At 44.2% G+C, this 141431-nt stretch overlaps 6 protein-coding genes and 2 non-coding genes across 21 annotated transcripts in view; 4 read left to right on the top strand and 4 right to left on the bottom strand.

Annotated features, from left to right (window-relative positions):
- The window catches only part of CD247 (CD247 molecule), a gene marked incomplete at its 5' end in the record, with an annotated part of 53651 nt that extends 50796 nt beyond the window's left edge, over positions 1-2855 (bottom strand). Inside the window, one exon of the mRNA XM_035315243.1 lies at positions 2519-2855. Within this exon, the coding sequence (XP_035171134.1) occupies positions 2519-2855 (337 nt within the window). The remainder of the gene's footprint in view (positions 1-2518) is intronic.
- A 9990-nt stretch (positions 2856-12845) lies between these two features.
- Positions 12846-20356, bottom strand: CREG1 (cellular repressor of E1A stimulated genes 1). Of its 2 annotated transcripts, none has more exons than XM_035315240.1 (4): positions 20030-20356; positions 17325-17444; positions 15115-15303; positions 12846-14510 (listed from the first exon to the last, which is right to left on the bottom strand). In XM_035315240.1, exons 1-3 carry the CDS (start codon positions 20312-20314, stop codon positions 15118-15120), a joined length of 591 nt encoding a protein of 196 aa, XP_035171131.1. In that variant the 5' UTR covers positions 20315-20356; the 3' UTR covers positions 12846-14510; positions 15115-15117. The 2 variants fall into 2 exon arrangements, with proteins under 2 accessions (XP_035171131.1, XP_035171133.1); XM_035315242.1 differs by having other exon boundaries at positions 15119-15303.
- An 8653-nt stretch (positions 20357-29009) lies between these two features.
- Positions 29010-61747, top strand: RCSD1 (RCSD domain containing 1). 3 transcript variants are annotated; one of them, XM_035315238.1, is made up of 8 exons: positions 29010-29202; positions 43659-43912; positions 51835-51942; positions 54423-54512; positions 55770-55841; positions 57158-57361; positions 58157-58802; positions 59765-61747. In XM_035315238.1, the coding sequence occupies exons 2-7, from the start codon at positions 43859-43861 to the stop codon at positions 58784-58786; spliced, it is 1158 nt and encodes a 385-aa protein (XP_035171129.1). In that variant the 5' UTR covers positions 29010-29202; positions 43659-43858; the 3' UTR covers positions 58787-58802; positions 59765-61747. The 3 variants fall into 3 exon arrangements, with proteins under 3 accessions (XP_035171129.1, XP_035171128.1, XP_035171130.1); XM_035315237.1 differs by having other exon boundaries at positions 59762-61747; XM_035315239.1 differs by lacking the exon at positions 43659-43912 and having other exon boundaries at positions 29011-29202; positions 59762-61747.
- A 1452-nt stretch (positions 61748-63199) lies between these two features.
- TRNAP-CGG lies at positions 63200-63271 on the top strand. The gene has a single exon. It is a non-coding gene; the product is annotated as a tRNA-Pro (tRNA).
- A 281-nt stretch (positions 63272-63552) lies between these two features.
- Positions 63553-63624, bottom strand: TRNAP-AGG. The gene has a single exon. It is a non-coding gene; the product is annotated as a tRNA-Pro (tRNA).
- A 2956-nt stretch (positions 63625-66580) lies between these two features.
- Positions 66581-108592, top strand: MPZL1 (myelin protein zero like 1). Of its 5 annotated transcripts, none has more exons than XM_035315232.1 (7): positions 66581-66702; positions 83117-83277; positions 84856-85069; positions 98149-98281; positions 100157-100234; positions 101718-101823; positions 106424-108592. In XM_035315232.1, exons 1-7 carry the CDS (start codon positions 66630-66632, stop codon positions 106523-106525), a joined length of 867 nt encoding a protein of 288 aa, XP_035171123.1. In that variant the 5' UTR covers positions 66581-66629; the 3' UTR covers positions 106526-108592. The 5 variants fall into 5 exon arrangements, with proteins under 5 accessions (XP_035171123.1, XP_035171125.1, XP_035171127.1 ...); XM_035315236.1 differs by lacking the exon at positions 66581-66702 and adding an exon at positions 79405-79653; XM_035315235.1 differs by lacking the exon at positions 66581-66702 and adding an exon at positions 82508-82640.
- Positions 108593-113029: 4437 nt separating this feature from the next.
- On the bottom strand, positions 113030-120225 carry MPC2 (mitochondrial pyruvate carrier 2). Its single transcript, XM_035315230.1, has 5 exons — positions 120013-120225; positions 117376-117416; positions 115102-115186; positions 113938-114049; positions 113030-113278 (listed from the first exon to the last, which is right to left on the bottom strand). Exons 1-5 carry the CDS (start codon positions 120116-120118, stop codon positions 113221-113223), a joined length of 402 nt encoding a protein of 133 aa, XP_035171121.1. The 5' UTR covers positions 120119-120225; the 3' UTR covers positions 113030-113220.
- Positions 120226-120588: 363 nt separating this feature from the next.
- The window catches only part of DCAF6 (DDB1 and CUL4 associated factor 6), an 81718-nt gene continuing 60875 nt past the window's right edge, over positions 120589-141431 (top strand). For 3 of the 7 annotated variants that reach the window (XM_035315219.1, XM_035315218.1, XM_035315215.1), the window contains exons 1-3: positions 120589-120801; positions 132945-133006; positions 138190-138282. In XM_035315219.1, the coding sequence (XP_035171110.1) occupies positions 120708-120801; positions 132945-133006; positions 138190-138282 (249 nt within the window). In that variant the 5' untranslated portion in view covers positions 120589-120707. The remainder of the gene's footprint in view (positions 120802-132944; positions 133007-138189; positions 138283-141431) is intronic. The other 4 variants (XM_035315220.1, XM_035315216.1, XM_035315221.1 and 1 more) reach the window with 2 other exon arrangements.

Genomic DNA, 141431 nt, shown 5'->3' with positions numbered 1-141431 from the left:
TAAAAAAGGGAGCAATTCTACAACATTGCGCACAGTACTGACTTACTGCTATTAAAGTCTGCCATACTTCAGACTAAAAGCTCTGTAAACTATACAAAGATTTTTGCTATTTTGATTGCAATATCTGTGTAGGTTTTTAATATTCTTCTCATATAAAAAGATAATTAAAAAAAATAAATAAATCATCTGCTCAGAAGTGCAAGACTTATTTCTAGATACTTTTCAATAGAGGGATTATAGGAAGACCTGAGCGAGACTTCCAGAGCTACATTTTTGTACCTGTGAGGCAGGCCACACAGAAAACTAAACAAGCATATGATTAAACCTTTTCTCTGTAACTACTCAAAGGTCAAGATGGAGCATTCTGAAATTTGTGGTCTAATGTCAGTAATTCAAAATCAGCATCAGAATTTGTGGCCTATCTCTAGAATTATTTATTTTAAAACAAGACATTTCTCATGCCTGATGTATTTGCGTCAGTACTCAGAAGACCCAAAGGACAGTCTTTACAAATTCATCAGTCCCAGTCTTGGTAGCATCTTTAGACTGGCTGCTTGGAGAGTAAGCACAAATGCCTTACAGTGAAGTGGAATAAATTCGCTCTAAGGTGGTATGCAGCTTACTGACTCTCTATCCACTCCGAGCGTGTTTTATGAAAACTTTATACAAGTTTACTTTATGCTAAGAAGGCTTGAAAACACTCCAGGAAGCAGCAGATCTTTGCCTCTGTTCTGTTTGAGCTGAAAAGCCTCATCTACTGGGTCTCATCTTCAAGCTAAGTTCATGGTGATCTTACATGTTTGTTACTGTGTATTTTGTATCAATAACAGCAACAATTCCACAAATTTGGTGTTACCTTTCTTTTATACTACCTATACTCTTACATTAAATACTACTAGTCTTTGAACTATTGCAGCAGTGAAAAATACTTCCCCTCAAATTCACAGGCAACCACTTCAAATCAATGGCAACTGTAACTTGCTCTAAATTTGATCCCATGTACTCTTTGCCAGCGTGAATACTCCAAAAGCTGTGCACAAAAGATCCTCATAGGGCTTCCCCCAGCCTTCTGCAAACTACTACATATTTTTCAATAAAAGTTTTCTCCCCGAAAGTACAAATAGGAGCCTGAAATATTGATATCTTGGACAGAATAAAAGGAGAAAATGCAAAAAGGTATTTTCAGATACTGTTTGAGATAAAGTAATTTCCTGAACTTCATAGCCCTATAAAATGTATATATATATATATATATTTTCTTGAGAAATCCTAAGGCTGTATACACTTCAAAACTGTTTCTCAAAGATCAAGGAAAAGGAGTTTCTATTCTTTGTTTATATCTTGGACCCACATCTATGCATACAAAACAACGTACAAAATGCATTTAAGGATCAGAAAGGGACACAGGCTTGTTAAATGCTGCACAGACAGAAGGCATACTTACCACAGAGAATGCGACTGTACTTAAAATTTTCCTGAAACAATGTCCACAGATTGCTAGAAATGGTGCCAAAGTGGCTGCAAAATCCTTCTCTGATCTCCGGAAAACTCGTAAGTAAAAAGTCCTTTGCAGTCTCTAAAGCTCTTTAGTGTAAGGATGGTGTATGTGTTAAGCACTTATACTGTACACGTTGGTGAAACTCTTCCAATGGATTCTGTTTTAATGCACGATCAAATAAATGCAGCCTACCCATATCTCATCATTGCTGACTTCCCCAAACTCAGGCTTTAGCCTAGGCCTTCCCTGGATGTACATTCAGCTTTCTTGCTCTGTTGATCTCCTATGAAGAAGTATGAAGAAGTACATTCCTCTCTCCCAGAATTAATGTGACTTCTGAAGATTTGTGCATGCTAAAGCTGCCTCACTTTTTGTCCAAGCAGGGCCAATGTATATAACACCACAAATCAATATATAAAGGTAAGTGTTTTCATTTTACACTGTGTCAAGCAGAGACAAGCATGGAGGTAAAGATACAAAGGGAAGGATCCTAACCCCTTTTATCAGACATATGCTCTTCTATACCCAGCCTGCTGGCATGCATTGCCACCATCCACCCACTGCATGTAACATGGCTCTAACTTCACCTAAATAGATTGAGAACCTCTCTTGTGCTGATTATTGAAAGCGACTACGTTTTCATTCTGGTATCAAGCTTCTTTTAAATCCCAGGGAAGACCACCCAGCTGAGGGCTAAAACCTTATTTAACAATTGATTGTTTCTGGGCTACAGTGCTCACTCTGACACAAGAACTTGCCTCACCACCTGCAGCAGCCGGCCTCATGGCCCGCCAGAGGACATTGTTACAGCACGGAAGCTCATATTTCACTAGTCCTACAAACTCAGCTCCAAACCAGCCCATAGCTATCTACAATTAGGGGGATGCATGTGGTTGAAAATCACGTGCAGGTTCCCTTTTGTGACCCAAGGGCTGGAGAACCCACCATGGAGCACTGTGCTCTCCACTCACCTCAAAAGAGTTTTAAAATAGCGCCTCACAAAATAAAAGCCTGCCTTACCTGTAACAGGGAGCTGCGCCTGCAGGGTGGCAAAGACGGCGATCCTCTTCCACTTCATCTCACTCCGGCAAGCGGTGCTGGGGTGAGCGGCGTGGGGCGACGGGGAGGAAGGCACCTCCACGGGCTCTGCTCTTCTGGCTGCCTCCACAGGAAGCACTGCTTCTATAAGGGCTTTTGGAGTCCACCTGCTGGCAGCCACCCCAAAACACACGTGCCTTCCTCTGCCTCGCAGCTTCTGAGGTCTGGGTTTTACGTTCCAGGTATTGATGCTTATGGTTTCCTTTTGTATTTTTATTTTCTCTTTACCAGATTTTGTTCTCTCTCTCTTCTTTTTTTTTTTTTTTTAAAGAAAAAAAAAAAGATGGTTCCTAGGACATTCCAATTCAGCAGCTCTAAGAGGGGCCTAGAAAGGGTATCTGGTATCAAATTCAGCATGACTTCAAAAGGGATATAATTATGTTCATGTCTAAAGAGAAGTCTCAAATTCTTAGTGATAGCTACTTGCTCAAGAGTGGCTACCTACACTGGTAAAGATATCAAGTGTAGCTTTATTTCTAAAGCTCTGACTGAAATACGGACTTAACATTAGGACCTGGAAGTTGCTGTACTCCCTGGGCTACATGTCGGCCTTCATCACAGGGAGTTGCACTCCATCTGTCTTTGCAGTTTCCACAGGACGTAAAACACCAGCACAACTGGCACTACCTGGCTCCTTTCAGTCACACGTAACTCTGAACTGGAGGTGCCTTTTGATGTGAACATACCACATCTTTGTATTTCCAAAAACTCCCTGTGCGTGCGGTGCTCTGGAGCCATTTTGTCCTCAGAGCCAGCGCAGCCCGTGGAGAGGAGAGCCCGTGTCATCTCTGTGGGAGAGCACAGTGTGCATCTCCTTCGCTCTGGGCTTGAAACAGGAAGCTGGGCAGCCTCAAGCTACGTATGCCACACCTACTGACTGAGCAGGCCCTGGCATTCAACCTTCCTGCTGCTTGAAGCTGGCCTCTAGTGAGATGCTGCGGTAGATCAGCAGGGTCCGGAGGAAGGAAGCGCGATTTGAACCTGGCTGCGTCCTGGGAATTTACAGGACTTTTCAGCCCCACAGTCTAGGCTCTTCCGTTAGCACAGCACTCAGAGCAACACAAAACTGGGCAGGTGCGTCCAGCTGCAGTGCTCACAAAGCCTCGTTTCTGCAGGTCCACCTTCTCCCTCCAGCACAATCACTGTGGCACCTGCCACACTCCCCTAAGCCCCTTCTGCCCTCTTGGCCATCCCGTACCCTCAGCTCTCCCTCCCCGTGTGGGGCCAGGCATGCAGCTGTGGGTAATGTAGCTGATTTGAAGCACATGTGTGTGCCTGTGTGCTGACTAACCCAGCAGCCCCCTGTGAAAGTGAAAATGCCCTGTTTTTTCTGCTGCTCTGAGGGCACTAATAAGATCTCTACAGCTACCTACACAAAACTACAAGTAGGAGCAAGTTATGTTTGAGTCTCCTTTGTTTAGCTGGATTGATGTTGACCCCCCAGGTCAAAAGTTGTTGTGGTGGTGGTGGTGGTGAGAGGCAGACTGAGTCAGGAGAATCACAATGCTTGTTTCCCTACAAAGCCAAGCTAGTGATCAAATCTGGCGGTATTAAAGCAACACTCAGTAGGCAGCAGTGGAAACTACACAGGCAACAGAAAAAGCACACTTGAACAGTAACCCAGCAAATGTCACTCTGGAGAATGTGTTGCACTATGAGCTGAAAAAACAAAAAAGTGACTTGTGTTAACAATATTTTCTCATTTCATCATGCCTTCACATGAGGACCTCAATGTACTTTTGAAATTAGTGTTATAAAACCAGGGCAGTTAAGCTTTTACAGATAAAAGGAGGAGCAATCCAGCATAACAAAATGAAATTAAGAAAGGTGAAATCTAGAGTTTTAGAAAAGTCTTCTTGAGAAGGAGACATACAAGAAAGAAGTAATTTCTCTGGTGAAGTGTAAATTCACTTATAAGAAAACAAGATAAAATACTAAGCAACATAGTGATGCCAGCTCTCACTTTGTAAAAAATATATATATATATATAAATCTCACATTATCTTTCTCAAATGTAAATAAAAATGAACACTTTTATTAACCAAAATAAAGAGTAAATTTAGACAACTGTGAATTACAAAAGCCATAAAACATGACTTAGATGCACCTTAAAACCAAAAGCTCAACCTTTCTACCATCAAAATACAATTGGCTCAACATAAGATTTCTGAACGTTTATAATAGTAATACTACTTATATATTTCAGGATGAGAGCTTAAGTTGGGAGTGAAGAGAATTATCTTAAGGAATATATTTTTTTCTCTTTTTTTTTTTCTTTTTCTTTTTTTCTCCCCAATTCCAATTCTTAGAAATAAGGGAGGAAGAGGAATGTGCATCCCCAGCAGATACGGGAACAGCATTGGTGATAACTATTTCCCAGTAGTCCAAAGATGACTGGCAAGGTGAGAGTTATGGACACATAAGAAGTAAGGATTTATAGTCTTTCAAAAGCAAAGTCAATTGAAATTCTTGGAAGACAGAGACCAGGAAATTCATCACCTTGCCGTCTGAAGTAATGAAGGCTAATACATTGATAATTCAGTATGATCCTTTTATTTAATAATTGTTATATATGGTACCAGTCAATATCAAAATAATTAAGATGCCGATGTTACTGCAGTGCCCCAAATCCAGTGCTGCGTGCCATGCCGCAATACCTCGACAGTACTGCTGAGCCTCTGCCCTCCCCTAGCCTCGGGGAGGGCTTCCTGTGTGGCTTTTCTACCCCAAAAGTTGCAAGAGGAGGCTGGAGACGGGCTCTGACTCACTGTCAGGCAGTGAGCAAAGCACAGCCCACAAGATCTGCCACACACTGGAGATGGACGTCCCAGACCCGGCTGCACTCAGGTACCTGGTCTGTACTCCAACACAAGCCAGATAAAGCCCCTTCTGTCCACCTTGCTATGTAACAGGTGATTGACTGAAATAAGGAATTAGTGAGAGGAAAAAGAGCCCTGCTCCTGCTGCAGGCTGCCTAAATCTCACTGATGCCTTATTCAAAAGCTAAAATAATATCATACCTGTTATTGATATTTTTGGGTAACAGTGTCTTCAGAGGAGCAAATGGCACTGCTCATCACTATTCTGCTGACCCCTGTCTCCTCCTGTTATTGATCACAGCTTCTCCCTCAGGCAGAAAGCCAGCAAATTATCACTTTGAATAAAGAGTTGAGGCCAAAGGTAAGGAAAAGGAATGAAGAGCTGTGTAAGAAAGCAAGATTAATGGCCACAGTAGGCACACTGGGAGAACAGCAGTTGGGCCAGTGTGTTTTGATGTCTAGATAGGGAAAGGTCAGAGAAATGGAGTATATGGACTTCATTTAGAAGTGTGGGCACAGTCAGAAAAAGGCTTTGCATGATAGTGCCCCTAGAAATTCTCTCCTCCCCATCCCTCATCTTTTGCAGAGGCAAGCTTATCATCATAACTGAAATACAATGAAATTATTCAAAAGAGCAATAATGCTTGTATTATGAGTTATTCTCATAACAAACACAACATTGGAGATGCAAATCACATACAGACGAGGGCTGCAAAAAAAGGGAAGTGGTCTCTGCTCTAGGTAAAAGCTATTCTGTCTTCATATGTCTTGCAATTACACTATAAAGGATTTTCTTATAGTGCCACAATCTTTTCGGCTTATTTGGTCTTTGCATCTCTAGGAACTATATAGCACAATTAAAACTTTGTCTAATGCACAATGTAGGTGGGAACTTCCAATCTCATACATGCATTTCTATCAACAGTTTAAATGAAACAGTGTTTTAGTTTGCTTATTTCAGTCAGACTGTAAGAACCTTGATAACACTGGCCTAGAGTCTAATACCATCAGCTAAACCAGCAGCTATTTTTCTCAATAGAGACAAGGCCACAGTAGAGACATAAAACCCTCCCTGCTGGGTTAAGAAAAGCTCTTAGCTAACCTGACTCTTTATCTAAACATACGGGTGGAGGAAAGCACATCTCAAGAATTACCTGTGCTGGGGAGACTGCAAGATTTTGTATATGGCTGCTGAAACAGAATGGGTCAGGGAATTGAAGTGGTCCCCAAGTACAGTACAACTCAGTTGTGTTTAATGCAGGTTAAGGTGCAGCTCATTATCTGCAAGGTGTAACGTCTTTCACAAAATAGATGAGGCATGCATTCAGTTGGTTCTGTGCATCAATATAGCATTCTTTCTCTGGGCACAAGAAACCCTGGAACAGTTCTAATGCAAGGGGCTGATTCATCCCCAGAAGCAACCCCTTTTCATACTTACTGGTTATGCTTTGACTGAACTATGCAAAAAAAAAAAAAAAAAAAAAAGGCAGGGTTTGCAGTTTTAACAGGAAATAAATGAAAACTAAAAAACAAACCCACACTGCAGTCAAGCTGAGGATTAAAAAAAAAATAACTACACACTGCCCTCTGGCTCATGTGTTGCAGCCACAGAGAGCTTGCCTGTAATCATCATCGCACACTGCTGGGACTGAGAACAGGTCCGTTAGCAAAAGTTCTCTTAAGCCAATTTGACACAGTTTGCACTTGCAGGCAAAATTAATACCTGCGTCACCTGATGGTGGAGCTGGCTGACCTGATGGAGAAGACGGGAGAATCCAGACTGCAGAGTCTTGCCCCCGATCCAGCAGGGAATCACAGTTGTAGTGCCAGAACTAACTCAACAAGTATCAAAATCGGTTTTGGAGATGTTCACACAAAGATAATGGGTCTTAAATAAGCAACAATTTTCTCTGGTGAGAAAGCTGTAGCCCCTAGCAAGGCATGCCATTCATACTCTAGACTAATACACTGAAAAGGAAGGGGAAGGGGGGGGGGGGGGGGGAAGCTGTTTACAGTGTGTAAACCCACAATTTTTATTGACAAAATGTTGCAGAGTGACAGTCCTATATTGCTTCACTGCATTTCAATGCACCATAGTGCCTTACAGTGAAGCTTCGCTTTGCTATAATTGGGCTCAACTGTGCTAATCCCCCTGGAATGCAGCAATTAATACTTATTTAGTGATAATTGCTGCATTCCAAGGGGATTAGTGCCTGCCCTGCACTTTTGCCAGCATTGCAAACAGAAACCTGGAAAAAAGACAGTGTCTAACTACAGGTCTTGCTTTGCAGCTCCCAACAGGGAGACAACAGAAGTTGGTCTCACTACAACTGCTCCCCTCTGTGTGTGAAAATACTGCTTTTCCAAGGGAAAAAACCCCTTGACTGTGACTACTCCTTGCAGCTGCATTGTGCAAATAGAAACCCTGCCACATCTAAAGGGAAAAAATAAAAAGAAAACAGACACCTGTGCAGTACCATAAAGACAAACACAGCCATGAACGTATGTTTCCTACGGGAGATGATAAAGAGGCCCTGATGCCATGTAAGAACGAATTCCTATTCTTTATTTTGTTTCTTGTGACTAGTAGTTCCAAGTTCCTGCCATGGTCCTAAAATTTTTCAAGGCAAAATTGGTTTTGGAAAGCTATATAGTGGATGTTAGTAGAAACCTGAAATGCACCCCTCTCTGAAAACTCACTAGTTTTGATACTACTGAATATATAATGCCTGATTCTTTCATTCTCAGTGAAGCCTTTATGATCTACTCTGGATTTCTCTTTTAATGCATGCAAGAGAACACTACTTATGTTTTATCTTAAGAAGGAAGCACAATGCGTCTTTTACTTTAAGCTAGTCTTGCTACTTTCTCACGTCATTATTTCTTTCACCTGTTAATTTCACATGAATTTCCTTGACTAAATTACAGCATATTTAAAAAAAGAAATACCACTAAATGCACATTCTGAAAACAGTACTTTTAATCATACACCACCTTCGGTATTTTCTTGCATGGCTGTACAGACTGCAACTGATCAGTAAGGTTGTGTCTTCCATGAATGTAAAGGTAGCAGAAGCCAGATACTAGGATCAGAAATAAGTAACTTTATTTCCCATGTTTTTTCCCCCCTCTTCGCCTCAGCACGTACCTCTTCTGGATTTTTCAAATGTTCTTCTGGGGGGAAAACAGTTAAATGAATTGAGATTCATTTAACCATTTAAAACAAATCAAAAATCCAATTCATGCTTGATTAGGCAACTGTTTTTGGCTAAATGCCAACACGAAAGAGCTATGCAAGGTTCCTACAGTCATGCTGTGTGTTTTGTGCAATTATGTCTCTATTTCTCATCCCTAAGTGATTGATTTTGACCTAGAAACAGTAACTTTTTTATACTGGATGATTTTAATAGGTTGCATTGGCATAAATACTACAGAAATACAAAGCATCTTCAAATTCTTCACATAAATACACATGCTTACGTACACAATTACATACATAAACATACATACTACCTAGTATCTCTTGAAAGTTTGTATTTCTCCATGATTAGACACACATTTACACATACCCTCTACATGGCTTTGTCAAGTTACCTTGTGTTTGTAGCAATCAGGATAGGTGTTACAACCTGGAGCAGTAGAACAGACAATGTAAAGTAGCTGTAGGCCTGTGTGTTATATTGACCATTATTAAAGTTGAGGGAAAGAATTCTCTCTTCACAAGGCCTGCAGGATGTGTTGGACTTGCTACCATGTGACATCTCTTTGTTTAAACTGGAAAAATTATATGCAAAAGTAAGTCTAACAGCTGCTGGAGTCAGAAGCAAAGAGTAAATAAGGAATTGTTAGGGCTTTTCTATCTAGTATATGAAGATTTAGGAGAAAAAATAAATTAAAACAATTCAGAACCATCACCACAGAGAATATCCACTAAATGATATGACATTTCATCCCTTCAAAAACTGACTGCTTGCCTGGTCTCAGACAACCATAAGGCTCCAGACAGCTCTGCAACTAGCACAACTAGCGATGCTCAAATTTTTAAAAAGTGTTTTTTTTTTTTTTTGTACCTTTAATATATCCACCATAGTCCCTTGTATATACTCAGTGTCCCTTTTCCTCACAACACTGAACACCCCGTCACATCGCCTGTCTGGGTAAGCAGAGTTAGTTGTACTCTCAGGAGCTGACTAGCCAGCTGCCTTCCACCTGTAGAAAGAGAGCTGAGTCGTGACTGTCCTTTCCTCAGCAAAACATGACAGGTTTTGTTTCCTCTACTGAGCTCTCAACTGTCATGACATACATAAGAGCTTCCTGGCTTCAAGTTCATACCTGTTTCAGATTGGAATCCAACTGAGGGGGGAAAAAAGGACAAGTGTCTGGACAGCACGATTACATAAGTTTCCGCAAAAAAAAAAAAAAAAAAAAAAAAAAAAAAAAAAAAAAGGCTACCAAGAACGTTAGCTACTATAGCCAGGATGACTTGATCTTACATTCTAACCTTTTCATACTGTAATACTCAACACAAACTCTAGACAGAAAAGTTCTCACATCAAAAATCCCTGAGGACAATTCCAAGAGTTTTGCATGCAAAGCTCAGAGGCTGAGCTTCTCAGAAGGGCAATCAGGACTGCCAGGGAGCACCCAGGGCCAGCTGCTCCACCAGAGCAGGTGAGCTGCGAGTACCAGCAGGGCAGTGGCCTCACCACCAAGCACCCAGGCCCGCAGTACCTGAACTGGAAGAGCAGAGCCGGTTGGGCGACAGCAACCAGGGCCAACCACAGCAGAGGCAGTGCTGAGGCCAAGCCGGTGGGACCAGGCAAGTGGCATGGGCCTGAACTCCAGCCCAGCTCTCAGGAGCAGCTTTGGAATGGGTTTTCCTGTCTCTCTCTCACCACCCAAATATCGGTGCAAAGGCAGAGCTGGTCTCCAGCACAGGCAGCCCAAACTGCTGGGGCACACCCAGGGCCTTGACAATAATTTAAGATGGCAGTCTTGACTAACTGGGTCTTATTCTGAGCATTAAATGCTATTGCCCTCCTAATCAAAGGCTGTGCTACTGGCTCAGACAAGCCAAGTCCAACAGTATCAACTAGCTCTTGAATATTTCTTATAAATCACAAATGGGTGTTTCAGCTACCAGCCAAAGCAACATCATGCTAGTGAACAACCTTGATTTGAATTGCTAGAATTAATAAGCACTGAGAGAAATAAAAGATATCAAGTCTGAAGGTAGCTGCTCCCAGCTGATGTTAAAAGGTGTTCTACGCCTATCTCAATTTCCTTTACTAGAGGTTTTTAATTTAAAAAACCTGTAAATCACTTTCATGGACATTACTTCTAAGCACTTCATAGCACAAAATGATTACAAAACACACAAAAAAATGATGCTTTTTTTTAAGCAGCTAGCAGGCTGTTGTGTTTATGGAGGAGAGCATTCATAATGTATCGCAATGTAGGAAAAAGAATTTCTTAGTATCATGCCCTCTGTCATATTATTTCCCAGCACATTTGAGTTATGAAGAATTCAGTAACCAATTTTAAGTATTAGTTAGCAATCAACTTAAATGCTAGCCTATGGCACCCTCTTGTGTTCCACAATAATATAACAGTTGACTCAATTTTGAATCTTTCTAGATTCAATGTGTTGTTCAGGAAAAAGCTGTTGCAAACGTCAAGTTATGATTAATACTCTTTATGTTAATCTAATACTCTGATTAAGCTTATTTTATTCTGAAGATCACAGATACAATATTAAAAACTAAAAAAATTAAATCCAGATAAAACTGAATAAGGGATGAAACTGACATCTGATATACACAGGCTCAGTTCTATAATGATATAGCATGTCTCAACAGTCTGGACACAAGCAGTACATTAAAACATACTAAAGAAAATGGAAATCAAGAGGTATAAACACAAACAGGTCAATAAGCAAGATCAGTAGGCAAAGGAAAAATGTTACTGTAACGTTAGAGTGCCAGGCTGCGATTATCCTAATTAGATTCCCGGCTAACAAACATCCTATGACTTAGTGAGTTGCCTGAGGTCATCCTATGCCCCGGACTCTTATCTATGAACAGAGGTACTTAGCTTCCTGGATACAGGCAGTGACTACATTACTATTTAGAATAAGCTCTGATATGTCAAGCATGCCATGGTAGAGGACACACATGATCAGAAGTCAAAATGTTGATACACTTATAGTGGTATTAATTTATTATACTCAGCCTCTTCTATTCTAAACCGCAATGTTATTTCTGGATATTAGGGAAAAAGGAAACATACTCTAAAGTGAATCCTAATACAATGAAGGGAAGCACAGGGAGAAGAAAGAAGAGGAAAAATAGGACAAAAAGCTGATGAGTTTCTTGAGCTAACATCTTCAGTGATGTTAACATTTACAAACCTATTTCTAAGAGGTAAAAACAGATAGACATTTAGTATGATTTATACCCTAGTCTGCCCTACATTCCACTTCTACTAATAATTTTTTTTTAGCCAAGTGTTCAAGGAGATACATAGATATACCAACTCCAGATAGTATTTTTCCAGTTAACTCTCGAATCCAGCTCTGTACACCTAGCTTAACCATTTTGTTGTATGTCACTGTCCAAAAGAAGCATCTGGCTGGAGTCTTTTCAAGTTTCACATGTAAGGAGACTTGGATAATCTAAAATTGATCCAACAAAATTCAGGAGTTACAAAACTATTTCAGACTAATTGTTACCCCCCAAAAAAAACACCCGCTGTCCAAATCAGGAAATACAGGGGAACTTGTACAAATGGGAATATCAAATCTGAAAAGATAACCAACACAGGAGGAAAAAAAATAAAATATATACCAAACCCTTGATTAAATGAAAGTGATTCTTCTAAGCGTGTGAATGCAGTTTTGCATTAGACAGCGATCTGCTTTTGTTAGCAATAAAAAGAACAGTGAAAAGCCTAATTTGAAAACAGTACCTTAGGGTTTGAATTGCAAGAAACAAGTTTGTAGCATACCTTGTACAAACACATGTATATATTAACAGGATCTATTTATGTTTGTATAAAGCAGAAAATAAAAAAGAACAGCTTTAAGTTAGATCAGATTGGAGAATAAGAAAAGATTGGTAAAAAGGTAATCAATGCATTCACAAAACAGAAGACAGCCAAAGAAATAGTCAAATCAGACTTCCTTTGTCTTCATTTTCACAAAATCCACTGTTACTATTTTATGATTTATTTCACAGTACTAGATGCAAAACAGAAAGTGAAACAAAGATGCTAATTTCAACCAAGAAATGAAAGCCAAGCATACTCTAGCAAGCATAAAAGACTTCAGAATGACCATAAAGCAAGAACTCAAAAGTGTGTGTGCACTTGTGTGTAAGAGAGTGTGAAAGAGAGAAATATTCTTGAATGTGCAATAAATAAAACCAACACCATTTGTCATAGAAATAGTTTAATTTCGCCAAAAGCCCAGCATCATCAATCTCGTACATCAGAAGTTACGGAGTTACAGGTAATACATGCCAGTGTCCCCATGGAAAGGATCGAGTCCATACCATAGGATCATTTGAGTTTCCACACTTTTCATCAATAAAAATAACCTTATATAAAAATATTTCCATTATCTTATTTAATTTCAGTGTTACCTATTCAACATAAATTGTTTCCATATTCTAATTTTGAATTAATCTAAGTAGTAGCACAGAATGTGTTCAATATAGCAAAAAGTACCATTTTTCCCCTTGCAGAGAAGGAAAATCTTGTAAGCTATTTCAAAAAGGCTTTCATAAATCTTTCCAGTACTTGAGATAAGTAGCAGTATAATGATGACGTTAAGACGTAGAGATGATTTGATCTGTCCAAATCCACTGTTCTACAATGTGGATCTGCCTTTAAGGACACTAAGTTTTCACATTCTTTACTCTGTCAAGTAGATAAATTTACCACAGGCAAATCTAACTTAATTGTTCATAATTGCTTTTGGATATTTGTGAACTTAGCACTTGGGAGATGTGACAGAACATAAAGAGGTGTTAGTTTTTTTTCATGGTTGTGTGGGGCTTATTTTAAGAAACAGAGAATTAATTTTCCACACCTTTCATTAATTTTCATTCTCTGCAAGTGCTGAATCATGTGTCATACTGTACTAGTTTCTTTCTCACTTCTGGGTTACAGACCTAAAATTGTTGCATAAGGCTTCCAAAGAAACAAATCTGCTCAGTTCTACAGCTGAAGGTAGTAAAAGCTGTTACATTGCTATTTGATCGGATTAAGAAAGCTGAAGATTTCAAAATCCAAATCAGTAAGCAATTTCTTTTTACATCAGCATCATTGAACTTACAAGCCACTGCTCTTGATATACTGAAGTCAGATATTTTCATTATTTCTACTACTAACACTTCTTTTAAAGTCAGGGTACATAACCACTACCAGCCAAAGACTTACCAAGAACTTATCAAAAGCCTGAGGTACATGCACAATTTGTATAAACACATTCATATTCAATAGCACCTTCAATACAGGTTGCAAACCAGAAAAACAGCTCAAATTATGAGTGTATAAGTGCATGAAAAAAAAATCTTATAGAATTTAGAACTCAACATATCATTCATCACTGCAACACAAACAATGCTTTCTATTCCAAAGTCACCTGAGCCATCCTGTAGTACTTTGCCATAAAGATCTAAAATAAACTGATATTAAAAATAGAATAAAACCGGAGTGCCTGCAAACAGATGTGATTTAACTAAGGCACTGGAAGCGTAGAACTGGACTAATCCTTTAGTTTCCAGTAAACACATCCTTTCTAAATGCAGACTTTCAAAGGACAGATAACTTCCCAGATTCATGTCTAATGAATACAATTTACTTATTGCTTATGCACAAAGTATTTTGAGTATGACATGATTCAACCTGTGCTAGGTAGGGCAAATTCACATTTGTTTCAGAAGGGTTACACAAGCTCATTAACAATGCAAGGTGTTTGACTTTTTGCATTATTAATTCAGCTCTGCAATACGTAGGAAAAAGAAATATCTCATGAAACGGTCATCCAAAGTACTTCATTTGTACTATCACCATCACCAAGGATCTTCCTCTACCTACAAGGAGTAAGAATAAGAATGAAGTTGTATGTTTGTTGACCATACTAAAATATATTTGAAAGCTTTGGAGACTAAGTTTTATGTGGACAACAGAACAGAATTTATTCAGTATCACAATGAAAGATTCAAAAGCAATTTTATGGGAAAATATATTACATAATATTGCTGCAATCCCATTGATTATATTTGTATAAAGCAGAAGATATAAAAGAACGGCTTTAAGTTAGATCAGACTTCATAAATACTGAAGTCTCGCTATGTTTAACTATTAGACCAAAACATAATCTGCAATTAATCCAAATAAAGGATGATTGTTCTCACCCTGCAGGAGTCCTTCCTCCAAAGAAACTGTATTTTAGCTGAAGTACAAGATAGTTATCCATAGAGATTTACTTATATATACTATACTTTATATCGTTAAATAGGTCGGTCCCCTATTCAAACTTATCTTGTGATTTCAGATACTGCATCCAGTAGACTACTTAGGGAAAAAGATATAAACATATGTAAAAAACAGAGATAGGTAATACACATAGTTAACAATAAGGAAAATTGTTACAGCTTCCAAATATGATGAGTTAAGCATGCAAAACATACGTACTTACTAAGGCTTGACACTGTAATACTCTTCTGGTGTCACAATTTTCAGTCCACCGAAGTAGTCCAGTACCCAAATATTGGTGATGTTGAATTTGGCAAAGAACCAATCGTGATCCTTAGGCCAACTTTCCATTTCAGGGTGCCGACTGAATAACGCTTTTTTCGCTACAGCCGCTTCTGAATCATTCACCTGAACAATACCCAGCAAAATACTACATTAAGATACGGTCATATGGAAGACAAATGTTAGCTAAAACACGGTGCTGACTGCAGTGTGCTCTTTTCAGTTCAGCCACACTTTACCCCAAAGGGCTCATTACTGTGGCAGAGTCCACTTATCTTCAGAGTGCTGTACAACTGTACATGAGACAGGCAAACACTCCAAGGTAGTTGCTTTTAATATTAAACCAAAAGGGTGCTTTTAAAGTAAAAGCACGAGAAAGGAAGTACTTCATCAACATAAGAATAAGTCTTCTGTTCTCTGTTTAGAGAGAGATGCAGGCTGACAGCTTTAGAAGCAGCATTGATTCTGTTCTAATGTAAAAACTAGATCCAACCTCACTGTGACTTGTTTGAAGAAGACTGGATAAAACCACACCCTATGCTGATGATGAAAAAAATCTTCATTGTACAGCTTAAAATTATCCAAGTCCACAGGACATGTATTAAAGGATCTTAGATACTTGAAGTTCTTGCTAGAGAGACAATGAGTAAACAGCAGAATAACAAGGAACAAAGCTTTGCTTTTTATTATTAAAAGACGCACAAAATTATTTTGGCATGAGTAAGATGTCAGTTTTTATTTTTTCAATGGGAAAGCAAATAATGATGCTAACTATCAAAATACCAAATTATGGAGAATGAATCCTTGATTTGGAATTGTTTCTTGAAATGTCTTTTTGAATTCAAGCTTTCCACATATAACTTGGAATTGTATTCTTGGATATTATTTTTTTCCCTTTTTCTCCATATTCTTCAACATTAAAATGTGCACAACTTGATCAGACAAACAAAAGCCAAGGAAAAAGATGGCTTTGTTTTTAGTACTTAGGCAGGAATGGTATTCAATTAAGAATAAAAACTGAGTAACAGCCTAAAGCCAGGGCTAGAAAATGTTTTGTGCTTGATCCTAATATTGGTAGATTTAACTTGACATGTTTATATTCCATTATAAGTTTGATTCTTCAAATCAGTAAGCAGCAAAAACATACAGCATGATCTTGGATATTATTTGGAAAAGCGCAAAATGGAGAAGTATGGATTCTTGCTGCATTTTTTTAGGTGTAATTTTACCTCCTCTGCACCTGCTTCCTCAAAGGGACACTAACAAATCAAATAGTATTAATGTGCATTTAAACATACATACATGCATGCAGAATGAAATAACAGAATCTACAAGAGAATGGAAGCTGAGATGTGTGACTACTTAATATACTATGTGCAAATGTTTAAAGGGTTAAATCAACAAGTTAAAGAGTTCTGGATATGGTACAAGAGGAACTAATTAAAATAATTCCAGCACTGATGATAAACTCATGAAAGCAATTAAAGGATTGACAGAGTGTAATGTACACATACAGGAGGTGTGAAAACACCAAATAAGAATTCAGGCTATCATATAAGAGAAAATAATGATAATTAGTCCTCATCCTCAATAATGGGATTAAGATCTTCAACAAACAACACACGTAGCTCTAAATTCCTTCTATGGGACAAGGTATCGGTGCAGGAAGAAATACTGCTATGGCAGCAACATTGCCAGGTGAAACAATACATTTTCTGTGTCTGATACCTGTAACTTTATAGCTTAGATCAATATTAATTTCAATAACATTTTGGACATGCATATATCAGGCAGGAAGGGCCAAATAACTTAATTGAGCAAGATATGAAAAAGCCTTCATGCTTCACTTATAAGAGAATTGTCTTCGACTTTTTAGTTTCAAAACTGGTCTACGGAAGTAGGATGATTTTCTTCATTGCAATATTGTTCTCTCAAGATCATTGCTAAAGACATGCCAACACTGCTCCTGCAGATGCCAAGTAGCTACTTGACTTTCCTCACACAAACTATGAGACGGCTTTCTGATATCGTGGCACATAACATCCCTTGATAATCTTCTGCACAGAAATGCTAAGAGCTCTTCTCCATCCACTGTGCAACCCTGTTCAACGTGCAGTCTTGTCCAGCATCAACTTTCAGCTGCTTACCTTTACAACACTCCCACAGAAGATTATGTGGGCGCAGAGGGGATTCTGGGGATCATATTTGTGCTTCTTGCAGTAAGGAGTCTGTGCCAAAGACACAGTTAAGGAGGCATTTGAATTGACCTGAAATACAAATGATAAAAGATTTATGTACCTTTGCGAGGAAAAAAAGTTATATCATGTTTTCAGTTTTTGGTGCTTTATTCAGCTCAGAATTACTGGTGAAAAGAACAAAGCTGTGATCATCTTTTCCTAGTTACATCTGAAAGCCAACTTAGATTAACAATTTAGAAGTCTGCTGACATCTGTTAGCATAAAATGTAAACCTCACAGAACTCCTTAAAACTCCAAATTCCATTTATGATCCAACACACATAACGGGACATTATACAGAAGACAAGAAGATACAATGAAATCCATTAAGTAGAAGGACAGATGTTTACTGAGAGGTAACCAAACGGGTTTCACAGCTATCGATGAAATCCATTAAAACCAAATTTTAAAACACAAGCCCCCTGGCTGACCCCAAACTGGTCAGCTCCTTTGAAGTTTTAAGTGAATATTAAAAATATTCAAAAAAAATTTAAAAAACCCCCAGTATTTAACCTAACTCAAAGAATTAAGGAACCTGTATCTGGCTGTTTTTCTAAAATGAATGTAGTGAACACAGCTAGAAATGTTGTGCAAAACAGGATTGCCTACTGCAGAATGTCACATGGTAAAGTTCATTTTGTCCCAGCAAAGACAGTTTGCGTGCTTTAGGAAACTTCATTATAAGAGCTCATCTCAAAAACAAACAAAACAAGCAGGCAGAGCCCACACAGCAAACCGTCACTTAAGTGCTATGCAGTGCATGACTGAACTTAGGAAACAGGAGCCACCACCTGATTCACAGCACAGATAGGAAGTTGCTCAATGACAAAAACTGCTGATTCATGATTATTCAGCACTGTCTCTTATCAGATGTCTCCCTCCGCGTGACAGTCGAAGTCAAATCTTTCTGCCCTACAGCAACTGAATAAAAGATCTGTTGGGGAACTTTCTGAAGGAAATGGTTCATTAAAAGTTTATGTCATCATTTTCAAGTTCCTCTGAAACCTAAGGGTTGTAGGTATGGCAGAGTGAATACCATGCAAGAGAAAAATGTTTTCTACACCACTTAGATACATAATTGAACTACTTTAATGTGCCAAAGTAACAAGAGGGACAGGAAACAAACAAAAAAGGTTAAGGGTAAAATAAAGTCTGAAATGTTCTTAGTATTTAAGTTTTGTGTTTGTTTTACTAATGCTGTAGCAGTTACTAGAACAAAAAGGTTCCCTTTACTAAAAGATTCTTATGGTCACTGTTTTTGAGCCTTTTCAGTCAGCTCTCTCTTGGCCACAGCCCAGCAGAAGAGCTGAGACGAGGCCAATTACACACACGCAGAACCTTGGCATGGCAGCGTGTTGTCTTCTGGTGTGCACTTGACCTTCCAGGAAGCACTAGTCATTACTATTCTTTCAGCACTCTGTGCAAGATCCACTTTGCTCAAGATCCACACAGCAAATTTGCTGTCCTCCAGACATTTTGATATTTTTTGTTAAGTTCTCCTTCTCTAAGTGGCCCCTCATCACTTAAGCTGAGATCTTCCTGAAGCATCAGCCTCCTTCTCTGCCAGGGCTCTGCTTCAATATTGTCCAGACCGTGATCAGCAGGGATTTTGCAGGATCCCTGGCACACTTGGCGGGCTGCCAACACAGAATGGCCAAGGTTGGCCGGCACTTCTGAATATCATCTAGTCCAACCCCCCTGGCAAAAAGAATCACTTGGAGCACATTGTGCAGGATGGCATCCAGGTGGGTTTTGAATATCTCCAGGGAAGGAGACTCCACAGCCTCTCTGGGCAGCCTGTCCCAGCACTCTGTCACCCTCACAGTACTTGGGTACTGTACCTTACTTTGGGACTGCCTTGACCGACTGCTCCTCCTGGCCCTCTCACCCAAGTTCCTTAAATCCTCTTCTCTCCATCTCCAAATATGCTCTGATTGAGCTTTTCGCTGTGAAACCTTACCATGGAAGAAGAGTCATTGGGAACCCAGCTCCCATTCTCGTTTTATAGCTGCACAGAAAACCGCCTGCGCTCCTCCGCTGAGCAAAGGGAAGGCCCCATGCCACCAGCTGGAGGGCAGTGCCAGGCCCCAGCACTGCACCGCTTCAGAGTCAAATATTGAAGGGCTGAGAGTTGTCCTCACAAAAGAGGCAGGGAACACCCAGCTGGCACACGGCATTGCTTTCAGAAAACACTGATATAACCCTGAGTCGTACTGAAGAGAATCCAACCGCTGCTTGCCACCGAGACGAACAAGATTTTGGAGGCGAACCACGAAAAAATGGGCACTGCGCTGGCACCTTGTGTGCCTGAAAACTTCGTGTTTTGGGGGCCTAAATACATATACTTGAGCCTATATATATATATATGAGCCTATGTATCTACATATATGAACCTATTTATGAACCTATGTGTGTATTTACACATGAGCCTATATATCCACATATGTGAACCTATATTTACATATATGAGCCTATATGTATGAACCTATATAGGAACCTATATATATATATATGTTACTTTTATCGGGCTACCTATATATATCTATATATACACACAGCACATATATCCGCGTCTATCTGCGGCTGTGCTGCCCCAGCCGCCGCCGGCCGCTCACCCGCAGGTCCCTGACGGAGATCTCCATGTCGGTGAGGTACAGGTAGGGGACGCCGCTGCCGCCGCCGGGCCCGGGCGCGCCGTCGCTGAGGGAGAAGACGTTGGCGAAGGGGTGGCCGCGCAGCCCGTCCTGCGCCGACAGCGTGGCCAGCGCGCCCCAGTCGCAGCTGTGCAGCACCACGCGCGCCACCCGCGCCGCCTCCTCCGGCGGCGGCAGCGCCCCGCGGGCCGGCAGCGCGGCCGCGCACAGCAGCAGCAGCACCACCACCGCCGCCGCCATCGCCATCGCCGCAACTGCCGCCAACCGTCACCGACCGACGCTTGGGAAGCGCTGCGGCCACCCGGGCCTCACGCCCCGCCCTGCTCTCCGCCAATCGGAGGCGAGCTGTAAGATCTTCAGCCAATGAGAGATGACGGGAGGCGGGGATAAGCCCAGCGGGGTCTGGGGGTTGTAAACAACTCTGGCAGCGCTGCCTCGGCCGTAGGGCACCGACGGGAGCCAACGGCCGCCCTGAGGGGGCTGAGGCAGGGCGGCGCTGCCCCCCCCCGCCGCACAGCCACTGACAGGGCTCTGCCACAGCGTCGGGCATGGCGGCAGCCAGCCTCCCGTACTGCCGCTCGGTCTGGCCCGGTGAGGTCCACAGGGTGTTCGTCTGTCCTGCCATCCCCGGGCACAGGTAACTTCACGTCAGGAGCTGTGTGGCGACAAATGTCCATTCCCTGCCTTCCTTCAGGGAAAAAAACATGTTTAAGTACAGTAAGGGAGGGCTCTCTGAAACTAGCTCGGACCGTAGAGCTTGTGGGAGCATTTGTGTTACATAAATAGTGAGGTACGCCTCATTTTATCTGTTATCTTGTGCTCAGGCACCCTATAAATGTTTGTATAAAGAAATAATTGGGATAATAATAAGACGTGATTCAACTTTTCCTGAAAGATGGGAGATTGCCATCTGACAGCTTAACGGGTCTGTTGCTAGCTCAATATCCAGCTGTGTGCAAAGGTGAATTTCAGTCTAAAAACATTCAGGTCACAAAATATGCTATGCTCATGGAATCTATTAAAGAACAGCCTTACATAAGAGAGAGGCAGAGCCCTCCTGCAAAGGCTGCAAAAACTTCACCTTTGAAAAGGATTTTCTCCAAGATTTATGTTTGCGATACGATCACTTCAACATCCTAAAGTTCTTCTAGTCAAACCCCCCAAAACCATATTGAAATAGGCAGGCTTCTGATTTCCCGGGAGATATCCCAAGAGTTTTACTTCAGCTTTACTTGTTTTAATGGAAGGTGTTCATATGTTACAGAGGTAGAGTCCCCCATGGCCCTTCTGGAGTCCATTTTCTTTGCCAGATAAACATCCAGGTCCAGACCATGATGGTATTCAACCCTTCAGCTGGGGCAGGTTATGTACTTACAAGAGGTACTTCAGGGTTGTAACCAAGGCTTCTTTCCCATCACACAGCCAGTGCTTTTCAGGTGACTTCTGTCCCCAGGTGCCCCATCATACAACGCGTGCATATCCTGGCATTGGCCGAGGCTGTGGGGCTCTTGGGAAAAAGGATCTGGTCATGGGCTGCCAGGTGGATTCAACCGAAAGGCCTATGGGAGTGCTAGGCTCTGTGCCACGAGTCATTTTTGTTGGGCTGAAAGCCATCTCTTCTTGAGGAAAAATACGCCATGGATCCATTCTCTACCGTTTATGTACTGTTCTGTAGTTGTGTACAGGCAGACTAAAATTTCCTACAATATTCCGCTTGTTTCCAGAGAGCAGGAACAGAGCCTGGCTTTCCCTCTGGGGCCACCAAAACACAGCCTTCCGCTGCTGCCCTCTCCTGGCAATGCTCGGGAGAAACCTGTTTTGTTTCAACTGAAAGGAAAAAAACAACCGACAAAAAACAAACAAACAAACAACAACAAAACCACATTGCTTTCAAGCTGTTATGTGCAGCCGTGTAGCTTGGGTAGGTAGCTGAGCATGCAGGGAGCACCTGCTCCAGCAGCACTGGTAGTAAAAGCACGCTTGCCTGTGATATAGGACAGGTTACATCTCAGGGTAAAGTTATATCTCAGGAGAAAATAGGCCAGGAAAGGGAGTGAGGTGTGAGAGGAAAAGAGGCCGTGTGAAAAGTTGCTTTTATATACGTAGGTTTATGGGCTATATTGAGGTGAGGGGCAGGATTGGAAAGTGTTGAAGGGAAAAAGGCAGCTACTGTTATGCAGAAGTAAAAAGAGTAAGGAAGAGAGGGGCGAAGTTGGTCTAGAGGAAACGGTTTAGGAACGAGAAGGGGTTGAGGAAGACAAACTGCCACAAACTCTTTTCATTAGGGATTTTGCTAGTTGAAACAGACATTGCTTCCTCTTTCCTCTCTCTCCCAACATACACATATGCATACACAGAAACACTTCTTTCTCTTCATTTTCACAGCAGTCCTGCCCTCAGAACCAGGGGGAGGGGGGCAGTATTTTCCAGCTCAGCCAAAGGGACGAGCGGTGGGTTGAGTATGGTGCATGGGGGATCTTACTGGGGAGCAGGAGAGCGTGATACGGAGTAGACGAGGTGGTTGGTGGTGTCAGTACAGGACAGAAGGGATGCCATGGAAATAAGAAGGGATAGAAAGGAAAGGATATGAAGGAGGTGAGGGAAAGAGAAATGGAGAAATATCCGTGTTTTTTTATTTTATTTTATTTTATTTTATTTTATTTTTAGCGGGAAAGGTCAACACAGAAAGGGGGAATGCTTTTAAGTTAAGGAGCTTAAATTCATCGGCTGGAGGTATTTGCTGAACGTGGCTATCCGTCCTTCACCAGGAAGGGTGCGTGTGACCGGATTTGTGATTTTGTTACCCAGACAATACCACCACATCTGCAATTTCTTCCTCTCCACCCTCTCCCTCTGCAGCTTTGCAGCGCTCCCGCAGCCTTCCCCAGCAGCAGCCGCCAAGGGGTGCTGCTGCCCAGCCTTGCTCGCTGAGGCTGCAGGAGCCGCCCGGAGCACACCTGCTCGCAGTCCTCTTGGGGGATTTGGGCCGAGCCCAGTGGGTGTTCAGCGCTGAGCAGGATTTGTTGAGGCAGATACCATCGGCTCTCTGCACTACGGAGAGCAGGATTTGTTGAGTACTCTCCACTGTGGGCAGTGCACACCGGCGTCTAGGCTGTCTTGCACACTGCGCTGAATTAAGAGGGCTTCTACTGGCCCTGTTCTTCTTGCATGAGTAGTGCTGGGCCAACCTGTGGGGTGAGGGATACAGACTTTAGCCCTTTCAGCTTGCTCCAAAGCAGTGTGTTATCTGAAGTAAATCTCCAGGCCTCTCACTTCCTCAGCTAGATCTCAGAGAAAGGAGAAGGATTCTTTCTGTTGTGGTGCAATGAGTCTAGGGGTTTCCAGGATCCTTGCATAACAAGGCCAGGAAAGTATTGCTAGCCACTAGTTCTCCTTTTCAACTTATGTTTTATTTACATCACCAAAACAATAAACATACAGTAACATCTTAGTTACTGTATTGAGCCTGTTTACTCCCTCCAGGCATTGGCCAGTTAGTGGAGCAATCTCAATTTCAGCATAGCTTACAAATTATGGCTTGGAGGCTGAATTTGGGGGCCATATTTCTGGAGAAGGTGTATTTTAGCCAGAAAGTCAGCAAGGTCTCCATTCTGTCTGGTGTGTCATCATGCTCTGGCTACCCTCTTCATAGTTGCTTTTGCCCCAAGCCAGTTCTCTGCAGATAGCATAGTTCTTTGTTGGGCTGGGCGGGTTTTTTCTTCAGACACAAGTATAGCTGCGAGCTGGGCCAGGCTTCCTGTCTAGATCCTGCAGTCTGTCCATGAACAGAAACCTTCCTTTGTCCAGATAACGCTTGTGGGCTATGCAGTCTGGCTCTGCACAGTGCTTGATTTGTGAGCCAGGCCAGCTCTCCACACCCAACTGACAGCCAGAGTGATTAAAGTCAGTCGCCGCCGCTTTTGACAGAAGGGACTGACCTCTGAATCAGCTCTGGCAAAAGCTGAAGTGCTCAGGCCTTTGCAGTGCCAACACTGGGTGCCGCATGAGACCCACCATGCAAATTGCTTCTAAAAATGGAGGTTAGTTATCAGCTTGAGGAGATACCAGCCCTGTCAAACAATGCAGTACAATTACTATTAAGAAACTTCACACAACACAGGATATTGCTGAACATTAAAAGGTGTTGGGTGCTCGCAGATAATGCATTTATTTGTTCTCCTCAAAGTTCCCAAATTAAGTTGCTTGGGAATTTAGTTTCTGCCTCTTTCATCTATATATTTTTTTAAAGAAATGTGAAATGAATATAACACTGGCCTGGGATTCTCCTAAAAGTCATTTTACATTTTTACAACCACCACAGACAATGGCAGAGCAAGTTTCCTCTGCGCATAACCTGTTAGGGAGCAGAAATGTTGTTCATTGCTCAGTCAGAAAATCTTGCTGTTCAGTCAGGGCTTGGGCTGCATGCTGAGGAAGCTGTTGAGAGGGCCAGCTGTGACACTGGTTTCTGTGATGCTTGGGGATGTGTAGGATTGGCCTGGGAAAGATGTAGTCAAAACCATAGTTGTATCCAGCACGGCTCCCAGGGACTGTGTCCACAACCATGCTCCGATTGTAACCTTGTGTTTCTGTTAGGTCATGTTGCACATTAAAACCAGGAACTGGTAGAGGAGCCCTTCAGTCTAGAGACTGGCAGCGGCTGATGCTGATGATGTTTGTCACAGTGTTAATATAAAGGGGGTGCAGCCATGCCTCACAGTACCCCGGTTCAGTTTGTTCTCCGAGGTCCAGTGGATCAGCCATGAAGAGCTCTCCCAAGAAATTCAAGCGCTGCTGGAGGTGACTCTAGCTACCTGTACATAAATGAGGTTGGTGTTACCTCACTGTGGTCATGTTCCTAAGAGCACAGCCACTGTAGCAAGGCCTAGCAGGTGAAATGCTCCCTGTACAATACAGTGTTTTTCTAAGTTTCCTCTGCTTAGGTGAAGAAGCCTGTTTAATCTGCACAGAACCATGATGCTAGCATGCAGACGCAGCCTGGCAATCAGGAACATGTGATATGATTCAACTGTTTCAGTTAATGTCAGTCAGCTACGTTTTTATGTGGCCACTGCACAGCACACACACAGTCTTGTGCTCCCTGCCTAGTACAGCTTAGCAAGAATCCCTCATAGCCGTGTCCCTTCGTGTAATTCAAGTATCTTTGGTAATGGGGCTTGCCCAGTCACATCAATTCCCAGGCGAGCGCGGTGCCTGGCACGTGAGTCTTTGTGTGTGCACGCGTGGTCGCACGTGAGTGTGTGTGTGTGTGCTCAGATGTGCTTCACTGCAGCTGCAGAACTAGAGCAAAAAATGTCGATAGTACAAAGCGTTCCAACTGACTTCATTTCCTGCTGATAACTCCCTGAAGAGGAGGGTGAGGCTGTGCGTTTGGAGCGTCAGCTTAATGCTGAGGGGCGAGGAGAGGGTAAGCAGGAGCAGATACTTCAGAATGCAGTTAGAAGAACAAGGGGGTTCGAAAAGCAAGTTTCCCAGAGAAAATGTTCACGTTCACTTCCTGTGAGCTTGCCTTTGTCAGAGGAGCTGATGTATAAAGCCAGCCCAAAACAGGATGCTGGCTGTTAGAGTTGATTGCTCTTTGAAATGCAAGTGCTTTTTTCTGTGGTCATTCTATCCCCTTTTTTTCAGTTGAAAATTAAATTACTTGAAGGGTATCAGGAAAGGTTGAGACCCCAATTTTGGGAGGGCCAGAAACTCAACCTGGTAACAGCTGCTCGTTAATAATAAAAATTCTGGAAAACGATGCGGGCATCACCAGCCAAATATGGACACATAGATGGACAGAACAATCTCAGGTACTGGTACTGACAGGCAGGCTCTAATAACCTCTAACCAAATACCTTAACAAAGCGCAGAGATCCAATCTGTCTCGCGGGGACCCACAGCTCCCTCCACCCTTCGCTAATCCACCACCCCCACAAACAGACCTTCCCAGATTCAGCACCCACACAGACACACCCAAAGAGCTAGCTGTGGGGACACAACTATCTGAGTCAAAGTTTCAGATGCCCTCAAAGGCTTTCTTTCCTGAGTCGTCTCTGAACAAAGAGCTGCTCTGTCCCCGCATCTCCTTTCTATTGGTCTGGTATCATGGAGAAGCTTCTTTCTCCGTAATTCATTGCCAAAATGCAAGAGGCTAGCAAAGATGACACAAGGCATTGCTGAGCATGGCAGAACTACTTATGCCTCCTCTTCAGGCGTGCCAGGATAAATGAGTGCCTTGCACCTCTCCCCCAGCATGCTACATGGAGCAGGAGTTCCGGTCATTTGGCATGAAGCAAACTTATTCTTTTGGCCTCACACGTACTGAAGAGAACCAGCTGGGAAGCCACAAAATCCAGGGGTCCACAGTCACAGCATTTTCTCACTCAAACCAAATTTCCCCCTAGAGTCTGTTTTAATGTCACTTATGAGGGCTGGATTTTTTCTTTTTTAATCTCCTGAGAAGAACAGATGTAGAAATATTTGTTTGCATTTACTAGCGAGTTAGTCTCAAAGATGCCGCTATATCCCAACAGAGATGCGCACAGAGATAGATGCAAACAGTCATGCTCCAGAATATCTCACATTCATACTTGCACGTACACATCATGTAAAACACCCAGTTCCTGAGTATAACCTCCCTTAATAACATTTGTCACAAGGTTCCTACAGTTAAAGCATGTTGGTTGGTTGTTGCAGATTTTGGTGGTTTCCAGACAAGAAACAAGAAAACCTAGAGCAAATCCACACCTCATGGCTTCCTGTCTGGAGGAAAACGTGCACCCTATTTCTGGAAGAAATAAGAAAGAAGAACTTTAATAAACTGACAATTGTGTACCATACTCAGAGCAATGGCACTGAGAATTCTGCTGGCAGAAAGATTTACTTTACGGTGAGATACTTTGGAGCATAAATAAATAGAGTGGAGAAACGTGGTGGGGCAGCTGTAGCTCCCTTTGCTTTATTAGTGCGGGTAAAGTGATACTATCTCTGCCTAGCAGTTTCCTTTTCTGGAGGCCTAAGCAGACAGTTTCCTCCACAGGGTAAAACCCCTGAAAGCAGAAAGAAAATGCTGAAACACACCCTGAGCAGAATGAAGCAACCATCAGAGGTATCTGATTTTGACGGTCTGTTACACGGCAGACATCTTGACAATGACACTCGTGACCAACACTGACGGTGAAATCTCTGAGCATGAAGTTCTCCTTCTGCCCCTGCAGCAGGCAAGGCATGGGCAGCCAAAGCATCCTGCCTTCCCCACCTCACCCTGCTTCTCAGCACTGCAGTTCTGTCCCTTCTCCCAGTAAACCATTGTCATGATTTAAGGAATCAGTAGGATTTCCAATTAAGAAGGAGTTTCATTTTTATATTCCTTTTAGATTCTTCATCTGTATTTTCTTAGATTTCTAGTTGCATGCAGCATCTGCTGGTTGCTTACAGCAGAGGGGATTCAACTAATCCAGTGGTTCATCAACAGAAGATTCATTAGTCCTATTGCCTAACTTGGAGATTGCGGCAACTCAGCGTATCATTCTTTTGGCTAAGGACGGAGTAACCGCTGTGTATTGAACTTGGGAGATAAGGAGATCATGATTTAAATATGCTAATTCCTGTACTTTCTAAAGAACCACAGGAGTCCTACAGCATGCGGTGCAGCAAAAGTTAACTGTACTGTAAGAATAACTATGTTGAGATGATTTATTGGTAACAATCATCTGGAATATGACGATGGTCACAGTTAAATTAATTCTGGAGTGTTTTCCTCTGCAGCCAGCAGGGACTTGTGAAACAGTGTGAAGGAAAAGTATGCATCCCTTTCAGAAAAGATGCTTTAACCCTCTTCTGCCCCCAAGGTATTGTCCCAAGATGATGACATGAAATTGTGTCACTTTGCAGCTGCATGCGAAGCAAGGGAGCCAGCAGAAGACAAAGGGAGTGTTTCCAAATTCCTCTGCACCACCCTGTTCTCAGGAGGTGGGGACTGAAATTCTTGCGAAGGAGCATGTGCAAACAGTTGCTAAAACAGGAACGAGATGTATAGTTTCCAACACTGTGGTCTGAATGGAAAAGGAAACCGTAGCAAAACATTCCTGAGGCTTAGTTTTTCCCATCTGAGCTTTTCTAGCACCACGGAAGCTTCTCATTTCCAGTGTCCAAGTCTGCCCTTCCCTGCAAAAGGAGGGAAAAGTGACCTGTAGCTTCTGACCTGGTAGCGTGAGAAATGAATTCAGAGCGGAAAGAGTTAGTTCTGCTTTAGAACTAGCCCGTGACACCTTGCCTGGAGACCTTCTGCCGGCATTTGTGCCTCACCTTCCCCAGTGAAGCCCTAGTCTCTCATCTGAGAATTGCCCAACAGCACATCAGGACTGCTGATACCGTGCCTGGGAGTCCCAGCCGTGGGCCAGGGCACCAAAGCCTTATGTTCTGTGCAAGTGCAGTCACCACCTGCTTTCTGCTCCTCTTCTGCCCCTCTAACCACTCTGAAGACAGTCTACTGTGAAGGAAATTACAGAAAAGTGTGAAGGAAGAGAGAAGGGAAGCTAGAGTTAAAGGAAAAAAGATTTTAAACAACAAGGAGGAGACCGGAGGAGACTGCAGGCTTGGAGAGAGAGGAGTGGACAGGGGAAAGACCCAGGCAGAGATGTGGGGGGAGCAGCTACAAGCAAAAACAAAAAAATAGGGGCAAATGGGGCAGAGGAGAAAAAAAAAAAAAAGAAGAGATGCTAGAAATACGAAGGGTGGATAGAAAGGGAGGGAGAAAATACACATACGGTGTCCCCAAGTTTGGGCACAGCAGCAAAGTCTGCTGCTTGTTGTCTCATGAGCCCAGCACTCCGGGAAGGACAGTATCTGTTTAGATTTGTGTCTAAATTTAAACCCTGATTGCCTTGCCTCCCCCTCCTCTCCCCTCCCTCCCTTCCTCTCACCCACCCGCCCTTCTTCCTTGTTAGTAGTGCAGGGCAGCTCACTGGGCTCTGTCAGTTTTCAAGCTGAGCGGGAGCGTGGATATTACATACCCTCCACGGCAGCGCGATTTTGCTCTGGCTTGGCTGAAGTTTTCCCACAGATAAGAGGGAAAGGGGTGGGGAAGAAGGATTGCCCTGAGGACACCTCTCTGGCAGGACATGGAGGTAAAGAAAACTTTTATTTCCACTTGCTTATGGCTCACTCACAGATCTGCACTAGCTGCACCTTGCAAAGCAATTTCTCACTGAAGGCAGCTCAAAATACCTTTCCGCTGGGGTTCAGATAAATGCTTCTCACCGCCTCTCCACCTCAGAATATTTTGCGGGGTTTAGTCCAGATTTGGAGAGGGGGTCAGCGTGGAGAGAAATTATGTCTGCGAAAGGGGAATGAAGAAGGACTGCCATTTACTTTTAAAGTCTCTGAGGTGGGAAAAAAAGTAACGTTTTAAATGGGATCTTTCTTTAATCGTTTAAAAAATCAGTGAAAGTGGGTGCATGAGAAGTGAGCAAACCGTACAGGATTAGTGGACACCTTGGGGTTGATTCCTGCCTGACCCATGCAGCAGCAGCTGTGATCTAGACCCTCTTGTCGCCCCTGTTCCACGTGGATCGTGCAGTCTCACTTTCATTATCAGCAACATTTTGGTCTAGGAAGGAGAACCTGAGAGCCGTTTCTTCAGCGGGATGAAGGGCTAGCACACCCACAGAATGGTTCCTGTGCCTCTCTTCGTGCTTTGTGCCTTGTGCCTCGAGGGAGTGGGAGTTCTTGTCTCTTGATGGGCACTACTGATGGACAGGGGTGTGGAAGCAGGAGTGAGGATGCCCTGACATTTAAGTCCAAGCCTTCTCCTGTGTAGCAGCCTCTTAGGCAAGGCAGTTTGCCTCTCCTTGCCTCCTTTCCCATTCATACAAAATGAGATTGGATTCACTAGCTTTTCAAATGGTTTTTAGATTGCAAAGGAAAAAAAATACTTTTTTTTTTTTTTTTTTTTAGGAGGGGCACAGGTGGTAGAAAGGTGATTGCAACATTGGCAAAACCTCAAATGACGAAAGAGGACTTTGAGTATTTCTTTCAGCCAAACACAGATCTTACTAAACACTTTCTAGTATCTTCACAGAGAAGGCTTTTTGTGTTGATGTGGCACCAACAGCCAGGGACATGCCACAAAGCCAGGGAGCAGTGTGCTTGAGACACCACTATATTTTTTCTTTGAAGATTTCCAGCACATAGCTCAGCAGGGCAGTTCTGATAACACCCTGGTGTTAACATCACAGCCCTTGTTATCTGCGCTAGCCTGTCCTACAGGCGAGGGTTAAAGATCAGGCATGTTCATTACAAGAAAAGTCCTCAACAGACTGAAAAATTTTGATGTGGAGAAGGACCAAGCACTGCTCATACCAATGCAGCATAGCCGATACGCAGCATGACAAATACGTAGCTTTGTAAGGGTTTTTAGACTGGACAGAGCCTGCATCAGGAATCGTTAATGCTTGTTTTATTCTTTTTCACTATGTAGTGTCCTGTGATGTCTCAGAGGGGGAGTTGAGCTCTTAATTTGTTGTAACTGCTGTGGACAGGAAGCCACATATGGAACAAAGAATAAATGAGGACTAAAACAGAAATTCTGTCATGCTGAGGACACTCTACCCCATCTCCTCTCCTCTGCACACGCAGGGGACTGCACCCCTCAAGTATTTTCTGTTGTCTGCTGCAGGGGTGTTTCAGAGAGTAGTAAGGCACGGGCCTTCATTTCCTTTTGGGAGACACGTGTCACACACACGGCAGGTCTGACTGTCAGGAAGCTTCTCTGAAGTATTTAGCCTATGACTCCTCCTTTCGATTCTGCCCCTTCACCTCTATTTCCCACTCATTCCCTGTGTTACCTTGTTTTCTGATCAGCTGTAGATTTCGGCATCTGTTCTTATTTTTAAAAACATCTCAACTCCCAGAACATTTTAAAAATAGCACACTTGGTCTTCCCCCCTTGCCCCAGCCCTCCAAAAAGGCGGTTAATGTCCCAAAATTAAGAATATATTAGACCAAAACAGAGCAAAGAGCAAAAACTTGAGTTCCCACCTGCCAGTTCTCTGCTCTGTTTCCTCCTGAGAGCTTTTCACCGACAGCGTGAGCAGGACACAGAGGCTCATTACCGCCTTTTGCTTTAAAAATACATTTAAAGCTCCTGTGTGACAGGAACGAGAAGTTCTGTCATTTCCCCATTTGCTTCATCGGTAGCATGCAGAGCTCTTCTGTGCTTTGCTGCTGGCATAACTGGCAAGCTCTTTGCTCTAGTGGGACACATGAGGATTACGAGCATTAGGAAAAAAGAAGGGCAGAGGGCTGACCTAGCCAGCTGATTTCCATCACGTCTCTGGCAGGAAGACCCTGTTTTTTAAAAACCTACAGAAGCAAGATAGTTGGGCTCACTTTCTTAGAGAGGTTAGTGTAGTTTTGGGGCTCTTTAGGGGAGAGTTCCTCCAGTCTTAGACATTCTGCTATCAGCAATGTACCCCGTTGAAACCAGTACCTGTAGTCATTTCATGTCCCCAAGAGAGAATATAGCAGCCAAACCCCATTCTTGCCAGTTCACATAATTTTGTGAGTCTGCTGATGTTTTTTTTTATTATTATTATTATTATTTTTATTTGTTTGTTTTTGTGAAAGAACCAGCTCATTGACGCAAGATAGGTTTGAGAATCGGTTTTCATTCCACTGTTATGACCAATCAAAGAACTTGAAATCATGAAGCTTCTACCACAAACAGGCTGTTAACTTCAGGGGTTCGTATTAAAAATGTGTGAAATTAGTGAAAGCTAAGCTACGTGTAAAAGAAGCAGCCACTAAATCTTTGCACTCACAGTACAAAAAGGATTGGGAATAGCTAGTTTACACCTTCAGAGTTGGTCCAAGCTGTCTCTTTCTCATAGCTGTACCAAACCTTGCTGAAAATGTTGTGGGTGAAGGCATCCACTGAAAGTGCTTGTGGCTTTCTGCAGCCCGTATTCAACAGCAGTCATAGCATTCTTCTTTCCAGCCTCTCTGTAGGAGCTTGGGAGCATGGAGACATTTGAACTTTATTCACAAAACAAAGGGAAGCATTCCAAGACAGTTTCAGTTTGATGGCTCCCTATGGTGCAGTGGGTTCCCCAAGCAGAGAAGGTGCAGCAAGCAGCTTTAGTTCGGGAAGATTCCTCTCTTCTTTGTGCCTACCAAGAGATTTCATGTCTTTCTTTGATGTCCATTCCTATCTCTTTTCTGCAGCTAGCTCCTGCTGGATCTTCATTTTACCTGCTGCTACACCGGCTAAGCAGAGGAAAAGCTTTTCCAGGCCTGAGAGCAGTTCTCTGCTCACCTTTCCACTTTCCTGCTGTGCACCCTTCTGGATGTAGCTCCAGCCCTGTGCTCTCCCCGTACAATATGTCCTCCTCCGGGACGTCTGGGGAGTGCTGTGTCCACTGCTCTTTTCAGTAGCCCCGTCCTGTGTTGGGTGAAGATCCCACAAAGAGGCCCTGAGTCCTGCCCCACTCTATCTAGCAGCAGAGCAGCTCAGAGAAAATTCCTCTGACTCCTCTGATCCACATCTCACCTGTGGAAACCTCTTGGGTTTCAAACACATCCCCTCCCTCAGCTCTCTCATACAGGAGAGGTCAGAGGTCAGAAACTTAGAAACTTTTTTTTTTTTTTTTTTTTTTTCCCTGTGGTCAACCAGACATTACAACTGAGCACATTTCCAGGCCTAGTATCCCTAACTCATCAAAATGACACATTGACACAGAATGTCTGTCTAACTAAAGGAAAGGGTATTGACATGTACTAGGAGAATATGACCCCGTTTTATTCCTCAGGTCCGGACAAGGTTAGAGCCTATCTGACAGTAAATAGCATGTCTACAGCAGAGCTGGACTTCCCCAGTCCAGAGACTGGATGAGGCCCCCTGTTGAGGGACAGAAGGGAACAAAACCAAGCCCCATGGGCTGTGCTGTGACCCTTACTTGTACCTAGAGGAGACCCAGAGTAAATGGTGTGCTCTTAAGGAATTAAGAATTAAAGCTTTTCCTGTGCCAGTAAAGAAGGAATGATTCTTTATAACCCTTCCTCTCCCTTGCTCCTCATTTTAACTTTTGGGGGTCTCAGTACCCCAGGTCATGCTGATAGCTCTTTGGAAAAGCCTTCTTTCCTGTACTCTAAAGTCTAATTGTCAGGACACATTACTGCTGAGCAGCATATTATGCATACCTTCTCTACCACATTCCCAGCATCTGCTTATCTGAAGAACGGGAAAATAGCAGCATTGCTTTACAGATAGCTGCCATAGGTGCTGCTAGGAAGCTCTGCTGGTTTTCCTCATGGGACTGACCAAGCCCATACAAACGCGGGATGATTTTCCTCTCTGTTTCCGTGTAGTTGGTTAACAGTTCTAGAGGGGTGGACGCTCTTTTTCCTGAAATACCAACTCTGCAGCCTCAGTTTGGGACCTGAGATAACAGCTGTACCCAGCAGCAAAAGAACCTGTTGGGAGGACTGAGCTATTTTGCAGGTGAAGTGTTCTTGCTGCTTGTAGGTGCTCTGATACCTACTGCAGAGACACAGCCTATTTTGGTGTCTTACAGACAACTATTATGTCTTCATCAGCTTGCAACACAGCATGCTTTAGGATCAATTTGGTCTGGAGACAGGAGATCTGTTGTGTAAGAAGTTACTTTACATACCCACTGCATGGTTGCTTCACACCTAGGTCTTGTCAGAGGCATGGGCACTTTGTTTTTATGGTGCTTCAGGTAGATGTCTCCCTTCATCCAAGCCACAATGTATCCAGCTATGGTCTTCTGCCAGCAATGCTATTACATTCACAGCCAGTATGAGACACATCTTTGTGGTATCTTACCCTCAGTACATGGGTTCCGGTAATGTACTGACAGAGATGAGGCTTATCTGCCCCAGTAATGCCAAATGAAGCTTTCACCTCTGAGAAAGAGAGGAGATTAGACCAAATTCCTGTCAGATATGAACACATTGCTTGCTAAAAAGTACTTCTCAAAGTCTTCTTCAGATAAAGACACAGGCCTCACTTGCTAAACTGACAGCTGATACAGATGTGTGACATTTTTCTTTTCTTTGTCAGAATCAAGTTTTCAAAGAGCTTGAACCCCATACAGCAGGCAATGAGGTGGTAAGCTCTTTTTTGTATCCTGGTGTCCATGTGCAAGTAAACCTGTTCACCCATTGTAATGAGATACACGCTGTTTTAGTCAGGGTGGATGAGCAGTGGCCAGTCTGCAAGGGATATTGATATACCACTGCCAGCTTCAACAAAACCACTGTTCATCTCAGGCTTCTGAAATGCAGGCTCCTAGCATGATAGGACCACAGCTCAGATCATGCTGTTGTGCAGGTTGGTAGCTAGGGCATTCAGTGGTACTTATCTGAGTGTCTTGAAGTACTTCCAAAAATATAATACCTTTACCTGATGCTTTATCACTGAACCAGGCTACATACTGCTTCTCAAGGCAAGAAATGTATAGCTTACGTAGATCACAGCTTTTCAAGGACAATGAATAATGTGCACAGTTTGGAAAGCCTCAGTATCTAGAGGATGCAGGCCTATTGCTTGTTCAGAGTTTTGTGTCTTTACACAAAAATGCAAAGGAGAGGGAAAGCTGACTCAGAAAAATGGAGTTAAATAAATCAGGGTGGCTGCGTTGGACAGAGGAGAGCGGTCTAAACCTTTTAATACAGAGGAAACAGAATAATTTAGTGCCTGGGAATAATGGAATCAAATTAAAAGGAAGATGTATATCTCACCAAATAGCAGGAAGGATTTCTAGCAGTGAGATCTAGCAGGGTATGGAATAACTGTTGAAATGTACAGGAAACCTCTTTTCCATGAGTGATTTAACTCATGACAGAACATTAAAAACACAGTGTCAGGAGCTACCTTCTGCTGAATCCAAGCAGTGTTGATGGGGCCACCAGAGGGGCAGGACAATGTTGTTCTTGCAGTCCTTCCATGAGTGGAACTGCTAGCAGGTGTTAGTGGCTATTCAGCATCAGGACCTGAAAGCACTTACGATTCCTTCCTGCTATATCATATCATTCAAGCCCTAATAACTTCTACCCATGGGAAATGTAAGTCAAAATAAACTGACATAATACCTGCAAGACTCTGGGAAGTGTTATATTATTGCCTTTGTATAATGCAAAGCCAATGCTACTTTACATTCTTGCTTCCCATTTGAAGAATTGATTTCTTTGTCCTCTAAAATTGTGTGCTGCAACAGAAATCATGGGTTATTCAAATCAATCCTCTTCAAATACCTTTCTGCTGAGTGCTGTCTTCCACTGATATAAGTTCAGATGAAAAAGGTCCTCTTTATTCCTCCCCTCTTTTTTCATATACACACACTTGAGCTTGTGTGCCAGGTTTCCTAGGAATTTCAGCTCTTGGGCTCTGCAGCTAGAGTGTGTTTAACTTGTGAGATGTGTGCAGTTTGATTTGGTTTCCTTGTTAGTCTTTACAAGAAGCATGGAGTTACGAATGCTCTCCCTCCATGAAAACCCAGTGTTTTCATTGCCAGGTGCAAGATACTCATTTTGTTGGAGGCACAGGGGCTGTCAGTGCAAACAAGTACACCCATGCACACCAGTCCTTGAGATAGCAAGTGTCTGTGAACAGAGCAGAGTGGAAAAGAAGGGACGGATTGCTGAATACGTGGGAGTAGGAGGTAACAGGGCACATACATGTAACAAGTCAAGCAAGTCACCCTTACAGAAAGGAAACAGTTTTAGCACTGTCACTTTCATCTCCCTTCTCAGCACAGCTGTCTTTTTCACTAGTGCCAGGACTATTAATCTTGTGTAATACCGAGTCGGGCTCTGTATAGCTTTTTCATCTCCCAGATTAACATCTTCTGCTCTAATATCAGTACTTCTAATCTCATGTAATACCAAGTCCTACTCTGTATAACTCAAGAAACCTTTGTGCACAGTCACCACAGGATTTCTTCTTGGCCTCTCTCTTCCTGCACCATCTTTGACTCCGACTTCCCACCCCAGTCTCCTGCCCTTGGAACTGGCGTCTCCACTTTTGGCCTTGGGCACCTGCAATGTTCTCCATGCCAGACCCTGCAGGGTGTTGCCCAGAAGCACGGAGCTCCAGGTCCAGTTGTACAGGGCCCATTCCTGCAGCATCTTCACACCCTGACCCAGCAAACTGAGGTCTGCATCATCCATAGCAGCTCTTTGAGCCTTTGTAGTAAGCATCAGTTTAGGCTGTAGATTCTCAAAGGCCAAAGCTGGAAGCCTTTTCTTTTTGTAGCCCGTGGGAAAGAAACCTATCAAGTAATGCAGCTGTTATATGTATTGCTTCTGCATCTGCTCTGCAACTTAAGTATTGCTGGATCATCCTCTTGTAAATTGAATATCATTTTTCTTCTCAGAACTTTTCATTTTAAGGTTAGTGAATCCAGAAACATGTTGGCCAGAGCTTCCTTGTGCTGATTTAACTCACTGAGTGGCATGCGGGCAGCAAGCCTACACTTCCTGTACACCTGGTTCCAGTGCCCCACCTGCAGAAACCGTGTCTGAGGTTGAAAGAACTTAGTCCCTCTTCTTGTCACAGAAAGAACATGCAGAACTTTCAGTCAGCCATTGAGAAAAAGAAATAGAGTGTTGGAATAGGTAGGGTATTACAAAGATCCTATATGTATTAGGTTTCTCTTTAATGGGGTTGTTGGGATAATTTTATAAGCGGTTAACTCAGAAACAGAGATAATTATCTCACAGATCACAGAAAAAATCCATGTCAAAGGCTAAGCTGTAGCTCAGGAATTACTTGTGTGCATTCTCCTTAGGGTGTATGTTAGAGCCGTTTACCTATGGAAATCACTAATTTCCTAATGCCTCATTACAGCTGATCCAGACTTGGCTTGAAAATTCAGAAGGACATTTTCAAACATAACTGTAAGTTACAGCTGCCCAGATTCATTGGCCCAGCGTAGGCCTGGCTTTTCAGAGGTCTCACATCCTAGAAGCTCCAGGCAGAGCCGAAGGGAGGGCAGCTGCTGAGAAAACCATTGCACAGACCCAGCTCCTAAATGCAACAGGGGCTGCTGAGCCTTCCAGGGTCACACTAAAAAGACATCTCTGTGGATGTAGCTTAGCATTCACACCTCAAGTTGGCCGCTAGCTGCATGCTTACTATCGCTTTCCTCCCTTACGTATCTGCATATCTTTTTAGACTAAATTCTTGTTCTAGATAAATACGAACCTCCTTCTCTGCCCTGGTTGTATCCAGCGTAGACCTAATTTAATAGCAATGTGTTACAAAGATAGCACAGTCCTAACTGATGAGTCCTGGAAGCTGCAGCAGCTGGGAGCTCTGCATAGGCTCATTTACCCTTTTGATTTTCTGTTCCCAGCACAATACATTGCAAAGAGTTGAATCTCTGTGCTGCTGCAGCCAGACTTTGTCTAGTATCAAGTTTAAATTGGGAGGTATCACAATCTACTTAAAGCATTTAACCAAAGTATTTTGAACTGTTCCTGCTTCTCACATTCTCTGTGTCTGTTTTTTGACAGTTCAGTGACTTTGATTTCTAATTCGGCCTTCTGAATAGCTTCAGATTAGGTAATTAATGCAGTTTGCATATGCACCTGCTTAAAGGTCATCTTCTTTAACTGTTCTTTCAGTCCAGGTGCTGTCCTTCCGCATCCCACCTGAAGCACCTTGTGTCTGAGCCTCCTCCAGTTCATCTTATTTCAGACCTCCGCTACAAGCATTTCTTTTTTCCTTACCCCACATGAGGCAAGCAAGGGAGAAGCCAAACCGAATAGCAGTTGAAAAGTGATTCACAGAGCCGAGCTGTTTCCTGCACGGGCTGTTCCATTAGGTCAGCTCATTTCCTTCAGAGCAGCTACCCAAGTGTGTCAATTTGTGTAGGTGAGAGCACAGTGTAGCCTCGCGTTGTGTCTACAGCTGCAGTGCTGTGAAAGTCACTCAAAGCAACAGTATGATCCGAGTGGTTTAAAATAATGATTTTCTGCAAGGCACATTTTAATTAACAGAAAGCTGTTTGTCTCAGAGGCCTGTATCACATAACCGTGGTTCATGCATTGTATTCCCCACTCTCAAATAGTGTGCACGCATCCCCTGCCTTCCCAGCTGTCTCCCCTGAGCCTCAGCTGAGGAGAGATTGGGCTCATGTGAGACTGGATGCACTTGCCTCAGACTGCCTCACTTGCCCACTCTCTGGGAGGTTTTGCCGGTTGTTCCTGTGTTAGTTCCCCACTCATCCTTCTAGGGAAGCAAGAGCTCCGAGACCAGGCCTGGAAATACACACAGAGAGGCACCACCAGTTAATCTGGGGCAACTGACAGGCTGTGTGCAGTTCCCAGACCAGTAGGAACAGCAATCAGAAGTCTGAGAGGGAAAAATCCGGAAGCCAAGGAGGATCCTGGCGAAATCCCAGGCCAGGAATGGAGCCCTCTATGAGGAGCTAATGCGAAAGTATGCTAGGTAAGTGGGTAATGTCTTACAGTGGCTACTGCTCTTCTTTAGAACCACCATCTCAGCCATGGAGGCATTTGCTAGTAGCATGACTTTCAAGAACAGGTCCTAGATATTGGTTGTACAAGCTGCTAAGGACACATGGGAAGCCATGTGCTCCAGTCCAGCCAGGCTGCAGCCTTGGTCACAGCTGTTGTCAGCTGTAGATTAGGACATCAGCATCACTGTACTAGGAGGAGAGATCAGCCCTTGGCTCTGAAGGAGCTGTTCCAGATCTGGAGTGTCTCTGGATTTCTAAACAACGCAACCTCAGTGACTTACCTATTCAAAGGATAATTTCTGAGAAATAACCCTTCTCCTTCCCCCCACATGCCTTTCATCTGCATTTTAGTTATCTGCAGTAGCTCATGTCTGGTTGTATCAACCAAGTTTTCAGACAGCATTTGTTGCTAGAGGGCTCCCATCAGATAGAGAGAAGGTGTTGATGACAGGACTATATATCCTGCTTGACACACAAGAAAAGCCAGAGTTACTCCTGAACTAAGTTGAAAGCTGTGTGGGTGTTCATTTAGAGAAGATTAAGTTTGGAAATTAAAAGTGGTGCTGTTTGAAAGAGAGCAGGGATCTTCAGTGATTTAGGCAAGTGGTACACTGGCTCTCTGATGATACAGCAATCTTGCTGTCAAAATAATGCCAACTAGTTTCTGTCATTGTGACTTTGAGGCAGTAAGGGACCTCTTTTTCAGCATCCCCATCCACGTTATTCTTGAGTAACAGCAATGCTCAGTGTTATCTGCTGCAAGACTCTGGCTCACTGACAGCACTCGTTTTAGAGACACAAAATATTTCCCCCCGAACACTTAGCTCTATTGTAAACTTGATGGAAAAGGACTGCAGATGTGTCGCTGGTGTTCACTTGGAGCAAGAGCTCTGCAACATCGAAACAGTTCTTTTAAGGCCAAAAGCTCATTTATAATGACCAGCAATTTCTTGAAACTGTTTGTTCCAGATAAATACAGCCAGTATTTTTAAACAGACATTAAGTCAAAGGAAATGGCAGGGCATTGAGTTCCCAGGCCTTCATAAAAAGGGGACACTTTCATCTGGTCTTCTAATATAGTCAAACTTGGTAATTGAAGAGATCTTTAAATTAGTTGCATCTTTATATGTCAGTGCTGAAGGTTACTGATGGCTCAGCTCCAATTTGCAGTGTGCAGGGCACCAGCGGGTAGCAGTTAGATGCTTTGAAATATAGTACTGTTTATAATGTAGCATTATCCTAAACTACTACCTTGTGAATCTCCCTGTATTCCTTTTTTTTCTTTAAGCTGTTAACACCTGGAATATCTCAGCCTCTTTTAAAGGGACTTGTGTCGCCCTCATCACAACTGAGTAAGTCTGGAATAGGGACACTAGTACACTCCAAAGAACATGAAGAAAGAACATGCAAAAAAGGAGAACCCCGTGTGGTATATCTGGGCTTCAGGCCCAGCACTGATGAGTTTTTAAAAACGCTTCTGTTTCAAATTACAGGAAAGCTCCTCTTGCAGGGGGCTGCTCCAGAGAAAGGCTGCTGTACTGCGTGTATGGACGAGCCTCTGCGCCTTTCATTGTTTCTCCACTCGCATAGCTTGGTATGACTGGACTTAGCCAGATATCAACTTTATCCACAATCCTTTTCCTGCTGCCTGAAATTATTTCCATGTTGGCTGCTTGGCCTGCGTGCAAGCGGCTGTGTTGGGCGGGTAATGAGGCAATTATATAAGCACGGCCCTTTTACAGGAAAGGCTGAGCCCATTTCTTTTTGAATGGATTGGATGCCTTAATGAGGCTTATCTGCTTGCCCCGCATTCTCAGTCACCTTGTTGGTAGGCATCTGGCCTTGTTAGCGGTGTAGATCTTTGCCTCTCCACCTAGTCCTTCTACCCTTTCCTCTTTGTTGCCCACAAGCAAATGTTGTCATTTATCTTAAAAATCTAGTGATCTTGATGATTATAGTCTCTTCTTACCGTACATGGCAGTGCTTCTCCCCTCTGTAGTCACTCGCTGATACTTAACAGTATAATAATACCTGTTATTATACCTTCCTACCTCTCATCTGGGCCTCCTGCGTGCCCACTGCAATAGGAGTCATCTTGCCCTTTCAGTATCTCCTGACCCCTTATTCTTGCATGTTCTTCCTTCTGAATCTCATTTCAACTGTTTCATTTTTACTACTTTCAACATCTTCTTTGAGCTTCTTCTTCCTCTTACATTGTTGACTTAAAGGTCTAGGGAGACCGTAGTCTGACTCCACTTGTTGACTGTGCATGCAGACAATTGTTATAGTACAGCTGTGCAGCTACAGACAGGAAGGGTAAGCTCAACAAACAGACCAATAAAAACAAGGGATGCATGTGACCAAGACATGAAATCTGTTTTCTAGCAAAATGTCCTTAAAACACCCTTATAGTCTTGCTGCATATTACACATTTTTTAAAAATCAGTTCAGTTAGTAACCAGGCTGAAATTCCATTAAAACGACAGTTTTCTGGGAGGGAATCAGCTCTTTGTAGGTGCTGGGCTTTCTCAGGACTTGCTTAGGAAGTGTTTTACGGCAACAGGGCATCTCAATTAATGTGTGCCCAAAGTACTCTGTATCACACAAAATCCGGATGGTGACATCCCACGGATACAGATGTGAAATGCAGATACCTGATCAGGGCACGTGTTCGTGCTGTGCCTGAGCTAATGATTCCCTTGGTGTGAGCACAGCATCAGATGAATGCATCCAGTTTGATACCATCACGAGAAGTTGAGCAACACTGTGTGACTGTGGGGCTCTGATCCCTTGCTACAGGAAATCTTAGACTGCTCTGCTTTGCACAGTGCAGTCATCCCCAGATGCGTGTGTTGTGGAGAACCAGTGTGCCACGGAGGACCGAGTGTCAGGGTGGAACTCATGCAGCCCTGGACTAAAGTTCTGTCCTGGGTTTTGAGCAGCTGAGGGCAAGTTGTTCTGTGCAGGATCAACAATACTATTTGTGTAGAACTGAAACACCGTAATCCATGCCTTTGGCCTGGAAAAAAAACCTTGCAATCATTGTCTGACTTTGCTGGCTCCTTTGTTTCACAAGGCATTTGCCTGCTTGACACAGAAATCAGCACAATGTACACAGACAGGATCGGGCATCTCACAAAACATGCTTCTCACAGGAAAGGAAATGGTGACACTCACATGCTGCTGGAGGTTTCTGCAGTTGCCTCGGTCAAGGAGTCCCAAAACACTACACGTGCACAGAAAATAATAAATTTACTTTTCAAATGGTCTGCCACCTCCTTCCCTGAGCAGCGCGGCTTGGCTGGCCACCCAGATGTCTCATCTTGTACAGGGCAGAGCCAAGAGCTGCTCCAGTCTCAACAGGGGATGGGCTGAGCTTACGTACTTGCTGGCCCCTGCACAGCCCGGCAGAGACCAGGTGCTGCAGATCACTGCCTCTTTTGGTAGTGATGGCACTTGATCAAACCCTTCTTGGCAGCCTTTGACAGACGTGATAAGATACTTGCTCAGGAAGTGGACAGCCTGGGCTCAGTTCTGTTCTCAAGGGGTGCAGGCTAGGGACTGTTTGGTCTGTCTAGCAAGAGATGATTTTTAACTCGGTGCTTAGGGCAGGGCTAGGGCAAGCACTCGCCAACCTGCCTGTTCAAGCCGTGCCAACACGTAGCGAAGAATCTACAGTTCTCTGGGCAGCAGGAGGCACGCACCTATGTCCTAGTGTCCTGACAGATAAAACCACGACCTCCCTCAGGACAGTGTCCGTGCTGTATGCAGCAGTTCTTAGGTACAGATACAAATGCACAAACCACCATATTGTCCTCTCAGGGGAGGCTCCTACCTGTGAAGGTTTAAAGTGCAGCTGTGGTAGCAGAATGACTTGTACTGTGTTGGGAACGTGTAGGCACTACGCAATTTCTAAATACTGGCATTACTAAAAGAGAGACTCGAGGTCTAACTTGTATCTTTTGCAGTGGTACTTGCTGGTTTTGGTAATGTCACCTGACACTGTTCAGAAAGCAGAGGCCAGGCCAGGCGATCCTGAGAACTGCATAACATGGCATGAAGAAAAGAACAACTTGTCATAAATCCAGCCTCAGAAATTTCCAGCACCAGCCAAAGACTAGTGCAAGGTGGCTGGCATACTCTTCCTATATAAGGGCCTTTCCAGACCGGACTGTTGATATTAGGACATGGCACTAACGAACTCCACGTAGGCAAATAGGAGGCTGCTTTCTTCACTTTGGCTACACAAGGCCATGAGGAGAGCAACAGAAGTCCGACCTAATCAAGTTAAACTGAGACTTCATGCACTTACACCGATGAGAAGAGGTGCTTTTTGGAAAAGGTGGCAAAAGCTGGCATTGTTACTGACCTTTCATCAACCCTGAAAACCAGCACAATGTAACATCAGCATTGCAGCCACTCTGCTAGGAGGAATATGTCAATAGCAAAGGGAGGGACTTCTCAGAGGGTAGGTTAAAATAACCCTTATCTCATTTTATTTTCATTGTAGTCACTCGCTGAAATGGAAAGCAGACAGCGTATTTGCCACTTCTAATTTCCTGATGGCTACAGATGTTTCCTACAATTCTGTTGCAAAGGACACAGCTCCTCGCTTACATGTCAGGCACACCGCACCACCTGACTCCAACCACCTACTTAGTGGTGTCTGCTGCCCAGTGCAATTAGAGTGGTGTTTTGTCTTGTTTTGTTTTTAAATTATTATTATTTTTATTCATGATAACCATTTGTTTTGATGTTCAGAATCTTAGGGCAATTCCAATACTTGGAGGAAAGTACCAGAGAAGGACCCTGAGCAAGCTTCTGATCCAAACAGGCAACAAAGCTTTCTTCGCAAAAAACACACTCCAACCACTGTGCTATTTGCCCAGGCCCTTTTACATGTAGGCATAGGGAGAGCTCAAGCCACTGAAAAAGGATAACCAGCAGGAGTTTCCCATCTCCTTTCAGTAAGTAAGGTGCAAGTACATCAACCATTTTGTTACAGTGTAATGGACAAGTTATACTTGTCCCTTCCTTTCAGAAGCATTTTTCCCTTTACTATTTTCTGTCTACAGGTATCTCCCACCCCAACCCAGTTCACTAGCCTTGCTTATGTGAACCTTTAAATCTGGTAGATCTGAGTCCCTGTAGTTCTAAAACATCTGCACTGTATTTGGGAGCTGCTTGCTGTCTTCTGGAGGAAGGCTGCTTGTCACTCCTGAGTTGAAACATCCTCCCGTTACCCTTTGTGCAGTGCTTGACCCTGAGTGCCAAGATGGCAGCAGTTCACGAGGGAACCCTTAGAGGAGAAAATCAAGACCAGACCACTGTAAGTCTTGAGAAAAAATGTTTTCCTAAAGTAAACTCTTCCCAAACAAAGGAAAATTTTACATATTATTACATATTTCACATAAAGTAAGATTTTCCTGCCCTTTTATCCCTAAAAACAAACATGCAAGCCTTCTTTGAAGTCCCTGTTCCTCATACTGTTCTGCTCTGTGTTACAGTCAGAGCTCCTTCCCCTTTATCGCCACCGTTATGGCCATATAATGTCCTTGCAGTTGAGTTCAGACATGCACTCAACCTACATTAATTCATCTGTGGTGGGATAAGCGTTGACCTGAATACCATTTCTGAGGAGGGTTGTTGTACCTCTGGGAGTTATTCTTGTGGCTAACTTATTTGCAGATTTCAAGAGATAGGCTGCAGTGGTTTGAACTCGGACAAGAAGCTTGCTCTTGTTCTCCACTGAAAAAGTTACAAAAAGGAAGAAGTTGAGACCTAACATTTGTGAAACGGGGTGTTTAGCTTCTGATAAAGGCTGATCAAAGGAAACACAACAGAAAGAGAGAAGTAGAAAATTACTATTTCTTTTCCAGCCCAGAGGATATACCTGACTGATCTGCAAGGTATTCAGGTCCTGTCCTCACCTGGAAAGTAACTGCAATAAAGCTCTGGTCTGCCAACTTCACAGAGATATGGCTCACAGAAACTTTTGCTGTGGTGGAGCACAGCACAGTTACTGTTGTTCCTGTTGTGTAATGAATAGTAGGGAAAACAGGTAGGAGCCTTGGACCCGAATCCCAGGGTGCTACAGGCCACGCCAGCACAGTGATGGACAGGACTGGCTCCAAGGTATCATAGCAAGCACAGCTGCAGCCACTTCTAGCTGGGGCTTCTGCCAATACTTAAAATTTACCATGACCAGACAAGGAGCAGCAGCATTGCCAGATAAGAGGCCAAGTGAATAAATAAACCACATAAATCCCTCCTGAAACAGAGAGCTGGAAGGTCTCCAATGAGAATAATTTGTGAAGAAGGGTAAAGAGAGAGACGGGAAGAAAGATGTTTCTCTGGGATGTAGAGGGGTCAGCGTAGCAAGAAGAGGCTTGTTTATTCAAGGCTTACATCTTGGGATGTGTTGCTTCTTGAGCAAGGGGCCCGGTATACTGCTGAGCTCCAGTCGGAACAGTCACAGTGAGATTTCCTTCTAGGGATGTAAAAAATGGGCCACGCAAGTGTGAGCCCTCCCACTTCCTGGGTAATCTACACTCAGGCCTCAGTGATACTTCCATGGATCATGAGAAGAATTAACAGGCTCTGATTGTGTGTGGACTCCATCAATTTTTGCTGCTCAGTTCCTCACGCTATGACTTGGTTATTTTCCCACCCTCTTGCCTTTCAGTTTGTTCCTTTGGGGGAGTTCGTGTTCTGAACCTGCCCTTCTAACTTATTTTTCCTTTTGCAGTGCTAACAATGTCCCCCTTTCAGTATAACCTTGATGCCACTGATGTGCTCACATGGACCTAGATAAACAATCAGGTCAAATTATGTTGGCATGAGAGTGAAAACTGGGATTCATCTAAATGGGATATGCAGGGAGATGGCTTTGAATGAAGCTACGAACTACATACTAGAAAGATTTTTCTATAGATAATTTGGGTCGAGCTGTAATTAAAGACTATTTCTGAGCTTTCTTTAGTTCATTTAAAGGGGAGTTCCTTACAAGCTGTTTGTCTAATTTTATCTGCACTTACATGAGAGACAAAATAACTGGTGCCTGTAAGAAGAAGTTGAAAATGAAAGTTCAGTTACCTAGTTCCTGCCATTGAATAAAACAAGAAGAGTGCCACGTTTGCCCAGGTGAACTCAAACTTGCCCGTTCTGCATTATTTTCTGCTTTAGGGCTAAGATGCACACCCAGGGATCCATTCCAGGTTTCTCTGTATTCTTTTCCTTGAACAGTAAATGAACCTAGGCGTAGAAAAGGATGGTTTGGTAGATTGGATGCTTAGCTTTAGAACAGGTAATCCAAGGGTCCTCCTAAATGAAGGAAAGATTTTATCAATTCACTTCATGCAGACATATATTAATATGTTTTGCATCGATATTGAATATTATTGCGGCCTTTAACCACAAGATACTGGTCTCACACAATGCATGCATTCGTGCTGTATTCTCCAGCACAGAAGTTCACATCCTCTCCAGATGGACAGGAACAGTACCTTAGATGGTGTGACTTGTGAATAAGCAATGACTTACGACAAATAGGACTATATGAAATACAACTTTTGCCACAAGTCCAATAAAAAGTTTGGCCAGGGAGAAGGGATGAGCTCATACCTGTAGATACGGACACCCCAAGTCGCTGGGGCAGCGTGGGAGGCGCTGGCGCTGTCACCACTTCTCAGATGTTTGATGTGCAAGCGAGCAGGACGTCTGCAATCCATCAGCCCACCTGCTCAGGGGAGTCTTTCCAGGGGGGAAGCTGCAGCACCCCCACACTCCCACCCCCAGGGGAGCGCCACGAGAGGGCACGCTCCATGCTCCGGCACAACACAGCATGCCCAAAATGTTGTCTTCTGTGTCAGAAACAGGTACCTGAGATGTTTGAGAATGGGTCTTTTGAGGTCAGCGGGTTGTGAAGGAGTTCAGTTACGCTGAAAACAGGCCCCTCTATCAGATGAGGGTTGTGTTGCTCCCTGCAAGCTGAGCTAGTGCCCCCAGGGTACGCGGTGTAAGCTTTCCCATGCAAACAAGCTCTACTGCCGGCTGGCTCCTTCAGTCCTGTCGCTACCTTACTGAAAAACGAGAAGGGTACGCATGGTGTCTGGGAAAGCTGTGGGCAGAAAGCACGAGCCTGCCTGGAGAGTGCTGCTTTGCTGGGCCAGCTCCCCCCTGAATTCCCTTAATTTCAAAGGAAACCACATCATTGCTTCCCAGTGTTTCTCGCTGGACCCCAGGCAGAGTGCGGTGACATTTATTTTGGCAGGAGCACGGACTGAAGTAGTTTCCTTCCCCCAGATGCCTCCCCCATCCCTTCCTCAGCTGAGCAGGTACTGTAGGTGTGGAGCTGCTCCTCCTCGTGCCACACCACAGGCATCAGCACTGGCATCCTGGTGCTCACCTTGCCCCCTGCGCTGTGCCAGCGCTGCTTTCTGTGGGGCGGCATGGTTGAGCAGGTCAGGAAATTGTCCTGAATGTTTTTAATTCAGGTTGGTTTTAAACCTTCCTTTTTATTTTTAGCTGAGTGATTTTTAGTCTGAATTACATCTGCAGCCTGGCTCAGGGTACAGGCCTGCAAGCAATTTCATCAGCTGAGGGAGGATGAGGATGGGAGCTGCTGAAAACAGCACCGTGGCTAGAGAGAAGTTCAAAATACACCCTCAGTGCTGAACTAACAAAAGCACATCTCCTAAAACCAGGTACCCAGTTAATCAGTGAGTGGGAGGGCGTGAAGAAAATTCACTGGGAGAAAGCAAAAATAGTGTCAGCACTTTGTCAGCAAAGCATGAGGGGGGCATGGCCATGCACGCAGCTCCTCACTGAAACGGGGCTGCTGGGGATCACCCCCATGGTATTTGTAGGGCTTTTGTGAGCGCTTGGTCAAAACTTCTAGAAAATCATTCAGCTGTATCAGAGGTGTGAAAAAAAAAAAAAAGATTTTTCTGTCACATGGGGCTTGTGAGCAGGAGGACATGCAGGGATGGCTCTTTCTCAGGCTCTGGTGGTCGGCAGGAAGGTCTGGGCCCTCGGCGGCGGTCTGCTCCTGCTGTCCCTCTGCTCCCTCCTGCGATGGAAGTGCAAGCACTTGTCGGACCGTGCTGCCACTTTGGTTACTGAGATGATCAGGGTTAAAAATAACCTTGTAAAGAGTTAAGGGATGTATTTTTAGCCCAGATCATTTCAGTGATCTGGTTTACAGCACAGTCCCACAAACTCACGCTGGCACAAGGGAGGGGGAAGGAAAGGTCAAAGGAGAGAGAGCAGTTGGAAACATAAGCTCCCTGCCAAAACCAGGATTTTATGAAAGTGCACCCCAAAGGCACCGACCCACTCTTCTTTGCAGCTAGCTTACTGACCACTCTTTTCTCATGGCGCAGCGTAGAGAACTGGCTGCTGAGGTTCACTATTTCTGGATCTGGTTTCTGAGAGCAAGGCACTAGCCCTGAGCGTCTTCTGCCTTATTGTGTCAGCCCCAGTGTTTGTCATTATTTTTGCCACTTTTGCTTCCTGTTGGGTAGATGGTGCAGCAATGAAAAATCCCATAAGAGTCACGAAGGATCTGTGCAGAGCTTGTGCGAGCACAGGGTACAGGAAAACAGCTCGCACGATGGCCTGGTGTGAGGACCGACTGCAAGGAATGGCTCCTGTGAAGCTCTTCAAAGCAGGGGAGGGATGCAGAGGTCAGGGCTTGACCTCAAAACCATTTCTAGATGCAGCTGCATGAAAACAAGGGTGGAAAGTGCCCGGGACTGGTACAAACAGTCATGTAGCAGTCACTGGTTTCATAGCCACAAAACACTCCGGCCTTGCAGAGCGCTGCTAAGGGCACTTGTAGCTGCAGATAAAAGGCACTCCATGCAGCCCAAGTATTGTAACTGCAAAAGGAAGCATGGCGGAGGATGCCTGGGGGAGAGAAGGAGAGCAGGGCAGCGTGAATCTCTGCTGTTACTCAGCCAGTATTTATGGGGTGTGTGAGCCTAAACACCCTGCTGTACAGCAGCTAATAGGCCTTTGCTCTTTTCATCAGCCAGAGCAGATGCACAAATCCAAACCTGAGCTCTCTCGATGTCTGCTTCCGACCCCCCCGGTACCCCTTCTGACTAGCAATGCCAGCGGCATATTACAGCCAGTGACCAAACTGCTGGGCTACCAGTCCCGTGACATGGGCTTATGAGTTTTCAACAGCAAGGGGCTGGGTCGTGACCAAAACTGCTGGCTGAGGGCTTGTGGGAGCCAGTTTTGCACCACTCTCTGCACAATATTTAAATTCATCCCCAAAGCCTCTTCTAGCTTTCCAGTTTTCCCCAGGACTCTTTGCAGTTCTGATTTCATAAGAAACTCGTTGTCTGTAGTGATACTCCCTACGGGTAGCTGAAATCCAGGGAAAGCTCGCTGTGAGCAGCCAAACAGTATGCAGAGGGAATCTCTGCAGTCTCTACACCTCTCTTCCGCCTTGCACCTTCTCTAGCCCTAGCATCTTCCTTCTGGCATATTAAACTATCCATGCAATTCAGGTGAACTGTAACAGGTTCAGCTTTAAAAGCAGATGAAGAAACATGAGACTGTAAAGAAAATATTTCAAATTTACTCAAATTTATATACTTATTTGGAAGAGGAAAGCGAAACCCCTTACAGAGAACTTGTTAGTTGCACTTCCTCTTTTGCAGACAGTGTCATGCTTACATTGATGGTACAATTGAATTCCTGTTTTGCTGCTCTGTCTGACATTTGTCAGAATGTGCAATGCTTAGCCACTTGTTTTTATTGAAGAGTGAACGACCTCAGAGTAGCAGTCACCAAATTACTGACGGAGTAAGTCTCATACCCTAGCTCGCTGTTTTTAGCCCATGCAGGCTGACCACATTTCTGAAAGCTAAAAGCCTGCAGCTGGCTGGTAAAGGTGCGAAATTCAAGCCTGAGTAATTTTTCCAAACAAGAGCAGAGCTGCTCCTCTTCATTGTTCAGAAAGTCAGCTGGTTTTGTCACCAAGAGGGGGAAAAGCACCAGGAATGGGAGAGAATGCATTAGTGTCATGGCACAGGAGAGAGCCAGCACCGAGCTCTGGGGTGAGAGGAGCAAACGTGTCTCGGTGGTGGTGGAGGAGGTTGAGGGCTGGTGCTTGCTCTGCAGAGAGAGTGAGGAAGTGAGGCTTCCCACCTTCCTTGCAGTGGTGAGGAGACTGCCTGTGCAGCCCCTGGAAGTCAGGGACAGCGTTCTCCTTCCCATGCAGAGAAGGGAAATTTCTGCATCCAAGTGCCCCAGTACGGCGAGCCCTTTGGCTAGAAGGCACAGAGCTTGGCACACCAGCTGGGGAAAAAAAAAAAAAAAAGCTGTAGAAAAAGCTGGATGCAGGACGGCAGTGCAATTGCCAGAAAGGATCTGAGAAAGGACTTTTCCTGTTGCTAGAGGCATGGCGTAATCGGAGAGCCTGCAGCTGGCAGCTTGGGGAGGACACAGCCCGTGGGCTACTCGTTCTAATCTTAGAATGGCATGCTCGCTGCTTCCTGTGCGCCGGACACAGGCTCCACGCGCTTGAGAGCTGCGCTGCAATGCCTGCTACCAGCAAAACAAGAAATGCGTGGAATGACTCCAGCTTTATGGCTTTGATAAAAATCAAGGGAGCCGTGTTTTTGGACTGGAGCTCCGAAAACTGAAGGAGAATGACCACACAGCAACCCCAAGACAAGAGGTCAGGGAGGCCAAGAGGAAATGCCCTGCCGTTTCTGGGTAAAGGCAGAGGGCTGTGAAGGAAGTGCAGGTAGCAGAGGAGAAGGGTCTACTGGGGAGGCAAGCCTTCCACACAGACACTGGGCACCTGCAGCTCCTCAGCCTTAACCAAATCTCTACTTCAAGCATCAGCTCTGCTGTCTCCAAGTATCCTGGGCTGTGGCATGCTGAGTCAAGCCCCCAGACTCATCCTCCCTTCCCCAGCTTCATCCTTCTTTCCCTCCTACTTCCAGCCAGCCCTTCCTGCCCAGTTTGGAGCTCTCCTGTCATTTTTTTGTGTGCTGCAAATTGCCCTGCTGATCTGCCTACTTCACTGTTTCTTCCTTTCCCCATAGCTGCCACTTCCCCTGCCTCTAATTGCTGTAATGAAGGCTGAGAAGAACTGGGGGGAGAGGTGCCAGAAGTTACTGGAAGAGACAGCTCGATAGGGCTTTGTGGATGGATGCAGGAAAGCTGGTCAGAAGTGTACAGGAAGTTTTTAAGGGGGGAGATGTTGTCAGGATCCTGGAAACAGGGAACAGCAAACATTGACTCGGGGGAGTCAATGAACAGCAAGTCACACAAGAATTGTGGTGCCGGTTGTGTGTTAATGGTGGTGGTATAGGGAGGGGAGGCGTGAGGCTCCTTTCTGATGGTTCGTGGCCTGCTTTGTTGTTTTGAGGTCTCAGTCTCCAACAAAACAGGGATTGTTGGTTAGATATTCACAGTTCCTCTGGTTTAGTTTTCACTGCACCAGATAATCAAGATAAAGAACAAAGATTTCCTTTCATCAGCTTTGATTTCTAGGCTTTGGGCTCCTCTGCTTGATACAGACATAGCAAAGAAAACATGGTAAAAGTGGGATGAGCAGGGCTGTGTGCTGTGGGAAGAGCTGCACCATCCAGTCTCCAGCAACCCTCCCACTTCTCAGCCTGTTCTTGGCCCAGGAGAGGGGAAGCTTCTCTCAGCCCTGGTATTTCCTTCCTCCCGCCCACCCGCCTGAGTATTTAGCTGCCATAAAAAGCAGAGCAGCACAGGGACATCCCCAAGCAGATGCTGACTTGCTGTGAGGAGAGGGAATGGCTTCTCCCAGCAGAACCACTGGAAAAGGAAAGGCACTTGTCACTGGGGCAGCAAAAAGAGGTGGGAGAGCTGAGAAGGTGCGTGGGGGTGCCATGTACTGTCCAATTCCATCTGTTCTCTGCTAGGCAAAGACAGAGAACAGATACTTGGCCTGGGATACTTAGTCTACTTCCAGTGAAAAATACTGAGTGTGGGATTTTAAGCCAGAGATGAAAGGTGCTGCATGAATTACTAGTTTTCTGTGATGCTACTGACCACCTTGGATATTTAAACATGCTGCTATGTCCTGGATTCCCCAACCTTTTGCTCTCAGACTGGGTGATTGATGCCAGATGTGAGAAACTCTGCTTTAAGTCCTTGCTTACTCTTGAACTTTGTAACACATATGCAGACTCCTCTCTAGCCTGCTTGTTTTTCCCAGCCTTTGCTCATAACATATTGTTCTTGATTTGTCAGAACAGGCCAACAGAGACCAATTCAGAGGTGGACACGTCAGCATCACCCTCAGTGGCTCAGCTAGCAGGGAAATTCAAAGAGCAAGCAGCCAATGCCACTGGAAAAGAGGTAAGGAGCTCTGCAGCCACCGGCAGGTAATGGAGTGGGAAATGAAGCACTTGCCTCTGCCTATAGAAGTGAGAGCCTCAGTGACCTACGCGTAAATCCACATTGATTTTGAATCCCCCCTAAAGCTTTGTCTTGTAGTGCAATGCAAGCTGTGGCAGTATCTTCCATGCGTTGCTGACTTGTGCGTGAATATTTTGGTAGAGCCATATGTTCACACTGTGACAGAGATGCTGCAAAGCCAGGTAGGATATGCACATATCCCTAACAGTAGCAGACAGCAAGGCATGTGCTATCTGGGCTGGCTTTTGTGGGCAAGAAGCAGCAATGAAGAAATCAAATAGCTAATTTTGAACCATGGTAAAAGAAGGCAAACACGTAGTATAGAAGCCAGTGTCAGGTCACCAGCCCTTTGTCCACAAAAGGAGAAGGTTTCCTTCAGGTGTCTCCCTCTGTACAGTTCTGGGACAGAAAGCTGTCTCCTTACTTGCCCTGGTTACCTCTTTGCATGACAACATTTCAGACTATCTCTGTTACGCCAAAGCTTTATTTTACTGAAAGCCCACTATGCCAAGCATCCAACCCACAAGCTGTCTTTCACCAGATAAGCCAAACACTTGAGTACCTCTCTTAGGAAGACAGGAAAGTCAAAGTGTTTATGAATGGATGCTGACATTTTAGGAGAGCTCCCTGTATCACTACACACTTTTTTAGAAGCATAAATGCTTACTGACAGCCCTCTGCAGCCAATGGGTTTAAAACCCCTTTAAAACTGAGCTGTTTCCTTTTGTTGCTAGCTGATTTCAGTAGTGTCCCGGGCTGGGCCTAAGGGGATCCTCCCTGTCACCAGGCCTGTCCTTGGCTGGATGTAGTGGTGACCTCTGTCCTGCAGCGCTGGCATGCCACAGCTTATCAGAGGTCAACACTCGCATAGCTGGGCCGCAGGCTGGGAGTAGCCAATCTCTTCCCAAGCACTATTTTCTTCTTCCCTCCAGTCACCAGGACACTGCTCCATCCATCCTGTTACAGTCATTTCCTCTTTTTAAGGTATGGGATTTAATTGCACCAAGTCCCTCACTCTTTAGAAGGCAGCAAGTTCCCAGACCTCTCCTGTGTTATCTACAGACCTCTGCTGTTCGCAAGCCCAGGCAGGGTGGAGGGGCCTCACAGTGGGGGAAAAACTCATTTTCTCCAGGGACTGAGGACAAAGTTTCCTGTCTTTTCTCTCCAAGCCATCTGTCACTTCCCCACACACTTTCTCAGGCTGGCCTCAGATTAATGGCTGCCTGGATGGTCCTTAACCCTTGCTTGACCCGTGCCAGCAAAGGGGAACCTCTGACACATTGCTGTGGCACAACGCAACATTGCATGGTTGCAAAATGGTAGGGTTTCAATAAAACATGATATTACTGCTTCCTCATGTAATGTAAGGGGAAGGGCAGGGCTGCTTTTGGCTGCTTAGAGATGGAGCATTGCCATAGCTGTGTGTAGCACCACCAGATGTTCAGTGAAATCAACTCTACTGGTCCCCCAAAACAGTCAACTCTAAAGGGCAGATGCTGTAATCCGATTTTTCATGTGCCTGCCTGTTAGAAGGTAACAAAATTATCCAGATATCTTGGTCCTTGATATCCACAATAGTATCCAAAAATGTATGCTAACAAATAGAAAGTGTGTTAGCAGCTTGGCAGGAGTCTACAAATGTGGCATAATAAAACAGAGACACCTTGTCTTCAAGACCAAGGTAATAGTTATGAAGAAGCAACTGTACAGGTGCTGTGCTACATGTCCCTTCTTAGTGGGATCTCTGTACTTCTGAGAGCCCAACGACATTCAGAAGGAACCGGTGTCCCTGCAGTTTAGTTGCTTTGTTCCTTCTGCCCTGGAGAATCTGTTTCTTTAGTCAAATATTACAGCTGACACCTTGTCTCTGTGAGCTGATCTTCTTCATTAGAGAGGATAAACGTGGCTGTATGGCATGCTGAAAAAGTCAGAATTCCCCTTTTTGCACCTATAATATGTCAGACTTGGAACAGAATGGTCATGAACCAGGTAGGAAGCTGAGATGCATTAAAAACAAGTTTCGGTAATAAGACAGGAAAGAGAACAATGCCAAGCTGTTGCAGTGTGAGGGGGTTTCCAGCAGGGTGCTTTGAAGGTGAAGTTTCTGGGAAGACTTCCCCACCCTCTACAGCTCAGAAGAGTATCCTGTGCACAAAGCCTGCAGTCTTGTGGTTCATGCTGTGGAAAGAGATATAAAATACTTTTCCAACACTAGGATTGGGCTTAAGATGCTGTGAGCACAGCTATCGTGCTGGACACATGCCCATATGTTAATGTCACGTGGTGCCTTTAGATGTTTCCTTGAGGTAAGCTGGGCCTTGCCATCCAAACAGGTCACTTACAGAGCATGCTCTTCAGTGCTCGAGTTCCACTTCCTTTTTTAAAAAAAAACTAATTTTCCTGCTGCTTTCTTCTCTTAGGTACCACCACATAAGCCAACTCGGAGGAAACCACCATGCTCCCTTCCATTGTACTCCAACAAAACCGAGACAAGCCTCAACAACGAACAAGTAAGTATCGACTTAGCAGGGGGACAAAGTCTCTCTTCTCTGCAACCTGTTATCTACTGGGACATGAGCTTGCAGGTAGCGCAGACATCAGGCTGTGCAGCAGAAGACGTCAGTTGTTCAGCATCAAACCTTCCCACAGGTTCTGACTCAGTCAGCTGCATGCTGCTTCCCACTCCTGTAGCAGAGATATACATCCCATTTCTGCTGCTTCTGTTTTTATCCTTAGAGCACTGATGGATCCACCCAGTTGCCACCTTTCATGCATTTTACAGCAGGAACTGCTAGCATTTATTAGCTTTGAACAGCACTTAGCACAGGGGGCTTCTAGTCTAGTTTCTGCCATCAGATGAACACTAGAGGTTGGAATGTAACGGTGTAATAATTCTGGTCTTCATAAAAAAGGAGTCATTCATCTAAAGTGAATGGGATTTTTTTCAGCAATACCTGCAGAATGTTGTCATGAGATGTCATACATACAGCAACCTTGAATGAGTGGGTCCCAAGAAGGTGGATGCTACTCCCCAGGGTTTATGCTCAGACCCTTTACAGTCATTTCAGTCATTCTGTATTTCAAGGTATGAGGTTTAGCCACCAAATTTCACATCATCACCTGCCCGTAACAAGGGGATGATTCTTGGTCCTTATTTTCCGATAGCTATAGGCTCTTGTCTCCATGTCAAGGGAGCACAGGCTTTGAAGTCTTAGACTCCTTCATTTTCCTTTGGATCTGAAAAGACCAATATGCCTCTCAAAGCAATGCTCTCCATTTCTCATACTGTATTCAGCCTTTAATAGCTCTACCTTTCTGACCACTTACTTAGATTCTTCCTGTCCTATGTCAGCCAAAGGGAAGCAGAAAGTCTTTACCACCACAAAAAAAAAAAAAAAAAAAAAAAAAAAAGTTTGTAATGTTTACCAGAGAGGCAGAATTTTGATCTGTCTAGTCCTTAAATAAAACTGAAAGCATCACAGCAGCAGAGCCATAGTGCACCACCTAGCTCAGATAGTTCAGCCTGAAGGCTCCCATTTCTCTGAAAAGCAGGATACCTATATGTAGAGCCCTAGGGTGTCTAGAAAATAAAAGGGGAGTATGGTTAGGAAAGAAGAGGGCAAACTTTTGTGTTAAGACCCTATATGAGGCTTCATTTGCTCCCCTACAAACACTTGCCACTCATCTCAAGTTTTGTGCCTGGGTTGTGTTTCCTTTTTTTCCACCTACTTTGCTGTGACCATTTCATGTTTTGTTTGGTTTTGCAGAAGCCATCTCCAAATGCTTGCCCCATTCCCAAGGTCAAGGTGAAAAGCTCCCCCATGATTGAAAAGCTGCAGGTAAGTCCTGTGAGAGTCCACATGGCTACCCCAGCAAATCCAAACTGCTTGGCATTTACCAGGACTACTTCCCTTGTTGGGCAGCCACAAAGGAAGGTGATCCAGGAGCCAAGGGTGATGGTTAGGCAGGCAGGGCAGCAGCCTCACCGGGTAGGGCCCAGTCCCACAATGCACAAACAAGGGGGCAGAGCAGGTCTGGTAATGGTAGCCACCACTGTCAGAAACAGTCCAGCCATCCTCAGGCATGGCCACCAGCAGGTCAGTGCATAGAGCAGGCTCACTCGGACCGGCGGTGCACGTGGCCGGGCGTGGGCATGGCAGCAGTGCAGCTCAGAGAGCGAGGGCAGCAGCCTCAGTTTAAATGCAGCTCGCAAGTGAAGGTGAGGGAAGCTGTGGCTGAGGCTTCCTCCAGCTCTTTCTCCACAGCAGTCTAAACCAATCACTTGCACATCTTGGGGAACTGACCTGGAGCACAGGCAGCTAAAATCCTGGGAGTAGGGGAGCACGCCTGGGACTCTGCCATTCCCCTATCTGTGCCTCGAAGCTCTGTGCTTTCCTTGTCTCAATTCCCCAAGTTATGCACAAGCACACCCTGTGCTTCTTGCCCTTTCTGTGTCTCAGTAGCGCCTGATTCATGCCACTGAGGACAGCTCAGCACTTGATAGCCCATAGATGCGGTGCCCTACCACTGCCAGCTGCCTCTCCTGGCAGCGTGTGTGACTTCTGAGCATAATGCCTCCTGGGCACCCTGACACAACGTAAGCCTATTCATAGCAGTGTCCCTGCTAATGCACCCAAGGACATTTGTCTAGAGAACTTAATGACAGGCTAGCACAAAGTGCCTTGCCACAGTTAATCACAAACTTGTTTCGTTCCATGGTCTTCTCACTCCTCATGGCTGTATGGATCATTCAGAAGACCTGCAGACCGGGCTTGAAAATGTCAGGTCTGCTTGGGCACAAACAGTGATGGTTTAGATCTCCAGGTGATTTCTGGCTGCTTGTTCATACCCTGGCTCAGCCACTGCAGGCTATACTGGCTTGGCTGGGTCACTGGAAAATCCCCAAAGACCTCAGGATGACAAAAGAACTCGTCCTGAGATCCAGCTGTTGGGGAAGGGCAAATGTCCAGTCATAACTCCTCTGCCCGGACTTGTTTGTTGACAGTGTCACCAGGAGAGACCCATAACCGGAAGGTATGTGGGTCACGACAGCTGAGATGTGGCTCCCGTGGCGAGAGCAAGGGTTCCTCCACGTGGTTGATGCCTGTATTACACAGCGGCGTCACACACCACTGACGGGGATTTTTCTTTGCAGGCCAACCTGGCTTTTGCCCCAGCTGCTCTGCTGCCGGGAGCATCTCCCAAAAGCCCTGGTCTGAAAGTCATGGTTTCTCCGTTCAGCACCCCTCCCTCAACCCCCAGCAGCCCGGGCACTCAGCCGCAGCCCAGTGAAGCGAGCGAGACGCCGGTCAGCTTTGATCAACCCCCCGAAGGCACTCAGCTGCAGTTCTACAACAAGGTAGGGAGTGCACTAGGTCTCCAGCATGGCAGGATAAAGCTTGCTTATCGCTTGGGGATGAGGAGGAAGAGGAGGCATCAGCCCTCAGTCCTGCTGTAACAGCATGCATGTGTAGCCAAGGGAGGAGATCTAAGCGCTGGGTTTGGTTGGGGTAGTTCTGTGGGTCTTCTCTGCCTACCTGTCCACAGAATTTTGTGGTCCAGTGGCTGCAGCAGCCTTCCTGGCCCCATGACTGCAGGGAAGGGGTGAAGTGGAAGCACTCAGTTGCCGCAGCTTGGCAGTAGTTGAGTGGCATGTAGCACTGAGAGGAGATGGTGCCACATGGCAGCAAGTGTTGGAGGTGGCTGAAGTGCCGTTTACGCAGCCATGGAGAGCAGGACAGTTTGCCAGGTGTTCCACAAAGTGCACAGCACCTAGATGAGGAACTGTAACCTGCATTCCCCAGCCTCACCTGGAGTGCAGACTCCTTCCTCAGCCACCAAACTGCCAGAAGTTGAAGACTCTGAGACATCCCGTGTCAGCAACAGCTGCATAATGAAATCAGCATCTTTGCTTTAGGGTCTAACTTGGACAAGGAGTCACAGTTTAAACGGGGACAATGATCTCCAGCATCAGGTTTACAGAGGGAAAGGAGGTATATTTTAGGGAGCTGCTCAACCTACTAAGTAGTGAACAGGAAAAATGAGGCAACCATTGCAGCAATCAAGTTTTCTCTGGTATTTTCCTCTGTTGTGCTTTCCTGCTTTCCAGTACTGCTCTTTGACTGCTTCAATGTCTGCTCTTCCTGCCTTCTAGGTGCGGACGCGGGGATCAATAAAGCGTCGGCCTCCCTCCAGGAGGTTCCGAAGATCTCTGTCTGACTACGGAGATGGGGAAGATACAGGGCTCAACATCTCCTCTCCAGAAAACGGTGCTAAAGAAGATGGGGATGAGGTGTTTGGGAATAAGGGCAAGACAGAAGAGGCTGAAACAGGGAACAAAGAGCTAAAGAAACAGATGGGTTCTGATGAGAAGCCCCCATCAAGGAGAGGATCCGGCAGATCAGAAAATGAAGAAAAAGGGGAAAAACAGTCGGAAGAAACAACTCCTTGCAAGAGTAATGCGGGGGATACGGAGGAGAAGGAGGTGTCTCATGGTGTCCCAGGGGAGGAAAACTCACCCCAGCCTCCCTCTGGAGAAAAGGAGGAGAAGGTGTGTGAGGGTCCCCAGGGAGAAGAGGAGGAAGGCAGTACCTGTGAACAGGAAAAGGGGGACAAGGAGAAAGACGGAACCGAAGTGAAAGAGACCAGTGAGAGCACAGATACACAGAAAACATCAGACACTGAAGAAACACCACTGGCACCTGAACCACAGCAGGACGCAGTGGGTTTAGAGACTGCAAGTGAGCCTTCAGCATCCTCCACGCAGGACCAGGGCACAGACTAACCATGACACATGTTAGGTAAGTCTGGTCAGCATGAGGATGGCTCCTAAACTACTAGAGGTTTTTGCTCACTAATGAAAAAGGCAAGCGTGGCAGAACATACCAACATTTCTGCTGCTTCCCACACCTCAAGAGCATCAAATCTCAGGCTTGCAGAGTCTTTAAGTCAGGGCATTTAAACAACCAGCCCTCCAGGCTGATGTTACAGAGAGAGGAGATGGAGAAGAGGCAAAGATGAAACAAATGATTCTGACTTCAGTGAAATGGAGAGGCTCTGATACCAGGCACCCTGCTCAACAGTTGTTTTGAAAGCAGTTTGAAAGCAGAAAATATGTATGCCCCATCCCTGGAGGTGCTGAAGGCCAGGTTGGATGGGGCTTTGGGCAACCTGGTGGGTGATGTCCCTGCCCATGGCAGCGGGGTTGGAATCAGATTATCTTTAAGGTCCCTTCCAACCCAAACCATTCTGTGATATACTAGTTCTACCATGTATATACTAGCTCAACAAACCTCTCTCTATACAGGTATTTATATGTGTGCATGCACACATTGGATAGATACATGCAAACGTATATGTACACTTTATATATATATATATATGTTTTTAGCCTGTTAGCTGTGTCAGCAAAAGTAGCGTTTACACACACACACCAGCTTGATGATCATCCCTGGAAGGAGCCTCTGCAGGCCTCCACCACTTGAAATACAAGAGGATTTCCACTGCCTAAAGCAGGGCTTGTTCCATATAGCTTTGTACTTATTCTCTAGCTACTGATCCTGTAGCCCCAGAGGCCTGAGGAAATACCTCGGTTCACCTCAACAGCTGCCTGTCTCCTCTTCAAATGCCTCCTTGGTGGGCAAGGAGTGACTGCATCTAGCATGGAACCTACCAAAGCACCCTCAAGACTCCCCACCCACATATTTACTAAGCACTGTGATGATTATTTTTCATAATTTCCTTATTTTTTCCTTCTCAAAAGGACATACCCAATTGGGATACAGAAGATGATGTGTTAACAGGAGCCATCTAACCCAATCAAGGTGGAAGCCGCTGGAAAACTTTTGGTGGCAGGAGACGAGTAGAATATGGATTTCCCCCGAGGTCCAGACTGATCCCAGAGCTGAGTGGCTGCTCGCTGGCTCTGTGCTTTGCACCATTGTGACAGTCAGAACAAGAGACTGGCTTACGATTGCTTCGGAATTCAAAACTGAGGTGCTGGCTGATGTGCCTAGGTGACTGCTGGAGACTGAGAGACCTGATGTGTCCTGTCCTGGACCCAACAGCTACCGCCACTCCTGGGCCCTCTCTTGCTTATTCCTGCTGAGTTCCAAAATGTCATTTTCTTCTCCCCTGCATTGGTCTTGGATGAAGTTCATCAGCTACATACATATGTGTATGGTGCCTTTTCAGTAGCTTCTTTTGAAATATTTTGGGTTTTCACACTTCAGTAAATAATGTTTTAACAGTAGGAAAAAAAAGTATGTTTTCTCCATGTATGCTATATGACAGACAATGTGAATCCTAAATATGGGGAAAACTCTTAGGAAGTTGTTCATAAAGCATAAAATGCTTTCAAAGTGGGGGTTGAGCTGGCTAATCTGTGAAACACGCAGTCATGGTAGGCAATTTCTGTGTGCTTCAACTTTTAATGCTGGTGGAAAGTAACCGACGGATTTGAGGCACAGAAAAGATGCGCCTGTGTAGGTCAGTAGGGCAGGTTCTCTTACCCAGCACTGTGCTCCAGTCCTGATGTAGAAAGGCCACCTGTCTGTCCGTCTGTTTTACTTCCAGGCCCTGTCCCAACTTGATTCTCTTCTGAAACTTTGCGTGTGTAACCACTTAGAGCCATTTGTGATAGAAAGCATCCTGGCTTACTAGAAACAGCCACTTCATGTTGTTTCATCAAAGAAGAGGCCTTAGATGGCTGAGCCAGTTCGTCACGTGGCCTGTCTGTATATGAATGGGTTGGGGACAGATAGCCAGTCCCTCAGGAGAACGTCAGATTGGCATTGTATTGGATTTGTGTTCACTCTTGGAGTACTAGTTAAGTCACGGAACTAATGTTTGTTAAGCTAAAAAAGCTTCTACACATAGAGAACATGAGATCAGGGAAAGAAAACAGGCCCTTACCCGCCTGGCTTCCTGAGTAGTGCTTGAAGCTGTGTCTGTATTACTGAATACAAACTGCTGTGCCTCAGGGCTGTGGGGCTCATGTCCACAGTACTTAGGCGTAGCCCCGCCACAGCCTTGGGGACAGCTGGCCAGCAGTGCCCAAGGCCGAGCCGCGGAGTCAGCCAGCTGTCAGGGCTGTGAATGGTTTGGGGCCAGCCACCCAGAATTCAGCAGTACGGGCACAGCTGTAGAGACCAAAGACAAGAGTCAGGAAGCTCCTCTTCATCTTTCACAAAGCTCCTCCTTGCAAACGTCAAGCTGAGCAGAGTTGGAGGCTTGTGTTGTCCCTGTCCCTGTGAACAGGCACAGGCATTTTACACAACACATCCTTCCTAGACTGGGCTCTGAAGCATGGCACTGTTACAAAACCCATGGTTTCGGAGGATATCCTCTTTCTGTTCACCAGCTCTAAAGTCACAAAGAGAAGCCTCTCTGCCCTGCCTTTTTTCTTCCCAGGTGAGAGCGCCCATCAAGAGCCAGCAGTGCTGCCCCTGACACGTAGAACAGGCTTGTTGGCAAACACGACCCCACATCCTTTTGAGCCATGTTGTGGAGTTGTTGCCTTTGGATCTATTTTAATCTGTTTGATAAAGCTTGTGTTCCAGGGCAGGCTGCAATCATTCACTGTAACCTGTTTCCTCTCTCAGCAGAGCGTCCCACCTGGATGTGAGTGATTGTGCCTTACTGTATATATCGATACGTGTGTGCCTGTTTAGAGAATGTGTCCTTAGCAAGGGATTGGAAATCTGAGGGAGAAACAGAAGAAATAAACAGTGGAATAAAAACAAAACAAAATTGTGTGTTTCCTCCTGAGGAATGTAGAAGCCTGAGGAAGGATGAGGAGAGCTGGCAACAGCAGATAAAAGAGAGGAGGGATTCCCACTGCCATTGCAGCAGTTTAACATTACATTTTTAATTTAATTCTTGGTATTTTTATTTCTGGGGAACAGCAATAACCAACATGCGTAATCCACAAAGGAGGATGTTCTCTGGGGGAGCAGTAACACTGGAGAGTGCCACGCTCTCTGTCCCAGCTCCGCAGATAACTAGGAGCAGAAGGAAGCAAATACCATTTCTCCAACAGCATCGTAGTTCAGGGGAAGCACAAAAAAAAACAACACAAGGCAACAAAGAGTGATCCTTCCTGTGAGATTTCTGAGCTTCTGGCAATCGACAGAGTAGACGTTCTGTGCCAGAAGTTGCTTCACCATCTTCATTCTTGACAGCTTCACAAGTTGCTAGAAAAAAAAGACACCTGTTTCTCAGCTGAAGGCATCCACATGTGCTTCTAGCGGTGATGTTAACACAGGCTGCACACAAACCTCACCCCTGTACGAGCCAAGTGAGAGCAATTTTAGATAACAAAACAAGAACAATACAAACAAAAAAACACCTCTTTGGCCAGTACCATGACATTGCAAAAGCAGAAGGTACCTGTAGACAAGTGTCCCTGCCCCAACCCTACCACCAGGAAATGTCGGCTCGGGCCCATAAGCGGCAGCGCTGACCTCTGTCCACAAGGTGCAGGGTCAGGAAGCTTTGAAATGGAGACCACAGCACGGCTGAGCGGGGACACCTGGTCAGAGCCAGAGACGTCTGCCAGATTCCTCGGGCAGGAATACTTAACGCCAGTGGTAGGGACCCTAATGGTTGCATACACAAAATACTGACGTATTTTCTTTAATTCCTTTGGTGTAGATAAAAATAAAGTAAAAGCACAAACTTTCCTGGCCGGAAGACCGATGAACTGCGGGGGTAGAAATGGAAAACAGAGCAGAAATGAACAAAAAAAGTGCCGAAAGGAAGGCAGCACCGCTGTGAGGAGACGGTCACGGCTGTATGTGGCTGGCGCCGTGTTGTTTTATGGTTACGACCAGACTAGGCTCAAACCACAGCACGGCCCCGAGGGAAGGGCGCAAGCCGTCCCCCCCGCGCCGGTAATGGCGCAGTCCGCCCAACGGCTCGGCAGCGGCCGGCGGGTTGGAACCACAGCCGTTCGGGGGGGTGCGGGCAGGCAGGCGGGGACGCTCCGCGTTTCCCCCTCCCTTCCGCGGGGAACGAGCCGCGCAATGGCCGCCTCCGCAGCGAGGGTGCGGGGGGAACAGAACGGAGCCGAGCCGAGCCGAGCCGAGCCGTCCTATCCCCTCCTGTCACGGCGGCGGCTGCTCGTAGGGGGAGCCATCGGCAGGCGGGCTGGGTGGGAAGACTGAAGTGCGGAGCTGGGGGAGAGGCAATGGAGAGCGGCTCGTTGGTCTAGGGGTATGATTCTCGCTTCGGGTGCGAGAGGTCCCGGGTTCAAATCCCGGACGAGCCCGCGGAGGAAGGGGGTTGTACGGCCACCTTCCCTTTTGCTGCCGCCGCCCGCAGCTTTTGCTGCCGCCAAGGGCTCGGCGATGGGAGCGCTGAGGGGAGGCGGCGAGGAGGGGGGAGAGACGGGTGCCCCTGCCGCGGTACCGCTCGTCCCTGCTGCGGCGAGGGGACGCGTCTCGTCTCGTCACCGCCGGCTTGCGAGCTGCCTGCCGCCGCCCGTCCGGCGAAGTGATGTTCAGGCACACGGGGGTTGAAAAATAAAGCGAAATAGCGGAGTAAAAAAGCGGGCTCGTCCGGGATTTGAACCCGGGACCTCTCGCACCCTAAGCGAGAATCATACCCCTAGACCAACGAGCCGCCGCGAGGAATCATTTCTCCTCATTCCACACGAAGCCGCGGCCGTTGAGCGGCCACCTCAGGCGCCCCCGCGCCCGGCTCCACGGAGTTCCCCCCGTGACGGGACGGGTGTCACGGGCGGGCTCGTGGGGCTCACAGAGCTGGTCCACACACGAGGCACGTTCCCCGTTACTCGGACCTTGCTTCCCTACAGTAACAGGCTCTAACCAGACTCCAAGATTTTCTGTGTTACAAGAGACCGGGAGAAAGCTCGGAGGAAGAGACGGGAAAAATAATTGCTTTCATCTTTAACAGACTTTCTGCATGCCAAGGTTAGTGGGCATACCTGTGGTTCAGGCTGCTCCTTCACATCAGTTCAGCACCGCGATGGCTACTCAGCAGCACCTTTTTCCGCTGTGTTTTTCTCACACTTACCCTCGCACGGCGGGTGATACAAACCGTTCTTAACCAAACAACAGAAAAGTACGTACAAAACTTTCCAAGTTCCATATGTAATCGCCATGCTGCTGCCAGCTCTTGAGTCTTGAACGAACCACTACTTTTCTATTTAATCAAGGAAAACAAATGTAGCACTAGCTGCCAGCCTCAATTTCTGCCTTCAACTTGCAGAGGAAAAGGATTGCTGCGAGAGACACCCAACACCGGCTCCCACAAACAGAGCCTCTTCCCTCTGTCCCTCATTTTGTTACCCTGCTGCTGTTTCACAGTCACTGTGTTGGGTGGTTTTAAAATTTGTTAGGCAAAATTTGTATTTGTTATAGAAAATCAATCTGAATGTATTTACTCTTTCTCCTAGAAGATCTCTCTCTCTCTCTCTGTTGTTTTTTTTTATTTTTTTTTTGGCATGATAATCCTGTTTGCTGTCTGGCAAGCAAACTAGGGCATCCTCCAAAGTATCAGGATAAGGAGGGTCTGAATTTTTAACCTAAAAAGTAACCATACAAAAAAATAAAAAAATAAAAATTAACCTCTTCCCAATTATACATTCTATTTTTATTTTTAGACCTTCCTTTTGTGACAAGCAGGACAAAACCCACTTTCTTCCATTTTCTTTCTGTAGTGGAACTGGATGCTGGCGTTACTGTGCGTGAGGAAGCTGAGGAGCCAAGCGGGCAGCCCTGCACCAGCCTGCCAGGAGCTCGCCTGTCACCGCGGCCTGGCCGGCCCTGCAGGGAACGGGTGCAGCTGGCAGAAGGGTAACACACGGACACACACATACAGGCAGAGAAAATGAGCCTGTCGTCAGCTAAATGAGCTGAATTACTGAGAAATTTGGTAAATGCCAATGTTACCGGTGGACAGGGACTGGAATTGCATAGCCAGAGGGGAAGAGGACTGCAGCACTTACACCTGTAACTGGGTTGTTTTGTCGTGGAGATTAAGTGCTGAGGAATGTGTAATTCTTGCTTCAGTGCAGAGCTTGTAGGCTCATACTGAGCAGTTTACACTGAGAAGTGCTCCCAGTTTTTTGTCATAACAGTAACGTGTCACGACCCTAATAGTCTCGTCACAGCCTAGAAATGCCATACGTGCTTCTCAGGTCAAACCGAGCTTCCTCTAGCACCTCACTTTGTCTCTTGAAAATAGCGGGAGACATTATTTCAGTCATTAGGGTCTGAAAATAATAATAATAATAATAAAATGTTCATATTAGCTGGTTTGGGAGAACGCCTAGAAAGGGCAAGGTTGGGCTGTTCAGGGGACCGTGTGTATATGTATATATTACAGAATCACAGAATCACAGAATTTCTAGGTTGGAAGAGACCTCAAAATCATCGAGTCCAACCTCTAACCTAACACTAACAGTCCCCACTAAACCATATCCCTAAGCTCTACATCTAAACGTCTTTTGAAGACTTCCAGGGATGGTGACTCCACCACCTCCCCGGGCAGCCTGTTCCAATGCCTCACAACCCTTTCAGTAAAGAAGCTCTTCCTAACATCTGACCTAAAACTCCCCTGGCGCAACTTAAGCCCATTCCCCCTCGTCCTGTCACCAGGCACGTGGGAGAACAGGCCAACCCCCACCTCTCTACAGCCTCCTTTAAGGTATCTGTAGAGAGCGATAAGGTCGCCCCTGAGCCTCCTCTGCTCCAGGCTGAATAAGCCCAGCTCCTTCAGCCGCTCCTCGTAGGACTTGTTCTCCAGGCCCCTCACCAGCTTCGTCGCCCTTCTTTGGACCCGCTCAAGCACCTCGATGTCCTTCTTGTAGCAAGGGGCCCAAAACTGAACACAGTACTCGAGGTGCGGCCTCACCAGAGCCGAGTACAGGGGGACGATCACCTCCCTAGCCCTGCTGGTCACACTATTTCTGATACAAGCCAGGATGCCGTTGGCCTTCTTGGCCACCTGAGCACACTGCTGGCTCATATTCAGCCGACTGTCCACTATCACTCCCAGGTCCTTCTCCGCCTGGCAGCTCTCCAACCACTCATCTCCCAGCCTGTAGCTCTGCTTGGGGTTATTACGCCCCAGGTGCAGGACCCGGCACTTGGCCTTGTTAAACTTCATGCAGTTGACCCCAGCCCATCGGTGCAGCCTATCCAGATCCTCCTGCAGGATTATATGTTATATATTATTATATTATATGTTTTTTATTATATGTTTTTTATTATTTTATTATTATTATATTATATGTTTATATGTTATATATATATATAACATATATATATATATATTATATTTAGCTGTGAAGGCAAGGAGTGCACTTGGGGTGCCGGGCTCTGTCACACCGCCCCGCCCGAGGGCAGGTGCCGGCAGGCAGCAGGGAGCGCTGCCCCTCAGCGCCTCGGGCCGCCCCGACCAGGCTCGGGGGGCGGGACCGCGCGGCGCCCCTCCGGATAGGGCGCCCAAGCTTTGACGGACCGCCCCGCCGACCAATCCTCGCGGGAGAAGCCGATCGGGCCGCGGGAGGTGTGCGCGAGTGGCAGCGGCGCGGCCCTATCCCGGCGCGGGGAGGGGGCGGTGAGGCGGCAGGGGGCGGGGCGGCGGGCCGGGGGCGGACAATGGGGGCGCGGGGAGGTGGCAGGAGGAAAATGGCAGCGGGCTGGCTGCTGGCCGCCGCCGCGCTGGCCGCCGGTGAGTGCCCGAGATGGCGGCCGGGGGGCGAGGGGGGGCCGGCGGGGCGAGGTCCCGCGGGGGTCGCGCTGCGAAGCGGGGCAGGGGCTGAGCCGGCGGCGGCGGGGCGAGCCTCGGGCACGCAGGGGGCTGGAGCCGGGGCTGGAGCCGGGGCTGGAGCCGGGGCTGACCGGGGGAGGCTGCGGGCGCGCAGCGCTGGCAGGGCGCGGTGGCAGCGCGCGGTGGCAGCGCGGTGGCAGCGGTGCCGCCGTCCCCGCCCTGTGCGCCGGGGGTCGGAGCGGGGCGCGGCGGGGAGGCCGCGGGGCCTCCTCGTCGAGGGGGGACCGGCAGCTGGGCAGAGCGCCCTGCGGTGGGTCGGGTGAGGCGTCCGGGCGGGGGAACGGGCGCTTCCCTTGGGCTGATGCAATGGTGACTGCGGGGAGCGGGGGGTGCCCGGCCGGGGTTGGAGGGGTGGGGGGGCAGGAGCGCTGGCGTGCCTGGCTTTGGCGTGCTCTGCTCTAGGGCGAGTAGCTCCACGTCTGCCACGTAATTCTGAGGTGGAAAGCACAACTTTCCCCGAGTAGCCCTGTGTGTGTGTGTGTGGGGGGGTGTGCCAGGCGGGGACTGGCGGTGCGTGTGTCACTCGGACCTGGCTTTGTCAGGCAATGCTTGCTTTGCACAGCAAGCTAGGAGCCATCGTTACGGGAGCCTGATGGCTTCTCGCTTCGTACCTCGGGATAAGTCTATCTGGGAACAGCTATATAATAAGGACCTTTGCCCAGTGGTGTATGAAACTTCAAACCACTTCCTTCTAAATAGTATTATTCTTTGAATTGCTTTGAATTTAATTTCTGCATTCTGCAGTAAGCATAAGTAGAGATTGCGAAGGCTTGCTGTATGCCTTTGGAGGCAGCTTAGTATTTAGAATGGAGTGGGTAAGTAAGGTGGATGCGTAGCTTACCATAAAACTAACTTTTTTGAAAGTAAATATGGAGACAAGAGAAAGAAGGGTGCATACTTCCCCTGACCACAACAAAAGGTATAACTACAGTCATGCTATGGGAAGCTAGGAGTAAAAGATTGCTCTGCAGTGCACCAAATACATGTTACGGCGTAACCAAACACAGTTTCTTATAACCAAACACAGTTTCTTAAAAACAAGCAAAGCTAGGAGATACTATTTTGAAAGAGACCCTCCCTAGGGTGGGTGATGCAAGATTACAATTTAAAGGAATAAACGGGTGGTAAAAGCATTGTTGTTTTTTTTTTTTATCTGAGTTGTCCTGTGATACTGTTCTCATCCCTAAAACTGTTGAACTCTTCTAACTCCAAATCAGAAGTTGCTCCGACGTTGGCTTTTTCTTTCCATGCTTACACTACACACATTTAATCCTCCAGTCTTCTTTGGAAAGGCCCCATTTTATTTTTTTATTTTTTCTGTGTATGTGAATTTGGCACAAGGCTTCCGTCTTTACATGGGAATAAGCAACTACAGTGCAGGCTCTTCGCTCCACTTGCAAGTGCAAGGTAACTTGGTGACCAGTAAGGAAAAGATGGCCTTCTCCAGAGTTTAAGGTTGTAAGCAGTCATCTGTAACTCTCTGCCTTCCAACCTGTATGTGTTGTTTCAATTCCTGCCATTTTTCAGGGTTCCCCTTTCTGTTCCCCCTTCCTTGTGCTGGAGTTCCATCTGATAAGAAGATGAGAAATGAAAAACTGCCAAGCAAGTGGAAAGGCAGAAGCAGTGTTTTTGGAGGGCCGTTGCCACTCGGTTGCTCAGATGTGATGTGTGGTTGGGTAATGTGCTGCATAGTTTAACTGCTGTGGTTTGTGGCTCTTCTTCTTCTTGATGGCAGACCCATTTGCTGTGGCCAGTAATCTTCAGCGAGACAGAAATGTTACCAAGAGGGATGTGTTGTGCCGGCTGGGTTTAACCATCACAGTCTGTTTTGTCAAGCCAGGCAGGTAACTTGCTTCGTAGCTTAAAATCTGTTACCTGGATTTAGCTTATTTCCTTGTGCACGACTGCACGCGTGCATTAGGAGTTTGTCTTGCTAACGCTCAGTCAGCTGAAAACCTGAACGCTCCGTTTGCTTGTAAGAATGATTCTTCATTCCCAAATGCAATACGTGTGATCCTGTGCATGTTCGTGGCATGAGTAGCTAATCTAGGTATGATCTCTCATCGGGTGGGTGAGCCCTGAGCAGTATCAGGAAAAGAGGTTATCTGAGTTTGTAACCGCTTAGTGAGATCCCATCTGTCTTTAACACAAGGGTGGTGCCTGATTGCTTCCAAAAGTTTTAATGAATGTCTAGACATTACCAAGAATATTATTGATGTTTCTACTCATCTTTCTGATGCCAGCCAAGCCGATCGTTTTTTCCCTGTCTCTCGTTACCCTGTTTTACCTGCTCAGGCGTGTGCACAGATGCACATAGGCACAGGTCAGTGCAACACGCAGAGGAGTATTGGGTTGTTAAATACTTCAAGCGTGTGGTACCGTTCTCAGTTTACCTGCACGTTTCAGTTGCTGCTTGAAATGTTTTCTGAAAGTAGCATTGTAAGTCAGGGTTGCAATGCTCCCTTGGTGTTTGTGCCAGATTTAGTCAGGATTGCCGTGCTCACCAGTCAGAAGCAGTTAGTTCTTTTAAACTGGTGCTGTAGGTAGGACGACTTCCTTGCCTGCAGCACTTCGGTGGTTTCTGCAGAGGGAAGAGATAAGGTAGATAAACTCTTCCCTCTACCAGTTGGGCCGGGGTAGGACTGCTGCTCAGGTTACCTTGTAGCAGCCGCGAGTTCCTGAGTAAGTTGAAAAGAATGTAGCTTAATAGTTTGGTGATAAAATGTGGCTGGTAAAATGCCGAGGTCCTTCTTGAGCCCAGCCTCCCAACAGTCCTGTACCTCTGGGTAAGAAGTGAAGCTTTGCGTGCTGTCTGAGTCGCAGTGGATGGAGGAATGCATTCAGCAGCTATCCCACTGTCTGTGGCCTTGCCTCATCCTGACTGCAAGTAGTGGGCTGTGAGCATCCTGTGCACTGTACGGGGCACCGGCAGTCTGTGTGGAAGACCAGAGGAGTGAAACCTGGCTTTACGAGCCAGGCGTCCTGTCGTGTTTAACTTGAAAGAATTTTTGAGTAGTTTCTGAAGAGTTATTATTTGGCTAGAGAGGTGCTATATAGGTCATTGTGAAGTCATCTGCCTAAAATCTATTAGCACCCATAGTGGGAGGGCTCTGAGTGATTTGATACGTGATGTGGTTTGATCATGTAAAATGTGTTTGACTCCTCCCGCCACCTACATTAACTGATAAAAATGTAAAGTCTTGTATGCAATAATAATAATAAATGCACACACAAATATACACACAAAACCAAAGAAAACATAAATTCCTTTCTGAATTATTGAAAGCTAGCTCAAGATACCCTAGGAAGAAATGAAAGCAGGAAGCTCTGATTATGAAGACGTTACATCGCTATAGTTGGCTTCAAGGTTTTTGCTTATCTTCATTACTTGGCTGATCTGGGTTTAGTATGACCCTGCATATTAGTGATTAGTGTGATGGAAAGGATGCTGAGGAGTTGTGTACGAGACAGATGTGGCAGGAAAGGACAAAAAGTTCCGAACTGATGGGGCAAATCTAGCTGCAGTGATTTACTCTTATCTCAAGACAACAGTTATTTAAGAGCATGTGTTTACTCAGAGTTTAGCAGCAAGCTATAACCATAGCACAAGTGCTGTAGATGTGCATTTCAGGGCAGGGTTAACATCAATGCTGTTTTTCTGAGCTGGTTGATAGATGACCCTGCAGTCCTACAAATCCCCTTATTTCCACTGATTCCTCCTCACCCCCATCGCTTTGAAGTGGCCAGATCATTCTGATCCTTGCCCTGAAGATGTCATTTTCTGTAGATGGTTACATCAAGGAACTTGTGTATTGTTCCCTTTTGCTCCTGTGTCTTTCAGTTCCTGCGTTTGTGTTTAACTGTTGAAATAGCTGTTTCCAGTTTGTGCTGGCTGCTAGGTTTTGGCTTGAAGTGTGTAAGGAAAACAGGAAGGCTGGTTGTCTCATGAACTTTTACTTCCAATCCTGCAGAAATTGCTTTGCAGTATGCTTGCTGATGCTTAATACACATAATATCAAGAGGACTTCAGGGAGCTTGCTCCAAAATGTTGGTTACAGCCTTCCTCCAGTATTTGGAAGCAGATTAGGGGCTGATCCTTGACTGGGGTTAAGCACGGGACTGTGCAGCACTCGTGTGGGAGGTGGCACTTTACTAAGTACTGGCGCTTCAGGATGTGGGGGCAAATGAGGGCAGTTTTATTTCAGATAGGCAACATAGCCAGTGTGGGAGATCTTATCTTCAGTTGTCCATTTGCCATCTGTTACAACTTCCAGTAATTTGTTCTTGTAATGTGCTTAAGTGCAAGACAGCGAGCAAGGCTCCTTCTTGGTAATAAATTCTATAAAGCTGTATGAGCACCAGGACTGTTAAGACCCATCTCGTTCATGTGTCTTGGAGTCTTCTGATTGCTCGACTCCTCCAGTGAGGAGGCTGAAGAGATGATGGCTGCGCGAAAATGCTGCATACCCTGCTGCCTGACACAGTGAGCACAGGCGTGGACGAAGGTGCTGCTCTAATTGGGAGGGGTGTCTCTAGAAATGAGCTGAGTTTGCTGCAGAGTTTGCCACAAGGAAGCCCATCAATGCCTTCAGAAAGAGAAGCGTGCCTGGGAGGAGGCGCCTGAGCAGCTGCTAGTCACTCGTTCCTGACCTTGTGCAGTTGTTGCACAAATGTGGGGTACGGTGGATTGGGCTGCTGGTCTGGTTTAAAAACAAAACAAAAAAACAGTGGAAGAGGTGTGCTCTTTTGAACGTGGATTAGTTCCTGGTCAGATTCATCTGGTTATGTTGTAAGTGGGCATGGGAGCTATTTCAATTGGCACCACCACTGACAAATTCTTGTGAGTAAGAATTACTTTGAAATACACTACCCAGGCTCTCCCTTTTGGTTTTGTGGCTGCGCTGCTGCATGTTATAGCTAGTTATGAGCTGACTGAGTTTGCTACCAAGTCTGGTTAGCAAGTAAATGAAAGGTTAGTGAGAGCAAGCATCAGTGAAGCAGTAAGGGATATAGTCCTCAAAGAGCTTCGGATTTGCTTGAGCTGCTGAAATAAGTCTCTGCTCGCACCAGAACAGATTGGCCTTGTGACCCATCTAGCTGAGGAGGGTGATCATTTGGATGACTTAATTTTACCTGCATGTATCTCATACTCTGTGAAGGGATGGGATTTTATTTAATGGCTTTAATCTCATCCTTCTGAATGCCAGGGGGGAAAAGAACAACTCTGTTTGTCTTTGAGGCTGGTGAAAACACCAATGACTGGTATTAAAATGTGACTAATACTTTGAATGGTTCAAAGTATTTTCTGCAAATGTTTTTGGCGTCTTATAGATCTGTTGTCACTGAGCTGATTGCAACTTTGTGGGTTGATATCTGTAAGAATAATAATAAAAACACACAACTTCTTGTGTCTGGTTGATATGGAGCCTTTGCACTGTGTCTTCTTGTAAAATCTGCATATCCAGCTTCTGACCCTTAATACTCTAATTTCTTTAGTAGACTTTGTGACCGTTTCAGTGGATTGCAGTGATCATCCCAGGAAACGTTTATGATGGTGGGATGTCTTCTTCAATACCTGTGCCACATGTTGAGTATATGTGCTCAGCTCCTCGCAGTTCTTTAGTTAAACAAGCCTAAAGAAATTCATCAATGTAGGAGAAAATTGCTGTTTCAAGGAGACTCTTTTAAGGTGTGCTCTCTATCGTTGCCCTTCTTTAATCTTAATTCCTGTTTTAATGAATCTTTCCCTATGCCCAGGAGTAATCTGCTGTGCTTGCTGGCAGCTGTCTGTATCCCCAGATTAGAGGTACAACAGTTGTTAGCAGCAATTCCGGCTACCGTTTGCTCTTTGAGTGAGTTTACTTGTCACTTCGGGTTTTTAATCGTTTCAGTTTGACTTTGTCAACAAGAACTGTGTACGTGGATTTGAACCCTTGTAAACTTGGTCGAGGAAGGAAAACCACTTAAGGCTGTGGAATGGAAAAGTGCGGTGTCTGGTTTGGAAAGTACCTGAGCTGCTGATGGGTGTCCAGGTCTCCAGCATAGGCAGGGAAGTATTGTCTTGTGATCCCCGAGGAAAAAGCATTAGAACAGCGCTAGATGTTATCAGCTTCTAGACTAAATAAGCATCTGCCCAAACCTGACATATGACTGATTCTCTAAGTGGGGCATGAGGCAACAATAATGCTTGTTTGTGGATCTCTGTGCCTTCACAAGCGTCACAATTTTATGCTTTCCAGGTTGAGGGACAGATACACACCAGTTAAATGTCTTCCTCAGGACAGAACAAGAAAGCCATGGCCTAGCTTGCAGGGGAGTTCAGGCATTGTCTGCTGTTTCTCATGTTGGCTCCTCTCTGCTTGTTAAAAGCATTGAGCAGGGATGTAAACCTCACACAAGTTCTTCTGCTGTGCCTCAGCAGAACAATGGGCAGCCTTGCCTAATGTGGAGAAGACTGCTCAAAAAACTGACTCTCTGGCATGGGAGCTGAAGCTGGCACCGGCGCGTAGGGACTCCGAAGGCTTGCTGTCTGTAAGTTCTGTCAAAGTAAGTGTGCAGGGAGGTGCGGGGCGAAGGGGCGCTGATGTTACTGACTGCTTTGACAGCTTTACCACAGCCTGCCTAAGGATTCGCAGTGAAACTGGTTTACTTTCACCTGAGGTGACAAAATGCTGTTTTTTTCCTCATCGCTGAGTCAGGCCAGAGCTCAGCTGAACGTGCAAAGAGGCCAACAGCAAGCAAATGTGTTAGCAGCTGCTCTTCTGAGCTTGTGTCTGCACAAGGACGAGCAGCAAGGTGGTATTTGTGGGCTAGGAGTCAGCAGTTTAGTTTCTTGGCACAGGTAGGGTGCTGCAGGACTGGCTGTGTTACTGAAGAGAGGAAGACTCTTTCCTTCAGTGGTCTGAAATACCCTAAATATCTGGGGTATTTCAAGCAAAATGCTGTTCTGGTGCTCGGTGACTGAGAGCGAAACTAAGCCGTTCTGGCCTCCTCTGCAGAATGAAGTTTCTGTTGCTGTGAAACCAAGGTGTCAAGATTGGCTGGAATGGCTTTAGTCTAGTCATCCTTTCTGTAGCTGATACTGCTTTGTGTCCTACCTGAATGTATTGGGTTTCTGGCAAGATCTTGGCAGGGTGAGGAGGAGGAGAGGAGGTGCCCCAAGCACTGGAGTAGTGGTTGCCCTGTGGTGGAAGCTCTGGAAGAGGCTGTGTCGGAGTAGGTGTTATCCCTAGCCCATGGAGGGGACCAGGGAAGAGCAGATGTCCATGCTGCGCCCCACGGAGGAGTCCATGCAGAAGCAGGTTCTCCTGAAGAATTGCAGCCTGTGGGAAGGACCTATGCAGAAGCAGGCAAAAAGTGTGAGGAGGGCAGAGCAGCAGAGGCAGGCTGTTATGGACTGATCGTAACCTCCCATGTACCCCTGGCTGCCTGGGGAGGGGAAGGAGGCAGAGGAGTTGGGAATGAAGAAGTGAAGGTGAGATTTTGGGGGGATGGGAATATAAGGAGGGAGGGTGGGAAGGTGTTTTATTTCTTGCCTTTTTTTCTCACAACCCAACTCCAATTTTTATTGCAAATTAAAATAACTTTCCCCAGGTCAAGTGTATTTTGCCTGTGATAGTAACTAGAAGTGATCACCGTGTCCTTATTTCAACCCATGAGCTTTCTCATCTTATTTTCTCATTGTATTTCCCTGTGTGGGAAGGAGGAGTGAGAGGGCAGCTGGGTGGGTTTCTGTCAGCCAGCCAAAGTCAACCTACTGCAGTGACGTACAAGAATACGTGTGTAGGAACATAGACATGTATACATGTATTTTTATACCTATACTCCTAATAGGACTTGAGATAACACCATGATGGATTTCTGGTGTGGAGATGGTCAGCCACAGCCTATTCTTTCTTAGGCTGAGGTATGTGGTCCTTAATACTTGTGTGTTCTTACAAAATACAGCATCTTTTATTACTGGGTGGAATAGCATGCAAGGACTTTGCTTGTGTATTAAGGTAAAATTGTGTCTTCATGTCAAAATTTGATCCCACATCTGGATGCTTTAACAGATCTTAGTGGGATTTCAGAGGAATGATTTGGGCTTGTCTGCTCCTAGCTATTTAGGCCATCAAAGATAGGATTTTTCCACCGGCTATTTTGTTTACAGTGAGAGAATAATGGCATGTAGAGACATAGGTGGCTGTATTGTAAGAGGAGAACTTTGTAACTTTGTGCTGCTTTTCTAAAAATAAGATGTTTTGTAAGGAGCTAACTGCTGTTGTTTCTTGTGGGATGTATGGGGAAACTTTGGGGAAATAGCTAAATGTCATGTGACTGTAGTTTGAGAGAGATGTCAGCAGTGGACTTTGGTGTTTCACAATGCACTTGCTTTCAGTGAGAAATATACAATATCACTGTTTCGCCAGTATGGATTGTTTTTGTGACTTATGAAGCTTAGTCACTAGAAAATCCTACATCCTCTTTTCTCCTGGAAACTTCTGGGCTGCTAGGGAAACCACAGTGAACATACAGGTATATTGACTTTAAAGGTCTCGACAAAACCACAGAAATGTGAACTGCTGAGACTGTTGTATTAAAGCATCTATTTCTGTCTTCCTGATCTGCGACTCCGTCGTCAGCTTGTCACCTGTAGCAGCCTGTCTGAATCTTTTCATCTTTCTTTCATCAGACTTTTTGATTATTTCCTGATCTTTCAGCCATACGAGGCTATTTATAAATGATATAAATGACTGTATTGCCAGACATCTTTAAGATAAATGAAGCAAGTTGTTTGTATTAATTAGTAAACTGATGACTCCTCATTTTAAGAGGAAGGCAGTGCAGCACAGAACTGCAGCCACCGTAAGCATGCAGTACTTAGGGATCTGATAGAAGTTTCCACTTAAGCTGTGTTAGTGCTTGTGGAAATAAGATGCCCGTGATTACAGCTTTAATTTGCATTCTAGTTTTGTTAGGACTCCTAGTGATCAAGCTGAGTTGGATCCAGAGGAATCAAGTTTATTTTGGTGTGTTCATAGCTTTAATTAACAGAACTTTTTAATTGGGCCCATGGTCTCAGTGGACACTATGATCTGCAAAGGACTTCCAACTATTGGTGTAATTAATTAGCATAAACCTTCAGTGCCAAGAATTTCCTTGTATGTGCTACCAAGCTCCATTGTCAACCTTTCCTAGCCAGTGCGTGCCCTATTTCTAAATATGAAAATGTAGAAAAAAACATTTCTTGCCCAGAAGGTTTTCATTAACCGGTATGAGAAGAGTGGAAGCAACCTGGGGATACAAGTAAAAGGTGAGAAGATACTTCAGCTGGAGTGGGCATTGATCTGTCAGCGCTGCCAGCTTAGGCATTGTTGGATTTATACAGATGGTGTTGCCAAATGTTTTGGAGGCATTTCAAGAGATTAGAAGAAATTTCCTTACTGAAAGGGTTGTGCAGCATTGCAACAGGCTGCCTAGGGAAGTGGTTGAGTCACCATCCCTGGAGGTATTCGTGAAACGTGTAGATTTGGAACTTAGCATGGTTTAGTGGGAACTTCAGTACTAGGTTAAAGGTTGGACTCAATGATCTTAGAGATTTTTTTCCAACCTCAATGCTTCTATGATTCAAAGAGACTTTGAAGGAAGTTAAGTTTGCACTGTTTGAGCAGATCCTCCAAAGGGTGAGGGATAATGTCTAGGAGAAAAAGTAAGAAAGAGTATAGCTTTGGATGTCACCAGTTAGTGGTAGTGGACAGGGGAAGGTATCCAGACATTGACCTGTTAGATAGCCAGTCACATATGCAATGTCTCTTCTACAGATCAAGTTGCTAGGTCACGTCACTTAGTCTCAGCTGACCTGGCCAAAGATCCCTCTGAGGGATCTTTCCACTGAGGGACCTGCAAGGAGGACTCCTCTTGGTGTCCTGGAGGCAGCAGTTAGCCATCTTCTCTAAGAGTTGTTCTGTGGAGGTGTGCCCCGTGTCAAAGATCCTGGAAAGTAAACTTTACTGGTGTAATACTGCAATCTTTTTGTGTTACTGTTGAAAACTGTGAGCTTGATTGCTCTTAATCGCACTTAAAGCTGAAGAGTTAACCATAATTTGTTTAACTAACCATATGCAAACTCTTGTGGTTGTGGATGCCTGTCTGCTACCCATTTGGACTGACTCCATCTTCCTATACTTTGCTGCTGGGTAATTATAAAGTCTTCCTCCACATAGGTGATTTCAAAGCAGTATCTTGTTGTCACTCACAAGAACATCATTAGTGCTGATGTATGGATGCCAGGGGGCTGTGAACTGAGTCAGGGTCAAACTAGCTGAAAACATGCAACTTTTTCACTAGTTTTGTGCATCCTTGCAAATACGCCAGGGTTTTTACAATGGAATCAAGAAGCTCTGGATTTTCAGGTCTGCTTTAGCTGCTGTAAAACTGTACCTTCAGAGTTAAGAAGGTCTTGTTCATTCACAACAGGTAAATTGAAACAATATAACATCAGTAACTTTGGCTAGGTGGAGATGCTGTGTAGTGGATCATGTTTGTTCGGGACGTGTATGGTGAATGCAGCATCTTCTGTCATCAATTCATAGAAGAAAGCAGTGATCTTACATATATGATGTCTTCTTACTAATGTTACCCTTGAAGCAGTGAATGTTGCAGTTCCTAGTAACTGCCTTAGTGCCTGTCTTTTTCAAGAGAGAAAAAAAGCATTTGGGATGTTGCTCTCAGTACTGTGACTCTCCAGCTGGCCTTGCCATGTATTGGGTGATACGTGTCTGGCAGATACTCTGCTTCTATTTTACAACTGCATATCTTTTTTTTTCTCCCTCCAATCTTTTATTCTATGTGTAGAATACGTACAGAATAAATAACCTATATGTAGGTTGTTCAGTCACTAGATATAGACAGTGCCTTAGATGTTCTAACTGCCCGGATGTCAGCCAGCTGGTGTTGAGGGCGGTGTTTGGGGAAAATGAATGACAATTGCTCTTCATGGTAAACCTCAGCTCATGTTCAAAGAGCAGGACATCAGCAGTAACTTCCTGTTATGGAAGCTGAGCGTTCAGCTTTTAAGTTCTGGTACGCAGTAAATGTTTTTAAATTCATCCATACTGTGGAAAAGAGGCTAGCCAAGGTCCGTCCTTCCTTTTTGTGCTTCTGCCGATCCAGTGACTCGAGGCAAAAATTGAACAATGGTTTTAATTCTCTCTGTGCACCCAACTCATCAGCAAAGCTGTGTATCTTCTTTCTAATGACCACCTAGTTAAGAATTCAAATGATCTGAGAGCCTTCTGCTGCTTGTGAAATAGTTTTTACTTTGGCAGATGTCTTCATTTCTTGTCCAGCTGAAGTATGGAGGGTGACTCTCCGCTTTGACTAACCTGATAGAGGAGGTGTGATCTGTGTGAAATACTGTTAGCCCTTTTACCCATGTGTGAGTCGCTTTCTGTCATGTGGTTAATACAAAACTATTACAACTAAAGACTGCTTGTGCTTTTACTGAAACTCGGATGCTTCCGGGTTGCAGTGAACTGGACTTTTGACCTGGCTGTTTAGGGCTAGCACCTGAAATCTGGTAAGTCCTGTGCTTCAGGATTTGGGCTGCAGCGTGGAAACCTGAGCAGTAATTTCTATGACCATGGGTTTCAAAGCATTGTATACATTGGAGGACAAAGTGTAGGCTAGACAAGTGTGCCGTGTAACTTGATGGTGGATCTGCAGGTGGTCTGCAGTGCCTGGGCTTGCTGGGGGCTGTGGGGTCGGCAACTGAAGAATACTGCCAAAGCATGCGAGCACCCCGAAGATGTACAGGTCTCCCAGGATGCTCAGCTATACATAAATGTCAAGAAGATAACTTGCCTCAGAAGCCTGATAGCTACAGTTGAGGAAATGGATTGTGTAAAGGAGAAATGAGATACCACACAGCTGACAATGCCTGGTGACTTCAGCAGGTGGCTGATCTTGTCGTAACACCTTGCTTTTTCTACTTTTTTTTTTTAATAGTAAATTAAGAGACTCTTTTAGGAGAAATGTGGCATATGGATGTTTCTATAAAGTCACGGGAGGTGGGGGTACATCAGATGTGCTGTGTGTTGTTTTTTTTTTTAAGTAATGATAGCCCTTACTGCCCACTTGTTAGCTGTTGCAGATGATGTTGAACTGATCATGAATAAGAACTGCTAGGAAATAGGCCATGAGATGCTTGCTGTGAAAGGCAGATGGCTTTTATTTTTGTAAAATGGAAAAAGGGGAGAGATGCAGAGCAGCTTGGAATTGAAATGACTTTAAGAAAAAGAATCATATCTATTGACAGAAGTCCAGAAATCCAGAGTAAAATATTCATTAATGAAGAATAAGATACAAAAGGGAGTTTTTAGACTATAGTCAGCTGTGCAGGTGGCTAGAAACTGAAAGACTCTGCAAGGTCCAGCTGTACCCTCAAACTGGAGAGAGTTCAAAGTAAAAACGGTGCACAGGTTGAGCTGGACGTGGCACTGGTCCATGGTGATAAACGTGGTGGTGGAAGGCTCGGGGAAGAAATGAGCCCTGGTTTAGTTCCATTTAGTGTGAGCTGGCAGCTTCCCATTGACAAAGGTGTCAGACTGAGACTTTTCCTTGAACAGAAGGAGACAGACCTTGAGCAGAGAGACAGATCTGAGCAGTCAGTGCAGTGAGAGCAGCTGAACTTGTTCTGCAGATGAGATCCCAGAGACAAGATATCGAGGGAAAAGAGATGTGAAAGAAAATAGAGAGCCTTGGTGAAGGATGAAGATCTGCTATGGGAACAAGAAGAAAAGATAGGATGAAAGGATGAAGTGAGAGTGTCTAGTCCTACCTGAAAAATAGGAGGGTTGTCTGAGAAGGAAGGTAAGGATGGAGCACTGGTCCTGAGGCTTGGCAGGGGATGAGTCATTGGACTTGTGATTCGGAGTGTTTTCACTGGAGTGTGGGGGCTGAAAATATAACTTGTGAAAGATTGATGTAGTTGGAGTAAAACAAATCCAACTGCACTGGAGATGGAAAAAGAAATGACTGGAGAGGCACATTTTGATGGTAGGTGAAAAGACAAGCATTTTTCTCTTGAAAAGAATTCAAGTGATTGAAGGCTAGAAGAGGTGTTCAGATGGAAATACTGGGACTTGGCAGTTGGACAAGATGGTGGGATAAGTGAGGATCGATGGGAGAAGAGCAAATAAATGTTTACCTTTTGCCATACCTAGCCTGCAGACCTTCCCTTCCTAAAGCTGCATTCTCTCTGACAGTCTCCTGATAATTTTTTTCTTCGTTAGTGGAGTTAAGGCTGAGAAAGCTTGAGGAGTGGACCAGTGCATAAGTGGGACTAGAATATGAGTCCAAATTCAGCTTTCTCCAAGTGAAGTATTTAAATAGATGGAGCTGGAAGAAGGATGTCACTCTGGCAAAAATGGAAAGAGAAAGAGAAGAGTTAAAGCTGGAGATAACCCATGTGGATTTTTACGGTAGAAGAGGCTAAAGATTTCAGGGTAGTGGTGACTGCTGCTGTATCAGTAAAAGTATGGGAGCAGAGGGCTAAGGAAAAACAAATGTCAAATGTTGTGGCCCCTCTACCATGTCCAAGTCATTTTGTCTCATGTTGTAAGACAGCAGAGGGGAAGAGGTTCAAGCTGTGCGTGCTGAAATGGCGAATAGTGAGTGACCTTTTTATTTAACTGGGGGCAGGGAGGGAACAAGCAAAGAAAGACATGAAGTTGAGACAAGCAAGTAGGAAGTGAAAATTAAACTGTAAATGTCTGTCCAAGACACTATATAGTTCCTGCTTTCCTGGATTGAAGGAAGAAGTTGGATTTTCTTGCTTTGCTATATTTCTTTCACAAGTTGCTAGTAAGTTAGAACAGGGACTTCTTTGGAAGCAGATCTGTGCTACCCACTCCCTGTTTGTGGCAAGGGGTTCTCTGTACCACGTACAAGCAGACAGTGTCTGTGCAGACTATTTTCTTCCTACACAAATGCTGAGGGCATCTTGCTTGTTTTATGCTTGAAAGGCAGACTTGTTCTGTGGCTTGGACTCAAAACAATGGAGTAGTTTTTTTCTTCTCCACTCCATTAGCTGGAAAAAATACATAAAGCACAGCAGCTCGGAGTTCATTTAATTGAATTGCTAGAAGCCTTTGTGTGTTCCAAACAAATATTTGGTAATTGTTTTACAAAAGAATATTTTTTGGCCCAAAGTCAAGAGTACGTACAAGAGAACAGAAGCTCTGATAGAACCCCTGATGAAAATCTCTCTTAGGGTGCTGTTTCTCTTTCATTTGTTTGCAGCGAGAGCAATGGTGACAGGGTAGGCTGGGGAACTGGGCATAACCTGACGGGAATGTCGAGAGAGTGAGTTTGAGGAGTGAACAGCATGACCTTCGAAAGGCAGAGGGAATGAATGGTGGCTTCTTCTGGTTTTGGTTACTGTAATTAAACTGGCTTGCTTCATTCTTCCACCCTTGCAGTGCTTGCATGGCCCTTCCGTGTCCCTTCCGTGTCCCCTGGGCACGTGCTCTGCCTTGCACTTGTTTGCCAGGCTGGCTGAGTGAGAGAGACAGCAGACCCTGCGTGGCCGTGCACGCACCGAGTGCCTGGCTTACCCGGGGTGCTTTCCTCATTCCTTGCTCACTTGTCTCACCAATGGACCTACACTTGCAGGGCTGGCTGCTGGTACCCGCTGTGCTCGTGGCCCTGGTTACTGAGGTGGTTGCTGTCATTGACTGAAAGCGTAAAGCCCATCATTTAAGGACTAACTTAGGTGTTGTTTTCTCTTTTAATTGTCTTCAACTGTAGTGTTTATCTTCAGTTTGCCTACTTTGAGAACTAGTTTATTCAAAGTGAAGAAGTAAATCAGAAGAAGTGACAGGACGAGGGGGAATGGGCTAAAGTTGCGCCAGGGGAGTTTTAGGTCAGATGTTAGGAAGAGCTTCTTTACTGAAAGGGTTGTGAGGCATTGGAACAGGCTGCCCAGGGAGGTGGTGGAGTCACCATCCCTGGAAGTCTTCAAAAGACGTTTAGATGTAGAGCTTAGGGATATGGTTTAGTGGGGACTGTTAGTGTTAGGTTAGAGGTTGGACTCGATGATCTTGAGGTCCCTTCCAACCTAGAAATTCTGTGATTCTGTGAAATCAAGATAGCGAGGAAACGGGAAGGCTTGCTCTCTTCTTCTAGTAAGGGAATAAATACCCCAAATAAAACGTATTGTAGCCCAAAAACATAGAATCACTTGATTGGAAGCAGCTTACTAGTACTGCCTCTGTGCTGTAAGTCTTGACATTATCAAAACGTGGTTCTCATTTGAGTTACTGGGGACACGTGTCATGTGTGCCCCCACCTGTAGAGATATTTTTCCAAGACTTTTTTGCTTTCATATGGATATGACGCAGGCAAGGAGAGAAATTCTTTTGTTTTGTCGCAAGGTCACTCTCCCTGTTTTTTTTAAACCTAAACTTGAATAAATGTATGGGTGTATCTTTGTTTAAATCTGGATAGCATCTTTGTGGTTTAAAAAGTGTCAAATAATACATTCATCAGGTTTTTCCAAATCCTGATGAATTTCACTTACCTTGTAGGCATACTACTGGTGCAATCACAATGTAAACCCTGGTTACTTAATAGCTGCGGGTTATTTGTGGTCTGTTTGCTGTTTTGACTATGCATAAGCCTCATGATGGGGGGCCCCCCCCCCCCCCCACCAAACAAAAAACTACTTTCGTGCTTCTAAACTATATCCGACTGACTACTTATGAGGTCTTACACATGAAGACCTTGAACCATGCCAAAGAGTAGAAGCTGATAGCATGGCTGGGACCCAGAGAGGTTTAATCCTCATTTTAGTAAAGGTGAATTCTTGTTCCAGCTACAGCTGAGAAAAGCTGAAGAAATAAGAAATGGGAAACAAGATGTGAGCTGCAGAGGAAATTGAGTAATAGCTGGATCCAACATGTTAGTTCCTCCAGTGGGGCTTATTTATTACAGTCTCTGCTGGCAGCTAGAAGGGAAGAGTGTAAGCTCATCCTTTGCACTATAGAATTGACTTCCACAAAGTGCTGCAAAGGAAACATCTGTGGAAGGAAAACATCCTGTAGCAGATAATACAAGGAAAGAGTAGTGAACTGACCTGCTCTATACTTGCTTACGTTATGGGTATAATGCAGTGCCTGTACACACACTTGCTGTAGGAGTTGTTGTTGCTGCTTCTTAATTTTCCCTTAAAAGCAATGTGATATGAACTGTTACCACTGCAACTTCCTGACTCTCAAATCAGCACTGATGCCTCTTCTTTTCCTTCTTTCTTCTCTTTGCCTTTTTCATACAGTTGAAGTATCCGCAGTAGAGGTCAGCACTCCAGAAGAAATGTTTGTGGAGAATGGGACAGATGCAAAGCTTCCATGCACGTTTACATCTGTGGAAGTGATCAGCAGCGCAGCATCTGTTTCTTGGAGTTTTCAACCAGAGGGAGCAGCAACTCGTATCTCAGTAAGGAACGGCTGTAGAGGAACCTACCTGGGGCAGAAGGCTGTGATAAGTATTCAGAGATCTATTAGTTGGTTCTGAGGTCAAGTAAATGTGGTTTGGAGCCTTCTTCCGTTTGTCTTGTCTCCACCACTCTCATTTTAGTATTTTTTTAAGAGTTATTTAAATGTATTGCAATATGTTAGATCTCATCAAAGGCTGGAGTGTGCAGCAGCTGGAAAATATACTAGTAGTTTTAGTCAGAGGAGAGGTATGTTGGTGTGGTAGCTCTATATAAGAAGTAGATGAGCAGCTAAGAATCTTCTAAATTCTTTATCTTCTTATACTTGAAAATGAGCTGTGGAGCTGCTCATGGAATCTGAATTATCACTATTACAGTGTAACATTGTGTATTGTGCAAGTTGCGTATTTTCTCTTTGTGTACTGTTTAGTCTCCCTTTTAAAGTATTTGTAACAAGATCAGTCTCCTTAGTTACAGAACAGACAACCCTCAGGTCAAGGGTAGGACCAGGTAAAGTGTTGGGAGATGACCTGAATGGAAGAGGACTGGTTTGTAAACAGTCTGTTCTGTGGCCCAGAGACTGCTTTGTAAAGAAGACTGTAGAAAGAGGAAGCTAGAATATAGTCTTAAATTTCTTTAACCATGCTCTGGAGGCTGAACTGAAGAAAACTTGGGTTGAGTCTTGGTTAAGATTAATTCTTTATTTCACAATGTACTTCTGTTTTACAGCCGGGATCTGTCTCTTAAGATTATGACCAGTGCTTAAACATCCAATATGTCTCAAAGTGGGCTTTGTCTTGTACAGCTCTATGCACTTCTATTGCTGCACATTCTGAATTTGGTCAGGTATAGTGAGGAATGGTGCAGTTTTAGTACAGTTTTCAAAGACAGCACTAAAGAGGTTCTTTCTTCAAGTATTTTTGGTCAGGTCTAGGGAGTGCAGAGCCAGTGTGTGACTGAATCATCTGGAAGTCAGGAAACCATTATATTTAGTTACCTTAAAGGTTTCTGGAACACAGCTAGAAGTGTTCTAAATTACTAGTGGAACTTCTTGAGGGTTGTGGGGAAGGAATGTATTGCATGTTAATTAAGCTATACTGTAGTTGCAAGTCACACACGGCAACATACAAGATAGGAAGCTTGGTAACCTTTTCCTGCTAGGATGCAGAAGGTTTCCTCTACCTGAAAGACAGATGGCTGTGATCTGGAAGAAGTTCTATTCGTCTATTCCCAGGTTACCATCCTTGTTTTTCTTTCCCCACCTTCTGGTCCACCAAACCCTGCACCCCCAAAAAAAGAGGGGGGGGAGGGGGGGGGGAAGAAGGGAACAACAAAATCAAAACTTGCAGTCTATTGAGGTAGTGTGATTGAGGTATAAGCCATAGCATGGTTATGTGATCAAGACACAACAAGCCAGACTAAGGTGGTGGTGGGGGGAACAAAACACAACACACGAATGTCTAATGCTAGCTGTGTATTATACAGTGAACTCTAGGAGAATGCTGTAATAGTGAGAGAAGTATGGCAGCTCTGTAATCTCTAATTGGATTGTTCTTATATCCTCTTTTCCTTGACTACAGTTTTTCTATTACTTTAATGGAAGGTCGTACCCTGGAAAGGACTTACCATTTAAAGACAGGATCACTTGGACTGGAGACCTTAACAAGAAAGATGCTTCTATCAGTATATCTAACATGCAGTTCCGGGACAACGGCACTTACATTTGTGATGTCAAGAACCCACCTGATATTGTTGTCAAACCAGGAGAAATCCGAGTTAGAGTTGTGGAGAAAGGTATTCACCCTGTGTGATTTTCTTTTTTTTTAATTTTACTTTCCCTTTCTTCATCTCTCCTCTTCCATGTCCATATCACTTTTCATGGGGGTGGGAGAGTGGCCTGGAGGGAGCAACAATCTCTTTAATTCTCTTCTTCTAGGTCCTAATAGTTGAACTGATAGTCTGACAGCTGTTTTTTTAAAAAAATGAATGTCATGCACTTCTTCCCTATTTCCATGAATTCCTAAATTTCTAACAAGTATTAGCAAAAGCTGATGGAAACTGTGGTGAAAACTCATCTTATTTAAGATTCCTATGAATATGTTTTTTTCTGTATTATGATACATCAAAGGTAAGGCTAACTTAGAAATTTGGAGAGCAAGTGACTTTTGTTTTTGAATACATACTATATATATATATATATATATATATATATATATATACACACTGGAAAACAAAACTAATAATCTGCCCTGAACACCTGCTGACAGGGAGATGCTACTATCTTCCATGCAAAGGTTATTGGATGTCCACTTTGTCTCTTTTACACAGCCATTCTTAAAGTATCCATAGTGACCATTGTAAGCTGCAAGGGCTGGCTGCTTCCAGTTATTTGAAGCTTCTGATTAGTGTTTGGGAATGGTGATCACAGTTCAAGAGCACTTATGTTCCATATGTCAGTTTGGCTATTTATTTTCCCTGGCCACCTAAAACCTAGATTGTTCTAGGTAAGCTGGGCGTCAGGCAAAGTGTGACTCTTTCTGCAAAGAAACAGTTCTCACAGTGATCAGATTTCCAAATTTGTATTCAATAAAACAAGGATAAATGTTGGACTCATAAATGACAATGCTGATACAACTATTCCATTAGTTTTTAATGTGTTAGATGAGATGACCCATGTGTATGCTCTAATTAGAATGCTGCTGCTGCTACAAGTATATCCTTGCTCATGAGATCATTCCATGTACTGTAGGCAAGGTCTATACCCACGTCTTTCCACAGAATAGCTCAAGTTGGATGGGACCTTTTGGAGGTCACTTAGTTCGGCATTTCTTGGAAGAAGCTTGCGATCTATATAAAATAGGTCAGTTTATTGTTCTTATACTCCATTGGTAGTATCTCTGAAGAAGCAGTAAAGCAACCACTGGTTTGGCAATGTCAGTTCGTCTTGGCAAAGCCTCTTCAGATTTTAACCCAAATTAAACAAATGGAGACGCTTCAGTACACTAATTCAGATGATATTTTTCAACAGATTTGTGTGTTGGCTTCAGCAAGACAATAACTCAATATTAAATGAATCATCTTGGAAAAGTGAAGCCTGAGGATTATCTGCGGGTAATAAAATGGAATTTAGTATGCACAAGTGACTCTGCATTTCCCTAAAATAAAGGATCGTGATGCATGGAAGAAAATGTCTACCTATTTTTCTTCTGTGCTACTTCACTTAACTGCTTCTTGCAACAGAGATGATACTTCAATTTGCATATTTTGGGGGGGTTGACCATGGGTCAGATGCCCACCCAACTGCTCTCTCATTTAGCCTTTGGAAAAAAGACAGAGAAAATACCTTGACGTACAAGTTTTGTCAATTTAAAAGTAGGGAGATCACTTTCCAGTTACTGTCACGGGGAAAACCATCCCCTCTGCAGCTCCCCACCTTTTCCCAGACTCGGCCTCAGTCCTTCATTCCTGAATCTACTTCTGCCTGGGGAATATGGGAAATGAGAGGTTTAGTTCAGTCCATAACAGCTTATCTCTTCCAGTTCCTTCTCCACAAACTTTTCCCCTGTTCCAGTATAGGTTCCCTCCTTCCCTGTCCTGCAGGATAAACCTGCTCCAGGCTGAGCTCACCATGGGCTACAGCTTCCTTCCTGCCAAAGTAGGTAGATATCTCCTGGGGACCTCCACAGGCTGCAGTGTGGATATCTCTGCAGCTCCACTCTGATCTTCTTCGTGGGCTGGATGGAAATAACATACTTCATCATGGTCTTTTCCATGGGCCGCAGGCTCTGGTGCCTGGAGCACGTCTTCTCCCTCATCTTTCTCTGACCTTGATGTGCATGGGTCCATGTCCTTCTTTTTTTCCTTTTTTTTCCCCTTCTTACTGCTGTGCAACATTTTGTTCTCTTAAATACGCTTTCCCAGAGGCACCGTCATCTTGGCTGATGGGCTCAGTTGTATCCTGCCTGTGTAAAACAACTCATGGGTCTCTTGGAGCTGGCTGTGAAAGCAGCTCATGCAGTTCCCGACACCTTACTGTGTAAACCCAATACGCCTATGGAAAAGAAAGTTCCTGATTTCTTTTTTTTTTTTTCCCATGTCTATCCTGAAGCTTGCAACAGAGCTGTAACCAATTTGCCGTGTGGGAAACAGCAAGACAAAAAGGTGTGGCTTGGAGGATCAGTTAAAGATAGCTCTGAGGATATAGTTCTAGGAAATAACGTGCCTTCAGATAACATCTTCCCTTTGCAAATGCTGTATGGGCTGAAACAAATGCTGCTGGACGGTTTAACTGTTAGGATATTTTCATCAGACCAAACAACAATGAGAACTTGAAGTATTTTTTTCTCATTCATTTAGGAAAAGTAACTGGTGTTCCAGTGTGGTGGTTTTACTGTGGCGGCCAAGCTCCGCCACAACCGCTCTCTCACTCCCACTCCTCAAAGAGGAGCGGGGAGAAAATACAATGAAAAGGGCTCAAGGGTTGAGATAAGGACAAGGAGATTGCGCAGTAATTATCATGACGGGCAAAACAGACTCAGCATAGGGAGATAGTAAGATTTATTGCCTATTACTAACGAGCTAGAGAAGTGAGAAACAAAGGAAAGAAAACAAAAGCACCTTCCCCCCCCTCCACCCTCTTCCACCTCCTCCCCCGAGCGGCACAGGGGAATGGGGGTTATAGTCAGTCTATAGCGCTTCTTCTCTGCTACTCCTCGGTCACTCATCCCCTGTGCTGTGGGGTCCCTCCTATGGGATACGGTCCTTGCTGAACTGATCCGACGTGGGCTTCCCACAGGCAGCAGCTCTTCAAGAACTGCTCCAGATATGGGTCTGTACCATGGGGTCCATCCCTCGGGAGCACACTGCTCCAACCTGGGTCCCCCATGGGCAGCAGTTCCTGCCAGGTCATCTCCTCCTGCGTGGGCTCCTCTTCACGGGCTGCAGCATGGAACCCTGCTCCACTGTGGTACTCCATGGACTGCAGGGGGACTCCCTGCTTCACCATGGTCCTCACCGCAGGCCGCAGGGGACTTCTGCTCCGGTGTCTGGAGCACCTCTCCCCCTCCTTCTTCACTGACTTTGGCCCCTGCAAGACTGTTCCTCGCTCCTCTCACTCTCCCAGCTGCTGTGTGGTGCAGTGTTTTTTTTTTTTTTTTTTTTCTCTCTCTCTCTCTCCCCTGTCTTAAATCTGGTCTCACAGAGGCGCAAACCATCACTTATTGGTTCAGTTCTGGTCAGCAGTGGGGCCCTTACCTAACATGGGGCAGCTTCTAGATCCTTCTCACAGAAGCCACTTCTATGGCCCCCTGCTACCAAAACCTTGCCACATAAACCCACTACATCCAGTTTGGCTGCTGCAAGTGTTTAAGTTGTACTTAAACACTTCTGCATACCGGTTCCCAACAAGTCTAGAATCAAATTAAAGGGTGTCTGGTGTAGCATCATTTCCCCATAGGCAGAGCATAGGGACAAGAGAATCTCACCGTTTCTGAAAGGAACCCTGTGTTTGGCAGTACTTGGTACCACAGGGAAAATTCTACAACAGTTGTCTTCAGATCTCTTGGAACACCTTGAAAACAGGCTTTCAGGCTATATGTATGACAATAGCTGTAGCTGTAATACTGTCTTGTAGTACTTCTAGTTAAAGGCAGAATGCTTTTGTAATAGGATGTAATCCATCCTGATCTTAGCTGATCTTGACTCTTGTGCATGTTTTTATTTTTTTATTTTTATTTTTTAACTGTGTATAAATGTAATTATTCTGAGTCATATGGCTGGTGTTGTAAATTATTCAAAGGCACTGTTGTGGTTTGATCCTGATAAGCAGTTCAGTGCAACACAGCTGCTTGCTCACTCCCTGCCAGCTGGATGGGGAGAAGAGAAGTGGGAGGGCAAAAGTTGGAAAACTTGTGGATTGAGACAAAGTTTCATGAAAACGGAGGAGGAAAGAAAAAGCAAAGAAGGGAAAAAACAACAACTCCCTAGACCCCAAAGGAAAAAATAAAAGTGATGCAAAATGCAGTTACTCACCACTAGCTAACAGATGCTCGGTGCAATGGCAACCCTCAGCCAACTCCTTCCACTTCTATTATTGAGAACAACATCAGGCGGTACAGAACATTCCTTTGGGCATTTTGGGTCAGCAGTTTTGCTAGTTCCTTGCTAACAGGGCAGTACGAGAACTGGAGAAAACCATGACTGTGTAAGCACTGTACAGCAACAACTAAGACGTTGATCAGTATTGTTTTCATTACAAATCCAAAACATAGCACTGTAGCAGCTATTACAAAGAAAAACAACTCTATCCCAACCAAAATGAGGACAATATCCACCCCTTTTTCTATACCATTTACGTCATGCCCAGTTCCTATGCTTTCCAGTACACCCTTGTTAGTCATCAGCCATCAGTTAATACAGATATAATTCCCTTAGTCTGTTGACTGCACGTGTGAAATGCCTATAAAATGTTTGTTTAGTCTGTAATTTTGGTTCTGTCTGTTATGGTGGTTGTTCAGGACAGGAGAGGAGGTGTCTTGCATAGGGTTATTGGATGCAAAAGCCAGCTCAGGTGGGGCCACTGCTGCACTTGCACCACTTCTTGTGAGGATCATCCTCAGTTGGTTTGAGTGGTTCTTGCTGTGGCGCTCCCCATAACATGCAATTCAGATAATGGGTTACAACAGTTTAAATGCATATTGCCTGCAATCTCCACTGCGGCAGGTTTAACATTGCAGTGAACTCCTCCCCTCTCCCCTGCTCCAGCTTGGGCTTGTCCTTCGGTCACAGTCCCTTAGAGGTGTACCTGCTCTGGCATGGTGTTATCCGTGAGCCACGGTCCCTTCAGAGGTCTACCTGTTATGTTGTGGACTTACCCACAGCCATAGTTGCTTCAAGGTGTACCTGATCTGTCACAGCCTTTTCGTTGGTCACGGTCCCTTCAGAGGACCCTTCAGACACCTGCCGGAGTGGACTTACCTATGATCACAAGTACTTTGGGGTGTACATGTTCCCACGTGGACTCATCCACAGGTCCCAGTCCCTCTGGCTCAAGTTCACTCTGGAGTCGCAGCCTGTCCAGTTCAGCAGCACAGGAAGAGCAGCACCACACAGCTGCTTGCTCACTCCTCCTCTTCCCTGCCCAGCTGGATGCGGGGAAGAGAATTGGGAAATGGGAGGGCAAAATTAGAAAACTTGTCGATTGAGATAAAAAACATTTATTAAGAACAAAAAGGTGGCGCACAAAGCAAGTGCTCAGTACCAGCTGACCGATGTCCAGCTAGTCCCCAGCCAAGGACATAATCACCTGGCCAACTCCCCCCAAGTTGTAGTGCTGAGTCTGGCGCCATATGGCATGGAATATTCCTTTGGTCAATTTGGGTCAGCTGCCCTTTAAAGGCTCAATGTGGGCACCATACTTTACACGTTTAAATGGTCTTGATCACAGGTGGTTGGTTAGCCTCACATTTTGGATTAAACATTGAATAAGTTGCTGTGTTGATTTCACTGTTCAGAATTGCCAAGCTAACTCAGCTGATTTTCACTGAAATGTCTATGCAGTGTTTGCACAAACCGATACTTCAACTACATTGGAAAAATCCTGTTAGTGAGGATGAGAAGCAAGTAGTTTCACTGGTGTATCTGAGTCTGGAAAGGACTACTCTTCAGAGCATAAATGATGGAAAATTTGTAGGGAATCCCAAGTCCTTTATGTTAGGCTTCCCCTACCTGTCATAAGAAGGACACTGTGTTCAAGACAGCTGGTGTTATCTGGAGGCAGTCCCTCTTTGATCTGAACTCTCATGAGGGGAAAAACTAGAACTGTCTTATGGAAATCTTTATACTTACCAGCAGTAGAAAACTTCAGCTTTATGAAATGGGAAACGAATTCTAGCACATTTCCAGAGAAAATGGAAGATGCTCTGAATTACTGTGGTACTTAGTGAAAAATTTTCCTTGAAAGGCTTGATTTTTGGCTTGTGTTAAACTATGAACTTAAACACCAGCTGTGAAAGCTAACATTGGGTTATGTTGTTGGGGCTGTCTGTTACAATGAAATCATTGTACGCTATGCAAATATTTATGAGGAATTCATATAACAGTGCAATACTGAAGAGCATAAGAAAAGGGGTGGAAGACACAATTCTTTAGCTGAACTATGCTGTCATAAAATTGTGTAGGCTTTTCTGTAATCTGTTGGTTTGTGTTTTGAGAGGTAGTAAAGCCTCTAGTTTCATGTGCCAACAGTTGCATTCTTGTAGCCTGTTAAATACTCTGTCAACAGAACATAACTTTTTTGTTCTTGACCCAAATCCAGCCAACCAAAAATCTCATCTGAATCAAAGAAATAACAAATCTATCAGATTAGCTGTTGTCATCTTTTTTAATATCACTTTTTTTAGCAGACATGACGCCATAGTTTTAGATTGCTACTTCCTTGTTGTGAAAGCATTGATTTTTTTTTCCCTTGAGGGTGGGAGGTGGTCTACTAGCAGAAGTGCGTGTTTATTTTGATGCTTTAACAGACAGTCATTCCTATACCTGTAAAGAAACTTTGGAACTCCTACTTCTTAAATGCCTCTAAAGAAATCCACTTATCTTTGTGTGGGGCTCAAAGGCAATCTTTGTCTTCTGTTCCTGAAAAGTATTATTGTTCATAAGATTCTTCTCCTTAATGGCAGATATTGCCAAAGGTTGTTGAAAAAAATGTCTTCCTTTAAATTGTGGCACTAATGTCTTCATCTTTAATTTCTTGTTAAGACTTGGAATTGCAGAGTTGTTATGAATTGGTATCAAATACTGAAAAGCTAGGAAAGCTGCTGATACGGTATTCAGTCAAATGAGGGTATGAACAGTGAAATGCCTAGAGATCATGCAGCCCTTTTCCTGGAAGTCATTAAATTCAAAATGAACAGTACTAAATGTTGTGTTAGTAGGATGCCTCTGCATCATCAGGGCACTGTGTTCACAGAATCACAGAATTTCTAGGTTGGAAGAGACCTCAAGATCATCGAGTCCAACCTCTAACCTAACACTAACAGTCCCCACTAAACCATATCCCTAAGCTCTACATCTAAACGTCTTTTGAAGACTTCCAGGGATGGTGACTCCACCACCTCCCTGGGCAGCCTGTTCCAATGCCTCACAACCCTTTCAGTAAAGAAGCTCTTCCTAACATCTGACCTAAAACTCCCCTGGCGCAACTTTAGCCCATTCCCCCTCGTCCTGTCACCAGGCACGTGGGAGAACAGGCCAACCCCCACCTCTCTACAGCCTCCTTTAAGGTATCTGTAGAGAGCGATAAGGTCGCCCCTGAGCCTCCTCTTCTCCAGGCTGAATAAGCCCAGCTCCTTCAGCCGCTCCTCGTAGGACTTGTTCTCCAGGCCCCTCACCAGCTTCGTCGCCCTTCTTTGGACCCGCTCAAGCACCTCGATGTCCTTCTTGTAGCGAGGGGCCCAAAACTGAACACAGTACTCGAGGTACGGCCTCACCAGAGCCGAGTACAGGGGGACGATCACCTCCCTAGCCCTGCTGGTCACACTATTTCTGATACAAGCCAGGATGCCGTTGGCCTTCTTGGCCACCTGAGCACACTGCTGGCTCATATTCAGCCGACTGTCCACTATCACTCCCAGGTCCTTCTCCGCCTGGCAGCTCTCCAACCACTCATCTCCCAGCCTGTAGCTCTGCTTGGGGTTATTACGCCCCAGGTGCAGGACCCGGCACTTGGCCTTGTTAAACTTCATGCAGTTGACCCCAGCCCATCGGTGCAGCCTATCCAGATCCTCCTGCAGAGCCTTCCTACCCTCGAGCAGATCGACACACGCACCTAACTTGGTGTCATCTGCAAACTTACTGAGGGTGCACTCAATGCCCTCGTCCAGATCATTGATGAAGATGTTAAAGAGGACCGGCCCCAGCACCGAGCCCTGGAGGACGCCACTAGTGACTGGCCTCCAACTGGATTTGACTCCATTTACCACAACTCTCTGGGCCCGGCTATCCAGCCAGTTTCTAACCCAACGAAGCGTGCGCCAGTCCAAGCCAAGAGCAGCCAGTTTCTTGAGGAGAATGCTGTGGGAGACGGTGTCAAAAGCCTTGCTGAAGTCAAGGTAGACCACATCCACAGCCTTTCCCTCGTCCACCCAGCGCGACACTTTGTCATAGAAGGAGATCAGGTTCGTCAAGCAGGACCTGCCTTCCATAAACCCATGCTGACTGGGCCTGATCGCCTGCTTGCCCTTCAAGTGCCGCATGATGACTCCCAAGAGAATCTGCTCCATGAGCTTCCCTGGCACTGATGTTAAACTAACAGGCCTATAGTTCCCCGGGTCAGCCCTCCGGCCCTTCTTGTAGATGGGCGTCACATTCGCTAGCCGCCAGTCAGCTGGGACCTCCCCCGATAGCCAGGACTGCTGATAAATGATGGATAGTGGCTTGGCCAGCTCCTCTGCCAGTTCTCTCAGTACCCTTGGGTGGATCCCATCCGGCCCCATCGACTTGTGCACATCCAAGTGCCGTAGCAGGTCACCAACCAGTTCTTCGTGGATGGTGAGGGCCACATCCTGCTCCCCATCCCCTTCCACCAGCTCAGGGTACTGGGAATCCAGAGAACAACCGGTATTGCCGCTAAAGACTGAGGCAAAGAAGGCATTGAGCACCTCCGCCTTTTCCTCATCTCTTGTAACTAAGTTTCCCCCTGCATCCAGTAAAGGATGGAGATTCTCCTTTGTCCTCCTTTTTGTGTTGATGTATTTATAAAAGCGTTTTTTGTTATCATTAACGGCAGTAGCCAGATTGAGCTCCAGATGAGCTTTGGCCTTCCTAATTTTGTCCCTGCACAGCCTCGCTACATCCTTATAGTCCTCCCTAGTGGCCTGCCCACTTTTCCAAAGATTATAAACCCTCTTTTTTCTCCTAAGCTCAAGCCACAGTTCTCTGTTCAGCCAGGCTGGTCTTCTTCCCTGCTGGCTCATCTTTGGGCACATGGGAACAGACCGCTCCTGCGCCATTAGGATTTGCCTCTTGAAGAGCGCCCAGCCTTCCTGGACCCCTCTGCCCTTCAGAACCGCCTCCCAAGGGACTCTACCAACCAGTGTCCTGAGCAGCCCAAAGTCAGCTCTCCGAAAGTCCAGTACAGTGGTTTTACTGGTTCCCTTCCTGGCCTCGCCAAGAATAGTGAACTCCACCATTTCGTGGTCACTCTGCCCAAGACAGCTCCTGACAATCACATCCTCCACCAGTCCTTCTCTGTTTGTGAAGAGAAGGTCTAGCGGGGCACCACCCCTGGTAGGCTCACTAATCAGCTGCGTCAGGAAGCTATCTTCCACTTTCTCCAGAAACCTCCTAGACTGCTTTCTCTGGGCTGTGTTGTGCTTCCAGGATATGTCAGGGAAGTTGAAGTCCCCCACGAGTACAAGCGCTGAAGATTTCGCAACTTCTGTCAGCTGCCTGTAGAACTCCTCATCCGTCTCCTCGTCCTGGTTCGGCGGTCTGTAACAGACCCCGACCAGGACGCTAGCCTTGTTGTCCCTGCCAATCCTAACCCAAAGGGACTCGATCTTGTCATTCCTAGCCTCGAGTTTTACAACATCGAAAGACTCTCTAATATAGAGAGCCACACCGCCACCCCTTCTGTGCTGTCTGTCCCTTCTGAAGAGCCTATAGCCAGGCATCGCAGCACTCCAGTCATGAGACTGGTCCCACCACGTTTCTGTGATGGCAACCAAGTCGTAGCCTGCCCGCTGCACGATGGCTTCCAGCTCCTCCTGTTTGTTACCCATGCTGCGTGCATTGGTGTAGATGCACTTCAGCTGGGCCATTACCTTATTCCCTGGCCTTGCTATTGTTCCCCCTGGCACAGCTCCAACAATCCTTGCTTCACCCCCATCCCCCTTCTTACCTAGTTTAAAGCCCTATCAATGAGCCCCGCCAGCTCCTGGCCAAGAATCCTTTTTCCCCTAAAGGATAGGGACCCGTCTACGGCCATCAGACCAGGTGCTGAATAAACTGCCCCATGGTCGAAAAACCCAAGATCTCTGCGTTGGCACCAGCCCCGGAGCCACGTGTTCAACAGGTGGGCTTTCCAGGTCCTCTCCGTACCCCTCCCTGTCACCGTAGGGATGGACGAAAGCACTACCTGCACTCCCGCTCCGTCCACTAACCTTCCCAGCCCCCTAAAGTCTCTTTTGATTGCCTTCAGGCTTCTGTCTTCAATGTCGTCACTGCCCGCCTGGACTATCAGAAGAGGATAATAATCAGAGGGGCGTACCAGGTTGGGAAGCTTCCTGGCAACGTCCCTGACCCTGGCCCCAGGGAGGCAGCAGACTTCCCTATGGGTAGGGTCAGGCCGACAAATAGGGCCCTCTGTTCCCCTAAGGATAGAGTCTCCCACAACAATCACCCTTCTTTCTTTCTTGATGGAGGCAGTCCTGAGGCGTGGAGTCGACCTCCTCGCCCTAGGCATCCTCCTGGGAACACTTTCTACCTCTTCCTCAGTTGCTTTTGATCTCTCAGTCTCCAGGGCCTCAAACCTGTTGTGTAAGGGCACCTGGGAAGGTGGGGCCGGAAGGGGAGGGCATCGCCTGCCATGTCGAGCAGGGACCTGTGTCCATTCCTCCTCAACTCCCAGATCCCCTCCCTCTGCCCGACGGCGACAAGGCAGGGGCTCCACCCCCATTTGGGGTGTCTCAGCCCAGTACCTCTCCTTGAGGCCCTGCAGGGAGTTACTCCACAAGTCTATCTCCCGCTCACACTCCCTGATGGCCCTCAACCTCTCCACCTCCTCCTTGAGCTCCGCCACCATGCGGATCAGGTCATCCACCTGCTCGCACCTCACGCGCGCAGCGTCTCTGCCTCCCGCCGATGGCAGCAGCAGGCTCTGACACTCCCTGCATCCGGTGACCTGAACCGCTGCATTCTTTAACGGGCAGTCGGTCTGGGTGTGTACCGACCTCCCGGAGAGCCCACCGTGCCTGGTGGAGACCATTATCGCCTAGCTAACGACTGTCGTTAGGAGGTCTTCGTGTGGGCAGGCGATTGCTCTCCGCCCTTCCTGCTCGCCCTGCCTGCGCGAACTGCCGCGCTAACTGCCGCGCCACTCCCCTCTGACGCGCCACGCCCTGTTTGCCCGTCCTGGTCGCTCGCGCTCCCTAGGGGCTGCTTTTGAACGGCCGGGGAGGGGGCGCTGCTGGCTCCGCCTTCTCCTCGTCAGCCTCCCTCAGGAGGGCTGCCGGGTCCTGGCGGCTCCCTGAAGTCGGCTCGATGCCGGAAAATCAGCCCTGCCTGGCCCGATCCCCCGCTCCGCTGCAGAACGCGTCTGCTCCGGAGCCGATCGCCTCGGCAAGTCAAAAAGAACAGTGTTGTCCTATTCCCAAAAAAACAGTGTTGTCCTATTCCCTCCTATATGTGTGTCAAAATGGGCTTGACTGTAGACTTGGTGGGAATGCTGTGTGTAAGCATGGTCCGTGGTCCTTGCTGGGAGAAATCCAGCAAAAGGGTACTAAGATAATTAGGGGGCTAGGCCACCTTTCATAGGGATTGTTTAGCCTGCAAAAGAGAAGAAAAACTCAGAGAGATCTCATCAATAATTATACTTAACATATCAATATTTATAATCATAAATATCTGAGGAGAGAGAGAGCATCTAAAGAAGACTGAGCCAAGCTCTTTAGTGGTGCCCATCAACAAGGAAAGTAGCATTGGGCATGCATTCAAACACAAGAATTTCCATCTCAGTATAAGAAAAGATATTTTTCCTGTGAGCATGGTTGAACACTAGAATAGATTGCTAGAGAGTTTGTGGAGTCTCCATCCTTGGAGACAGTGAAGACCCAACTGGACAGAGTTCTGAGCAGGCTGCACAAGCTGACGCTGCTTGAGCAGGGGGGTTGGACTAGATGATCTCAAGATGTCCTGTCCAAACTCAACAGCTCCATGGTGGTCAGATGCAGTTATCTGAGAAGGATTTTCTCCATAAGGTGTTCTACCTATTGCATCTTATGCTGCTTCACTTGTATTTGGTGGAAGGGGCTATTGTAGCATGGATTCTTGTTGAAGATGGTTCTTCTGACTGAAGATGTTCCTTGTACTAAACAAGATGAGAAGGGGAATGTTGTTTGCTACTGCAAAAAGATATAATGGTGGATTGTTTATTCTTTCTCCTGTAAGTCTTTTGTACTCATTCTCTGATTGGCTTTTATTTCTGGCTGCTCTTTCTTGGCATCCCCTTCCCCCAAATTGTATCGGGGAAAACGTGAGTAAAGCAATACTGTGTTCCTGTAAGCATATTGCTAATACCTTTCAATGATCCTGACTTAAGAAGGGGAAGAATGACACTATGAAAATGTATAGAGATGTATTTTGAGACACCAGAAGCATGTATAAATGCTTTTAGAGTGATTGTGGGTAGTTACTGGGCTGTTTGCTGCATGCTACCCAGAGAACACTGAACCTTCAGCGCTCTTCATTGATTAGCAATGTGTTAAGTTCAAATCTGCTTTCAAGTGTGCCTGCCTTTTCCTGTTGACCTCACTGGGAATTGCAAGGTGAACGTAACTTTTTTTCTCAGACACAAAACGAGACAGGGTTGTTGTCATTACCACTTGTGTTCCTCGACATGTAAAAAATTCTTAGTTCAATATAAAGCCTTTTCTGAAGGATGGTGACGTAAAGAACGCTCTTGGTGTCTGCTCTGTTCGTACATTATTCTGCTAGCTGCCTGCAATCGCTACCATTTAGGCTGCATGTTTTAATTCCTGGATATTACATTAGTGCTTCTGCTCTAAAAGAATCCAAGATCAAGAACATTTGTGGTTTGCACTTCTGTTAATCAGGGAATGCAGAAGAGTTGAATGTTTTCTCCCTTCTCTCCCCAGACAGCCTGCCTGCGTTCCCCATTGCCATGGTGGCAGGGATAGTCATCGGTACGGTTACAGGTCTCACACCGCTCATCTCTATTGTCGTGTGTCTTGTCATCAGAAAGAACAACTCTAAAAAACGTTACTCTGGGTAAGAGATCTCCCTCCTCACCTGTGTATGATGTGAGGAACAGCAGTAGCATCAGAGGGAGGGCTTAGAGGGGGGTAGGAGTTGTTTCATGGTTGGCAACCATGACTAGAGGTAGGCTATGGCCATGTGGAAGACTGGCCATCTGCCTATAATGATTATTTTTCTACTGTGCTTGAAAAGACCTACTGACCATGAGCTGCACCTGATGATCACTAAATGTTACAGCTGATCCCCTGCCACAAGCTTATATGCCCTACGAACACCTAATCTAAATCCCATAGCTCTGTTCTGTTCCCCTTCCCATCCCTACCTCCTCATTCCCTTAGCCTCCCCCTTCCCAAAGAAAAAGTGCCACACGTGCAGTTTTAAGGAATCCTCTGTTGAGATGAAGACTGATGTTTTCAGTTACCAGTGTCTTGCTCATGAGCTGGTAGTACACTGGCCAAAATCCCATTCATCACCACTCTTTCAAGTAAGGAAGGAGTAACCACTCCACATCCATCCTCATTCAACTGTCTGGTTTTAGTTAATTGTTACCATCCCTAAACGTTTTTTTTTGTGTGTTAGGAGGAGATTTCCTAAATAAAGCACAGTTCTTTGGGGATGCGAGAATGCAGACAAGACCTAACAAAAACAGACTTGAATCCTGTGGTGATGGAGCTTGTTGGTGGTGGGGGAACTGCTTTCTCTTTTCTCTTTCTCTCTAATTTAGATGGTCATTTGCTTTGGTAAGAAAGAATGAAAATTACGTGTGTAATCTTAGAAACAAAATCAAGATTGATAACCTTCTTCTGCTCTTTCCCCAACAAATATTCCTGCTTCCTGCAGGTTTTCTTGGTTGCCTGTCAGATAAAAGAAAACAACTCCGTAAATAAATTTTTGGGGATTTCTAAATTGAACTTTACCCTGTCCTTTTCCCAGTTGGAGAGCTTAGAGAAAGTGAGTTGGCTATTCCCAATGGTAAGGCTGAGTGCAGTGAAGGCAGCTGCATGTGCTCAAAATTGTGCAGAAAGTCTGCTTCCCCCTTTCTGCATGTGTCCTTCTGCTAAAAACTGAGAAGAAACCCGCAGAGTCACACACCAGGACCGCACATGTGATGGTCCACATGCTTCTGAGTGACCTGCTGCCCACTGTCTTCCTGCTGAAGGACACGTGCTGGAGCTGAGCCTGGAGCAGGAGTTCATGTGCAGTAATTTTGTATAATAGATTTAACTGCTCTACCAGGAAAGTAAACTCTGAAGTTTGAATACTGCTTTTGCTGACTGTGGCAGCTCTGCATGACATGCTAAGAGAAACCAAATGTGCTGTGACCCCCTTCAAACTTACGGACTTTCTTCTCCATGACACTAACCTAGTGTGTGGTGGTAGTGGTGAGATGTACTTACTCTTAGATAACAACTCTGCCTTGAACTGAGGTGGGCTGGGGCACTGCGCGGCATCTGGAACCCTGCATGGCCACAGTTTCCGTTCATGATCTGACTTTGGTGTTTTTTTTTTTGTTTGTTTTGTTTTCCTTTCTGCCTTGGTGTGCTGGGATCGGATCCTGCTTATCTTCCTCTACTTACAGAGATCCTGATATAGACGCCAGATTGGGAATGTAACAGGGCTGGGTCTTCTCTTCCAGTCCCACTAGACACCATGGTAACTAATCAAGTTGGTGGTTGCTGTTAATACCTGTGTGTATGTGTACACATTTCCTCTTCTTTTGCTGACTAACCGGCTAGCTCTGTGCTAACATAACTTCACTGTAATTTGTGCTGGAATCTGTTGGCAAAGGGACAATGCATTTCACTGGGTGCTTGGGTTTCATTGTCTCATGTCTGGCTGGGGTGGGATTGCTGCTTATCCCAGATGGTGTCCCTCCATCTCTTCCAGCAGTGAACTTGCCAATGCATTGACTAGAGCACAGGAAATTCAGAGTTCTTTCCATGACAGAAGGAAAACACGCTCCCTGTAAGTGTTCTTCTGGCTCGGACAGCTCTGCCATTTGAAAACCTGTCATTGCAGTCATCTAAGTGCATGAGCTGCTGAAAAAGGAATTACGACTTTTAGATAGCGTGGATCTTAGGAATTTTGTGAATAAAGGAAACAATTTGTGGTTATGTCATTTTGGTCACAGAAGGGCTGCTCTATCTCTGAGGCAGAGCGTAAGCCCCTTGCTGTGGATACTGAGTCTGCAGTATTTCTATTTTTTTTAATCTGTGGCATGTTTGTAGAGCTAAAGCTTCTATGGTTAGACTTCCCAAAGGTTAAAAAATGATTGCCTTGTGAGGAGGTGTTCTGCTTAATGTCACTGTCCTTATTTGTTTGTTTCTGTACTTGCTTTGTACACTGTCTTTTTAAAAAGACTGTGGGGAAAGGATGCTCAGTGATCAGAAGGTAGCAAAGTGGTAGCAAAGGGAACTCCTATGTTTGTTGTCAAGGAGGTGGCCCGTTTTCTTTCCCAGGTGCATGGGTTAAGAGTAGATGGGCTGAACATTTAGAGACCCATTACTGCACTGCCCAGAAGCTGCCAAGGTTAAGTTTGAAGACATCTGCTCATATACTTAGCTCAGTGGTATTCATTTCTCTGTCATTGGCTTGTTTTCTTCTCAGTCCTGCTCTAAGTGGATGGGAAGAAGCAAGCAATGAGTGAAAACTTGCAACCTTCTTTCAGAGGTGTTAGTTCTCACCACAAGACAGGTTTTCTGAGTTTTCAAACAAGATTTGCCCATTTAGATATCCAAGTAGCTGTATCTGGGCACATAGCTTACACGCCACTTATGACTCTCACTCCAGAGTAATTACTCCAGAGTAAAAAATACTCCAGAGTAAAAAATAACTCTCACTCTGGAGTAATCACTCCAGAGACTCGTGTCTGTTGTGAGTGGGCAGAATTATTTTGGAATCATAGCCCAAACAAAAAGCAAGGGAACTAATGTGGACTTCGCTAGGAAGTACCTTTGTAGTATGGAGATCTGGTGGCTCTTGCAAGTGTTCACTTTAATTGTAGCAACGCTTGCTTCAGTGACTGGGGCTATTTAGCTTGTATTTAGAAGAAAACTGCTGTTTACCACCGTTAATTGAGTCTGAAGCCTCAGTGAAGAAAACATATGTGGGTTTGTAAAGTTTTAGACTGGTTGGGTTAAATGGGAATGTCTAGGGAACAAGGATTTTGAAGGAGCTGCTGTCACATGTTAAAGTTGTTCCTTCACCTTGCTCACCTGTGAGACTCTAGGAGGAAGGACAGAGAAATGACTAGGGAGAGATGGAGAATTATTTGTGTTTATTCCAGAATCCATTATGTTCACTTTTACTTTGGCATAATCTGCCACCAATTTCATCTCGCCATCACTCGTTTTTTGTTTTTGTTCCTTTTTTTTTTTTTTTTGTGTGTGTGTGTGTGTTTGTGCCTCTTGAACATTGTCGTGCAAACTCTGCTCTGCCACCTCGTCAGCTGCGGTACATCTGAGAGCTTGATGTCACCGGTTAAGCAGGCTCCGCAGAAGTCACCCTCCGACACAGAGGGTCTGGTAAACAGCGTACCCGCCAGATCACACCAGGTAAACTGCTTCCTGCTTCTTTCCAAAGCAGGATCCTCCCGGAGCGTGGGGGAGATGGTATGGAAAAGCTAGAGGCAGGGTGGGACATGTGAATTAGGTGCTGTCTGTTAAGGTGATGAGGGTGGGGGTGTCTGATCTGAACAAGGGATGGGCAGTAACCCCTCAGAGATGTAGTGCATCTGAAAGAATAGCATTTTGATATTAGTTGAGGTAGAGTTTTATGTCCTTTTTGTACTTAAGTACAAAAAAGATGGTTCTGATCTTGTGCATTGACAGATGGTAGCGAAGTACAAGTGCGAGATCCTGAAGAAGATGAGGAATTGGTAGTGGGTAGCTGCTGGAGATACGTGGAAATAACATTATCTACTAGATGTGTAAAACTGCAAAACTTCCTAGGCTGTTCTGGGGTTGTGCTGGGGAGGAATTTTACTTAACCTCTCATCGATGTGGAGGTATATGCTCTAAGTGCCTCTGCGTGAAAATGAGCCGGTTCAATGCAAACACTGACCAGTGATGGTTAGTCTGAAGTTACTCTTGCTGCCCAGAGTGCTTTTCTGCCGAGCCACCTAGCTTTTGTGGGCTTGAAATTATGAAACTTTGTCTTGTTCTTGCTGCTGTTCCTGAAGCTCTGCTGACTTTGAAGGACGAAGGTGGCTCTTACTCAGACTAATCATCTCATGGGAAATTAGAGGGCAGAGAGCATGCATCAAACAGGGATTCTGTGCAATATACAATTATCGGCCAACAATGTGCAGGATTTCCATATCTGTAAGGTGTTTCTTACCTCTTGATTTGTGTATGCTCAGCAATTTTCCCATGGAGGCATGGGTCCTGAGTGAGTTTAAGTCCAAAATGGACTGATTCTTAATAAGTCACCTTTTAGGAAGTGTCTACGGAGTAGTATGTGGACTATGAGAGCTTTCTAAATCAGAGTTGACACCTGCTTTCTTCATTTCTCTTGAAGAGGTAAGGGAGATATGTGTTAATACTACAGGAAAAAAATACAGTGCTGAGTGAGATGGATAAAGTCAAGGTCCTTGCTCTGTTGGGGGCTTACAGTCTGCTTTTGAAGTACATCTTGTTCTTGACACGTGCAGTACTTCCAGAAGACAAAGTTTTAGTATGTAGGCCCACATTGTTGCCTGATGACTTGAGAGAACAGTTATTCTCTGAACACAAAAGCAATGTAATCAAGTGATAAGGCTTTAAAATAGCTCTGATTTTGACTGGAGTGGGTCTGTTAATAGCAGTCTGCCTTTTAAGACCTAGATAAAGCTTGTCTGATTCTATGAATGTTCAGCTGAGCGACTCAGAAACACTTGTTTTCACTGTTTCATCTTAGCAGATATGTTCTGTCCTGTCAAATGTGTATATGGTGTTTCTTTTCCACGCCATTGTTCTGCAGTGACTTGTATTCTCTACTATGACTGTTACTTGGATGAGAAAGAAATACATTTCTAAATGCGTTTCCTGGATGGATGTCCTTGTTTGGCTAACAATCTGGGTTGCAACAGGCAAACTGGGAGGCAGAGTGTGTTGTCCCAAGAAATGCTCACCCCAAAGTGGCTGTCATTTGTAGTTGTGCTTTGTGAGTTGTTGATTACTCATTTCTGGGAAGGCTGAAATACCGTTCATCTTAAAGTGTAACCTCTTCAGAAGTACATTTCTGATGTACAGAGCAGTATGGCACAGAGATCCCAAGTCTGTCACTGTAGAAGCTGGGAGCACTAAAGCTACATTAACTTCAATGCAGATCTCAGGCTTTTGGTCTTCAGAAACACCTGAACAAGCTTAGTTTGGGCTCTGGTCTGAGCTTTGGGCTGGACACCAGGACCCTAGGAGGGAGCAGTTCATGGTGCAGGGAATCCTGACTTAAATTTCAGATAAATTTCCTGGGGCTGGAATCTGTGGTAGTTCCAACATCTTCCAGAATCTAAAGAACTTGAGGATACTGTAGACCACATGGCATGGTGGTCTACCTTCAAAACTCATTACTCTTTGCTGTGACTTGCAATTCATGACCCTGCTGACAAACTTTTAGCAAGGTATGGGTATACCTGCTCCTCTTTTTCCATTGGTTTGAATGAAAAAATCACAAGACTTTGGGGAATGCAGGTTATTTTATGGCAGTGCTGCTCTTTCTTTTAGTTTTGAAGAGTCAGAATGATCTTAGTTGGACTTAGGTGAAAGTTCTGAATTGTTTAGACTTTCATGAAGCTTTTACTTATTGAAGAAGAGTCTTCACAAAGATTCAGCTGGCAATAAACCAAATAGGTGAGGCATTATAGTGAATTCTTGCTCCTCCTTTTCTCTGTGTCAGCTAATCTACCATTTGTTTAGGTGACAGTGAAGATATCCAGACAACAATAGCTTGATTTGGATCAGGTGACCCCAGCAAGTCAGCCTCCCCACCACCACCTGACGTGCTGGTTGCAGCAGGATAACTATATTTAACCAGGCATAAAATTGGAATAGTGATAAAACTGATCCTGAGTAGTGGACAACCTATGGTTGAAAACTAACCCATCAGAATTTCTTGAGCAAACTCGATGTCATAGTGAGTATTTTATGAAGCTGTAGATTTTTTGAACTGTTACAAAGTGCTGTAGAGCTGAATTTACCATATCCTTAAGCTGGTTTCAGACGGATGAGAATTCCTAAATTACTTACAAACAAACCTTAGGCTAACTTTGTCTTTACCTTTTTGTAAACTGAGCTCTAATTGCAATTAGTAACATGATCCAGATACAGTGTTGGAGATCAGAACAATGTGAGAATCAACAGTGGGGTAAAAAAAGGTGGTTTGAATGAGACTCTAAATCCCAACTTTTCTAGGACATCTGTATCTTTTTTTTTTTTTTTTTTTTTTTTTCCCCCAGCATTTCCACAGTCTGTTATTTCTATTCAGCGTTTTATATCTGCTTGCAAGTTTCCATCCTTCTTTCCATCCCCTTCCTTTACTCTTTATAACTTGGGAAGTGCCTTACCTGGAATGAAGAAAATTTGGGTTTAAACTGCTTCTCAGAGAGAATGAGTTATACGGCAGGTGCATGCTTTGCCTTTGTGTTGGAAGGAAAACAGCTGTACAGAAGTGTACCTATGGTCCTTCGAAATTCTCCTTTTTATCTTTGGCTAATTGCTTTGGAAGATAGATGGAAAGCTTTCTGTGTCAATTCCGTAGAGATGTTCTCTAATTTGGCAGCATACCAAAAGTACTGGAGGGAAGAGAGTGGGAGAAATATCTGTGAAGGCTTCTTCACCCTTGGACCTGAGGGAAACAGTAATGGAGTTAAGTGGGTGAAATGGTTTCAAGGCAAAAGCCATTAACTGAACAAGAAGATCTGTCCTTGCAATTTTCCTCCTCTTCCCACCACCTAATGGAACAGTCCCTTTCTCTCCTGTGCAGGTAAAGTTTGTGTGTGGTCTCTCCCCAGAGATCTCCTGGTAGGTGGTGACAGCCTTCTGCCCTGTGCTTGTCAGTTGTGTGCAGAATTAGAGCTGCGGGTCAGCTTTTTCTGTAAAGGTCCCACCTTTGCCTTGTCAGGCACTTGCTCTTTGTAGGCTGCAGTCCTGCCCTCAGCCCACCTGGAACAGCTGCAGCTTGCTTTCCTGTGGGCTTTGTTTTGGAGGACATGATCCTTTAGAAAAGTGCTGGGGTGTTTGCATGCCCTGCTGAAAGACGGCACTTTACTGTCCTCCACTTCACTCCGCAGATATAACAGAGGTGTGTGGCTATGTTGCAGTCTTTTCAAGGGAAAACCTGGCAATATCTGTCAGTGCTGGGTAGTGCTGAATGGGTCAGCTCAAGAAGGTGCCAAGCATACCTGATGTGGGAAGTCTGGCATGATGGTTTTGGGCAGTTCTCTTTGCAGATCTGCACCATACATTGGACTGGTTGGTAGCAAAAGAGAGCCTTGATGGCCTAGCTGACCAGGGATTCAGTTTTACACTTTTTTTTTTTTTTTTCACTCTGGGCTGGGTTGGCTCAAAAGTGAGGTAAGACTCCTTATTACAGCACCATTTTAGTATTTTCTGGCTTGCTGCTGTGTGAGCCTTGATCCCATCGTTTGCTTGGGCAGTGACTGGGGTGTCCTGAGGTGGCTGCAGATTTATTTTATCCCTCAATTATATCCAAGTGGTACAGCTGTGGTGAGATTTACAGGACTTGAATAGTAGTAAGCACATGAAGTACACTCTGCTATCTACTGGTAAATATGTAGCATAGTTTATCTTGTAAAATATAAAATCTGGCATGCGTATGACTAAGCCATGTATCTTTCTCTGCACCACAGCATCTAAGAATTGCTGTTTTTCAGAACAAAGGATTCTGGATTTTGCTGTTTGTGAGAAAGCAAGCAGCCTTAGAATTATTAAAGGGAGGAAATCCTGCTGTTTGGCACGCTCCCAATAGGAGCAAGGTGGCAGACTAGAGCTCATTTATAGGTAAGGGCTCATTCCACATGCTTTAAAGTGTCACTAGCAGTCATAAGAGCTGTGTGGTCTTGTTTTAGCTTTGGTCTTGCTGTAGCCCTTGCAGAAGGGAGGGGCAGTATGACCTATTCTGAGCAATACTGATTGTTCTTTTTTATTCTGTTTCCAGGGCCCAGTCATTTACGCGCAGCTAGATCACTCCGGAGGACAGCACAGCGACAAGATTAACAAGTCAGAGTCTGTGGTCTATGCTGATATTCGGAAGAACTGAGATGAGATCCTAACCTATCCAATGCAAAACACGCATTCAGACTGGAATTGCTTAAACAAAATCTGACCCAGAGAACTCACATGTGGCCTTTGATGCCTAGGCTAGGACCAATGCATGTGCATACAGAGGGAAAGATATATATGAATTGTGTGTAAATAGTCTATTTAATCGTACAGAAGTGAGACCAATGTTGCATGTTGAAATGCGGTAAGAATTCTGCTTATAAATTGCCAATATTCTTTTTTGTATCTTGTATGATGAGAGAGAAAGTGGAAATTCACATCACAATTTTTAAATATTTTTATCTTGATTATTAACGGAGAAACTGGAAGATAACTAAGACTCTAGGTAGACCTTGAGATTCTTTTTTTTTTTTTTTTTTTGCTTATGGGGCCTTTTTTGTTGTTGTTGTTGTTGAGGTGAATATAAAGGTAACTTTCACAGGGTATTCATATTTCCTTGGTCAGATTCTCAGTACAAGCTGCCTTCTTGCATGAGGTAGACATTCTCACTTGGTTTTGTAAGCCATATTGTGACTCCTAGCTATCAGAAATGGTTATCTTACCCCTGCAAGTGAAGGAAATGTTTAGGCCTCCCTGACCTGTATAACACAGGTTGCAGAATCGTTTACTTCTGTATCAAGCCCATATATTCAAGCTTAGTCCTTTAAGGTGCAAAGATAGTGCTGACGTAATGACTTTTGTGAAATCGTAGTTTACCTGTGAAAACTGAAGAGCTAGTGAGCTAGAGGGATAAGAAGCAGTAACTCCAGGTGGTTGAAAAGTTCACTGAAAGTCAGAGGCAATGAAATGTTTATTCCTCAAAACTGTGTCACTTCATGTAAGCACAACAAAATGGGCTCTAAGGGCTCTGGAAGTTGTAGTATTCCCTCATCTCTCCCTTGTCACTCCATTATACCTTTGTCACTTCCTAAGAGATGCTTTATCAGTTCTCAAAAGCCTCTAGTAGAGGCTGAATGACCTCTGGAAGAAATTAAGAGCTTCACTTTTGTTTTGTTGCTTTTTTGTTGTCATCGTTGTTGTTGTTTGTATGTTTGTGTGTTTTCATAACCTTTATTTGCACAGAGGATGCGGAGGGCAGTTTATTTCCTTCCTCTCTGCAAGTCTACTACTTGAATACAATTTCCCAACTTTTTGTTTCGAGATTATACTCCTCATAGATTGATAGGGATCTCAAATTGTCCTTTTCTGCTGAAGAGGATCTTTCTTTAGCTGACCCATTTGTATCCTGAAATCCAGTGTTCAGGACTTGAAGTGGCACTCCAGATGAGGTCTTTTCAGACTAGCATATAGTAAGGATTTCTGTTTTGTACATCCTAATGTGGTGTAGGCTTTTCTGTACCAGTAGATAATTTTCAGCTTGATCTACCGTAACCCCTTGTCTCTGATTTTTAGCCATTTCCTAATTCAATCTATTTCACAAAATCAGTCACAGAATGGTTGAAGTTAGAAGGGATCTCTGGAGATCATCTGGTCCAACTGTCCCTGTTCAGCTAGAGCAGGTGCCCAGGAACATGTCCGGTTGGGTTTTGAGTATCTCCACAGATGGAAACTCTTCAACCTCTCTGGGCAACCTGTTTGGCCACTTAAAGTAAAAAAGCACTTCTGTGTGTTCAGATGGAATATCCTGGTTTTAAACTTCTGTCCGTTGCCTCTTGTCCTGTCAGCGAGCACTAGTGAGAAGAGTCTGGCTTCCTCTTCAGTCATTTTTTCCAACAAAACTGGGTACACAGATTTTCATCGGGATCACACTTGGCTGGTTTCCGGACAACACCTGCCTTTGTAAGGAGCATCACTAAAATCAGGGTGAATCCTACTGCTGCTTTCCCTATGAACCAAGCTGTTTCTCCCCAGTATTTGTTTTACACTTACCAAGAAACAAAGCTTTTGACATGGTTGATGGGGAAACTTGATTTTGATCTGCTTGTGCTTACCCCTGTGCATTACATATTTCTCCCTGGACATTTTAGAGTGAAAGGGAGAAGGGTGATGAATTTAACTATCAAAAACTTGGTGCCATGAGAAAATAGGGCTGTCTGTGCTTGGCTCTGAATTTTTACTTTTTTTTTTTTTTTTTTTTTTTTTCCTGGAATGTACTGGAGAAGCTGAACACAATCCTGCAACTTCTGGTGCTAACTATAGGAAATATATCATTGTTTTTGTTTACTTACAGGTATGTTCATATAGCCTCTGCTGAGGAGTCTCATTGCAAGCTGCTTGGATCCTCTGTGTAAGGGCAGATTGAATTTTGAAGGATTTTTTTTTTATTTTTTTATTTTTATTTATTTTTTTTAAGAAAGAAACAAACTCCTTTACCCCCAGGAACAGTAGTGCAAATTGGTCTGAGTCCCTCTCCAGTGTGAAGGCTGTTGATTTATTATTATTTTTTTTTGTCATGGAAACATGAGCAAAGCTGCTTAGCTGGAATGGACAGCTTCTACAACGTAGCTGTTAAGCAACTTATTCAGGCTGAAGTCAACAGAACTTGAGGCAGTATGAGACAAAACTGTTTTGAACTTTCTGTCAGTCAGGTTGTCTTAGCTTGTTTAATTAGGTGTGGTAACCTGTGCTGATGAAAGGGACTAATGCTTAGCTGGCTTACTTAGTAAAGTCTCAGGTGACAGAGGACTTCCAATTTCCTTGATGGGTAGCAAGCAAAGATTAAAGTCAGTCAAGGTCATCAGATCCTGATGTAATAGTGACCAGAAATTCAATTCTATGACCTCTGCTGGTGTTCCCTTAATTCTCCAAGGCTGTTTTGCAGGTGGAAATGAACAACATGTACTCCTAGGAAAATGAAGCGTGTTGTTCTTGACCAGTTCCAGTACTGCTGCTACTACTGCTGCTACTCTAGTACTTTTTAGGTCCATCTATTTTGAAAAGAAGTGCTGTGTGGCTTGGATGGAGCTGGGGAAGGTTTGTGTAATGTAAAAGTTGTCTCCAATAGTTTCACGTCCTTTTTATACTGTGGTGCCCAGAACTGGACACAGTACTCGAGGTGAGGCCACAGCAGTGCAGAGCAGAGTGGGAGAATCCCTTGCCTCGACCGTCTAACGATGACATGCCTGATGCACCCCAGAATACGGTTGGCCCTCCTGGCTGACAGGGCACACTGCTGGCTCATATTCAGCTTGCTATCAACCAAAAACCCCAGATCCCGCTCTGCGGGGCTGCTCTCCAGCATCTCGTCGCCCAGTCTGTACGTATAGCCAGGGTTGTCCTGTCCCAGATGCAGGACCTGGCACTTGCTCTTGTTAAACTTCATGCGGTTGGTGATCGCCAAGCTCTCTAGTCTGTCCAGATCTCTCTGCAAGGCCTTTCCACCCTTTGACAGAGTCAACAGCTCCTCCCAGTTTAGTATTATCAGCAAACTTACTCAAAAAACCTTCTAGTCCTACATCCAAATAATTTATAAAAACATTGAAAAGAACTGGCTCTAAAATGGAGCTCTGGGGGACCCCACTGGTGACTGGCCGCAGCCTGATGTAACCCCATTTACAATCAGCTTTTGAGCCCTACCCGTCAGTCAGTATTTCACCTATTGTGCTGTTTTTATCTAGCTGTATGCTGGACATTTTGTCCAAGTAGCATTTTGTGGGAAACAATATCGAAAGCTTTACTGAAATCTGAAAAAAAAATACATCAACTGGCTTCCCTTTTACATGTAAAAGTGAACTTTTACACGTAAAAGTGACCTCGTACTTATTGTAGAGCAGTTTTGGAGCGCCATCCTGGGCTCTAGCTGCTAAGACAGCTTGCACCCTCTAGAGACAAGAATATGAATGGCATCAGTCATCTTTTTCTCATCCCGTTTTGAACGGAACTGCAAAGTGAGGGTTTTGCCCATACTAACAGTGAATATTTTCTTCCTTATTACTGATTAGCAGAAATGGATTTTGAAGATGATTACATATAAAGCATCAATCTTAGTAGTTGTACTCGGTACGTCACATCTCCATCGCTGTTTGATTTTAGCAGTTGTTCTGTGAGGGAGATGGTCAGCATGTTCATCGAATGGCATTAAGAGCCATTACAGGTTGGCACATATTTCCCTACAATTAATTGCATGATGTGTCGCTGATAACCAGAGGACTGTATGGTTTTGTTTTCTCAAAGCTTTAGTGCTATTTCAGTTTGTGACTAGAAAAGCTGGAATTAGGTTTTTAACTTTTTTAAACCTGTGAGAACTGCTTAGGTGACCATCTGTCTTGTAACTGCAGTACATGTGTATGTGCAACTTAGAAGCTGCATTGCCTTAGAGTGGATTCATTGAGGTAAAGTGTGGGCCGTTTGATTTATAACCAAAATACGTTCCGTCTGTTTCAAAATCTTGTCTTGGAATTTTGCATTATTAATGTATCTACCTAAGACCTCAAATACAAAACATTCTTACTGTATAGTAGGTGATGGAATTGTTTTCTCTGTAAACTGACAAAGGTGTGAAGGTGGGTAAGTCTTCTGGGCTGTGGCCATACCATTGTGGTGCTAATAATTAGGTAACATTTTACATGGGAGACTACAAAATCATATTAATGATGCTCAGCATTTGTACTCTTCTTGAGGCTTCTCCTTTCCTTCTCTTCACTGCCCTAAAGCTACTAAGCCCTTTCATTTAAAAGTGGTTTTGCACTCTAAAATGAAGTTCAATGCCTTTTGTTATCAGCGTGCTGTGCAATCTCTATCTCCCTACAATTCCAGCTCTTTTTATGTGGTAAATATAATTGGTAACATAGACTGGATATTTTTCATAAACCTCCATCTTGGAGGCATGCAAGAGAGCAAACACCTGTAAGACAGGTGTATAATCTGTGTGAGGGAGCTAGATATGAAATGCACATCCTGATTACATGAAAAGCCAGGGTATCAACTGGTAGTGGTTTTGCTTTTACAGACGCATCTGGAAACAGTTATCTTGGATATTTTTTTGTGAATGGACTTTCATGTTTTCTGTTGTAATCTTGTGAATATTTTAATACACTTTTTTTTTTCCATTACTGGTCTGTTGGATGAGTCTCATCTGGTCAGGAACTGGGAAGGGTTGGGGGGCATTACCTTTCTTCCTGGCAATATTCTTCAGACACTGCAGTCTCTGTCAGCTCAGCAAACACCACACAGCTAGAGAGCTCACCATGTGAGATGGTACCCTATATTACCACTTCAGCTAAGAGAACTAAGATACATAAGTAATAACGTTTGAGGGGACAGCACAGGTCTCTAGCAGAATACAGCTAGGAGAGAAGCACCTCCATGGCGGGACAGCCTCTGAAAAAGGGGATCTGAGTATCAGGCACATATCCTAGAAGGGAAAATGCTGTCCTTCACAATTACTTTGTACTGGCTAATAATACTTTATACCTAAGTTGAGAAAGGCGAGGACTTTAGCGTCAGAGCGAGGTGCTGTAGCTCTTGTTAACTATTGAACAGTTTACTCCCCTCTCCACCCTTCCCAGATTGAAGTGGTACCTTGAATAGGATTGGGAGAAGTAGGGCAGAGGAGAGACTTAATCAGAGACTATTGCCAAACTCCAGTATTTCGGAGCATTCACTTTACTGAAGAAGCTATTCTGTCTCACTTTTCTCTTTTCCCCCGGATATTGACTCCTAGCTTTCGTAGAAGAGGTCTCTGACCTCTGATTTCAGGGGAAGCTGATAGATGCCATGTTCTGAGTACGATTGCCTTACGTTTCTCAGCAACAGATGGGTTTTTGCAGCAAAACATATAGCCTTTGCTCTGAAGCTGTTTCACAGTGGCACATTTTTCTCTTTACAGGAAATTACATAGGGAGAGAGGTTGACTTTCAGAGGTTTCATTCATAAACATGCCACAGACAGGAGCAGACCACTTCCTCCAAAGTTTTGGAGGACTGACACGTACAAGTTTCCTGACTGCACAACTTCACAGAAAATCTGTATGTACTTAAGGAGGGCACAGAAAGTGAGTAACAGATGTTTTGGCTGTTTATTTTTCACACTCCCAGTAACCACGTACTTAAATGTGCCCATCTAGTTGTGCCCTCTAGATGTAGAGGATGACAGAAGCTTAAAAACAAACAAAAAACCACCACCACAAAAAAAAAAAAAAAAAAAAAAAAAAAAAAAAAACACATGCTACTGGCATGTAAAGGCTTGCCCTCCTCTTGATAAAGGTAGTGGTTAAAGGTAGTGGTGGCTGGGAAACAAATCAGGATATAGATAACTTAAAGCCGAAAAGAATATCCTTAAACTACCAAGGAAGAATATCAGAGAATAAAATGCAGATGTCACTGGCTACTGAACATATGGTTGAACCCCACACAGGGTCTCAGCATGACATTTGAAAAGAATACTTCCGTCTGGGACTTTAGCTGACAGTCACCGATACCATGTCACTCCTGCATGTGTTCAGCAGTCAGATAAGGTGGGGCCCAACAAACAATTCAAGGCACAATCCACAACCAGTTTCTCTTAAAGAGACAATGTAACTTCCCTAACATGAGACACAGGATTTTACTTAAATTTAAAAGGTTGCACTTTATTTAAGTGGATGGAGATAGTTTGTTATTTGCACTTAGAAAACACTTGCTTTCTGGACATTTAGATTTCCCCATCCATTTTCTCAGAGGAAAAAAGGTTAAAATTAGTGAAGCTAGGTCCCACGGGGAAGGGTTTGTGCGTTGCTGGATTTGACCTGTAGGGTTAAGCATCTTTTTGCAGCAGCTGATCATGTTGTTTTGCTTTTAGCTCCTGATTATACCTGTGGGAAAGAAAAGCACACACTGAGGATAGAGCTCCAATTACAGTAACAGTATCTTCATAACAAATTCAGCAAAGGAGGTTTAAAATTCCTATCCTGAGTTTCTACCCGCACGTCCATGTGTAGCTCAGCTTAGGTAAGAAGCTACTAATTAGTTGCTACGTTAGTTTGCATTATTTCTGTCCAGTACTGAAAGAGCCAGAGAACTCCAAACTTTCCTCTCAATAAATAACTTTAAAATAATAATAACAATAAAAAAAATCAAAATCAAAATGCTGCTATACTTAAGAACCTTTTGATTTGGCTGGAACTGATCAGATTCATCAGTGAAAGCTGACAGAAGCACAAAGCTTATGAGGTAGTCTAGGCTTTTTGTTCATCAGACCTACAGCTTTTAAAGAATGCCTTAAACCTAGAAACTTGACATAGGTCTTTCCTTAAAGTGTGCTCTAGCTATAACAGAAATATTTAGAAGTGTTCCTCCTACTGATCTGGAAAACTAAAAATGTAGCAAAAAAGTTCTGCAATGTTTAATCAATTGTTCAGTTCTTCCTTCCTGCTGTACTGACATGAAGGCAGGTGGAATTTATGAATTCATGGTTAAGATTAGGTAGCATGAGTGCTTTATTACAATGCATGGAGAAGTCCTTAGTACATACCTCCATATTCGGAAGAGTTGAGAGCCACCGGCACAGCCAACAAAGAAGTTCACAGCAAACAGGCTCCAATTTTTAGGAATAATAACCAGAGAGTACCTTGACCAAATAAGGCCTGTTAACCAAAAAGTTTAAATGACATTACATCTTTGTAGTGAAATATTCAGACATTCCCCTAACCTTGAGGACAGACTCATGGGTCAGTTTAAGTACACAAAAGTTTTACAGCTCATGTTGGACAACTGTTTTTCTTCTACTTAGCTGTTTCTCAGTTAGAAGCACAACAAATGCCAGTGGGAAAGCTACAGGTATGTATTGAATTTTTCCAAAATAACATAACCAGACAATAACACAAATCAGTCTTAGTATCAAATTAAGATCCTCTATACTCTACAGCAGTATAAACCTTAAAATGCTGGCACAGTTCTAGGGTAGTGGCATTTTGCTGTAGTGTATCTAGTTTGCTGTACCCATTTAGAGATTACGGACGCCACCAGTCAGGAAGGGTTTACGTATCACGCAAAGCACATAGCATTATGTTACGCATCAAAACAAAGTCCAGCAAAGGAAGAAAGTGGCAGCTGTAGTTTTGATTTTCAGCTTTATCTGTCACAAATCTCATCCCTGAGAAGATCTGGTAGAACAACTTGAGTATGGAATATTGGTTTTGGCAGTGTGAAAATTCATGGCAAACAGCAGCACAGCAGTCTGTATACCACTCCAAGTTCTTGTAACACATAGAAGTTCTTTCCAGTTACGTTAGTATAATTACTCTAACATCGTTTAAGCCTTTTGAGTCTGTTCTAAAAAAGCCACTGTATTCTAGACTGATGTCAAAAATTCTTGACCTGAAACAAAGGAGGTCACTTACTGGAACGAGTGGTATCATTGTAACTCAAGGGACCAAATCTGTATCCTAACTCAAAAAAAACTCACTTTGGACAATTCCAAGTTAAGACACTTGTATGAAACTGTAAATCACAGGACTCTTACAGATTTAATAATAAGTAAAGGTCTGTCTTACAGTTATCATGTAAAAGCAACAGTGAGATCTGGCATGTTATAGCTGAGCCTTTTCTAAATAAGTGGCTTAGTGCTGACAATTCAGAAGGGAATGAATGCAGCTCAGATGGTTCTTTGTAAAAGCATGGTGTACGTTGGTTTTACCTGTGGCCATCAACACTGCAGACTGCGCTGTGCTGAGCTTTTCTGCTGGTCTGGTCATATCAGCCATTCCAGCGCATACCAAGCCCTGCAAAGAGAAATTCATTGAGCATAAATGCAGTACCAGGGCATAGCATGACATATCAAATGCTTCACAAAGGGAAGTTTCCTGAGTACGAGAGAGACACAGAGTTCCTGGAACGAGTCCAGCAAAAGCCTTCTAAAACGATTAAGGGACTGGAGCCTCTCTCATTTGAGAAAAGGCTGAGGGAGCTGGGCCTGTTCAGCCTGGAGGAGAGGAGGCTCGGGGGGATCTGATCGATGCGTGTAGGTTTCTGAAAGGAGGGTGTCAAGATGACAGGGCCAGACTCTTTTTGGTGGTGCCCAGCAACAGGATGAGAAACAGCAGGCACAAAGCGAACACAGGAAGTTCCATATGAAAATGAGGAAAAACTTCTTTACTGTAAGGATGACAGCGCACTGGAACAGGTTGCCCAGAGAGGCTGTGGAGTCTCCTTCTGTGGTGATATTCAAAACCCATCTGGATGTGGTCCTGTGCAACGTGATGTAGGTAACCCTGCCTGAGCACAGGAGGGTTGGACTAGATGGTCTCCAGAGGCCCCTTCCAACCTCGACCATTCAGTGATTCTGTGAAGTTACCTTAAAGCTCAGTGTTTGTTCTGTGTGCATTATGCAGGAGATGGGATGCATTGTATGAGCAGAGTAATTACTCTTTCAGATGCAGTATGCTTCTAGCCCCTTGCGCTGGAAGTAAGAACAGTTATGGCAGGTGCAACTGGCTTGCAATAAAATCCCAGGCAGTGGCAACTTTGTATGAGCCTAAGAACAAGGTTAACTTAAGCACAGCTGCTTTAAGCACTAATTAATTGGTTTTCATGCAGCAAGTAGAACATGGTCTAAGTAAGACCCTTCGTACTAAAGCTTAGGCTAAGATATGGTTGATACACACATACATTTGACACCATGCAGTCTCCACTCAACTTCATCTGACGAGGTAAAAGTGATTTATTTTTAAAAAAAATATAACTTCGGTGGAAAATTTCCCAGTGAAGTGACAAATAGCCTGACTGACCTATTTGAGAATGTTGCTAGCAAATACACCATTTGATTTATTTTGTTGTGTTATTGCCATCTACTGGAAATGCGATTTGCTGTTCTGTTACAGGGGTTCACCAAAATAAACGAACAAAAAAAGCCCTAAAGCTTTTATCTCACTGTCAAAGGACTACTCTGTGCTCTAATCAAGAGAACAGTTTTATGGGTAGAGATTTCCATGTGCTGCCTCAGTTACAGGATTGATGTTGCTGCAGTGGTGTCACAGGGGTACAGATTTTCAGCCCAGTTGGGTAACTGCAGTCAACTTGCCTTTGCCATGTAGGGGAAAAGTCTTTTTAATTTCTCAATGAAGAACCTCACTGTGAGCTTAGAGAGGCCTTCCTGCACATTTACAAAAGAAGAAACCACCTGTGTATTAGCTCTTGTGATACAGCAGCAGACAGCAAACCTGCTCAAAAGAGTTGCCTCTATGCTCAGGAGCACACTGCCTGGGAGACCCTCTGAAAAAGGGGGAGGTTAACCACAGGAACCACAGTGGCAGATCAGACTGACAATGAAAACAAGCTACAGCCTGGAGCATAATGCGTTGCCCATGGCCTATACAAAGCTGGGTTTTCAGAGCAGCACACTTACAAACCAGCTGGCAATAGGAAGAGAAGGTTATATCCCTGCTTGTTATCAAACAAGGAGATTGAACAGCTTTATGATTTTAGAGCTCATTTACTTTATCTGTACAAATACAATAACCAGGAGGGAAGCGGTGAATTAGGACTATCCATATACCTCACACATGCACAAACACAGGCCAGGCAGCATCATGAACTGGGAAGCAGAACCACACGAGAAGCAGAGAGCTACTGCTGTCCAAAATACATGCTTTCAGAGTTTTGAACTATGCCAGTTCACACCTACCTTGAACAGCAGTGAGTGTTTCACAAAAGAAAGCTTTTGTGAAACTTTCAATGTAGTGCAGTTTTTCCACAAAGCCTTGTTTCCTTTTTTCCTCTTATATGCATGGCACGTTGCACCACATGTTCCTAAGGCTAATATTGTTCCTCCACATATATTAAAAATTAGAGCCTTGGCATTAGACCTTTCTGGAGGCTCAGATACCTGCTAGGAAACTATTGCTTGCCCAATGGGTTACTTCAGATTGCCCTTTGATCGACATCCAGATGTAAGCTGGCATCTTATACTTACCCATTTCATAATAGGTGCCCAGAAAAACACTGTTTTGGGACCTGAGGGAGGAAGGGGGGAGGAAGAGAGTTAAATTACTCAGTGAGATTTGGTTGTTACAATGTCCACAGTAAGTTAAGTCATTATGTGTTTTTTTCCCTCCTTTTTGATAATGAGTTACACTAATACACACACACACACACACAAAAACAGTTTCTACCACCTTACAGGCTGTATCACCTAATACTCACATTTCATCAACCTTCAGTTACATAATCAGTCCAAGTGATTTTGCAATAGATGTTCTGTTGCAAAAAAAAAAGGACTTTCAAGCAAGCAAGGGTACTGCAGCAAACAAGATGCATTTATAATAGAAAAGTTAGGATCAGGTCCAGGAAGAATGAAGTCAGTTTCTATGTAATGATTAAAAACTACTCTGTAACTGGACTAATGGAATTAGCGTTCGAAATCTTTGCAAATTGAATCTTGTAAACTAAAACCTCAAAATATGTCATTACTGGTACTGTAACAAGTCAGTCCAAATCTCAACCCATCTCTTCATGCTACAGAAGACATCCTGCACAGCACCATCAGACGGTTAAAGAGTACAGATTGCAAATACAGGTAGCAGGGTGTCCTCCTGGACCTCTAACACACATCTCTGAATAACCATGTCTGTCTAGCAGAAACAATACTTCTCACCCAATCAACCTCCCAGCCCAGTATTCTACCAATAGTCAAAGGAGGATTACAGGAGAAGAGGAACAAGTGTATGTAAAGAAAGGGAGGAAAAAAAAAAAAAAACAACAAATGGGATCTGGAGGGTAAAATCTCTCCCTCGGTGGTGCTAAAATGGCAGCTGGTTGGTTAACACAAAGCACTGCAATGCCACACCTATAATGAGGAGACCATCAGCTGCGCCAGAAATCGTTCACCTAGGACTCCAAGTCTTCAAAAGAGGGACCACAACACAAGATATCAACCTGTTGCACTGCGGTGCAGTCAAGGCACTGCTCATCTCATCAAACCACATTCAATTTTAGGTCTTGTAGGCCCCGGCTCAGCACTCAGATGACAAGCGAGATGAAGCCAAGTTTTCGCTTTAATACGTTACATATTATGGTTCAAAGCTTTTAAGTATACATTATAAACACTAGGACTTTGGTTGTTTGCTTTTTACGCGTGCTAGTTTTTTTTTTACTAACAATTCAGCCTTACAAGGGCCTTACAGTAAATCTTTACACAGTGTGTATTAAAACAGGTTTGAAAACATAACTTGGAAAAAATAACTGTCAGGTTTCTGCAGCAAGCACCCGTGAAGCCACTTAAAATTTGCAGGATAAGGCTCATTGTTATGAATATCAGTTGCTCCATAACCTCAAAGCCAACTAAGCCCTGTAGAAGGGCAGCACAACTGCAACAAAAATGGGCTTGGCAGCTTTGCATAAAGCCCTCCAAGACCCACACGGCTCGTGACAGTGATCAAGTTTAAAAGAGCAGTTAATAGCTACCAGCAGATGACTTTTTGCATTAAGAACCGAACGTTTCTCCCTATGCATATTTTTTTTTTTTTTTCTGGGATGCAAATTTCTGTCATTATTCTCTTAGGCAGCTACTTAGCATTCCTGTATCAGGCTGCAAATACAGCTCTTAATAAATCCAACTTATGGAGGTTCCACGAAGTTCAAAACTACGGACACAAAAGTCAGAAGCAGTTGTTGCCAAGCCAAGCTTTTTACGAGGTAGGGCTGTTGAGTGCTGTCAGGGGGATACCTCTCCCAGAGGTATGCCAGCAGACAAGATTTGCCTGGCAGTGCGAGCTCGTCCCAGATCCCGACACCCAGAAATTTTCAAGGATGAATCTGACAGCAGCACAACAGACCAAGGACATTACCAGAGGGCATCATGTGTGTAAATAAATTTAAAAAGCTATAATAAATGTAAGAAGCCTTTGTTCTGGAGAGCTTAGTTTGATCAGGAAGAGTGAACTTAGGAGGCCAAAGGGGAGAGAGCTCAGCCCACGCTTCTCCGGGGCTGCAAAGAGCGCTGCTCCCTGCTCTGCAGCGGCCAGGGAGCTGGTGTGCTGTACCCCTTGCCCTCTGCTGTCCTCCAGCGACCTCAGCCTGCATGGTGCCAGCTAAACAAACAGCTTTTCAGAGACCAGGCGTTCTCCTGGAAGCTTTCTTTGTGCCAGAAAAGAAGCAATCGTTGTCCTTGTTCACTACAAGTGATTTTAATTTAATGAGGATGGCGCTTGGAGGAGTCAGTCCTGAATTACTCCAGAGACTCGGTTATCTCCAAGAGAAGCACAAGCCCTTCACCCGTAACCTGCGTGCCTGCAGTCGGTGTGACATCTGTCCCGGGGCCTTCCCAGAGACCCCCCTGCGAGGCATTCAAGGCTGAAGCCTAGCGGCAGGGGCTCGGTTTCGACACCCGCTGGTCCCGGGGCTCGTCTTACTGAAGCCATCACTGCGGATCACGGTTCTCGTTCTCACCGAGACGCCTGTATGCGGACACGGTCCCTAAAAGCGCTGACAAGCCACGGTCGGCGCCCCCCCGCCTCGCACCGCCGGCCCCCCTCCGGGTCGGAGGTCCCGCAGCGGCACAGACCCGTCCCCGACCCGTCCCCTCGCCCAAGGTGACCCCTCGGGCCGTTACCCGCCGGGTGGTTGTAGAAGGGCCGCAGGCGCGGCGGCAGCACCAGCTCGATGCGGTCGAGCAGGCGGTGGTACGAGGCCCGCAGCCCCGCCGCGGCGGCCGCCATCTTGTGCGCGGTGCGGACCCCCCCCCACTCGCTCCGCTCCGGTGGCGCCGCTCGAGCCGCCCGGTACGGCACGCCGGGTCAGCCGCCGCCCCGCCCACCGCCGGCCACGACAGCGCTGATTGGTGCAGCCATCGGGGGGCGGAAGGAGGGGCGCGGTGCGATTGGCTGCGGCCGCCCCTCCCGCCTCGCGCAGCCGGGAGGAGTCGTCCCGGCCTTCCGCGGGAAGGGCGACAGCGCCGGCCCTCTCCCGCCTCAAAGATGGCGCCCCGCCAAGATGGCCGGCTCCCAACCCCAAGATGGCCGCCCGCCGAGCGGCTTCATCCCTTCCGTCACTTCCCGGGCGGGGCAGCGCTGCCTGGGGGCGTAGCTTCACTGGCGGGGGGCGTGGCTTCCCACGGGGGGCGGGGCTCTGAGCGGCGGCCGGCCCCGCCCCTCTCTCTCTCCTCTCTCTCTGTCTCTCTCCCTCTCCCTCTCGGAGCCGCGGGGCGGGGAGGGGCGGGGGGGGCCGAGGGCCGGCCGGTTTCCATGGTGATCGCGCGGGGCGGCCGGCGGCAGCGGAGCGCCCGGCAGCCCCCCCCCGGCGGGGGCCATGTCCCGCGGCCGCTGCCCCCACCTGCTGTGGGACGTGAGGAAGCGGAGCCTGGGGCTGGAGGAGCCCGGCCTGCTGCGGCGGCACTACCTGGGTAAGGGGGGGGGGGGGGGGGGGGGAAAGGGGGGGGGGGCGGCCGTTGGAACCGTTGGAACCGTTGGTGGGGGGCAGCGAGCGCCCCGAGATGGCGGCGGGGGACACGGGAGGGCGCCCCGGGAGGGTTCCCCCAGCGGGAGCGTCCCGTGCTCGGCAGGGACCTGACCCGAGGGCAGCGGGAGCCGCGCTGCGGGGTCAGCCCGCCGCCCGCAGCCCTCCTCCGGCAAAATGGCGTTGGTGGCCCTCGCGCACCGGGCGTTGTGGCGCCTCGCGGGCGGGTCCCTGCCCGGTCCGGCTCCGGCTGCCGGGGCTCCCCCGGACCTTCGCCTCTGGGACCCGCGCGGGCCGAAGTCAGGCAGGTGGCACCGCCTGCCGGGCCTCGCTCCGCTCCTCGGAGCTGGGAGGCGAGTTGCTACCTGTTGCACCGGCTCAGCAGCCGCAACAAATGGAAGGCGAGCGTTTTGTTTGGCCTTAGCAGTAGCATCAGGACACCTGGCCATCAGTCGTGCTTTTTTACACCCCCCTCCCCTTTTTTTTTCGGGTAATCTTGTCAAAACCCTTACGAGCACCAGTACAAAATAAAGCAGGTTATGTGTCTTTTCACCGCCTGCTGCTCTTTTGCAGCCAGCGAGGCAAACGAGAGCTCTCGCAGCAAGTACGCCGCTAACAGCGCGCTTCAGAGTGCGTTGGCAGATGTGTGCCACACGTCTGATACCTCGATACCGACCCATCCACCTGGGTAATGCTCTTACACTAGAATATAAAATAGAGGGAATGCCGGAGGTGCCCAGGCGTTGGAGGAATACACCTAAGAACTCGCTGCCGTTTATTTGCTCTGTGTTTGAGTTTCATGTGGACTGGCAATCAGGTGGCACTCTATTTATAGCCTCTTCCAGCCTTCGAAAACAGCTGCTCCGGGAGGGATCTGCACATCGTATCGTACCTCCCCAGGCAGATAGCTCGCTCCGGGAATTTATGTCCTTGCAAAACTCTGTCTGGTTTTGCAAGATCTCTAAATAACTGCGTTGAAACCTTGTCAGATCAGGACAAAGTTCCAAAGGAAAGTCTAGTGCAGATTGGGCACTAAGTGCATGCCTGGGACGTGTCCTCTGGATTGTTATCATTCCTTAAGAGCGATTTCCCCATGTGGTGACAGAGGGAAAAAGTGGGTCTTATCAGTGTATCTGTGTTAGCTATGTTTTCCTCAGCATTTGTGGGCTAATTAGTCTCGATTTCAGACAGTGCTTGTGTCTAAGTCTCCAGAGAAAGCCAAGCTGCTCTAGGAGGCTGTCAGTAGCACTCTGCTTTCATTCACTGGGGGCAGTGGCTTAGCCTAATGCTAGTGGGAGGAATCCTGCTGCTGGGCCATGGGTGGAAGCTGAGCTTCCTGCTACTCCCAGCTGAACATCACAGTGCTTTTATGGTGAAAAACATTGGCAGTAAACCCTAGTATCCAACTTAAATTCTGCCTTGAAACTGGCAAACGAATTTAGGAGGACAAATGTAATTACTCAGAGACGGGCTAGTTTCCCAAGAATCCCAGAATCTTTGCTGCAGTGTTTTATCATTGTGGAATGTTTCCGTGACTAACAAACACATCAGTTCTGATAGCAGATGAAGGGTTTGGCGTTACCAAAATGAGGACCCACGTACAAATGAACTATGGTAATAATTTACCTAGAGGAGTAGCAGCCTGGGTTTATTGCAAGAAGGAAGTGGATCCATAATTCCTCTGAAGTATTTAATGTGACAGCTTTCTTTGCTTTTCTGTGAAGGGTCGTGCTGCTAAGGATGGCTCCGTGTAGCTGTGAAGAAGACTGAGGGCTTTCTTTTTTTTTTTTTTTTTTTAAATTAACTGGCATAGTAGGTTATCCACAGAAACTCCATTAGTCTAAAATAGGTTGCAGAGAGTAATCAAGTCCGAGGTTTTCAGAATTATTGTCAGGAATTGCGCTTGGTACAATAAAAGTGAGTTTCAAAATGTAAATTCTCCATAGCTTCTGGCACTCATTTGCATAGTTTTCTATCATCTTCTTTCCTTGCAATATGATGTTTTTGAGCCTTCCAGATTTGTTAGACACGGTGATGCTGTCTGCTGAGCTTCCCTCCCTCCTTTTTAGAGAAAACTTTCATGTCCTAGGGCAATTTTTGTCAGGGTGTAGCATATCTAATACTATGGTTTTCTCATCCTGTTTTGTAAGGTTTAGAAAAGGTTTGAAGTCTATACATTTAAGAAAAGAAACTACCAATTTTCTTATAGTAAGGCTTGTTTTGGTCAAATTGTGTAAAGCTTCAGCTGCTGTTGCTACAGGGAGAACTGCAAATACGTTATTATATAGGTGGGAAATGGCAGAACTTACTAAACAAACCAGGCGCCATTCGCTCCCCATCTTCCCCAGGATGAACCATAGCACAAACCAAAACTAATTACAGATTTAAAACAAGGCAGTTGCACTGTTCGTAGGCAGGGCTGAAGAACAGGATAGGCCACATCAGCTGGTGGGTGTGTGGCCAGCCATGTAGCTTTGATATCAACCGTGTACCAGCTCGTTAAGTTATGAGTTTACAAACAACTAATAACATAAAGCTAGTAGCAGCTTACTGGATCCACATGGGTAGAACTGGGTGTTGCTGTTGAATGTCTCGTTCGTCCTGAAATACGCTGCCTAGAGTGGGGGTGTGAATTTCCTAAAGTACTGTAAGCTCTCATTCTCTCTGTTGCTTTTTCTTGGACCAAACAAAACCAAAAACACAACACCACCACCCAAAACAAACAAAAACAAACAAACCAAAAAGCCCACCCCAAAACAGCAGCAATGAAAACCTGATTTTAGGGAAAACAGCCAGAACACAGATGTGTTATTTTCCTCAGCTTTCACTACAGTTGTATTTCAACATGTGGCATCTTGGTCCTTGTAAGTAACACAGAGTAAGAAGGACCAGGCAGCGTTACAGTAACCATCTGTTTTGTTGGCGATGGTCACAGAGTATTTAATCAGCCCTTCATCTTTAATTCTTTGCTTAAGGCTTTTGATGTTTGGTTATTTTCAGGTGCACTGTTACATTTCATGTCCTAAACCTCTTGCATTAATTTTCTTCTCCAGCATCAATTAAAGAGACTGCATCTGTCACAGCTAAAAACCCTAATTAAGAGAGATGTTTTATGCTGCTTTTCCTTCTACAAGTCTAGCAAATTAACTGCTGCTTGAAAGGGAGCTCAGTAAATTTGCCTGGTTGTCCGATCGCAAGGGCTCAAATGACTGCTCTCCACGTGAGTCATTTAGCTTCCTGGCGTACATCTTCCACCGCACCTCAGCCTGTGTCTGCCCAGCAGAACAGCGCTGTATCGTTGTGTGCTTGCACACACCAAATGCTTTATGAAGCTGCAGATTTTTGAAAGGTGCAGCTGTACTCCCCAAATGTGCTTCATTAGTGATGCTTTCTGAATAACAGTAGATAGCGGAGTCAGAATTGAAGTTGGCAGTATGATGAAGGAATGAGAGGAAATATTTCTTTGAAACAATACCAAACACCTTTAATGTGCTCAATCTATTACGTGTCTGGCAGGTAATTTTGTACGGCCATTGGATTTTCAGCGGTTGTATAGAGAAGTTTTTTGTTTGTTTGTTTGTTTGTTTCTATAGTAAAAAGACTGTACTCTGTGAGCCTACAGATGGGCAATTGAAAGAGCGGTGTGTCACTGAGACCTGTTGGTAACAAATTCAGTTTGGAGAAGTTTAATGAAGAGACCAAGTCTGAAGCAAATTCCCTGGTACAATCTCATTTAAGCTGGTACCAAAGAATAGACAGGCACAATGCATATGTATAAAACCGCTTTTGAAAAATGTTGGGGTGATCCTACCCCATAAAGATTAACTATTTTTTTTCTAGTTCCAAATAAATTGACTGAGATAATCAAGGCAGCCACTTTAAAGGTTTAAATAGAGTGATTTGTGGAAAGCAGTGTGCTATTGATGAAGCAAAATAAAAAGTGAATCATCTGGAGAAGGCAACAAATGAAGAGAAGCTGGCTGGCTATTACTTGATATACACCAGAGAACCAGAAAGGGACATGAGCGAGGAGGCAGGACTGAGGCTGGTTTGGTATTTCTGGTGACTGAGTGTTGAGTGCTCAGTTCTTGGTACACTCTAGCCCGCTGTCTGTTATTACCCCTGTGATTATTTCACTTGTAGGTGAATTGAGCTACGGAAAGGGAGGTGTAGGAGCCAGTTGTGCCTGGAGGTAGTACAGCCAGCTGGCATCACAAGGTGGAAATTTGCCAGCCTCTTTTGCTGCTGCCCAGGGGGTCTTTGCTTGTGGTTGGCGATACCATTGAACTGACCTCAGTTACCTCTTCTTCATGAGCTCCTGTGGTTTGATTTTTATGGTTTGTGTTACTGCTTCTGTCTCCTTAGTTTTGTCCCACCTTGCTCCTACTTAAAGTAGGACTTCTAAAGTGATTGCCAACACGTTATTACATTCGCTGTTAAAAAAAAAAAAAAAAAAAAAAAAAAAAAAAAAAAAAAGGAAAAGGTACACAGGATATGGGAGTACTCGCTGCTTTCTGTCACTTTCTTCTGAAATATGAGAGTGAGATTGATAGGAATTCAGCTTCTGTTTTTGTGTATTAACTTTATCTTGTGGAAAAAAATATATTCTGTCCTTCAGAAATTCAAGAGGCCTTTTGATTTGTCTGTAGTTTTGTCACCTTTGCATGACATGGGCTAAACTATTTTACTTTTTTAAAAGGGATTACCCTTTTGTGGAATATATATAAATAATAGGTAATATAGAAATAATGTGTAATATATAAACAGTGTGCTGTCGTCCCAAGACTTAGGATATATATGCAGATATCTGCATATGTATATGTCCATTCATATAATCAGTTTTAGGATGCAAATATATTTACTTCATATCCTCTGGAGTCTCAGTCTTCTTGTGCAGCCAGCTGGAGACTATAGATCTGTGTGCACTCTAAATCTTTTCATTCTTTGATTGCAGTATTTTCATTGAATTTACACTGTATGCTTTTAAAGGCACTCTTTGTACAAAAAAATGTATTTGCTTTGTAAGCGACTGCCTGTGTCTTGATACTGAGTGGTTCAGACAGTTTCGTCGTTAAGTTGCACCTTGATCTTGTAATAATGAGCCTGGGATACATGAAAGCTGTCTCTTGCTGCAGAAACAAATTGTGTACTGGATTTGTATTTCAAGATGAGGCAGTGATGTGAGAGATCCCTTTGATACCTTTTTTTTTTTTCTTTTCCTTTCTTTCCGTCCCTGCAGTCGTCCTCCAGTTGGATTGTATCCATTAAGTGCATTAGGATAAACACTGAGCACATTCGTGTTTAGTCACTTCTAAACTGTTGCACTGCAATATGATGACTTCTTGTGACTTTACTTGTGATTCCTGATCTTCTATGCTTTGAATGTCCCCAGAATAGTCCAGTAGGGTATAACTGATCATGTATCAAGAACTAGTTGATACTTGAGACCGGCCCTGTCCTGGCAATGAGGAAGGAGATCAGTTTGTATATAAAGTATGCCAGTCTTGAAAGCAAGCTGGATTTTTTGGTAATGAAATGCAAGTCTCAGCTTCTTCTTGTCCATCTTTGAGGCTCAGTGAGTCATTGAATCAGATGTGTCCCAGATGCTTTGGTATAGGTTGACTCGTTAAATATTGAGCATAAATATCATGAGATGGAATCTGAGTAACATCTGTGAATTTTAATATCATTCTTTGGTGATGTGCAGGCTTTCCTCAGGAGGATTGAACATGCAAATGCTGCTGCTCTCTATTTAGCAGGAGGAAGGTGAGGGTCATGCTTCCCTTCCCTGTGAACTGAATGTGGTCTGAGCCGTTAGCAATGTTTGTCCAGCCTCTGTTCAACTACTGAAACTTCACCACTCTAGAAAGCTATTACACAAAACCAAAATAATCCCCCCTTTTTTAGGTTACATTTCTTTGAGGTTATTTTTCCAGTAGTTCCCATTATTTACCTTTCCTAGGAAAGGAGGAAAAATGAGGTTCCTTTTTCATTTGTTTTTATTCTAAAAATACTGTTATGTCTTGAAATCTCTCTTCAGTAAAAAATAACTCTCCAGAGTTAAACAACCAGTTAGGCTGGTTGTTTTTGTCATTTACATACAAATTATTGCACCAAGCAACTTTTAAAAGTAAGCTTTTTTTTTTTTTTTCCCCATTAGCTTTTGAACCCCCACTTCTAATCCAATTTACGTCACAGTGTTGCTTGATAGTCATCTACTAGCAAGACTCAGATTTCTACTTCAGCTCAACTTCTGACGTTGTCTCTTTTTAAACTCTAATCCTGGGCAATTTCCAAGCGCTTACGCTTTTAATCTCACAGCGATATGTAGCTCTATCTGCTATGGGGTGTGTATATCTATGTCTACTTCACATCTTCCCCCAAATATGACAGTTTACAATTCCCATCCTGCCTAGGATTAGACAGCATTTTTTAATTAGGTAAGTGTGCAGAATAGTAAAAGCTTTAATTCGGTCCCAGCCTGCCTAAATTCTTGTTTTTGCTGAGATATCTTTGTGGGAAAGGCAGACTGCTTTTTTTTTGCCAGAAGGCACGTCTCTCTAGATATGCCAGTAAGCTCCTATATAATCACTTCCTAATCTGTTTAGAAATGTGGGTTGAGTTAGCTAAGACAACTTTAAATAGGAGACTTTTGTTTACCCCAGAACCTTGGTCCAAAACAGGCGAGGGAATAACCACGTGGTGGTGAGTTGTGCTGGCTGCTGAAGAAGCAGCAGCCGCTGATGGGCACCGAAAGGTGAGCGCGAGTACTGGCAGCAGCATTCAGCCTGCTTGGATGTGCTTAAGAGCAGATTCCCCTAACTTTTTCTTTGCTTGCATTTTCCATGCTCTGGTACTCTTCTGAAATGCATGGAGGTGGCAGAAGATCGTGGTTCCGCTGCCAGCCATCCTCACTTCTGCACTGAGGCAGCCATATCCCCATTTCTGCTTCACAGACACCTCTGAAATTTCCTGCTGAAACACTGAGCTCCTCATTAGCCTTAGGTGCTACAAGAAGCACTTGAGAAAACAACACCGAGTGCCTGATGTGATGAAGTGTGTTTCCTGAAGTTCTGTGAGCAAGGCCCATGTTACTCCCTTCATACCACGTTAATATTGCGGTATGTTAAGACACATCCAAACTTGCAATAACACCATTTCCTCCAGCTTGCAACATCCTGCACAGTGTTGCTTTTTTGCCTTCAGTTAGTGGAAACCTCTTGATGAGAAGAAAACAGGGCTCAAGTGCATTTTTCTTCATCTAATGACTGTTCGGTTTCATAGTGGTATCTGTTTCAGAAGTTTGGGTTGTTTGTGTGAGAGATGTGTGTTAATGCTTGTGGAGAAAACAGAAAGTGGTTTTGCATTGGGTTAATCGTATATCCGGTTCATCACACAAGCTATTTCAGATAGGCTTGTGTTGAGAAAAGTCTGTTGGTACCTGTTATCTTTTTGCCTTTGGCTGTCTGTTGCATAGATACAGCTTCTCTTGTATTACTGCATAATTTTTTGTCCTCAGCTCTGTAGAAATTAGAAATATTCATCATATAATATACAAATTTCCAATGCCTTTGATCTCACCGAGTAGTTTGGGTATGATCACTGGGTTACTTTAAACAACAGAATGAATATGAAAACTGCACGTTTTCATTTATCCTGTTGTGGAACCACACTGATTTGTCTTCTGCTCAGCTACAATCTGAGGTGAGAGCACTACAAAAGACTTTACTGTGGGCAATGCGAGTGGGGCAGGATAGCTGTCAGAATATGGTGTACTTGTGAATGAAATCCACTTAGTACTTGCCACTATGGCATGCTCACTCTCAAGCCAGTACTTACAATATGTTGATAAATGCCATCTCTGAGATAGGTAGGTTTACACCACATTTGTGCCACTGTGAACACCTTAAAAATTGACATTAACGCAAATGAATTTTATATATTAAGTGTCTTTCAGGCATGAAACGTGGTAGATATCAAACAGCAATTAAACAAGCTGTCCATGATGATCTTCTCAGCTTTACAACTTAAATGCTTGTGGTCTTATCAGTGGTGGAGCCCAGTGGAAGCTTATATTCAGAAATGGATACTTTCAGAATCTGAAATATGAAAAGCAACTACAGACACTTCTGCAAATAACTCTTATCTGTGTCATTACCTGTAGTAACTTTCAGTTTTGGTAGAAGAAAACCAAAATTTAAGTGTTTTTCAGAATGGTTATTAATTACGCTAAAATGTATGTTGTTACTGAGACGATTATTTTAATTTCAGCAGATCTCATTTTGTATTACTTTTGAGATACAATTCTGTATCTAAATGCTTACCAAGAGACTTTATAGGCCTGCTGGATTGTAAATCAGAGCACGTTGTCCTATTTTATGTAGTTTCACTCTTGGTGTTAATATGTGAAATTTCTATGTTTCCTTATACATGAAGCTTATTCTGAAGTATGTCTTGGGTTTTAAGCGCAAGCTTGATTAACACTAAGTCATCTGATGCTGCGTGTTTTGTAACAAAGCTCTTGCAGATTAAAATGGCAAGTAGGTATCTTCATAGAAATTAAAATGTTTTGTGTTTCCGTATAGCGTTCAGACCTTTAGGCTTGCTAAATTATCATTAAAAGTAGAGAAGGATTTAAGTTGTCTGTTTTGAACTTAAATCATAAAGGAACAGTTGTCCATAGTAACTTGAAAGTTACCTTTTTAAAGGTTGATAAAAAGCAAGAGTTATCATATTTTTTGGCATTCATGCAGTAGCCCAGAACAATTAGGAAATATAATAGAAGGGCTCGATCAAAGGGCTGTGGGGTCACGCTAATGGATCTGGTTTCTGGCAGTACTGGTAATTCACTCTCTCCTTTGATAAGCTGCTTTCGTTTTGTGTGTCACAATCTGTGTCTGTAAAACGGGGCCACTCTCAGTCAATGCAGCTAATAAATGTTTTTTGAGATTTCTGTTCATGTTCAAGGATTTTAATGTTTCTTGATGAAAGTTAATGCAGCACTTAGTGCGTGTAGTCCTGTTGACTGCATGGTGTAGTTCTGTCTGCTGTGTGCAATATTCAAAGACAATTGCTAAGGAAAATCAGTGTGTTGAGACGCAGATCAAAAGTTATCCTCAATCATTGTGCAGAGTTTGACATAGCCCAGCGAGATAAACAAATTACCTGGATTGGCCATCTTTTTGGGAGTTGGCTTTGCCAACACGTAAACTCTATGCTGGAAAATCAAGAGTGGTTCTGAAATGCTCCTGGAGTGCAAGATAACATGTGCTCTGCATTGGGAACAGACACTGGCTCCGTTTCAGTTTTAAAGTAGGGCATTTCAAATGTCACAGCAAGCGAGCACCGAGGGACTTGGCCTCGGGAAGAGCCAGCTTGCCATAAACGTTCGTTTGACAAACAGGATCTATTACTGCTTTTTGCAATAAGGCTTGTCTTTCAGTTTCTCGTGCCGTGGGGGTGCAGCTTTGGATCAAAGTTTGGTTATATTGCTGGATAGCACAAACACACTTTCAAGTCTAGATCTTCTTCGTGAAATGTTCTCGACTTTTTCAATAGGAAATTCCAGAGTACAATTTCAAACATACAAAGATCTTACATGCTTGAAGTGTTAAACTTTGCTGCTATCAGAATGTGGCCATGGAACTGACCTCATTCCTATAGTCTCCAGCTTAAAAAAAATTAAAAAAACTTAGTGATGTACTGTATGGAGGCTGGCACTGTGCCTTGAGTCTTCAGTAGTGTCTCATGGTTGGTGAAAAAGGCTGGATGGACAAAAACTGAAAGTCTTATTGATGGCTGCACTGAGAGGGATGCTATCCCTTGAAGCTTCAACAGTACATCACGTCTGTTGAAAATGGGTGAGAGCAGTGCTAGCTTGAGAGCTTTCCAAATGTGGATGTGTAAACACTTCACAGGGAGGTCACTGTTGCCTTTTGAAATTTTACAGTGCTTTGCTGGTCATCGGTTATTTCTCAGTAGTTTCACCTAAAGGGTTTCAAAGCAAACCTCTTGCGTGCTCTGCTGTCCAGTGACGTGATCTGTGCCATGGCAGCTTGGTCACTTGGTCCCTATCATAAACCAGTCTAAATTGAATAGGGAAAACTGGGTATTGAAGCAACCTCTCAGACATGAATTTTTCATGCTCTGGTGGTATGTAGTTGAGGAGAAAAGAAACAGTTTCTGGCTCTTACAGAGCCTGTACGCTTTACTGGGGGGGGGGAAAAGGCAAACCAAAATGACAGAGGTCTTGATGCCAGAAAGGAGTACTCTAGGGGCTTCTGGCAAAAGACTGTATCTGCCCCATCTTGTTAGCTGGAGGGAGAGACAGGAGGGCTGCCTTCCGTGGGAGATGGAGGGAACAGGTAGCCCCTGTGTTACGTGAATGAGAATTAAGGATTTGCCAAGTGTCTTGTCCCCCTGCAGAGCACAGCCCTTGCTAAGGGGAATTTGACTTTTAGAAAGTATAAGGAATAAGAGTTGTGATGCACCTGGAGTGAAATGGGGATGCAGTCTTATTAATCATTTACTAGCGAGATAAAGGTATTATGTTTTTAATAGTATTGTGTTATTAATGACAAAAATGTGGAAGTTGCAAAAATATTCAGGTGACAAATGAGAGAAAATCCTAGGATTTATTTATGGCTGAAATTTTTAATCAAAACAATAATTTTAAGGAAGTTATTGCTGCAGTACAAGGAAGATTCCACTGCTAACTCAGCTTTTAAAAACAGCAAATGCAGAGATGATATTTTCTTCAGATCTGTTTCTTCATGTAGTTCTGTTTTTATTTTAGGGAAAAAAACATTTGGGATCTGCTGGTTCCAGTCCTGAGTGATAAGATAAACTAGAAAAAATCCATTCTGTTGTCTTAAAATTGAGCTGAGTACTTTATCACATAGAAAGGTTTTTGGAAGCAACATATTTTAACATTTCTTCAGTGCCCCTTCCTTGTGTTTTGTTTCTGTACTATCTCTGTTACACGCTCACTGCACTGCCTGATTTATCTGTAGATAACAGCCCACCAACAATACAGAGAGGGTGTTGGAAAGAAGTTTAACTCTACCTCTTCTTTAACTCGTACCTCATACTCCTGCTCAGATGCTTGGCACTAAGGGACCAGGCACGGATATCAGGTGGTCTTTTCCAGTTCAGGATTGTATCTGGGGCAAGTAAAAGACACAATGAGGAAATGAATAGATAGAGAAGAAATTACGGTCCCAAACTTCTGCTGGAGTGCTGGAGGCAACAACACTGGGCGCTGAGGTGGGCTGTTCTTGGAGCTGGACCAAAAGAAGTGATGAGACATAGGGTCTTCAGGTGTGGGCCCTCTGATGCTGCAGTTTCTCTCCCTGTCTCCTTAGTTTCCTCAAAGGAAAGTTAATTCAGTAGGTTTGGTATTCAAAAACAATACAGCCTAGCATCTTACCTAGAGTTTTGTTCTCAGAGCTCTACAAATACAGGACAAAAAAAGATAACGTCCTTTGAGCTTAAGAGGCTTTAGGATTTTAGTAAAAAGATCGGGCTTATCAGTGTTTTCCTTTTTGGAAAGTATTTTCCTGGGATTATTAAGTTCATTAGAACCTGTTTTCATGAAACAAAGGCACTCTAACCTCATATCTCCAATTTTCATTTAATATAAGCACCTAGCTTAGGAAGAGGTCATGTTGTTTTCAGTACACTGTTTTACTTTCTGCTTGAGACCTAAACACGTTCTCCTTTGTATGCCTTATATGATACGTCATACTTCTAAAACTGTTATACTTGTTGTCTTCAGCTATGTTGACCAAAAACCCCACAGGGTTATTTTCAGCATTCTAGCTATTATTTTCAGGAGAAGTGTCAACCTGTGTACTGTGCATGTCACCATTTCTACACTCTTCTCAAAGGCGATGGAAAAGCTAGCGAATGTGATGCTTGTCTTAACATTTGTGAAATGAGAATGAAATGTATTCATTCAAGACCTAGATTTATATTCCAGTTCTTTCTTGTTCAGGTTTTTTACCCATTAGTGCCCATTAGTAGGGTCTTAATTAGTTTCTTCAGTGTTACCATTTTAATAGAGTATGTAATAAGTATTTTTCTTCACAGGGAGAAGAGAATTTATCCAAAGATTAAAACTTGAAGCAACCTTGAATGTGCACGATGGATGTGTAAGTGACTAGTTGCTTTTTTTTTTCTTTGTTTGTTGAAAGATGTTAAATTATGACTTCGATACCACAATAATCGTTCCTTGACTTGGGAATGCAAATTCTGTGTATTAAAGCTGAGCTGGAAACCTCTGTGTATTGAGACCTACATATGAATTCTGTAGGTATTTGTTTCTTCTTAAGCATTTGCCAATTTATCTTTGAAGAAAAACCAAATCCCATTTCTATACTTTAATACCCATCCTGCTATGGAATGAGTTAAACTCCTATGTCAGGAAAACAGATGCTTATCTTTTCAGTTACAATTAACCTTAAACTTAAGAGTGGAATCTGTAGCAATTTTTGTGCTATGTTGTGCTATATTTTTAAAAAGCTTAAATCTCTATTAGTGTTTTAAGTGATTTGTTTTCCACACTTTAAAAGCAAGTGATTAAGTGCTGCACATTTATTTAAAGAGACAAAGAAAAAAATAAGCTTCCCCTGAAAGGCAAAAACATAGCTAGAAATGTTGCTTCTTTAAATACTTAATTTTTGAAAGGGCTACGAATATTATAAACCGTATTCTTGAAAAAAAAAAAGAGTCAAACTAGGCACACAGCAGAGAGATTTGTTTTAACGTCCAGTGGCTCCATGCTCTAGCAGAAACACTGTTTCTCATTTATCAGTGTCAGAAAACAAGCTGGGGATACTTGCCTACGTACAGATTTACTGGTGTAATGAATACCCTTAGTTCTATCCTCTGAACAAAGAAATTATAGCTATTGTGGTAGGATTCTTTGCTGTATTATCTTTGATAAATGGAGCAGAAATTCAGGGTTGTTAAAGCATTGTCTTTGTCACAGAAAATATCAGAAAAGTGAAGGGTATAAAACGTGAAAATGCAAGTGTAAATTTACTTAAAATGCTGTTCAAATGTAGATTTTCTTTATATATTAAATTAAGGAGTGTTACAATTGTTAACTTCAGTCACTAGTAATTTTAAAGAACATGTTAAATAAAATCTCACCTTCTGGTTGGAGTTCAGAAATAGGATCTTATGTGTATTTTTGAGAGATGCAAAAGACTGGGACGGACAGTCATGGATTAGAATTGCTGTACCAAAAAAGGAGGCTACTCTTGCTGTACTGACTGCTTAATGTTCTGCTGCAGGTGATGCTGGCTTAAATACTAATGCATTGATTTCTCTCCCTCCCCTCCCAACCAGAAACGTTTTCATGAATGACACTCTGTAGAAAGATACTTACCAGTTTTTTGTATTTAAGACTGTAGCAATGATTTTTATTTTGAAGATTCTTTTCTAGTAGTTTTTCATCTCCTAAAATGTACTTAGGAGGAATTTTTCAAGTTTCTTTTCCTGAAGTTTTGTTTGTTTGTTGTTGTTGTTGTTTTCTTTGCTTCCTTGTAAAAATAGCCAGCTGTGCCTATAAAATGGGGAAAACAGTAATACTTTGCTACTTGTAAAAAATAATAATAATAAAAAAAATGGAGTGACTAATCTGTATTTTAGTTAAGTACCTTGGTGTCATGCAACAGAAATTTCAAATTTGGATTTGGATTTCAAATCTGGATCTACCTGGTGGTTATGTATTTGAAAATGCAGGTTGAGTTTATTTTGTTAGCTTTTACCATGCCTAACGTGATTATTTTGCTGGGTGGAAAGTGTTTTCATTCTGAATTTATAGCATTATAGTTTAAGATATTGTTACAATTTGAAAAAAGGTCTTGAGAAGTTAAATTAACAAAGCACTGTCAACAACCATTCAGTATAATTTCTTACTACTCGCTTTATAAAAAACCTGCAAAATAAAAGCAAATGCAGAAGTAAATTAAAAATTGCAATCCATATTCTTGCAGCATTAATATTGCCATAGCACCTTTTTGTTTGGGATAGGAGTATTTCTATCTCAGAGTTTATGTACCTTAGTCTTCGAAACAGTGCAGTTTTCCACTCCTCTCATCTCTTACCACTTGAACAGACTTGAGCAGTAATATGTGAAGTAATTGAATTAGTCTACCTAGCCACCAGTGTCTGCTGGGAACCTTATCACCCTTCCAGGGTGTGATTTGCCTCTTTCAACATGATTTACATTTTCTGAGTGAGGTCATAGGTACCCCAGACGTTGCTGTTTCTGGGGTTATGTCTAAAGGGAGCTTAAGGTGGCAAGGAGCTCAGCTGCAAATGTGTAAAACTAGGTGAGAATGTTGAGAGTCCATTTAGACCAGCAGCAACAAAGGGCGAGGAAAACAGAGAAAACAGTAACTTTAAAACATATTGAATGGGGAAAAAATAAATGTAGGTAGATGATGGATCCTTTGATATGAGGAAATACTACATTTTAAATTAGAGAGAAGAGGATCACCTGAAAGAGTAATTTCTCATTTCTATGTATAGATATTCAGTTCAGTATCAAGTGTTAATTGTACATCTCTTTCAACACAGCATTTCTGAGCAAGTCACTTTTAAACGTGGTCCTTAAAGCTATGCTTAAATGACTTTAGGAAGTGTGTTTAGCATGTGGTTAGAATGTGTAGTTTTTACTTCTTCCTCCATAGCTAACAAGTAATGCCTTTTCACCCCCTTCTTTTGTTGGGAGATATTTCTGATTTTCTGTCTCTAAGGATGTTCTTACTTTCTTATTTTCTTCTTCGTTTATTATTTTTTTATATTTATTTTTGTGTGCTGTTGATCTATCTTTCTAACAAAAGGATAGGAGTGAGGGATTTGCTTTTTCAGTCTCAAGGATTGGCTGCACTGCCTGCTGCATTGGTTTTGAGGAAAACCCGAAGATAGAAAAAATATTTCTTAACTATTCAATTAATGATTTTAAAGTGCTTGCTGCTTCCTTTCAAGGCTAGTCAAAAAGCAAACAAAATTAGATACAGATGATACTGTGGAATACCTAATAGAAACAAACAAACAAACAAAAACACTAATTAAATACCCTCTGACTCTTTTAATCTTATTGGTAATTTTTGGTCATTTGTGTTTGCTATATCCTCTGCTTTGGCCCTAGCAGGAGGAATTTCCAACTCTTTGTGTAGAAACTGTAACATTATACTTTTGGTTTGGCATTGAGTGGCCTGAAGGTAATAGATATGTAGCTTTCCTACGCTGTTTGGAGATATAAACCAGTTTTCTAGCTAGTTCTCATTTACAATGTATTTTAATAGTGGGTTTTCTATCTTAGAATGGGACGTGAGGACTTTATCCTTTCTTTCTTTTTTTTTTTTTTTTTTTTTTTTAATCTCCTGTCATTGACCATCTGGTTTCGGTGTCCATATACATATTTATTGGGGCTAGTATTCACTGTTGGTCAATAGGATCTATTGAACACTGAAAGTATTCTGTATTAACTGATCAGTTATTGAAAGTGAGTATTCACAGGGGGTAGGGGAAGGAGGCAAGCTCATTCCACTGAAAGACTTCAGTGATTCTGCCAGTGATGTTGACAAGGTGTTCTGGTACAGATTAAAAAGGCAGTGTAGTTTGCAGACTTCTAGCACATGTTTAGTTAAGTCATCTCACTTCACGTTTTTTTCTGAACCATATTTGGCTTGGGTAGGGAATGCTGAAATTGCTCAACCCTGAATGAAATCAGAATTCAGAAGGAAAATATTGATGTCTTGTTTAGGGTTGTGGAACTGCAACTCAGATAAATGTTGTGCCTGCCATTTGCATCTTGCGTCTTCCTATATTCTCCTTGCTTTCCTTTCCATCTTTTTCATCTTTTTCATCTTTTTTTTTTTTTTTTTGGACACCTCCCCCCACTTGCTTAATTAGGTGCTTATAATCATCCTAGTCATTCTTTTTCATAACTTCTGATTTCAAATGGACATTAATAGAAATTGAGAATATGTGGGATGTGAACCCAAACTGCAGTATGGATGCAGATCTGTTGTACATGGATTTATATGCTGACAGAATGATGTTTGCTTTTCTGTTCATTTCTTAATGGTTCTCAACATTGACGGCTGCTGTGCATTGTGCCAAGCCTGCTATAGGCATGCCTGTTGTAATGCTAAGGTCTCTTCTTTTTTTTTGAGTGCCTATTAGAGTTAATGTAAAGCTCCTCCATGAATATGTCACGTTCTGGTAATTCCTTTTGCTTGCCCATGTGCCCACATGATCCATCCATGTGAGCACCTAATTCTCATTTTGCAACTTTGCTTAATTAAGGACCCCAGCTAAGCTTCTGCTTAAAGTAGTAACTAAAATGGGTATTTCTATTTCAAGCAAAAACAGTTCTGTCTTTTGGGCTCAGATTAAGAATGAGGCATTTGAATGAAAAAGGAAGCATAAGAAAAGGACTTAGAAAAAGTGCAGGGTGGTTTGATTGATGATACAGTCCTCTCTGACACATCATAGTACAAGAGTTATCCTGCTGACAGGAAAGAGCCAGTGGAAAGTGTTGATGGCTGCTGTTTGACAGCTAAAGCTATTTTAGAGGCTATTTGAGATAAGAACGGCCATGCACGCAGTCTCTGGTGCTTGTGCTTGAGCTGCTGCTTGAAGGCAAACCTGCCCACTCTAAGGATACTTTCTGAGCTTCCTGGATTTTGAGTGCATTTACAGCTTTGTTTCATTAACACAGTATTAAACACAGTCTTGTGAAAAGGAAAATTGGTAGGGCAATATATTGTAAATTTTTCCCCAAATGATCTGCACCTCACTGGAGGATTTGGCTTTCCCAGCATGCTCACACACCTCAGAGGGGGATCTGGGATGGGTTCTACATTGATTTTCACAAGATCCTCTGGGAAGGTGTGGTGACCAAGAAGCAATGGATGCTCAGAATTTGGATGATTTGAAGAAATGATTATTAGAGTGTTTTGACATCCTCTAGTTCAAATTCACAGAACTGTGTAGAGTATATTTGCTACAATAAAGCACTTGAATATGTAAAATTGTGGGACGTGAGGCCTTTGTGTGAGGGTTTAATTTTCCTTCAGGAACAAAGGGAACAACTGAGCTGCAAATGGAGAGGCCATAGGTAAAGCAGGTGATTCCCTTATCAGTTTATTTCAAAAGTACTTTTCGTGTGTGCTAGCTGCTTAGAAATGAAATCATTTAAATTGCATTTCTTAACTCCTTTTCTTTGTGGTGTTAGATAAATATATTATTTTGATGTTTTAATATTCTGAAAATTGTAATGCAAGTCTAAACAGATTTTTGTTAATTCATGCAGGTGAATACAATTTGCTGGAATGATACAGGAGAATATATTTTATCTGGTTCTGATGACACCAATCTGGTAATTAGTAATCCTTACAGCAGAAAGGTAGGTTTGTTTCTGAATACTTATATTTTTCAAATACGTTTTCAGTTATTATTTTTCAAGAGCAACTAATTATTATCTGACAAAGATAATATCAGGCACTTTATAGTGTTTTATAAATTAGAATAAAACTTCACCACGGTGCTTAAAAAACTTAGTATTCTAATCCCTTGTGACTTTGGTATTATCCCTTTTTACGGTAGGTGGACTGACACAAAAGGAACAAGGTCTCACAACAGATTAGTGTCAGAATTAGCAATAGTATTCAGTAATTGTGAAATCTTTTAGTCAGATGAATTGTCTTCATTTTAGCTTTAAAATATTATACTAGTTTCTGCTGTGTAATATACTGAATTGTCTTTTTGTGTAACGTTGCTGAAGTGAAGTGTCAACCTTTATTAAAAAGTTATTACCATTTGAAACGAGATTGCTTTGTGTGTACGCGTATGTGGATGGCGAAAAATTTGTGCTGAGGTAGGGGAAGCAGGTTTGTGAAGGTAAGTGCTGTAAAAATCTCAGCATTTCCACTTTTGCACTGACATGAGTTAAGATCCAGTCAAGTGACTTCCAGTAATGTCATCTACTCATGTCTATCACATAGGAGCAATGCTCCCTACTTTGCTCTTGAAGGAACTGCTGGTAGTTTGCAGGAACAGATACTCTGCACATATCCTTCAGTCCTGGGGATCCTGTGCAGCAATGTTCAGGTGAAGTCTGCTCTTCCATGCTTCCTCAGAACTAAACTCAGAACTTCTTGAGAAATAAATGCAGAAGAGGCACTGAAAAATTAAATATAGGGGGGAACCAAAATGAGTAGTTGGTATGATGGAAGAGAGTTTTAATAGGAGGTTATGGAGGCAGCAATGAAGAGCTGTGATGGGAAGACAGTAGTGAATTGGAGTGATGCCTACAGGTAAGGCCCTTTTCCTTATTTCCCCAAATGAACCGTAGCTTCCAAACTTGATCTCTTAATTTCAATTGTTGGTGCCAATCTGTTTAAGTCCAGATCAGTGTCATTAGACCAGGAACGAAGAGGTATCTGAGACAACTAGGAAGAGGATGAAGGATATAATTCAAAGTGAATGTTATTGGAGGGACTTTAATATATCACTTTCTGGCAACTGTTTAATTATCTTATTATATAATAATACTGTAACACTTTAATATGTGCAGCAACTTAAACTTCATGTGATGATTTTGTCCCCCTCCCCCCCATTGTGTACTACTGCACCACTTAAGAGAAATGAGAAACGTAGGAGATTTTTTGTTTCCCTGTTTTTAATTCAGCGGAGTTATTTTAAGTGCATTTTGCGTAACAGCAGAGCAGATAGATTTTCAATATACGCAAATGCAATTGTAAAACAGCAGGTAGTAGCAAAAAGACCTATGAACCAGTGTTGTCCCTGAAATGTAGTAGAGGTATGATTTTTATTATGATTGTAATTATTTTATTTTAAAACAACTGTTATAATTGTGTTAGCTTGTTTTCTCTGGCGTAAGTAACAGAATCAATAGAGAACAAATTGGAATTGTTACTAGAACACTGCTGTAATTCTGTCATCTTGTCTGATCATTACCACCTTATTTTCTGCTGTGAGCTAGCTGGATTAGCTAAAATAGACTTCGGCCATCAATATTGTCTTCTGCCTTAGTAAAATATTCTGTTTAATAAGGAAGCGTTTATTCTTGTTTACTTGTCATTTACACCAGTGTTGAGTACCTAAGTCCAGTTTTTGTTGTGTATGGTCAGATAGATGTATTAATTGTTACTATGGGCCTCAGAAGAAGTTTTCCAAATAATATTTCTCAAGTTTGAATAGGTTTTATATTTGTGTTCTCTGTGCATCTGAGGATGAATGTATTACTGTGATTTCTAATAGTAATTGCAAATCTAAATCAAAAGAGAAGTGCTTTGTTATACCTTGACATGGCTGAGAATAATTCCTTTTGTGGATCCTTTCTTTCTCATTTGATTTCAGTCTACCCACTATAGACTACTTACCTCCATCAAAATAAATGTTTTAGGCATCTCAATGTACGTACCATCCCTGTTCAAAAAAAAAAAAAAAAAGAGTTGGCTGGAGCTAAAGCTTGTTGTGCCACAAGTACAGAAAGATGGGAATTAGTATATTTACATCAGGCTGAGCACTCAATTTTCAAAGCTTTTAAATGTGGCCCAAGACTTCTCTCAGCTAAGACTGTGTGTGCACAGGACTCTTACCCACAGTTACGCTATAGGATTTTTGAATCTGTAGCCTGGTTTGCCTTCAGAAAGGGAAAGGGTTCAGCTTGCGAGAAAGGATTGGAGAGGCTTTGGAGTGTGCTTAGTGGGACTGGGAGTTTGCATCTTTTCTAGAGTTAGAATTGCTACTTTTCACCTGAAGATGAGGGGCTTTGAAAGGGACAAAGAAAATACTGTTGAAGTGGCTGGATTGTAAATGATTCTGTGTCTTGAATGGGATCTCTAAATACATCCTGGAAGACTTAGGAAACCACTGATATTTGACTTGCATTTATTTCAACAGGCCTCTTTTCAAAAAGTGAGCTAAAGTAGAAGATAAGTACAACCACTTTTTTTTTTTTTTTTTTTTTTAACTGGTTTTGTTTTTAATGGGACTTTAAGATTTCGGTTTTATTCATTATGGCAAAAAGGAAAATAAAGTCACCGTAAAGAGTTTCCATCTGGATATGGAACTTAAACATTTCTAGTTTAAAAAAGACAGCCTAGTAGTTGCCACAGATTCTAAAAGAGCATAATCAAACAGGCAATTTCATAGCTTACTCCTTTATAAGAAAAAAGCCGAACAGCAACATGGTGGGAAAAAACAAGAACAACAAAAAAATACAACTGCAAAGAACAAATTTTTACTTCTTCATTTACTTTGCCAAAACATGCTCATCTTGTGTAGTGTTTCTTGGAGCAAAATATACGTTGTTAGGGAAGTAGTAAGCCTCTGGGATTGCTACATAAATAAGTAATCATGTCCCTAAGATGTACTCTTTTCTCTTAAGAGATGCAATTTGAAATCTTGATTTTGTTGCCTCTTCAATTGATTTTCTGTGTAAGCAATTGCAGAAGTTGTGAAGATATTTGAATTATAGCTAATCAAGCCTTGAAAAATGTTTTTTTTTTTGTTTGTTTTTTTAATCTT

This window comes from Oxyura jamaicensis, chromosome 1, assembly GCF_011077185.1.
Source record: "Oxyura jamaicensis isolate SHBP4307 breed ruddy duck chromosome 1, BPBGC_Ojam_1.0, whole genome shotgun sequence".
NCBI classification, from domain to species: Eukaryota; Metazoa; Chordata; class Aves; order Anseriformes; family Anatidae; genus Oxyura; species Oxyura jamaicensis.
Note: the sequence above shows the minus strand (reverse complement) of the source record. Positions and strands in the feature narration are given on the sequence as shown.

Bases quoted from the DNA above. Each gene is read 5' to 3' on its own strand.
- MPC2 (XM_035315230.1), bottom strand. From the start codon at position 120,118: ATGGCGGCCGCCGCGGCGGGGCTGCGGGCCTCGTACCACCGCCTGCTC. The intron at 115,187-117,375 runs GTAAGTATAAGA...TTCTCTTTGCAG, and splicing joins GGGCACCTATTATGAAATGG to GGCTTGGTATGCGCTGGAAT. The intron at 114,050-115,101 runs GTAAAACCAACG...TTTGGTTAACAG, and splicing joins TGCAGTGTTGATGGCCACAG to GCCTTATTTGGTCAAGGTAC.
- MPZL1 (XM_035315232.1), top strand. From the start codon at position 66,630: ATGGGGGCGCGGGGAGGTGGCAGGAGGAAAATGGCAGCGGGCTGGCTG. The intron at 66,703-83,116 runs GTGAGTGCCCGA...TTTTTCATACAG, and splicing joins CGCCGCCGCGCTGGCCGCCG to TTGAAGTATCCGCAGTAGAG. The intron at 100,235-101,717 runs GTAAGTGTTCTT...CCACCTCGTCAG, and splicing joins AGAAGGAAAACACGCTCCCT to CTGCGGTACATCTGAGAGCT.
- CREG1 (XM_035315240.1), bottom strand. From the start codon at position 20,314: ATGGCGATGGCGGCGGCGGTGGTGGTGCTGCTGCTGCTGTGCGCGGCC. The intron at 17,445-20,029 runs GTGAGCGGCCGG...TTTGTATTTCAG, and splicing joins TCTCCGTCAGGGACCTGCGG to GTCAATTCAAATGCCTCCTT. The intron at 15,304-17,324 runs GTAAGCAGCTGA...GGTATTGTTCAG, and splicing joins TCTGTGGGAGTGTTGTAAAG to GTGAATGATTCAGAAGCGGC.
- RCSD1 (XM_035315238.1), top strand. From the start codon at position 43,859: ATGGCAGCAGTTCACGAGGGAACCCTTAGAGGAGAAAATCAAGACCAG. The intron at 43,913-51,834 runs GTAAGTCTTGAG...TTGATTTGTCAG, and splicing joins AAAATCAAGACCAGACCACT to AACAGGCCAACAGAGACCAA. The intron at 57,362-58,156 runs GTAGGGAGTGCA...CCTGCCTTCTAG, and splicing joins AGCTGCAGTTCTACAACAAG to GTGCGGACGCGGGGATCAAT.